Source organism: Trichosurus vulpecula, chromosome 1 (assembly GCF_011100635.1).
Source record: "Trichosurus vulpecula isolate mTriVul1 chromosome 1, mTriVul1.pri, whole genome shotgun sequence".
NCBI classification, from domain to species: domain Eukaryota; kingdom Metazoa; phylum Chordata; class Mammalia; order Diprotodontia; family Phalangeridae; genus Trichosurus; species Trichosurus vulpecula.
The window spans coordinates 376,988,815-377,132,993 of record NC_050573.1 but is presented as its reverse complement, the minus strand read 5'-3'; the positions used below and the strand labels follow the sequence as shown (position 1 = coordinate 377,132,993).

General features: G+C 40.9%; 1 protein-coding gene and 1 pseudogene across 2 annotated transcripts; one reads left to right on the top strand and one right to left on the bottom strand.

The window, feature by feature from the left end:
* The first annotated feature begins 32,923 nt into the window (after positions 1-32,923).
* LOC118838768 lies at positions 32,924-35,819 on the top strand (annotated as a pseudogene).
* A 4,965-nt stretch (positions 35,820-40,784) lies between these two features.
* Positions 40,785-138,212, bottom strand: SLC14A1 (solute carrier family 14 member 1 (Kidd blood group)). Of its 2 annotated transcripts, none has more exons than XM_036734136.1 (9): positions 138,147-138,212; positions 82,088-82,244; positions 76,487-76,676; positions 71,888-72,016; positions 70,286-70,472; positions 60,049-60,196; positions 59,765-59,899; positions 43,990-44,039; positions 40,785-41,060 (listed from the first exon to the last, which is right to left on the bottom strand). In XM_036734136.1, the coding sequence occupies exons 1-9, from the start codon at positions 138,183-138,185 to the stop codon at positions 40,809-40,811; spliced, it is 1,287 nt and encodes a 428-aa protein (XP_036590031.1). In that variant the 5' UTR covers positions 138,186-138,212; the 3' UTR covers positions 40,785-40,808. The 2 variants fall into 2 exon arrangements, with proteins under 2 accessions (XP_036590031.1, XP_036590789.1); XM_036734894.1 differs by lacking the exon at positions 138,147-138,212 and adding an exon at positions 89,433-89,493.
* Between the last annotated feature and the right edge of the window lie 5,967 nt (positions 138,213-144,179).

Genomic DNA, 144,179 nt, shown 5'->3' with positions numbered 1-144,179 from the left:
ATTAAGTCACAAATTAACATTTTCTATGTTCTATTGTATTTTTATTTTGTTAAACATTTCCCAGTACATTTTAACCTGGTTTGGACTGAAGCCAGGCCAGAAATTTGACATCTATTATTTAGACCAATATTTATTCAAAGGAAGCCACTATTCATAAATGTCCCCCCCCCCCCCCATCTTTTTTAACAACAACAAAAAAATCTTTCATCAGGACAACCACGGGACACATCAGTTCAAAGAAAAATACATTTAATTAAACAGTGTATGAAAATAAGTGACAATGGAAATTCACCACCTCATAATTACAGTGGTATATTTTCCCACTCAAAGGCAGCTAGATAGCTCAGTGGATAGAAGAATGCTGGACCTGGAGGCTGAAAGACTTGAGTTCAAATCTGGCCTCAGACATTTACTACCTGTGTGACCCTGGGCAGGTCACTTTTTGTTTGCCTTATTCCCACTGGGGAAGGAAATGGCAAACCACTCCAATATCTTTGCCAAGAAAACCCCATGGAGAACACAGTCCATGGGGTCATGAAGAACTGGACCTGACTGAATGATTAAATGACTAAGTAACAACAACAACCATCACCACCAGGTTACCACATCACTAGTAGATGATGCAACACATATTGAGAGAGCAAGTAGAAAATGTCTGCCTAGGGCAACATGGGTTGGAAAGAATATAGGTTTTGAGAAATGCATGCCCACAGGACACGTGAGGCCAAAGTATCTCATGCTCTTAGAACCCCATATTCATTGAAACCTCTATGTGCTTCTGATATTATCACTTGCTTCCTTGAAGAGTGGATGATGCCACTGACTGATCTGGGAATGTCATTAGGCTATAAGCTTCTTTCTCTGCTGGAGCAAACCATAGAATATACTCTTGTCTATTTTCTCCATTGTGCCGACACCTGATATTTCTTTGATGAATTGAAGCTATTATGTGGCATTTTTTCTGTAGGGGGAAGCACTTTCAATTCTTTTAGTTCACAGCCCCAGGGCCCATATCATCTCTTTTGTGATTCAGACCCATAGCCAGGCAACTAAAAAAGCTCTTAAGCTTCAAACACACATATCTAGGGAGAAGGAGCAGAGTGACAAATCATTCATTCTGTAAGCATTTATTAGCAAGACAAAGGTCAGGGTGACTGGCAACAGAGGAGAGAGTGAGACAACTTTGTACAGCTCTGCCTCACTCAAATCTAATTCACCCACAAGTCAAGACATCATGCTCCTGACGTCATTGGTCCTCTTCGAGAATGAAAGATGAACAACAACAATAATAAGCATTTATTGATCTTACTATTTGCAAAAAGATGTGGGAGAAGACCAAGATGTATAATTCACTGGTTCTGCCCTCAAGGACCACCCCCCCTCCCCCTACCTACACACACAGTTTGTGTATATGTGTGTGTGTATATGTATATAAGACATTCACAAATAATGGTAATGCCATTTTATAGTGTGAATGTGTAAGAGAGATACAGACATAGTGGCATGGGAATTTGGAGGAGGGACAGATTGCTTGGTAAAAGAGCACTCCTACATACACCTGCCTAACTAGATACTACAAAGGGTAGTAGTTATGGCACAGGAAGAAGAATAGTAGTGGAGAAGACCAGTTATGAAGAAGAAATAATATACAAGAAAAGGGATAGCAATACAACTCATGGTCTTAGAATTCTGTATACAAACTGCAGGTGCTAATGAAAAGAGTAAGCTGACTACATAGATAGCACTGAAATTTGGTGTAAGGTAACTCATGGACAGAATTCAGTTATAGAAGGGTATACTTTATTCAAAGAGAATAAATTAGAAGGAGAGGTATAGAGGAGAATATTAAGAAGATACACTTGTGAATTTGCATGATGTCAATGTGAGAAAGAAAAGGAAGTGATATTATGATAGGAACATAACACAAAATACCCAGATAGAAGGAGGAAATGTAATAGGTTCAGGAAACAAATAACAGATCTATCATGGAGGCATGTAGTGGTAAGGAACTTTGAATTCCTCTGCTAGGTGTCTTTCTTTGCTGAATACAGAGTGGCAAATTCTTGACTTAGTTGTATCTCAAGGGAAGGTGGTGTCAGGTGGGAAACAAACCTCTCTTCCAATCAGTATAGGAAAGAGAGAGACATTTGGAAATGCTGGAGAGTAAGCTGAACTCAGGAAGCTCACAAGTAGCTGGAGATAGAAGACTTCTGCCTGAGACAGCCACCTGTCAGCATTTTCATCTGTCTTTCCCTGTATTTCTTAATCACTTTTAAAAACTCAAATCAGATTGTGAATGCTTCATTTTATGAAATAAAACTCTGTCAGGTACGGACCCAACAATCTTGATTGATAATTTCATTGGTTATAAACTTCAAAACCACAATGTCCTGCAGCCATTGTTACGTTGGTCATTGCTTTGCCCTCAAACATTCATTCATTGGAGGGACAGTTCTCTATCCAGTCCTCAGAACCATCTGTGTATCTCCTCAATATTTTTCCTGAGAGATAACTTTTTGACAAATGGATTTTATCAGTTTTTCTTACACAAATGTTCTTTCACTGACCTATTCAGCTACCAAAGTGTTCACACACCAAAGGGGACATATCTAACACAATTGTGTTAATATCAATAATAATAAGGTATTGTGTACCCCTGAGATGGTGCTTCTGTGCCTCAGATTTGATTTTACTATTGAACAGACTTTTCTCTCAGACTATAGAGTCTGTTTCAACCAACCATAGAAGTATATGCAGAATCTGGATCTGGAGGTGGGTGGGTATGGACTGTGAGAGGACAGGCCTTTAAGGGATAATGGATGGGTTGGTATGTATGATGACATGTTTGTATTGATATAAGTTTATTCCTGTGGCACCTGTCTTCCTTGTCCCATGCACTCAGGGCATCTTCCCCTGTTAGGTTTTAGAAACATTATGAGTATGGGTCAGCATTCACTCAGAATCATAGCTCATGAGTTGATTTTGACTAAGCCAACCAGAAAGAACATGTTCATTTAAAGCAAAGGTTGTTGAATTAAGCCGCTTCTTAATAAGGGACAAGAAATATTTCCTTATGCCCTCATAGGGTATTCTCTCTTATGGATTATCCCAGTAGTGAAAGGCATAAATGCAGAGGATATATATAAAAAGAGGACATACATAGAGGACAATACATGAAGAACATACATGATCAGGGAATGGTCATGGAAGGCTTACATTTCCAGACACACCTGTGATCAGGACATGCACAAAGGTCATAAGAATAGTGATATGTGAAACCAGGCTGCGCACATAGCTGATAGAACTCACACCTCCAGGGCTACAGGATTGCCAGTGATATCGTCCTTTCTTCGGGGCAGGGATGGTATTTTGGCTAGGTTTGTGATTCTTGAGCTTCTCTCTGCTATCAGCTGGTGCCATATGCTAGAATGTAGTGGCTCATCTTGTCAAGGGAAGCTAAAGACCTTTCATTACAGAGCCAAGAACCATCACACCCAGTAAGGTAGACTACAGAAACTAACAGGATGCCCTAGGGAAAGATTGTTGATTCTTAACCAAAGGAATTGACAGTTGTAGCCTGAGCCATTTCTGTTGACCTTTTTTGGCTGATCATACAGGGAGAGTGTGATAGCTCACAGCTCTTGGCTATGCGTTAAAAGAGCTTTAGCCCTTCCTTGAGCAGTACAGGCTTCCTATCCATTGTATCCCAGGAGATGACACCAGAGAGCATCAGACTCCTTGGAAGAGGCTGAAAACTCATAGCCACTAGCAGAGAGCATTAGAACAGACTACAGGTTATTGGCCTCAGCCAATTAATTAGTACAGTATTAGAAAAATTGCTTTTTGTTCGGATTCTCTCGTTTTCAGTTTATGTCCCAAAAACCTATTTTGAGGACCCTGCCCAACAAAATCTTACAAGAAGTATGAAAAGGCTGTGTCCATAAGGTCTTCCTGGGCTCCCATAATATTTCCTTATTACAGCTAGCCTTTATATAGAGCTTATTGTGTGTCAGACACGGTGCTGAGCACTTTGCAATTATTATCTCATTTGAGCTTTACAACAGCCCTGGGAAATAGGTGCTATTATTATCCCCATTTTGTAGATGAGGAAACTGAGGCAAACAGAGGTTAAGTGACTTGTCCAGGGTCACACAGCTGGTAAGTGTCTGACACTGGCTTTGAACTTAGGTCTTCCTAACTTCCTAATTCCACTTCACTGTATCCCCTACTGTCTCAAATGACTGGTAAATGAACCCTTGGGAAAGAATAAAAGGGGTAAGTGAAGCTGGAAATGTCATTAGCTTCCATCCTTGTTCCATATTCATATCTTTATCATGCATAACTGCCAACCACAAACTGATGGAATTTTGTCCTTTCTGGTCACCACAGTTCTCTCTGGCCTTCTCACAACAAGGTAAGAGCTAAAAGAATTGGTTCTGTCATTAAAAACATCCTTTACCTCTGGTGTCCCCTGGGAGTCTATGAGAGTGTTTCAGTAGATCGGTGAGAATCAAAAAAGAACTGGGGAAAAAGTAGTGGTGGTATAGGGATTACTATATGGCTTTTTGGGGAGCCAGAGTCCTCTATTTTCTCCTATTGCCATAGGACCTTCATCTCTTATGGATCCATATGCACTCCTTGACAACCCATTACCTGCCCCAGGAATTCTACATTCTCTTCATCCCTGCATTTCTCTTCATTTGTCAAGTAAGTAATATTGGCATAGGTGCTGAAGGACAGCTCCAACCAATTTAATGTGTAGGTTCCTGTTAATAAAATGACAAGTTATGTAGCTGTGTGACCTCGGGCAAGTCACTTAGCACTGTTTGCCTCAGTTTTCTCATCTGTAAAATGGGCTAGAGAAGGAAATGGCAAACCACTCCTGTTACCTTTGCCAAGAAAACCCCAAAAGGGGTCACAAATTCTTGGACATGACTGAAAAATGACTGAACTGAAGAAGAATAATGCTGGGTGGAGGGAGGGTAAGGAGAAGAAATTAAGCATAGCTTCATATAGCAATGGATCCACAAGCTGAACCCTAAAGGACAGTTAAAGGTTCTAAAAAGTTACAAAGTAGAGGAAATATATCCTAAGGCCTGGGGACCAGTCTATGAATGCATACAGATGAAATGCTGGGTTTGGGAAGTAACTAGCAGGCCAGTTTGGCTAGAACATAGCGTGTGTTTGTGAAAGGACTAATAAGAAATACATCTGGAAATGCAAGGAGATTGTATTTTATTCTAGAGGCAATAGGGAAGAGGTTTTGCTATTTAGTCATTTTCAGTCATACCTGACTTTTCATGACCCTATTTGGGGTTTCCTTGGCAAAGATACTGGAGTGGTTTGCCATTTTCTTCTTTAGCTCATTTTACAGTTGAAGAAACTGAGACAAACAGGGTTAAGTGACTTGCCCAGGGTTACACAGCTAATAACTGAGGTTGGATTTGAACTCAGATCTTCCTGGCTCCAGGTCAGGCACTCTATCCACTGCACCACCTAGCTACCCCAATAAGGAAGAGGACCTGTGCCTTGGGGAGGATTCTGTGGAAGTTCTATGGAAGATGGATTGAAAAGGGGAGAGATTGGCAATAGGGAGGCCAGGTAGGAGACTATTCTAGCATTTTAGGTGAAAAGCAGTAAGGGCCTGAACTAAGTACTATGTGAAAAAAGAAAGGAGGGAAGATACATACTGTGTGACATTTTAGGTCCTGTCTAACTCTTATGGAGATACATTTCTTTTGTTGTTAAAATTTTATTTTTATTGTTTTTTTAATTTTTTTTTTATTTTTAGTTTACAACACTCAGTTTCACAAGTTTCCCAGTTCCCAATTTTCTCCCCCTCCCTGTCCTCCGCCTCTCCCCAAAAGAAGGCATGTAATCCAACATAGGTTCTACATATACCTTCACAGCAAACTTATTTTCACGACAGTCAAGTTGTAAAGAAGAATGATAACAAATGGAATGAACCATGAGAAAGAAGAAAAAAACAAAACAAAACAGAAAAAAAGGAAAGAAAAAAAAAGAGAGCAAATAGTTTGCCTCAATCTGCATTCAGACTCCATAATTCTTTCTCTGGATGTGCATAGATTTTTCCATCACGAGTCTTTTGGAGCTGTCTTTGAGCTTTGTATTGCTCAGAAGAGCCAAGTCTATCAAAGTTAGTCGTCACAGATCCGTGTGTCTGTAATGGTGTATAATGTTCTCCTGGTTCTGTTCCCCTCACTTAGAGAAACCTTGACACCTGAAAGTGAGAGTAGGCCCTAAGGAAGGGAAATGGTGTCATAATGAGAGACTTTGTGCTGAGGCCAAACACCCTTCTTTAAGCCCCAGACCTTTGAGAAGAATCCCTTTCTTTTGAGGCTTTAACCACTGTTGAATAGCCACTTGGTTGTTGGTTGGAATCACTGTTTGCTCAGCCAAAAAGGCCTGAGAAGTGCAACCTATTTAGGTTTGTAGTCCCCAAGTGACTTCACCACCTCTCTCCACCCTGCCCCCTGCACCCCTTCCTATCTGTACATGACAACCTTGAGAATCTCATATCTGACTTGGGGGCAAGTGGAGGCAAAGGAGGGGGTCGGTGTGAGATAGGAATTGACTAACAAAAATAACCATTGATGGTTTGAATATAGGCTGCCCCCCAAACATAGACTGTAGCTCTAAATTTAGTTTTTGTACATGAAGCCTTTTCTGACCTCCCAGATCCCCAAATAAAACCCTGCCTCCTAAAGTTACCTAAAATAACATTGTTGCATGTGTTCTATAAACACTTGCATATGTCCATATACACATACTTCATATGTACACATCTCTCTGGTTACAGTGTAAGCTGTTTGAGAGCAGGGACTATTTTGCTCTTGCCTTTGTGCCTCTAGAGCCAAATAAAGTGCTTGGTACAGAGGAAACGTTTAAGAAATGCTTAATGATTGAATTTTAGATTTCTTCGAAAGTAAAAAATACGTGTGTGTATTTATATTTACATATACATATATGTCACTGAAAAATAACACTGATTTTAGGTCACACAGGTTTAATGCAGGTCATTTTTTGAAGAAAAAAAAAATACCAGTACATCAATCCCCCTCCTTCTTCTTTACCCCTCTCTGTTATCACTCTCCCTCTTCTTCCTCCTCTCCCTCCTTCCTTTCTTCCCCTTCCCCAGCTCCCTTTCTCTTCTTCCATTCCTCCTCCTTTTCTGGCTACTCTGGCCTGAGTAACAACATGAGTTGCTAAAAGTTACAGTACAAGAGACACAATAGGATTAAGGATTTTTTTTTTAACTTTTTTGAGAATATAAAATACAGCTATGTTTCCAGGGCATGAACTAGAAACTGATCCATTGTGTATTTTTTCTGCCAGTTGATGCATGTGAAATATAGCTAAATAATCGTGTGTGTGTGTGTGTGTGTGTGTGTGTGTGTGTGTGTGCATGGACACATTGTCTAGCCCCTGGGAACTCTGGAAAACAAAGGATAATAAGACTTAAAGCTAGAAGGGTCTGTAGAAATCCTCTATTCCAATCTTCTCAAAGGACCGCAGGTCTAGAGCAGGAAGAGACTTGGAGGAGGGAGAGATGGGGAAGGGAATAATTATTAATTTATAGTGTACTATGTCCCAGACAGTGGGCTAAGCACTTTACAAACATATCATTTGATCCTCACAACAACTCTGAGAGGTACGTGCTGTAATTAAAGAAACTGAGGCAAACAGCACTTAAGTGACTGGCTCTGGGGCACATAGCTAAGAAGTATCAGAGGCTGGATTAGAAGAACTTGGGTCTTCTTGACTCCAGGCCCAGGACTCTATTTATTGTGCCATGTCGATGTTTCAACGTCAACTAGTTTGGCCACCTCATTTTATAGATGGGGAAACTGAAGCTAGAGAGGTCGAGTGACTTATCCAAGGTCATATAGGTCACTGTAGAAGAGCTGGTATAGTAGTAATCAGGAAGGGGCTTTTTGCTATTCTTCCCTTAAGTGCCTTTAATGATTCTGGCCTTTGTTTGAATGGGACACTAAAATGGGATCTTTTTGTCTTGGAGTGTTTCCCAGCACTAAGACAATGTAATGGTAATCAGGGTAGGACTTTTTGTTGTCTTCTCTTTTGGAATGCTGAGGTAATTAAATACCTTTGATGAATCTTGCCTTTCAAATGTAATGGCCAGCAAAATGAGACTTTTCACTGCTCTTTGTTTGAGTGCTTCTCAGCACTGAGGTAATCAAGTGCCCCAGGGCCTTGAGACAGTATATAAGATCTGAGATCGGTGTTTGACTTTTGGGGCTCACTCATGGAAGGAGTGTTGGGACTCTGGGCAAGCTGTTGTACCTGCCGCCCCCACTCCCCCACCTCAGTTTTGCTAACCCAGACCCATTGGTGCTTCTCTTTTTGGTAACTATGTATGTGATATCTTGATTAGACAAAGCCTGTCTACTGAATATTGTTATTCGATCTGTTGATATTTTCTGTTTGTAATTTCTATTTCTATTTGCTCTGAAGTTCAGGGTGCTGGCTTTTCCCCCTGAACTAAGTGAATGATATATGAATGTTTAATTAAACTGAGATTGTTAACCTCTTAAAGTCACTTTCCTCAGTAAAGCAGATCAAAGAACCTGTGCTGGCAGCTCTTGTTGCTGGTCTTGTTGGGTCCTACGCCTCAGCAGCAGTTGCTAGCCAAATTGTCGCTACAGCTGAGATTTGAAATATAAATTGAATGCTCTCAATTGGAACTCATAATGAATTTTGAAGCACATCAGGTGTTGGTTCTGACCTGGGTTGAATTTGTATTTGAGGAGATTTTGGGAGATAAAAGAGATGGTTTCTCCCTTTTCTAAAACATGGTTCATTGGGTTTTCTTTTTTGGAAGGGGGAAAGGCAGAGCAATTGGGGTCACAAGGTCACATGGCTAGTACATGTGTCAAGTGTCTGAGGCCGGATTTGAACTCAGGTCCTCCTGACTCCTGGGCCAGTGCTCTACTCACTGTGCCACCTAGCTGCCAAACATGGATCATTGGACTGAGGGGTAGGGAGGGTGGAGACGTCAGTATTAGGGTCAGTTATTCCCCCATATATTGTTCTCTTTCTTTATTCCAGTAAGAGGAAGCTGCTAAAGGGACAAATTAGAAAGTTCCTTCCTGTTCTAAATCCCATGATCCTTTGAACATTAGGAGGGGCTGGTTTAATAGCTTCCTTCTTTGGTGTTCCCCTCCCCTTCCTCATTCTCCCCATGCCTATTTTTACTTTTGTGTCTTTTTTAAAAAAATTATTTACTTTTAGTTTTCAACATTTACTTCTATAAGCTTATGAGTTTTAATTTTTCTCTGCCTCCTTTCCCGCTCTCCAAGACAGCGTGCAATCAGATACAGGCTCTACACATACATTCTTATTAAGCATATTTTCACATTAGTCATGTTGTAAAGAAGAACCAGTGCGAGGAACTGTGAGAAAGAAGAAACAAAACAAAACAACAAAAGCCAAGGAGAGCAAATAGTATGCTTTGATCCACATTCAGACTCCATATTTCTTTCTCTGGATGTGGATGGCATGTCTCATCATGAGTCTTTTGGAGTTGTCTTAGATTCTTGCATTGCTGAGAAGAGCTAAATCTATCAAAGTCAGTCATTGCACAATAACATAGCTACTACCGTGCACGATACTTCTGTGCCTTTTCTCATACTATTCCTTCCTCCCAGAATGTTCTTCTTTTTCTCCACCTTCCTAAATTCTACCTATCCTGCATAGTTCAGTTCAAATTTCTCTTACCCTTTGAATTCTTCCTTGACCAACCAAGATCATGGTTGTCTCTCATTTTGCAGCTCTTAGCTATGTGATAATGGCTTAAAACTTGCTCATGTACTGTCCTAATATCCTGTAGTTTTAAAGAGGTATTTGTAGAAAGGGCATAGTATAGTGGAAACCACAATGAACTAAAAGCATGGAGACCTGAGCTACAAAATTAGCTCTGCCACTAGCTAGATGTAAGACCTTGGACAAGTCACCTCCCCTTTCTGAGCCTCAATTTCCTCCTCTGTACAATGAGAAGGTTGTGGGCCAGATGAACTCTAAATACCCTTCCAGCTCCAAATGTTTCTCTAACTCAAAGATTCTTTTCATGAATTCAGAAACCATTTATTAAGCACCTTCAATGCACCAGGCATTGGTCTAGGTGCATGGGATACAAAAATACTAATGAAATAGCCCCTGCCCTCAAGGGCCGTAGAATTAGTGTTGTCTATCAACTATAGTATAAGTTCCTGAAGTCAGCATCCGTTTCTGCTGTTTTCGTATCCTTCATAGATCCTACATCATAATTGGGCACATGGCAAACACACAGTATTTGTTAACTTGAAGAGTTTCCATCCTTTTGCTAGGGCCTGTCTGGCTGTGTTACTGGAGTCCTGGCCTTCATGCCAATGACTAATCATCCAAGAAATGTCCCAGATGTAAGTCCTTGTACACCTAGAGGGAAATAGCTCCAAAGAGCCAGCTACACAAAGACATGCCCTATTTCTACCCCCTCTCTCACCGTCATGGAGCTGGGTTTCTGCTCCAGTGTTGTCTAGACCAGATCCCACAGTGATAGTACCTGAGCCTGGTGAGGATTAAGTTGCTTTCTCTAGGATGGGCATTGACACTGGAAGCTCACAGAATGGGAGCGAATCCATTATTTTCTCCAAGACCTTCAGGTTCCTGTTCCTGTTGGCAGGATTTGCAATTGAATTTCATGGGTCACTGTCATGAAAGTGATTAAAAGCTTGGATAATTACTGTTTGTTGTTGAAATCACTAGGGATTAACTGAGATTAAGTTTGTCAGTTTTAGCACTAACCCAGCATTTCCCTTCATTTAATGTTCACAGTGTATTTCCTTGGCAGGTCACTTAGGATAGACCTGTGTTTGCTGAAACCATTGAAATAAAATAAAATTCCTATTCTTATTCTCTTTCTTCTCCCTCCTCCTACCTTACCACCATCTCCTCATATTATATACTCATTGTAGATGTGTAGTGGAAAAAGCATAGGACTAAGTTTCAGGAAAACTTAGATTCTAATCCATCTGGCACAGCATCATGAAATAATACTTTGATGGATTCTTAATTTCATAGATATGGGCACTCCCTTCGTTGAAGAGGATCTCAACCTATCCATATCTTTGCATTCTGAGTGATTCTTATTCATTTCCTGCCATAAATCTTCCATAGAATGCCTACTAAATGAGTATGTGATTATCTTGTAAATTTTTTAATAATTAGTGGATACCAAGGCCTAGACTCTCCTCATTCTTTTTAGGCTATACATGACCTTAGTAATTCCTTTTTTTGTCCCTTTGGTTATTTCTCCTGGACAAGTTATCATTGGTTTTAGGTGAATGTGCTTTCTGTCTTTCCCGGAAGTCAAGTGACTTGACCCAGGTCACCTGCAATTTTGCTTCTTTTAGAGGTTGTGGTATTACATGATTTGAAGTCATATGGCATCACAATAATGCTGGTAAAAAATATAGGATCTTGCGCTAGAGAGCACCTTGAGATCTAGGCATTTCACAAATGTAATCCAGCCTGACCTTCCCTTTATTTCTGAGACAGTTCATTGTCCATCTGCAGATCCTGTCCAACATACATGTATTGATAGACTAAGTCAAGGGCTTGCCCCTCCAGGCTGCTATAGCTAAAAAAAAAAATGTAAAACCTGGCAACGATGAACCTCTCCATTGTGAGCTAAGCTGTTCCTCAGAGAGTAGACATATTCTGTTGCTAGGATAATACTTGAAGACTCGGTAGAACCTGTCAGAGCTTGTGTACGGCCTTTGAGATCCAACTTCTCCTTCTCAACAAGATAAGACATTGGAAGAGGACTTTTGTGGGAGATTATCCAAGTGTCAGGCTAGGAAATGTGCATTAGAGTCCATATATAACAGAAGCCTCATCAAAATCCTTCACTGACTGACCAATATTTATAGCATCATGTCCTAGGGAGCCCAATATTCTTTTGTGAAGAGACACTTACACTCACCTCCAGTTCCTCACCACTACTCAGCCTTCATCGTCCTGCAGTACAACTTCAGTCTCTGCTGTAGTATTGAAAGCAGTGTCACCAAGGTCACCTTTGACTCAACTTATAAAGAGTTATTGCCATTTTAAGGAGTTCAGAGTGCTTTATGTATAATATCTCATTTGAACCCTACAACAGCCCTGTGAGTTAGGTACTGTTATTGCTGTTGAGGAAACTATGAGTTAGAGTATTTAAACAATTTGCTCAAGGTGACACAGCTAGTAAGTTTGTATTAGCCAAGAGTTGGACTCAGCTCTTTCTACCTCCAAGTCAGGTACTTTGTCCATGATGTCACCTACTCACCTTGTGCTAGACCCATGCAAGGCAAATGTATACAAGGATGAAAAAACATAGCTCTTGTTCTCAAGAAAGCAATTGGGGTAGGGGAGGGGAAGAGATATAGCAGGCAGATAAATTATGATTCAGAAAATGACCTTGTCTTCTATCCCCTATCTTGCTTTATTGTTCTACAGACATTAAAATTGTTGATCACCAAACACTTAGTTTCTCTCTGGTTTTTCCTACTGGTCTAATTGATCCTTCTTAGTCTTCACTGGTTTATCTTCTTCTCTCACCTCCTAAGTGTGGCTGTTCTACAAATCTCTGTCCCAAACTACCTTTCTCTGAACTAGTTCATTTAATGGGTGTATTCAATTTATTGATTTTCAATGCTCACTCCCAAATCTACACATATAGCCCTCATTTATTCCTTGAGTCATAGTCCCACACCTCCATTTGCCTGCTGGATATTTCCTGGATGCCCTACTGGCACGTCAAAATCAACATGCCAAAAGCTTAACTTGACATCTTCCTCCTGAACCTACCCTTCTTCTCAACTTCTTTGTCTCTGTTAATGGTACAAGCATTCCTACAGTCACCTAGGCCTGAAATCTCAGAGTCATCTTTGTCATTTCCTTCTTGTTTGTTTCCCATATACAATCAATTGGTATATTGATATTCTCTTTATAATGTCTCATAAACTATGTGTTGTGGTGCACACCTATAATCCCTGCTACTAGGGATGCTGAGGGTGGTGTATCTCTTGAGCTTGGGAGTTCTTAGTGTGGTAGGCTAAGTTGATTGGGTATCTATATTAAGCTTAGCATTAATATGGTGAAGTCCTGGAAGGTGGGAGTAGGGAGAAGGAACCAGATTGTCTAAGGAGGGGAGGACTGGCCCATGTCAGAAATGGAACAGGTCCAAGCTCCTGTGCCAGTAAGAGTGGGACTGGGCCAATAGCCATTCAACTTTCAGCCTTGGTGAACTAGGAAGACTCAGTCTTTAAAAAAAAAAATAACCGACACACCCATCTCCCTCCCTCCCTGTGTGTGTGTGTATGTGTGTGTGTGTGTGTTTCTCTCATAGCCAAATTTCTGCAGCCTGGAACTTGGGTCTCCACAGAACTAGAAGGAAGGAGGGGGAATCAGTGTGTGGGTGTGGGTTTTGTTGTAAACTTTTGTTGTGTCCTTGGATCTGCTAGTCAAATCTGGGTAGCATGGGAGGTGGGGGAGAAGTGCTGAGTGAACTCAATTTGTGGTTTTATTTTCCACCTTCTTTTGGATTCTGGGTATCCTAGACCATGGAGAAAACTGAAGTTGCTTAATCTTTGGGAAATAATTTCTATTTTTGGAGAGGTTTGAGAGGTCATGGGATCAGAGAAAATGTCTAGTCCTCCATCTTGTTTCTCATGTGACCTGGACATCCAGGCTCTATCTCTTATATCTGACCTTTCTTCACTAATGCTACTACAATTCCAGTTTAGGACCTCATTAACTTTCTATCTGGAATATCATAAAAGCCTCCTAATTGGTATCCCTGCCCTTTTTTTGGCAATATGGCTAACATGGAACTATAATTGACATATTGCTTACTTTCTCAATGGGTGGGGGATGGGTAGGAGGGAAAGAATTTAGAACTCAAAATTTAAAAAATAATAATACCTGATTAAAAAAAACAAACAAAAAAAGAAAAATTCCTAGGTATTTGTCTTAGTATTACTACTCACTAGATGCTTGAACTTGAGTAAACCACCTCTCTTTGGGCTTCTCTTTTCTTATCTGTAAAAAAGAAGGAGTAGGATTGGGTGATCTCTGTATTCTATTCAGGCTCTAACATTTGAGTGTAAGCTCCTGAAGGCAGGGACTGTTTTGTGTTTTGTCTTTTTATCCCCAATGCCTTGTTTAGCACCTTGCACAGAGTATTTAATAAATGCTTGTAGAATTAATTTATTTTTAATAGATTTTGTAGAATTTAATTCTGGATTACTTTGATGAGCTCAGGAAAGGCATCATGGAGGAGGTAGAATTTGAGTTGGGCCTTGAAAAGTGGGTAGAAGTTGGATGGAGAGTAGGAGGAAGATCATTCTGCAGGAGTGAGTGAGGGAAAGATCAGATGCAGAGGTATAGTGGTGGGACCATGGTGTGTCATATCATGTGTCACACTTCCTTTTCTAAATCTGGTCCTCCCTTTGTAACTTGGATGATGTGCATTCCTGGTGGGGTCACAGGATGTGACACTTCCCACCTGGCACCACATAATGGAATCCTATGGGGTTTAACCTCCCTGGCACCCAGTGAATGGCTCCTTAAGTAGTGCTCAGAAGAACCAGTTGTAGACACGGGATGTGTTTGTTCTAGGTGGGGAGAAGAGGGACCGGTTTGACTTGGGGAAAACAGGAAGAACATAAAAATTTTATAGGGTGCTGAATAATGAGAGAGAGAGATTTGTCTCCAGAGACTGATCTTTCTGATTTAAGAAGCCTGTTCAGGCACAGCTAATGGCTTACTCAGCCCTCAGTTATGGGTGTCTGGAGGAACCCAAGGGTTTCAGTCTGAGACTGCCTGTAAATAACAGCACTGGACAACAGTGGTAACTAAATACATGTGGATTGAAGAGGAGGGGTAGCCATGACCGCTTTCCTCTTCCCACCCTCCCCTCCATCCCCTCAGGGTCCTCCACTTCCTGAGACCGTCCATGTTTTCTAAAGGACTTTAAAGGTTGAGGTGATGACATTTCAATTGGACTGGTTGTAATCTCCCTTTTCACAGTCCCAGTCTGAGGATTTTTTAAAGGCAGCAATTTTCAACAGCAATTCTCCCATTTGGTTATGTAGACTTTGTTTTAAAGTGACCAGTAGAAAGTTATATAAAGATGTGTGTGTATATTTATATATTAAAATTATGCAATTATAAGATATATATAGTCTACAATAATACTATTATATGCATTATAATTATGTTATATTATTATAGATGTCAAAATGCAAAATGGACTGGCTCTGGAGGAAAGGTATTCTTCATTATTAGAGGTTTTCAAGAATAAGTTAACTGTTCATTGGGTATGTTGTAGATTATGTTTCTGTCAGACTAGATGGCCTCTGAAATTAAGGAAGCAGCTTGGTACAGTGGGAAGAGCCCTAGCCTTGGTTGTATGTACTGCCCCTAACATTTATGATCTAGGTGACCTTGGGCAAGTCATTGAACTACCCTCAGCATCAGGTTTCTTGACTGTTAAATGGCCTGGGTGTGTGTGTGTGTGGGGGAGTGGGTGGGTTGGACTTGATGGCCTCTGTGGTCCCTTCCAGTTCTAGAACTATGATCCCATGATTTCTTCCATGTCTCAAATTCTGACATGGTCTGTGCTGAGAAATCTTGGGTTACTACCAGCCAGATCTGGGACCCTTCAAAGGCACAGTTAGATTCTTGGGAATGGTACCTGCTATATTAGTGGTACCTGTGTTAGGCTAGGTATTCAGGGGCTGACCTTCAGGGATTAGAGAGGGACCCCCAGAGTGGGGGGATCCCTACTGGCAGCCATGGAAATGAGAGCATCAGCGGCTGAGATAACCTCTGAGGTTCCTCACACCGCTGAGATTCTGAAATCTAGGATTCTATCTTACTTCTGCCCAGAGACATGTCTAATTCACTAGAGGGATGGACCTCTGATGGTAGGTGCAAGTGAGGAGGATTTTGTTATTCTTTTTAGAGTTCAGTTTCTTAGGATCCATGGCCATGGAAATGTCTAGTTTCCAGGTGTTAGATGATAACTCCCAGAATAGCCCCAAGGATCTTAGATAGTAATTCCTAGAATCATAGTGATAGGCAGTCCTACTGAGGCTGCGCCATGAGATACAGGGGTGACATAATTGATATTTTCTACACTTGCACAGGATGACGATATTGCTAGTTAACCTGTGAGCTTAATGTTGGCAAAATGCCTTCTTTGTCTGTTGCCTTATAAAGCAAGTGGACACTGGTCTGTGAGTGGGGAATCCACAGGGAACCCGTGGGGGAAACCCTGGGTAATGCACAGAGGAATGCGTGCACCTGCCTCAACCAGCCCCACTGAGGCTTGAGGGGATTTAGGGGAGTGCACAAGCTGTGCCCTTCTCGATTGACCCCATCGAGAGGTAGGGGTAGTTGCCCCGCCCTTCTTGCCTGCCCTTATGAGGATTGTCAGGGAATGCTGTAAGGAGCTGGTGCTCCCATTATCAGCAACCCTTCTGAGAAGACTAGACTAGAATAAAGTAAGATTATCGACCCCTCTGAAGGTGTCTGCCTGTCTGACTAGATCAAGAGTGAACCTGTTAGAGGCTGGAGTCTGAAACCTCCAGTGCCTTTTATGTGTTATCTGTGAAACAGTAGGCAAAGTCTTTGCCACCATTTTACCCACACATGGGGCCTAACTTTTATGGGAGAAATATGGCCATGCAAATCTCTGTTATCCTAGACATAACTCTTTCCCCTGCACTTCTGGCCTCGGATGATTACATTTGAATATGACATCCATGCTCTGAAAGACATGTTTCTTTTTTTTCCTAGTCCTTAAAAAACCACCACCACCAAAACCCTGACTCAACTTTGCCATTCCTTTTTCATCCTAAATCTCTCTCTATTTCATAGCTAAACTCCAAGAAACAAAACAAAACTGTTTACACTTGATTCCTTTACTTCTTCTTTCACTCACTTTCCAACCCCTTGCAATCTGGCCTGTGACCTCATTTCTCAACCAAAACTGCTCTCTCTAAAGTTACTAGCAACCTCTTAAATTGTCAGTTCTGATGGTTATTTCTCAGGCCTCTTGCTTCGTGGCCTTTCTGCAGTATTTTAAAGTGTCGTCATCCTCCTCCTCCTGAATATGCTTTCTCAGCTAGGTTTTTATGGCATTACTTTCTCTTAGCTCTCCCATGTGTTGGGTCAATTCTTCTCATCTCTTTTGCTGGATAATCATCTATATCTTGCCCCTAACTGGATGTTGCACAAAGCTTTCAACCGGACCCCTTTTTCTTTTTTTCCCTCTCCAAAGAACAGTTGTAAATTATTAGCAATCATATGAAATATTCTTCCAAATCATTAATAATAAAAGTGTAAATCAAAACAACTCACCTCATGCTCAGCAAGGTGTCAAAGATGATAAATAATGAAAATGTTGTTGGAGGGACTGTAAGAAGACAGACACACTGACATGCTGCTGCCGAAGCTCTGAATTGGTCTGACCATTCTGGGAAGACATTTGGAATTATACTAAAAAAAGTGACTCCAATGTCCATTCTCTGATCCAGAAATGCTGCGGCCTGCCACGCACGCCAAAGACAGCAACAATGGGGCAATACGTCCCAGATATACTGAAGTATTCATGGCAGCACTTTTTTTGGTGACAAGTAAAATTATATACAAAGTAGGTGCCTGTCAAGTGGGAAATGGCTAAATAAATTTTGATACAAGAATGTGATGGGTGCTGTGAGAAATGATGAGTTTGAAGACCTTAGAGAAACATGGATATATATACATATATATATATATATATATATACATAATGTATAATATTACATATAATATTATAATGTATAATATTATCCATCTATAAAACATGCAGATTGAAGTAAGAAACAACTTACGGAAACAATATATACAATGATGACAAGAGCATTAGAACAAAAATTGAATACTGCAATTATAATGACTAATTATAACATAACTGACCCTTTAATATTGATTACATATATATAATTATCATATAATAACTGACCTTATTATAGATTATGATAATACAATAAACGATCCTGGAGAAAAGATGAAAAACTATGCCTCCTTCCCTTCACTGGAGAGGTGGGGAACTCTGAGTGTGAAATATTATATATTTTATCAGAAATATATAATTAGTTGGTTTTAAAATCTTTTTTTAATATATGGGAAGGCTCACTGGGCAGGAAAGGGAGGATATATTTGGAAATGGCTCTGTGGACATAAAGGCTCTGTGGACATAAAGGAATCAGTAAAACATTTTAAAAAGAGACACATAATGAACATCTGGAAAAGGAAGATGTAATTACAAAAAGCCACCTTTGCTTTGTCAAAATTTGGCCATGACAGATTAACCTTATTTTCTTTTTTGATGGGGTTACTAAAATGATAGATCAGAAGCATGCTATAGACTTAGAAAATTTAGATTTTAGAAAAACATTTAATAAAGTGGCTCATCCAAATCTTGTGGGAAAAGATGGAACAATGTGGCCTAGAAAATAGTACAATTAGGTATCTTTGGAAATGGTTGAATGGCTAGATTCAAAGAATTAATTGTTCATTGTTGTCATAGGAGGGGATTTCCAGTGGAGAGCCCTCGGGATCTGTTCTTGTCCCTGTGCTGTTGATTATTTTTGTCAATGGCTGGAATAAAGGCATTTATTCACTCATCAAATTTCAAGTGACTTGCCCAGGGTCAGACAGCTAGGAAGGTATATATTTTGTTGTTATTCAGTCATTTTTTAGTTGTGTCTGACTCTTTGGGACCCCATTTGGAGTTTTCTCGGCAAAGATAGGTTTGCTGTTTCTTTCTCCAGTTCCTTTTATAGATGAGGAAACTGAGGCAAACAGGGTGAAGTGACTTGTCCAGGGCCACATAGCCAGTAAGTGTCTGAGGCCGGATTTGAAGATGAGTCTTCCTGTCTTTAGGCCCAATACACTACCCACTGTGCCACCTGGCATCCCTGTTTATTAAAAACAATTAAAAATAGAGAGGTGGGAGTGGAGCACTACAGATGTGGAATACTGCCTGCCCTTTTAGAGGAGGTCACTGTATTGTTAGTTTTGGTGAATTATTTTCCTTTGTTACAAGACAGCTCTCACGGAGTGTGGGTAAACTGGAAATGTTTGGTAAAAATAAAACATGTCAATCAAACTTTTTAAAAAAGGGAAACTAAGGTTCTGCTCTTTGCTATGCCATGATGTCCTGGGTAACCTTAAGCAAGCTATTGAATCTCACTAAGCCTCAGTGTCATCACTAGTAAGATGAGGGGGTTGAATGGCCTCTTGGGTTCCCTTCAAACTGTAAAGCTGGGATTCTGTCATCCTGTGGTCTTCATTCTGTAGGTCTGACCTGTCCCTAAGGGAAGGGCATTCAGGAGAGTAAGGCCCATTGGCCATAAAAGGATCTGTTGGACTAAATGGTCTTTAAGGGCATTGGCAACTCTAAAAGTCAGGGGCCAAGGTCTGTGATAGGTAGAGGTGAGTACACCAGGATTAACTCTGGCTCCATTGTTTGCTATGGGTGAGTTTGGAGGGGAGTCTTGTTTATTTAGTTATAACATTCCAAGGCTGCAGCTTGAGTCACAGAGCTCCCCAGAGGAGGAGCTCCTCAAAAGCTTCTGGAGGCAGAAAGAACAACCCCTTTATGCCACCCCATACCTCCCATTCCCTCCAAAGGAGCCAGCCCAAATCTCTGTCCATGCCTAGTAGTGTCTATGGATTTCCCGGTGTTCATTCTAATGAAGTGATTCATTTTTCCAAGATGACTTTTTGCTGTTTATGAGATTTAATTTTATCACATTTTCCCTGAGTATGAACCACCTTTTTCCCTCTGCATCATTCCTTCCTCCTGGATTCTTTATATGTTACTAGGACACATTGTCTAGATGGGAACCAAATGAGCCAGCCTTAAATAGGAATGAACTTTCCTGATTTTTTTTTAATTTGACCCCAAAACCAGAATCGATCTGGAATAGCTATTTTCAAAACCTTGTTAAACTAGAACTTAATCTATATGATTCCTTGGGGAATATGCTGATATGGAATGTTTTTAGACCCGTTTGGACCACTTTGGGTTACAGGCAGTGTGGTGGAGTGGAAAGAATCCAGGCCGGAGGGTCAGAAGATCCAGATTTATATCCTAGTTCTGTTTCTTGTTACTTGTGTGATCTTGAACAAGTCACCTAATCTCCATAGGGTTTGGTTTTCTTATCTATAAAATGGAAGTGGGGCTGGACTATTTCCAAATCTAAATCTATGACTAAGGATGTTAACACAGAATGACAGCTCACTAGTAGACCCGAGCACAAAGTCTCACCCCATCTGAGGCTCCGAGAGCCTCATCATTCAGTCAGCCTCTGTTTCAGCTGAGTTTTTGTACTTACATAACCTGGGTTGATAACTAGATCCTAGGGAGTAGACAGTGTTGCATAGAGAATAATTTGCCTTTGAGTGGAAACAAAGGAATGGAAAGTCTGCTGCAGACTTCTGATCCCGACTTCTGATCCCTAATGGCATAATTAAGACTGGCCAAGTAAAAGATGCTAGCTAGGTGGTGCAATGGATAGAATGCTGGGCCTGGAGTCAGGAAGACTCATCTTCCTGAGTTCAAATCTGGTCTCAGACACTTACTAGCTGTGTGACCCTGCGTAAGTCACTTAACCCTGTTTGCCTCAGTTTGCTCATCTGTAAAATAAGCTGGAGAAGGAAATGGCAAACCACTCCAGTATCTCTGCAAAAAAACCCTAAATGGGGTCATGAAGAGTCAGACACAGGTGAAAATGATTTATCTACAAGTTAAGAGATGGATGAGTGGAGTGGTATAGCAGCTCTGGACCTGCATCATGTTCTCACTGGCATAAGTCAGGTATCTGACTGATGCCCCTTATTTAGCCCCATCCAGTAGACCAAGTAGCTTCCAGGCTTAAAGTCAGATGTTTATGTTGGGGAAGGAATCCCGGGTTCTCAACTGTAGACATCTGGAGGGCTCCAACATCCTCTTCGTGCTAAATAGTTACAAAGTTAACTGTAGCAAGTTGAGGTGAGGTCCCATGTGTGACTAGAGCCTGTGTAACTGAGTATACAGAGCTAAGCTATGCACCTGGGTAAGTACTTGAAGAATTTTCAGCTGGTGAAGTCAGATGCACAACCTCACTGTCTTTAGGGGCTGCTGTTCAGTTGGTATTTTTAGTTGTGTCTGACTCTTTGTGACCCCATTTGGGGGTTTCTTGGCAAAGATGCTGCAGTGGTTTGCTGTATTCTTCTGCAGCTCATTTTACAGATGAAGAAACTGAGGCAAACAGGGTTAAGTGACTTGCCCAGGGTCACATGGCTAGGAAGAGTCTGAGGCTACATTTGAACTCAGGTCTTTCTGACTCCAGGCCCAGCACTCTATCTACTGTGCTTCCTAGGGAAGTCAACCATATTAATGCTTGAGGGTAATATAGTAGCAGAAAAACCTAGCACCTGGGACCGAGTTGACCGGACATCTAGGCTCAGCATCCTCTAGGCAAAATTCCCAGCCCTTACCCTAAGTGAGGCTTTTCTCAGTGTGACTTGAACTCCCCATTTAGAATAGGGGGTAGTTGTTTTGGTCTACTTTCATTGCCTTTCTTTGGTGAGAAATTAAGGGATCTTCTCCATACATCTTAGCTCCCACTGAAAAGGAATAGTGGCTCCATTCTCTTAGATGCAACACTTCCTCCCAAATTTGCCCTCAGCTACTATCATTACAGCATACCAGTCAAGATCTTCTGCCCACCATATTTTCATTTATGTCAAGGAAAAAATTGATAGCAATGAAAAAGACAGCAAACAATGCAGGGATTGGCTAGATCATGACTACTGGGAGGCTTTAGTGACAGGGGACAGAAAACGCTTCTTTCCTTTATCTCTTCCCCTCCCAGGAAAGAAGTAGAGACAGAAAGCAGTTAAAGGGGGGAGGTGGAGACTGTTCTTTTACCCAAAACACAGAAGGCGACAGAGAGATTTCAGGGGCTCCACGTACTTTGCCTCACCATTAAGACCTAGGGGAGAAGATGGTGAAAAGGACATAGCAGGGAAGGTGCCCAGAGCACCCCACCTCCAAACACGCCTCCACCCAGTGAATTTTATCTGTCCTTTTTTGTGTGTGTGAGGCAATTGGGGTTAAATGACTTACCCAGGGTCACACAGCTATTAAGTATCAGGTGTCTGGTCTGAGGCTGGATTTGTCTTTTCCCTATAGTTCTCAGGGAGAAGTTCGGGATGTTGCCACTACTGTGACCTCTGGGCAAAAGTCTTTTTGACCTCTGTAGGCATCCCTGACATCCTGAGTCTTTGTATCAAGCTCACTACATGGCTAGTTGGGAAACGAAGGGTACATTTCTGATAGAATTTTAGATATTTATCCCTACTGTGCTCAGAGGTTAGAACACAGGTCCTTCCCCCTCAATCATCTTTAATAAGTCCCTTATGATTTCTCTTTCTTGTTTACCTTTTTGTGCTTCTCTTGAGTCTTTTATTTGAAAGTCAAATTGTCTATTCAGCTCTGGTCTTTTCATCAAGAATGCTTGAAAGTCTCTATTTCATTGAATGTTTTTTTTTTCCCTGAAGGATTACACTCAGTTTTGCTGGGTAGGTGATTTATATCCTAGTTCTGTTTCTTGTTACTTGTGTGATCTTGAACAAGTCACCTAATCTCTGTGGGCTTTGGTTTTAATCCTAGCTCCTTTGAGCTCAGGAATATCATATTTCAAGTCCTCCAGTCCTTTAATGTAGAAGTTGCTAAATATTGTGTTATCCTTACTGCCTTTCCACAATACTTGAACTGTTTCTTTCTGGCTGCTTGCAATATTTTCTTCTTGACCTGGGAACTCTAGAATTTGGCTATAGTATTCCTAGGAGTTTTCCTTTTGGGATCTCTTTCATGAGGTGATTGGTATATTCTTTCAATTTCTGTTTTACCCTTTGGTTCTAGAACACCAGGGCAGTTTTCTGTGATAATTTCTTGAAAGATGATGTCTAGGCTCTCTTTTTGATCATGGCTTTCAGCTAATTCAATAATTTCCTCCCCCTCAATTGTCTAAGCTGGCAGGTACAGGTAGTAGTCTGGAAAATCTCCAAACAGCAGGAAATGTATTTTAGAATTCATTATAGCACTTCCTTTACATCAGGCTTACTTTCCTGATTGTGTTTTCTTTGCCAATAAATCAGTTAAGGGTGAGATGAGGCAGAAGAGAAGCATGTTGCAGGGTGGGACAATCCAGATGCAGTTTAAATCATAATAATTCACAATTTGACATGGCTTTAAAGTTTATAAAGCACCTCCCTCACAACAACACTGTGAGACCACGAGTAGAAGTATTACAAAATCCACAAATATTTCAATGATAATAATAGCTAACATTTATATAGAGCTTATGCCAGATACTGTACCAAGTGCTTTACAACTTTTATCTTATTTGATCCTCACAACCACCCTGGGAGGAAGGTGCTATTATTATCTTCATTTTACAGATGAGGAAACTGAGGCAAAAGGGGTTAAGTGACTTGCCCAGGGTCACATAGCTGGTATCTGAGACTAGATTTGAACTCAGGTCTTCCTGATTCCAGATGAGAGAAATTAATATTATACTATTGTATTAATAATTAATTATTTGATTTGTGATTCACCCTTTTCCTTCTATTTCTGTTAAAACCCAACTCCTAAAAAGGTCAATTAGTCTCTGAAGGGCATGGCTGACTAATGAGATTGCTCCTAGTCCTCAAAGCACATGCTCATTAACTTTGGGCAGGATCCCACTCAACTGGGAAACCTAATTTCTAGAGTGTTTTTTTTTTTTTACTAATTTTACTAATTTTTACTAATTTTAGAATATAAATAGGATCCAGTTTGGGTGACCTTTTGCCAGGAGAAGGAATTCCCTGTCCTTGGTCCCCTTCACTGGATTCAGGTTAACCCAGCTCATGAAGAAGAAAACTAGTAGAGAGGATGGGATGGACATGGGTTCCCCTGACCAGATTTCATGAGGCTGCTACATCTCAAGAACAAGTTGTGTCCTCAGCAGGAGGAGCTGAAAACTTTTAGCCCACCTCCCCATTAAATGTCCACCAATCAGGGTTGATTTTCACTAGTCGGGGGAATTTCCTTTCAGAAGAGATTTAAGGCACTTCAGGGTCTCCCTTGGTATCTTTGGTTACTGAGAGAAACACTGACCATCAATTTATTGATTACTGGCTATCCTAATTAATCAACTGATTATTAATTACTCAGAGACTCTGTCTCTCAGGATTTTCATTCATCTCACAGACCCAAAACATTCTCTACTGTGCCAACTAGCTGCCCCCAGTAGGTGAAGAAAAAAACTTTCTAGTGCTAATTTATGTTAAAAATCTTTGAGGGGAGTGGAGCCAAGATGGTGGCTGGAAAGCAGGGACTTGCTTAAGTTCTCCCCAAATTCCTCTGAACACCTGTAAAAAATGACTCTGAACAAATTCTGGAGCTGCAGAACCCACAAAATAGCAGAGGGAAACAGGTCTCCACCCCAGGAGAGCCTGGATGGTTGCTGGGAAGGGTCTACTGCACAGTGCTGGGAGCGGAGTGCAGCCCAGCATTGGCCAAGCCAGGACAGACCAGACCCGGAGTCAGCCAGCTGGAATAGGCCTTGGGGCCATGAATCAGTGAACTGTGGCAGTTACCAGACTTCTCAACCCACAAATGCCAAAGAGCGGGTTAGAGGAAAACTGCGGGATCGAGTTCAGAGAGGGTCTGGCCGCCAGCCCTGGGCGTGGTAGAGGTGGTGTGGCTGTGGCAATGGCAGCAGCAGGAAGCTCCTAAGGCTGCTTCCAGAGCTCCTGTGTCAGCTGCTTCCTGAGTCCCTGTCTCACACGGTGGGAGGAATCTAGCAGCAGATCAGGGTGGGAGTGCAAGGAGCGCTTTGTGGGCACAGAGGCAAGCTCTCTTGCTGTGCCCTGCTTGGATCTGGATTGCCATCCTGTCTGGCAGTTCTTGGGGCAGGAGGAGCGCTGCTGTGACAGAGCCTGGGGTGATGGTGGAGTAGAAGTAGCTCTGAAAACAGCAATACTTGGACCCTAAAGCTCAGGACAAAGTACTCTGTACTCTACAAGCAGTCATGCCCTGACTAAAAGCTCAAGGGTCAAGTAGTTGGCTGGGAACATGAAGAGGCAGCGAAAACGAACTCAGACTCAAAAGCAGACTCATATCAAACTCTAGATTGCTTTTTTGGTGACAAAGAAGATCAAAACATACAGGCAGAAGAAGTCAACAAAGTCAAAGAGACTGCATCAAAGGCCTCCAAGAAAAAACATGAACTGGTCTCAGGCCATGGAAGAGCTCAAAAAGGATTTGTAAAAGCAAGTTAGAGAAGTAGAGGAAAAATTGGGAAGAGAAATGAGAAGGATGCGAGAAAACCATGAACGACTTGCTAAAGGAGACCCAAAAAATACTGAAGAAAATAACACCTTAAAGAATAGACTAGGGGTGGAGCCAAGGTGGTGGCTGGAAAGCAGGGACATGGGTGAGCTCCCTGCCAGGTCCCTCCAAAAACCAATAAAAATGGCTCTGAACAAATTCTAGAGCTGCAGTACCCACAAAATAGCAGAGGGAAGCAGAGTCCGGACCTGGGAGCAGAGGGGAGCAGAGCCCAGCATAGGCTGTGCCTATACCAGTCAGACCAGGAGCTGGGTGGAACAGGCCCTAGTGCCCTGAATCGGTGAGCTGTGGCAGTTACCAGACTTCTCAACCCACAAACACCAAAGACAACAGAGAAGGTTAGTGGGAAAAGCTGCGGGGGACAGAGTGAAAGGAGTTCATGGTTCGGCCATCCTCCCGCGGGGAGCAGAGGTGGTGCAGCTCTGAGGACAGAGCTACAGCTGCAGTTGCTTCAGGCCCCAGGCCCACCTGGTGGTAGATCAGAGCCGAAGTGCAGAGGATGCTTAAGATCTGAGTCACAGTCTGGGCTGGCCATTCTTGGGGGAGGAGGAGCGCTGGTGTGGCAGAGCTTGCTGTGTAGAAATAGCTCTGAAAACAACAGCACATCCCCTCAAGCTTGGGACAAAGTACTCTCTACTCTACAAGCAGTCACACCCCGCTGAAAAACTCAAGGGTCAAGTAGTTGGCTGGAAACATGGCCAAGCAGTGAAAACAGTCTCAGATTCAGACTCAGACTCTGGAATCTTTCTTTGGTGACAAAGAAGAACAAAACATACATCCAGAAGAAGTCAACAAAGCCAAAGAGCCTACATCAAAAGCCTCCAAGAAAAACATGAATTGGTCTCAGGCCATGGAAGAGTTCAAAAAGGATTTGGAAGAGCAAGTTAGAGAAATAGAGGAAAATTGGGAAGAGAAATGAGAGTGATGTGAGAAAATCATGAAAAACAGGTCAATGACTTGCTAAAGGAGACCCAAAAAATACTGAAGAAAATAAAACCTTAAAAAATAGATTAACTCAAATGGCAAAAGAGCTCCAAAAAGCCAATGAGGAGAAGAATGCCTTGAAAGGCAGAATTAGCCAAATGGGAAAGGAGGTCCAAAAGACCACTGAAGAAAATACTACCTTAAAAATTAGATTGGAGCAAGTGGAAGCTAGTGACTTGATGAGAAATCAAGATATTATAAAACAGAACCAAAGGAATGAAAAAATGGAAGACAACGTAAAATATCTCATTGGAAAAACCACTGACCTGGAAAATAGATCCAGGAGAGATAATTTAAAAATTATTGGACTACCTGAAAGCCATGATCAAAAAATAGAGCCTAGACAACATTTTTTGAGAAATTGTGAAGGAAAACTGCCCTGACATTCCAGAGCCAGAGGGTAAAATAGAAGTCGAAAGAATCCACAGATCACCTCCTGAAAAAGATCCCCAAAAGAAAACTCCTAGGAATATTGTCGCCAAATTCCAGAAGTTCCAGGTCAAGGAGAAAATACTGCAAGCAACCAGAAAGAAACAATTTGAATACTGTGGAAACACAATCAGAATAATACAAGATCTAGCAGCTTCTACATTAAGGGATCAAAGGGCTTCGAATATGATAATCTGGAGGTCAAAGGAGCTAGGATTAAAACCAAGAATCACCTACCCAGCAAAACTGAGTATCATGCTCCAAGCAAAATATGGAGTTTCAATAAAATAGAGGACTTTCAAGCTTTCTCAGTGAAAAGACCAGAGCTGAATAGAAAATTTGACTTTCAAACACAAGAATCAAGAGAAGCATGAAAAGGTAAAAAAGAAAGAGAATTCATAAGGGACTTACTAAAGGTGAACTGTTATGTTTACATTCCTGCATGGAAAGATGATGTGTGTAATTCATGAGACCTTTCTCAGTATTAGTGGAGTTGAAGGGAATATAGACAGAGGGCACAGGATGAGTTGAATATGAAGGGATTATATCTAAAAAAATGAAATAAATTTAAGGGGTGAAAGAGGAATATATTGAGAGAGGGAGAAAGGGAGAGATAGAATGGGGTAAATTATCTCACATAAAAGTGGAAAGAAAAAGCAGTTCTGTTGGAAGGGAAGAGGGGGCAGGTGAGGGGGAATTGAATGAATCTTACTCTCATCGGATTCAACTTGAGGAAGAAATAACATACACACTCATTTGGGTATCTTACTCCACAGGAAAGTAAGGGGAAGGGGATAAAAAAGGGGGGATGATAGAAGGGAGGACAGATAGGGGGAGGAAGTAATCAAAAGCAAACACTTTTGAAAAGGGACAGGGTCAAGGGAGAAAACTGAATAAAGGGGGACAGGATAGGATGGAAGGAAATATAGTTAGCCTTTCACAACATGAGCATTGTGGAAGTGTTTTACATAATGATACATGTGTGATCTATGTGGAATTGCTTGTCTTTCTAGGGAGGGTGGGTGGGAAGGGAAGAGGGGAGAGAATTTGGAACTCAAAGTTTTAAAAGCAGATGCTTAAAAAAGGTTTTTTTTTGCATACAGCTGGGAAACAAGATATATAGGGAATGGGGCATAGAAATCTATCCTGCCCTACAAGAAAGTAAGGGGAAAGGGGATGGGGCAGGGATTGGGATGAAAGAAGGGAGGGCTGACTAGGAAATGAGGCAATCAGAATATATGCCATCTTGGAATGGGGGGGAGGGTTGAAATGGGGAGAAAATTTGTAACTCAAAATCTTGTGGAAATAAATGTTGAAAACTAAAATATTAAATAAAAATGAAAAAGCGCAAGTAGAAAAAAAAACCTAAAAAATATTTTAAAAATTAGTTATGGAAAGGCCTGTTCTTTATTTGATATGATCAAAATCATTCATTTATTTTTTTTTGGTTTTTTTGGGGGGGGCAGGGCAATTGGGGTTAAGTGAGTTTGCCCAAGGTCACACAGGTAGTACATGTGTCAAGTGTCTGAGGCCTGATTGGAACTCAGTTCCTCCTGACTCCAGGCCCGGTGCTCTACTCACTGCACCACCTAGCTGCCCAAAATCATTCATTTAAAACCAAGAGCTAGAACTGTTTGCAATATAGAAACACCAGAAATTTTCCCACTATGAATAAATATAAATCTAGGCTGTCCCTTCCCATATTAATTTGGTATAGTTGTAGAAATGCAAGTCATTAATAAGACAAAAGGACAAAAGCAAAGGTAAAACATTGGCATATTCCTATTTTACAGATGAAAATCATAGAATCTCAGATTAGGAAGGGACCTTAGTTACTTTCTCTTTCTTTTAAAAAATTAAATTTTCAATGAACAGAAATCTGTTTTTTTTTTCTTCTCATTTCCTGCACACCCTGAAAAATAAAGAAAAAAGCAAAACCTGTAAACAAATAAATAAAGCCAATCAAAACAAATTCCTGCATTGGCCATTTAAATAAAAAATTTCTCTGTACCCTGAATTCATCATCTCTGTCAGAGGGTAAGAAGCATGCTTTATCATCAGTCTTAGTGAATCATGGTTGATAATTGCATTGATAAGAGTTCTTAAGTCTTTCAAAGTCATCTGTCTTGACAACGTTGTTATTGTGTAAAAGGTTCTCCTTTTTCTATAAACTTCTTTCTGTATCAGTTCATGTTTTCCCAGCTTTCTCTGAAACCATACCTTTCATCATTTCTTATAACGCAATAGTGTTCTATCACAGTCATATACTATAACCTCTTTACCATTTCCCAAATGGTGGGTACTCCCCTACTTTCCAGATCTTTGCTGCCACATAAAATACCTGCTATAAGTACTTTTGTACCTGTGGGTCTTACCCCCCTGATTTGGTCTCTGTAGGGCATAGGCCCATTAGTGGTGCTGTTAAGTGAAACACTGAGTAGCATTTAGGCATAGTTCCAAATCTCTTTCCAGAATTGTTGCACCAATTCACAAATCAACTAACAGTGCATGAAGTTGCTTGTTTTCCCAACAGCCCCTCCACTGACCATTTTGTTTTTGTCGATATTGCCAATCTCATGTATGTGAGGTAGATCCTTATAGTTACTCTCATCTTCGTTTCTTTAATTGTTAGTTCTTTGGAACATTTTTCTATGTGACTGTTGAACACTTGGATTTGGGGACTTTGTTATAATCCATTTTTGAATAAAATCTCTTTAATATTCTGATGGGTGGTTTTCAACTTCTACTTGAAGATATCCAGTGATTAGGAACTTATGTCCCCTAAGGTTACTCATTCAGCTCTTAGACAATGCTAATGGTTAGGAATTTTTCCATTACATGAGAGTTCAATCTTCCTTGTCCATTCATTGCTCCTGGTTCTGTCTTTGGGCCAAGGAAGAAAAGGTCTAAACCCTGTTTCATGTATGGTACTTCAAATACTTAGAATTATCCCTACTAAGTTTTATTTTCTCTAGGCTGAACATCTTCAGTTCTTTCAACCTGTTCTTATATGATGTCATCTCAAAACCCTTCAGCATCTTGGTCACCTTCCTCTGGAGACTCTGTAGTGAGAGAAATGATTATTTCTCTCTTATATTAATAGCCAATTATTGAATTAGGACTAAGGTTTTTCCTCTTTCTATTTCCTCATTTAGAAATCAGTCCCTGTTAGGTTATTCAGCCAGCTTTTGAAGGGCAGAGCTAATAATGAGATGAAATATTGGGCATGACATACTCAAATGGGAATACTCAGATCTGATCAAAAGGTAAAGAAATTCTAGTCTAGGTGAATTGGTGAATTCTGGCCCATTGTGCTTTAGTCAGGTCTCAGTGGAAGTGGATTCCCCTGTTTGTCTAGATTGCCCTAGACAGGGGGGTGGTCTGAGCTGACAGAAGTCTCTGTCTAAGACTGAGTGATGAGAATCACATCCCATAGCCTCTCATTAGAATAAGCCCATCTCTTATTATAATATTCATTCTTTCGTTGATTGCCACCTACTGAGGACACCTATTCTTCCAAGGGCATATAAGCATTGAGAGGTCTCCATGTGGGGTCTTTGGTTTATGAAAGATGGCCAAATGATCATCCTTTTATTAATTATTCAGTAGCCATAATTAATAAAACTATTAATGGCCCAGAAATTATGACTCTTGCTTACCAAAATCCTTCCCTAAAATATGGTGCCTAGAACTAAACCTAGTGCTCCAGATGTAGACTGAACAGGACAGAGTACAGATGCGCTTCATTCCCTATAATCTCTGTTTCTTTTTTTAAAAAAAAAATTATTTTTTTTCTATGTTTCTTTATAATCAGACTGGTGTAGTCTGTTGTCACATCCAGTTTTTTGGTTGTGGTGTCAGGAGGCTGTGACTCAGAATTTAACGATGTGCCTATGGTTACACAACTAGGAAGTGTCATAGCTGGGATTCTGTGTCTAAAAAGACCATGTTCCCCAAACTTTTAATCTTCCCACTCTTTAGAACTGACTCCTGGGTCTGCTGTGTGGTCCACACCCAGCTTGGCAGCATTAAAGAACGATTTGAGGATGGAGTGGAGATAATCTCCTTTGAGCCTTAAAAAGTGGGCAATACCTCACAAACACTAATAGCTTCCCTTAATAGCCCATTCTGTATACATTGCCCAGGATGTAATTTAATGGGCTTCAATGACTGGTGCACAAATCAAGAATGGAAAATACACAGATCTGCTGCTGTTGCCTAGTGAATAAATACACTGGTTTGTCTTAACCTAGCTATGTAAATAATGTCTTATATTTGTATAGTTCTTTATAACTTTTACACAAATAATCACACTGGAGAAAAAGAGCTAACAATATTTATATAACTTACCTCACCTGGTTGCTGTGAAGATCACATGAGTATGTGAAATACTTTGTAATAACTAGAATGTGCCATTAGAATGTTAGCTCCTTGAATGAATGAATGAATGTGAGAAAAGCATTTATTAGGCACTTACTACGTGGAAAGCTCTGTGCTAAGTTCTCAGCACACAAATTGAAAAGTAAGACAGTTCCTGTTTTCAAGGAGCTGATATTCTAATGGGGAAGATAACACATATGGAAAGTTTCAACTTCAAGTCAGATGGAAAGGTCCCATGGTCCTCAGGGTGCAGCCCCAAAGCAGAAGGTAAGGCTTTGTCTTTAATGCTTTCTTTCTTTTTATTCCTTCCTTCCTTCCTTCCTTCCTTCCTTCCTTCCTTCCTTCCTTCCTTTCTTTCTTCCTTTCTTTCTTTTGTTCTTCCTTCCTTTCTTCCTTTCCTTCCTTCCTTCTTTCTTTCTTTCTTTCTTTCTTTCTTTCTTTCTTTCTTTCTTTCTTCCTTCCTTCTTTCTTTTTCTTTCTTTCTTTCTTTTTCTTTCTTTCTTTCTTTTTTTCTTTCTTTCTTTCTTTCTTTCTTTCTTTCTTCCTTCCTTCCTTCCTTCCTTCCTTCCTTCCTTCCTTTCCTTCCTTCTTTCTTTCCTTCCTTTCTCTTTCTTTCTTTCTTTCTTTCTTTCTTTCTTTCTTTCTTTCCTCCTTCCCCTTCCCCCTTCCTTCCTTCCTATCTTCCTTTCTTCCTTCTTTCTTTGTTTCTTTCTTGTTTCTTTCTTCCTTCCATCCTTTCCTTCCTTCCTTCTTTCTTTCTTTCTTTCTTTCTTTCTTTCTTTATTTATTTCTTTCTTTCTTCCTTACCTTCTTTCCTTCCTTCTTTCCTTCCTTCCTTCCTTCCTTTCTTTCTTTCTTTCTTTCTTTCTTTCTTTCTTTCTTTCTTCCTTTACTTCCTTCCTTCTTTCTTTCTTTCTTTCTTTTTTCTTTCTTTCTTCCTTACCTTCTTTCCTTCCTTCCTTCCTTCCACATTTTTATTTAGAATTTTGAGTTCCAAATTCTGACCCTCCCTCCTTTCCCATCCTCCTCCCTGAGATGATAAACAATCAGATATAGGTTATACATGTGCAATTGTGTAAAGTATTTCCATATTAATCATTTAATGTTATTTCTACTGATAAAATCATGTCAGTTTCTAGCATTGAACCATTTGACCCTTCCAAGTTCTTCAGCATCAAAAACTTCCATTTCTGTGTCTTTAGTAGCTTCATCTATAGCACCTGCAGGAGCAGTGGCAAGGCTATTCCTCCATAGGGATTGCTTCCCAGGATGATGGCTGTGCTGCTCTTCCAAAGTCTCTTTGGTTCAGCTTCTTGGACTCTTTCCATCAGGGCCTGAGGGGTAGTAGTGATCAAGGTGGTGGTGGTGATGTGACTTGCCTGGTGCACACTATTTCCTGTTGCCTCCAGGATAGTTTGCTGGTACCCTTGAGGACAGAAGATGATTTTCACTTTTATCTTTGTGCTCCCTAACACATATGAGTGTGTTGTAATTTTGTAGATGTTCTTAAAAAGTTGTTGGAATAAAAAATTTAGCCCTTGCAGTTAACCTGATGTTAAGCTTTTATGAACTTTGGTAGGTTGGTTTTTGAAGAAGGTACCCTATAAGGATAGTCTATCACTAAGCCATCTTTCAATGTCCTACGCAAGTAAGAATATAAGCTAGTAGTTCTGCAACAGCTCAGTCTCAGAGGAGTAACACAAAGTCACCTCCATTTCCCTAGCGATCCATCCCTGTCCCCCCTCCTGCTTCCAGTCACCACCAAGAACAACAAGAAGAAGCTGTTCCTGGGAATGCCATATCCTTTGGCTATATGCCGGGTCTGGGCCTCTGATTTCACTACCTTATCAGATACTGGGCCTGCTTGGGATGCCAGTGACCCAGTGGATGATCTGCATGCTCCACCAAGGAAGATGACTGTAGGAGACCAGATGAAGAAAAACCAGGCTGCAGATAATGATGATGAAGATCTGAATGACCTGAACTATGATGAGTTTATGGTTATGATTATATTGGTTATGCTGGAACTCTTTTTCTCAAGCGATCCTTATGAAAAAGATAATGAAAAAGCAGATGCTATTTATGCAGCATTGGACAAAAGGATGGATGAAAGAAGAAAAGAAAGAAGTGAACAGAGGGACAAAAAAGAAATTGAAAAATACCACATGGAATGTCCTTATGCTCTCAGATCTGAAAAGAAAGTTGGCAGAAGTTACAGAAGAAGAGTGGCTAAGTATTCCTGAAGTTGATGACACTAGAAGCAAATGCCAGCAAAATCCATGATTTGAGAAACTTACCCCTGTTCCTGACAGTGTCTTTGTGAAACATTTACAGGCTGGAGAGAGCCACACTGCAGTGATTTCCTGTCAAACCCACTTTGGAGATCTTAATACACCCTACCCAGAAGGATTAAATATTCCATATCCAAATGGAATTACCTATGGGCTGACACATGGAACAGGTAAATTGGACATGAGGAAAACTGGCCAAGCCAGGAGCACCTAGATGGATATGTGATTGAGCCAGGTGTCTGATTTGGTGAGTTGGCAGACTGTGCTAGATCCCAAGGGTTATCTCACAGATTGAAATTCTATGATTTCCCCACATGAAGGCGATATCAATGATATTTTAAAAAGACCATTTACTTCTAAAGTCTGAGAGAGAGACATATCCTCATCATTCTCCGGCATGGATTGCTTCAGCAATCCATGGAAGAAGTCACCAGGAAACTATAAGTAGCTCGAAACCTCATAACGAAAGGAACAGAAATGTGTCCCAAGGGTGAAGACGTGTGGCTAGAAGCAGTCCATCTACAGTCTGGTGATACAGCCAAGGCCATGGTTGCTCCAGCTATTCATCACTTCCCAGATTTATATCAGAGCAGCAGAGCTGGAAACAGACGTCCGAGCAAAGAAGTGTGTTCTCAGGAAAGCTCTTGAACATGTTCCAAGCCCTGTTCTCTTGTGGAAGGCAGCTGTGGAGTTGAAGAACAGGAAGATGCTAGAATAATGCTAAGCCAAGCTGTGGAATGCTACCCCATTGTGTGGAGCTTTGGCCTGCTTTGGGGAGGATGGGGACCTATGAGAATGCCTTTGAGGTCTTAAACAAAGTATGTGAGAACATTCACACAGATCGGCACATCTGGTTTATGACAGCAAAACTAGAGGAAGACAATGGAAATACTCAGATGGTGGAGAAAATCATTGACAGAGCCACCCCATCACTTAGAGCAAATGGCACAGAAATCGGCAAAGCAGTTGATCCAGGATATTGAGGAGTGGATAAAGCTGGCAGTGTGGCCTCCTGCCAGGCTATGTGTGCAGACATTGGAATTGGGATTGAGGAAGAAGATAGAAAACATACCCGGTTGGATGATGCAGCTAGTTGTGTTGCCCACAATGCACTGGAGTAGGCGCAAGTCATTTTTGCCTATGCCCTGCAAGTTTTCCCTAGCAAGAAGAGAGTGTGATTATGAGCTGCTTCCTTTGAGAAGACTAATGAGACCAGGGAATCCCTCAAAGCACTCCTACAGAGAGCAGTGGCCCACTACCTGAAGGATGAGGTGTTCTGGCTCACGGGTGCCAAGTCCAAGTGGTTGGTAGAAGATGTGCCTGCCTTGAGAAGCATCATAGCCTTGGTTTTCCAGGCCAGCCCCATCAGTGAAGGGATCTGGTTGGTTGCTGTGAAAGTTGAGTCACAGAACAATGAACACAAGTAGGCAAGGAGGTTGCTGGTCAAGGTTTGGAAGCAGCGCTGCCACTACAAGGGTGTTCATGAAATCTGTGAAGCTTGAATGGGTGCTGGGGAGCATTGAAGAAGTCTTGAAGCACTGTGAAGATTTCCCCAAACTGTGGATGGTGCAAGGGCAGATTGTGGAGCAGCAGGAGCTGACTGAAAAAGTCTAGGAAACCTTTAACCAGGGGTTGAAGAAGTGCCCCACTCCACACCCCTATGGCTTTTATTTCCAAGGCTAGAGGAGAAGGTTGGACAGCTAACCACAGCAAGAGCCATTTTAGAGAAATCTCGTTTGAAGACTCCAAAAAACCGTGATTTGTGGTGAGAATCTGTGAGATTAAAATACCAAGCTGGACTGAAGAACATCACCAATACACTCATGGAAGAGGAAGTGCAGGAATGTCCCAGCTCAGGCATCCTCTGGTCGGAAGCAGTTTTCCTTGAGGCAAGATCCCAGAGTATAGATGTTCTGAAGAAGTGCGAATATAACCCCCATGTCCTGTTAGCTGCAGCTAAACTGTTCTGGAGTGTACTGAAGGTCACCAAGGCTAGGGAATGGCTCCACCAAACAGTAAAGATTGACTCAGACCTGGGGGATACCTGGGCTTTTTTCTACAAATTTGAATTACAACATGGTAGAGAGGAGCAGCAGGAAGAGATCAGGAAGCGCTGTGACAATGTGGAGTCCCGCCTTGGGGAACTGTGATGTGAAGTGTCCAAGGACATTGAGAATGGGCAGAAAAAGATTGGGGAGATCCTTGTGCTTGTAGCAGCCAAGATAAAAAACATCTTCTAGCTGGTGCTCTACCCATTCTTGTCCCAATCCCTGGAGTAGCAGCAATGTTGTTTTGCTATCTAAGATGCAGAAGGAGGGAGGTAAAGGAAGGCCTCCCAGTAGCTGTGCTGCAGATGGTTTTCAAATGAATTTGCATGCCACAAGGAATGAATTTTGAGACACTAAGACTTTGAGTGCTGATGTGCTGGGAAAGCAATCTCTTTAAGAGGGCTGGCTTGTTTTTTAATTTTAATTAAATCTTAAAAAAAAAGAGTGTAGGCTATAGATGAGTCACTGATTTACATCTGTAAAGAGTTTCCATACTGGAAGTTCCCTACAATAGTGAAATCACTGTTCCAGATCCCTCAGTTCAACATGTGTGTGTGTGTGTGTGTGTGTGTGTATGCATGCATGCATGTATACACCTACTTGAACACATTCATAGTAGTAGTCAAGGATCTATGATTTGATCAATGTGGGAATCCTCTTGACCTATCCAGAGCACAATCAATTGGTCACCCATACTTTCCAGTCTGCTTCATCTAGCTAGACCCCTGTGATTTTCATGGAACACAAGAAACGTGATGAGGGTTGAAAATAATCTTTCCATTATAGCTTCACTCAGCCCCTTTTCAGTTTGTTAAATGAAGACCTGGGAAATGACTTGCTTTGACTGGGGCTATAATAGAGACAGAAAATTCCTTGCTCAGAAAAGAATTAAACAAAGAGTCAGAGAAGAAGAGCTGGTTCCAAAGAAAGACTTAAAATATACAAGGGCTTTCCCTAGGTAGCTAGCTCATCTGAAAAGGACAGCCTAGGGCTAAGGGTTTTTCCAGAGCAAACTCCCTATAGCCAAGAATGTTTTAGTAGAGACTGACAGATAGAAGCCAAGAACATTAGAGGTACCCAATGGCAGAAGTGCAGAACAATGGAGACCATCTACCAGAGAGCAGTGTGGTGGAGAAAGTTGTTGTTGCTGCTGCTAAGTTGAATTGCGGTTGTGTCTTACTCTTTATGACCTAATTTTGAAGTTTTCTTGGTGGAGATACTGAAGTGCTTTGCCGTTTCCTTCTCCAGCTCATCTTACAGATGAGGAAACTGAGGCAAAGTTAAGTAACTTGCCCTGGGCCACACAGCTAGTGTCTGAGACCATATTTGAACTCAGGAAGATTCATCTCCAAGACTTCAGGTCCAGCACTCTAACAACTGTGCCACCCAGCTGCCCCAGGCTATGGAGGAAACAGGGCATAAAAGGATTCAGGCTCTATAGAGAAAGCAGCTTGTTCAGTGACTTCACCAGAGGATATTGGAAGCTCTGTAATGTCCTCTGAGTGTGTGTCCTGGCCACATGTGTGTCCTGCCATGTATGTTGCCTTGATCACAAGGGCTCCATGAGTGTTCATTCCACCTTAATGGTCTGTCTTGGGACATATGGGGGAAACTTTTTTTTTTGTCAATCGTCTTACCATACCGTTTGACTTGAATGATTATGTCCTCAGGTTTCCTGGTAAAAGAAACACACTAGTGTGGGCTCATGAATTATAGTTTTATTGGAAAGCTGACCAGCACCCACAATGTGCTTCAAAAATGGACTAGTGTGAAGATGGGCATCATGTACAAAAGGGAGCCTTGGGTGCTGTACTGAGTCTTAGAGAGGTGCCTGAAGGTCTTAGAAGTTAAGTGATTTGGTCACAAGAATAGCATTAGAAGCAGAATTTGAACCAGCCTTCCGATCCTGTTCCCTAGCCATTATACCCCACTATCTTGCGGAATCTTTCTCCTTCTCCAACTCCTCTCACAAAGTAAGTAGCTGGTTTTGTGCCTCTTTAATGCATTTATCATGTAATGTTATGTATTATAGTTATTCAGTTTTTGTGTCTTATCTCCCTTGCTACAGAAAGTACTTAGTTAATACTTTTGGTTGAATGATTTGTCCTCTCTCTCTCTCTCTCTCTCTCTCTCTCTCTGTGTCTCTCTCTCTCAAACAAGCACCTGTGACTGAATTGTGATTATATTTATTTGTTGATATAAACTCACATAGAAACATAATACAAATGATAGAAGAAAACCCACACACAAGTGCTCTTCATTGGAATAAAGATAAAAATACATACATGTTGTTAGAATAATACTCATTATACAACAGGAAACAAGAAATTAACACCATTTTAGCTTGTCCTATTCACAGTGCTTTCAAATGAGTGTATTTACAATTGTGTGAAATGACTTCATGAAAAGCTGCTTTATTCAGAACAGAAACTTACCCATCACCGATCCACTCTGAGCATGAGCCACACGCCGATCATCTCCACTGTTGCTCGTTCACTCATAATTGGAACATAGATTTCAGAACCTGTGCAACATTTTGTTACCTTTGTTATTTGTCTGTTGTTATTGCCGTTGTTCTTCCTGATCTCTAAAGTTCTCATTTCACAAATTCTCTGACAGAATAGATGTCAATTATGTCTTTTTTTCCATAGGAATGTATACATATTTATAATGACTTACTAGAAGGCAGGGTCTTTTGTTCTTTTCTTTGTATGCCTTTCACCTAGAACACAGCAGGCACATAACAATTGCTTGTTGAACTGAACTGCAATTGCAAACTAAAAAAAATCAAAAAGCTTTGATCACTAGGGCCTTCAATGTGAGAAAAACTGGTGTATTTTCCTAAGAGGAAAAATAGCTACAATCGACGATCTCCTTGAACCATTGAATAGAAGGTAAGTTTCTTGAGAGCAGAGACTGCCTTAGTATCCCTATCTCCTAGCATACTGCCTGGCACATAGTAGATGCTTAATGATGCTGGCTGATTACTTCTTGGGTACCAGTCCTTCACTTCAGTGAGTTTAAATAGAGACTTTGCATTGGAAACTGTAAGTAAAAAGCAATACTTTCTAAAACTTCCAAAATGACAGATTAGTATTTTAGCAAAAATGTCATTCCATTTTGAGCATGTTTTTTGGTGGCATGCATAGACTGGGTTATAACGACCAACAAGGTTAAAAGCACCACCACATTTCCTTGCAATATCTTCTAGGCCAGGCGTGGGGAACCTGTGGCTTCAAGGCCATACACGGCCCTCTAGATCCTGAAGTGCAGCCCTTTGACTAAATCCAAACTTCACAGAACAGATCCCCTTAAGAAAAGGATTTGTTATGTAAAACTTGGACTCAGTCGAAAGACTGCACCCAAGGACCTAGAAGGCCACATGTGGCCTCAAGGCTGTAGGTTCCCCAACCATGTACTAGGCTGTAACCAAACCCCGGTCACTGAGCCAAGTGAGGATGTAACCTCCCCTCCCTGCAATTCCTTCTGAAGTGATAAGAGCTAGACTAAGCAGTGGTCTAGTGTCTGCCATTGTTCTAGTGTTTTTTGGCAAAGCAGTGTTATACTTTGTGTCTTCCAGCTGCTACCTGAGACCTTCTTCTTGTGTTGAAAAAGTGGCAGTATCCTGAAGGAAGAGGATAAATCTATTGTATTATTGTATTAAGTATTCCTGCATTCCCTGTCCCTGGCTACCTGAGTTGTCAGTCAGTATCAAGCCAGCCAGCAAAAATATAATTAACCAATTTAAATGGCCACTGGACGGCTTGATGCTGGTAGACAACTCAGTCAACCAGTCACACTGATTAAAAGAGGCAAAGGGATCATGCTCTGCAACTATTCAGGGGATCCTTAGTAAAATATTCTAGCACATAGACCTGAATGTCATAGAAGTCATTATCCATATTCTTTTGGTAGTTTAAACTCCTTTGGTTTCTGAAAGCACAATTATGTCATTCCACATAAATTAATGAGATAAAGTTTTTAGTATAAAAGTTATTGCATTAATTTAATAGATTATTAATTCAACAAGTAATATCAATAAGTAATTATTATACCCAACGGAAAAAGTCCTAGGCTTTGAAAATACGCAGCAACAAAAAAGTCAGATCTGAAAAATGTGACCGTAAAATGTCAAAAGATTAATAACCAATTTCCTTTTACTCATATTCATGGAGTATTCAAAATAATTATTATTAATTTAAAATAAATTGGCTCTGCCAAGTATTTCAAAGGCTAGTGCAATCAATGTGTAACTTTTCTGTAAATTTAATGAGATGGTGAAGCTGGGAAGAGAAGTTCATTCATTTTATTCTTTTCAAAATAACTGTTCTCAGGAGAAGGCGTTTTTGAAGTCATTGCCAGACCTCAACAAGAGTGACAATGCAGGACAGATATTAATCATATCCTGTCTCCCTTCTCCTCTGCTGTCAGTCCTGAGGGGGAAAACAACCCAATCCAAGGCCAAGGAGGCCCGTAACTAAAAACAGCCACGGACAGAAACTTGACCTCACTTTTTATAATTATGTGGAGACTCCTTTAGCTGCAGTGACTATTCAATTGGCCATCCTCACAATGTTAGACTTCATAGAGTAGCCAGCACTGAATGTTTGAAGCACGTTCCTTTCTATTTGACATGACTTTTGGGCCAGATGCTGCTTTGGCCTCTATTGACTAAAGTCCAGTTAGGCATAGCACTTAATATTTAATACTGTTAATATCTTTTATGCATCTGTTAATTACAACCATCCTGTCACACATAGGAGAGAGCAATGGCACAGCAGCCTCTGTACTCACTTCCTCTTCTCTTTTAGTGAGTGTGGGGGGGGGGGGAGCTTTTAAAGCCTGCGACCTGTACATTCTTTTATTCTCCAACTCTCCTCCAAATCAAGTATTTACAAATCCATCGCCCCCTTGCCCCCTGTCGGAGTATATGTCTACTGGATTTTGAGCTGAAAGGGAAAATAGAGGTCATGTATTCCAACCTTCTAATTTTACAGATGAAGAAACCGAGGTGCAGAGAGATGTGGGGACTTACTTAGATGAACTTAAATCAAAGGCATCTTATAGACCTCTAACAGAAAGCAACAAGCAAGTGAAAAGGATGAATTTTTTTTTGTTAAGAACAAAGAGCGGTAAATTGCTATGTGATTAGTTTGAAAGATTCCACTACAGTAGAAGATATTAATTCACAGATAGTTCAAGTTGATGGTGTCGTCTGGGTTTAAAATCAGATGAGTCGGCTTTGACTTGGTCTTTCCATCCCAAAGGGCTTTCTGCTAACTTTTTCCTTGCTGTCAGGTAGAAGATGCGGTTCTCTTCACTGTAAGTCACTTTGTTGAGCGGCAGCTTGTAGATTGACTGATTTTTCGTTGTCACTAGGAGGAAGACAAGCGTGGCCAAGCAGAAGGGCCAGGTACATGGTGACAACCCAAACTGGAAAACAAGGAACAGGAAACAGAGGTGACTTGAGTCCTCCTGGAATGCTGAGGTTGGATCAGAACTTGAGAGCTGGAAGGCTCCTCAGGGTCCATCCTGTCTAACCCCCTCACATTACCCGTAAATAAATCAAGGTTCCCTATGGCCTCTGGGATAAAACATAAACTCATTTGTTTAGCATTTAAAACCCCTCACGATCTAGCTCTAGCCTAGCTCTCTAGATTTATTGTGCATTGATACTTTTCAGAAATTGTACTTTGCAGCCAAGCTGGCCTTCTTGCTGTTCTCCCCACACAACATTCTGTCTCCCAGGCCTCTCCTGGGTTAGTGGGGGATCTTGGCACAGAAGGGCATGCATACTTGGAATTCATTCTTTCTTTACTTTACTTTCTCACCCTTAGGATCCTGAGCTTCCATCGAAACTGAATTCAAGTTCCCACTCCTATAGGTTTTGTTGTTTAATTTATTAGTTGTATCTGACTCTCTGTGGTCCCATTTTGGTGTTTTCTTGGCAAAGATACTGCAATAGTTTGCCATTTTCTTCTCCAGCTCACTTTACAGATAAGGAAACTGAGACAAACAGGGTTAAGTGACTTTCCCAGGGTCCCACAGCTACTAAGTGTTTGAGGTCAAATTTGAACTCAGGACGATGATCACCCAAGCTGAGGGCTCTATGCACTATGGCACCCCTAGCTGGCCCTAAACTCTTACAGGAGGCCTTTTCTAATCCCTATTTGTTAGTATCCTTCTCCTCTTACTTCCCTCAGCAAATATTACTTTGCATTAACTTTATATCTATTTTGTAATTAAGAAGCATCGTGGCCTAATATTTAGAGAGCTGGTCTTGGAGTCAGAAAGACACAGGTTCAAATCCTACCTCCCACCCAAATTGTGTGTGTGACCCTGGGCAAGTCACTTAACCTCCCAATACTCCTGACAGCTATCAAAGATTCTAAGTTGGAGAGCAGGTAGCAATCTACTTTCCTAGTGAGGGATTCCTTATGCCAATGAAATGACAGATCTTCAAAAAATTATATTTATCATAACCGGACCCCTTTCCTATCTTTCCAATTTTCTTATGCCTTAGTCCTCTCTATCAACTCTATATCCTGTGACGCTGGCCTTCATCATGTTCCTCAAACAAAAAACTGCATCTCCCTATTGTGTGCATCTTCAATGGCTCTCCTCCGTGTCTGGAGCTCTTTCTCCTCAGCTCTGCCTCCTGGATTCCCTGGTTTTCTCCAAGTCTTGGCTAAAATCCCACCTTCTGCAAGAAACCTGTCCTGTTCCCCCTTAATCTTAGTGCCTTCCCACTTAGTTTACTCTCCATTTATCCTGTATGTGTATATGAGTTTGTGTACGTACACTCACACCCACCCATTTATATGTACACATAATAAATTGAGAGTATTTACACACAAATATACACATATACATAGGATAAATGGAGAGTGTACACACAAATACACATATACATACACAGGATAAATGGAGAGTGTACACACAAATACACATATACATACACAGGATAAATGGAGAGTGTACACACAAATACACATATACATACACAAGATAAATGGAGAGTGCTAACACATATATACACATATACATACACAGGATAAATGGAGAGTGTACACACAAATACACATATACATACACAGGATAAATCGAGAGTCTATACACATACATATATACACATATACGTACATAGGATAAATTGAGAGTGTACATACAAATACACATATACATACACAGGATAAATTGAGAGTCTATACATACTTATGCACATATACATATACATGATAAATTGAGGGTGTATACACATACATATATACATACACAGGATAAATGGAGAGGGTATATATATATATACATATACATATACAGGGTAAATTAAGAGTATATGTGTGTGTGTATATATGTGTACACACATATATATATTTATGTACATACATACATACACATAGATCCATACACACACGTATAAAAATTTGTACATGGTAGTTTGCATATTCTCTCTCCCTTGTTAGGCCAAGAACTCGTTGAGAACAGAGGCTTTGTCTTTGTATTCCCAATGTTTAGCACAGTGCCTGGCACACAGTAGGCTCTTAATAAATGCTTGTTGGTTGACTGACATATTGTTTTTGTCCAGTAGAATGTAAGTAAAGTCCTTGGGGTCAGGAGCTCTTTTTTTTTTCATTTGTGGTTCTCTACTACCTGGCACTCTAGTTGCTGACACACAATAGATATTTCATTTTTTTAAAAAATAATTATAGTACACAATGTTCATTAAGTGCCTCAGGGAGCTGTAAATGAGAGTGATCAAGGTCCAGAGAGGGAGTTTGTTATGGAAGTGGTGGGATCAGGAAAGGATGAGGAGGAATGCAGCTGAAAAAAGGCAGGGCATACCAGACCTGGGCAACCATATGTTCAGATATAGAATTGGTTTTGCTAAAAGCACTCTGCTTATTTAACAAGTAAGCCAGACTGGTGCTTACTAAATATTTATTGATCAACTGACTGATATAAAATGAGAAGTGATTTTTTTAAAAAGGAGGCACTAATTTGCGGGGTTTGGATGAATGATTTTTTTTTTCATTTTGCCCTCATCCCCCAAGTCCCAGAGATGACTGTCTTGGTGTGTCCAAACTGAAATACATGTAGATTAGCTCCTGAGAACTCACATTTTGCCTCTCTGACTAGGAGGTGGATTTGTGGAATCTAACAGACAACCTGAAAAACAGCATACGTCACCAGCTTTATACCACGTGACTTGTATTTTCAACAGAGTAGACCAAAGTTTACTATGATGCTGGACAAAATCAAACTCCTTTGGATTTGATACAAACCAGTCTAGAGAAGTTCCAGAGGAGCTTACAGTATTCATTCTAACTGAATGGGAAAATCCAGATGAAGGCATACTTACCACAGCCATCATGTTTCTTAATGCTATGGTCAGGTAAGCAGTAAACAGAGCTACAAAGGAAATAAAAAACAAGTGTTGGTAAACAGTTATTGTTCAAGGAAACACGGCTGTTTTCTGAAACCCAAACTGCAATCAGAATTATCTTTTTTTCTTTGGGTTCTCTTATCACTTATATGCCTTTTTTGGTTTTGGTTTTTAATAGAATTTTACATCTAGAAGGGAATGCAGATATAATCTGCTTTACTTTCCAGACTTTTTTTTCTTTTTACAAATAATGAAATTTAGGCCTAGAGAAATGAGGTTACTTGTCAATATCTTTTGTCCCTTTTCCTTCTCTGTTTCCACTGCTGAGCCCTACAATGTTGTTGTTCAGTTGTTTTCAGTCATGTCTGACTCCTTGCGACCCCATTTGGGGTTTTCTTGGCAGAGATACTGGAGTGGTTTGCCATCTCCTCCTTTGACTCATTTTACAGATGAGGAAACTGAGGCCAACAGGGTTAAGTGACTTGCCTAGGGTCACACAGCTAGTAGATGTCTGACACCAGATTTGAACTCAGGAAGATGTCTTCTCTGTCTGCCTCTCCACCTAGCTGCCCCAGAAAGCCCTATCATCAGCCCTCATTATTGCTCACCTAGATTATAACAATAGCCTCTCCACAGGTCTTCCCACTTCTTCCCTCTGTCCTCCTACAATTCATCTTTCACACTACCACCACACAAATTTTCTTGTGCAGAAATATATTCACAGTCATTCCTTGCCTTCAAAATGTCAGTGGCTCCCTAATGCTTCTGGATTAGAGTTTAAACTCATTTTCTTCTGTGGAAGGAACTGGGGTGACTTAGCCTGACCTTAAACTACTTGACCCTAATCTTGATGACCACCTTGCTGCTGTAGGCATCCCTGGTCTATTCTTTGGGGGTGTGGTCAGTGACTAAGAGTCTTCTCCTGCACACACACACACACACACACACACACACACACACACACACACACACACATCTTGTTTAAGATAGGACAGAGTGAGTCACCCAGGATAAACTGATGTGGATGATTTGTGAGCAGAATGGAAGATCTCCTTACTTTGCCTTTCCCCCAAGGTCTAGCCTTCTCCTTAACTTCCTTTTGACTGCTGAGGGCGCCATCATTTTATAGTTACTCAGGTCCACAACAACAGCACCTTCTTTGAGTCTTAATCTCCTTCATCCCGTAGATCCAGTCACTTGTGAAATTTTGTCCTTTCTACTGCTACCTTCCACTACATCTCTGTCATCAGTGGTTTCTTTCACTATCTTCAAGCCCTGATCATCTGGACTATTGTAGTAGCCTCTCAGTTAACCTCTTTTCTTCCAATCTCAACCCTTCAATTCATCCTCCCCACAGATGTTAATGAAATTTTCTTTTCTTTTTTTTGGAAGTAATTGGGGTTAAGTGGGTTATCCAAGATCACACAGCTAGTAAGTGTCTGAAGCTGGATTTGAATTTATATCTTCCTGACTTCAGACCCACAGGCAAAGAAGTGGTTCAGGCAAAATGCTCTAGTAATACTTGAGGAAGGAGAAAATACCTTCAGCCGAAAGTATCAGCTAAGGCTTCATGGAGAAGGTAGTAACTGAGCTAAGCCTTGAAGGAAGGGAAATATCTCAATACCCAGAGATGAGGAGGGGGTGTATTCTAGGCACATGGGAAGCCTTCATGGATACAAGAGATCAAATATTATTTCATCTTTATCTCATCCTTTTTCATTTCTATTTTACCTATCTTTGTAGTCTATAATTATTAGTACCATAATACCTGTATATAATTTATAAAGAAGCAATATACATGTCATCAGGTGGGTGGCACAATGAACAGAGTATGGGGCCTGGAGTCAGGAAGACTTGAGTTCAAATCCAGACTAAGATACTTACTAGCTGTGACCTTGGACAAGTCATTTAACCCTGTTTGCCACAGTTTCCTCATCTGTAAAATGAGCTGGAGAGGGAAATGTCAAACTATTGCAGTATCTTTACTGAGAAAACCCCAAATGTGGTCATGAAGAGTTGGTCGTGACTGAAATGATTGAACAATAGATTTACATATACTATATATATATATATATATATATATACTCAAAAAGGTTTACTCATTGGGGTAAGTGATCAAGAAAATTGGGAGACCCTATAACTCTAATGTTACAGATAAGAAAACTGAGACCCAGAGAAATTAAATAGTTTAACTGATTTCACATAGGTAAGAAGTGACAAACTTGGAATTTGAATCCAGTTCTTGTGCCTTTAAATCTTCATTGTGGCCACTTACCAAAAAGAAAGAAAGAAAGAAAATTAAACTACAAGGAAATGCTGGGAGTCAAAAACAACATCTCTTGTTTGCCAGATTATTAAAGCCATTATGCAGAAGGATTAGACTTGTTTTACTTGGACTCAGAGGGCAGAGCTAGGAATAATGGGTGATAGAGACAGATTTTAGTTTGGTGTAATGAAAAATCTCACATGTGATTGGAAAAAATAAAATACTACTAAGGAAAAAAGAAAAGCTTTGTTGCCAAAAATGAGAAATAGGATGCCTCAGGAGGTAATGGGTTCCCCTTCCAGGAAAGTCTTCAAGAGAAGGATGGATGATGCGTGTTAGAGATGGTCTAAAAGGGATTCCTGTGTTAAGTACAGGTTGGACTTCATGGCCTCTGAGCTCCCTTGTAACTTTGATTCTCTGAGACTCTGTGATGACTCTGATCTCTAAAATGCGGGTAAGGCTAACTTACATCACAGAGCTATGGTAAGAATCAAATAACATAATATGGATAAAGTAACATTGGATTCAAATCCCAAAGTCTGTTACTTGATACCTATGGGAAAAGAGATTCTTTCTGAATAATCAGATTATTTAAAATTAGAGGGTTGGCAGTTAGGTGGAAGAGTGGATAGAGTGCCAGGCCTGGAGTCAGGAAGACTCATCTCCCTGAGTTCAAATCTGACCTCAGACACTTAGTAGCTGTGTGACCCTGGGAAAATCATTTAACCTCTTTTGCTTCAGTTCCTCATTTGTAAAATGGGCTGGAGAAGGAAATGGCAAACCACTTTAGTAACCTTGCCAAGAAAACCCCAAATGGGGTCATGAAGAGTTGGACATGACTGAAACGGCTGTGCAACGACAACGAAAATTAGGGGGTTAGATGAGGCCGGCGGTCTCTGAGCACTTTGTAACCCTAAAGAACTATTATCATTAGAAGAGCAACAAGAAACTGTACTTGAAGATTCAGCTCACTGAGCAGCAGCACCAGCATCAGCAGCAGCTGTCTTTTATTAAATCGGAAACAGCTACAAGGGGACAGTTTCAGAGTGAGGCAGAATGATGGTGAGCATACCACGTAGTTGTGCTTCTGAGTGTATTCACCAATAAGTCTACCTTCTAAAAAATTTAGGAAATTATTTTAGCTGTGTTAGCCAGGAAATTAGGGAGACAGTCTCTGGGTTCCTGCTATTCATCTTATTGTAGAAATGAGTCTTTCTGCCCACAGCTGATGTCTCACAGTCTCTCACAATATGGCTATCAAGCAGGCAAGAATTCTCCTGTCTCTGGATTGCTTGTGTTCCCTTCATTCCATCGTTCTAGAATGGAAGGATCATGAGTCAAGCAAAACAGAAGACCAATAAGGCTGTCTCACATGATGAGACTTGAGTCCTAGGGAAGTTAAATGACTTATCCAAGGTCACACTGTCAGTGTTAGAAGTAGAATCTTAATCCTTTGTTTTAAGGGTCAGGGCCTCTTTCATTGTGCCACAAAGGACTCATTAAAGTTTCCACAAAATTCAATTTTCGAGGCTGGTCTGTGCCAGGCCAAGTATTGAAATGACTGGAGGACTTTTTTCCCCCCTCAGACTTCTACTAAGGAGTTATTAGTCAGCAACCTTTATTCCCTGAGGGAATCTAGTCTGTCATCCACATTCTCCAGACCTATCTCGCATGACCCAGCCTGGAAATGTTGTGCTCCTGAATTTCTGAATCTTCTAGATGTTGGGCCTTGTATTCTCTTATTTAGGGATCTGAGCAAAAAGGTTATGATTATAGTCCTGGCCGAAGAGGCCACTTTTACCAATAAGCAAAAGTCTATTTCTATCTTGTTCATGGAGCCTTCCAATATGACTCATGTTTATATAGTTTTACAAAGCACTTTCCTCAAATCTTATTAGCCTTCAGGATAGTAGTGCCCCATAAACCAACAGATCTGCTTCCAGCCATCATTGAGGAGAGAAATCGTTGTGAAGATGAGGCCCACCTTCCTCATCACTACTAACAACTGTTGACCAACTGCCACTAAAAGGCAGAGAAGCCCAGGAACCCTGAGAGTGGTGGCAGTCCCCAGACCGCTCATTTCTGCTTTCAGCCTAGTTCTCACAGCCATCATCCAGGGAAGCAACTCCTGTGGAAAAAAAGCCAGCCAACCCAATGCCACTTACAGGGCTGGCCAGCCTAGCTGGAACAGCAAGAAACCCTGAGGGGGGGTCCAGGAGGCAGTGGGTGACAAATAAGTCAACCACCACCATCACCCTGGCCACCATATCCCCTCAGACCCTGATGGGGAAAGCCCAGAAACCAAGAGCCCTGGTTACAGCAACGTTAAATAATGACATTTTAAAGAAAGGCATTAATATCTGCTAGGCAGAGCAGGGAGTAGAGTACCGGCCCTGGAGTCTGGAGCACCCAAGTTCAAACGCGGCCTCAGACACTTGACACATTTACTAACTGTGTGATCTTGGGCAAGTCACTTAACCTCAATTGCCCTGACTTCCCCCTTTCAAAAAAAAACAACCCAAAAACAAACTTCTGCTTGGCTGCTGCACCTTAAGGACAGTAAGACTTTCCATTTATTTTACAGCTGAAACCTTCCATATGCGTTGTCTCTCCTATCTATCTACTTGTGCTTAGCACAAAGTAAAGGTTTAATAAATGGATTTTTCACTTATTTTCCAGCTGTGTCTTATTCTTAGTGACCCCATTTGGGGTTTACTTGGCAAAGATCCTGGAGGGGTTTGCCATTTCCTTCTCCAGCTCATTTTACAGATGAGGAAACTGAGGCAAACAGAGTCCAGTGACTTGCCCAGGGTCACCCAGCTAGGTCTGAGCAAGTGTTTGAATCAGGTCTTCCTGACTTCAGGCCCAGTGCTCTATCCACTGCACCAGCTAGCTGCCCAAAATAAATGTATTATTCATTCATTATTTCATTCATCCATTCAAGGTAGTACAAGCATCATTATCTCCATTTTGTGGATGAGGACACTGAGGTTAAGTGCCTTATTCAAATCCACACAGCTAGTATATGGCAGAGTTGTGACATGAACCCTCATCTTCTGACTCCAGTGATTTTTTTCCCAGGATGCTAAGCTGTCTGAATTCTTCAGCCCACATGGGTCCTTCCTTTTTCCCGGCTCCTCTAGCAGTTTTCCAAACCAGTTTAGACCCCAGTACACTTAGGGGCTTTTTAAAGATCGGCTAGTTTTTGGAGATGATTTCATAGATAGGGAACCACACCCAGAGAACTGAAATGACTTCCACATGATCGCACAGTAAGTCAAGTCAGGTCACTGGACCATAGGAGCGTCCATTTAGAGTTATAAGGGATCTCAGTGGTTATTGAGTCTAACTCCCTAATCTTACAGATTTGGAAACTGAGGCCTTAAGAGATCAAGTGACTTGCTTAGGATCTAGGAGCTAGTAACTTTGTCAGAGGCAGGATCCAAACCCAGGTCAGGCACTCTGTCTCTAAATCCAGGATTCTTTGCCTTTACAGTGGTATGTTGGACACATTTTTGCGTTTTGTCTGCATTACTAACATTTTCCCCATAACTTTCTTAAGACTAGACAATCAGCAAAACAATACATCATGCCCTGATTTTGTAGCATTTGCTGATTTCCAAGGTATAAATGCTTACTCTGAAAATTTAACAATTTGGCTATCTCAAGTTGATGAGGTGCTTGGACCCTAATTCTAACAGCCTCTGCTTAGGTGCCTGTGCCAGAATCCCAATTCCAAAACACATCCAGTTCTCAAAACATATTCTCTCTCAGACTGTCTCTCTCTAGCTAAAGGGCAGCCTGCCCCAACTTATCTCTGCTTCTTCCTTTGTAAGCAGCTATGCCCGACTATAGATTGATTTCCGTATGCTGATAACTGACTGTACACTGAGTCATAACCATATTTACTATTTACTGACCTTTCTAACATGTATCTTAGAGACAGTATTTTGTCTAACAAGACACTAGATGAGAAACTATTCCTTTTAGCCCACCCTCCCCCCGCCCCTGACAGTGTACTTAGTGATGTTTCACAGTAAAGACCACACCCCCAGTAACCCCACTGTGGGCTATTTCCTAGAGAACTCTGGGTAATATGCCTGCACAATAGATACTAAATGTGCATGTTCCTTTAAGAACTAACCACGCCCTGAACACTCCCTAACCACTCCCTAATCCCACCCCCAAACACCTAACTGACATGTCCCCCCCCCCCATCCCCTATTAGCTTCTACAAAGATCCCCCCCCTGCACCCCTCTAGGGTTGCAGGTTCCCTAAGAACTCTTGCCCGCTGAAAAAGCGTAATAAATCTTTGCCTCCTTGACTTAAAGAATGCTTGTGTCCGTGAATTCATTCCAGGTGGCCTCACCCTGGGAACTTTGGTTTGGGATCCCTGCATCCCTGGGTTTCCTCTCCCCCTCTACAAAGTGAGTATATACTCCAGCACACACCTGATATGCATCACACTACTGGGGGGGGGGTGGGGATGGATTGGGGGAGTGGGGTTGGGATGGGAGGATCTGAAGTACCTCCAGGATAAAGGAGTACTAGAGAAATTTTTAAGCAAAACAGAATAAACCGATCCTTTTTTTTAAAAGATTGCTACACATAATAGATATTTTTGATAGACACAATTTCTTGGTTGTTATTTTAGAGTGGAAAGTATAGTTAGCTTAGAAACATTCTTACTGAGAACCTGTTTACATTACTAAGAGATTCAAGGCTTTTAAGAACCCATCTGGAACATCTTCTTATAGTTTGTGTCTGTCATGCTGGCAACTGATCCTAACTAGGAACACTCTCTGGTGCTGGTCATTGATTATTTTTAGGTGCCTTGGTCTTTTCTCTCCAGCAAGACTATAAGTTCCCTGAGGTCACTGTTGAACACAAAGTTCACTCTCTTGTGAGTTTCATTCCATTTGTTTCCTTAGTTAAGGTTGACCTTAAAGGCAAGCAGAAGAGCCCTATAATCCACACCCAAACTAGGTGCAACCAAAAGCTGGAGGGTTTTCCTAGTTGTCTAGAGACAGTGAGGTGGTACAGTGGATAGAGTGCCTGCCCTGAAGTCAGGAAGACTCATATCCCTGAGTTCAAATTTGACCTCAACCGCTTACTAGCTGGGTGACTCTGGGCAAGTCATTTAACCCTGCTTGCCTCAGTTTCCTCATCTGTGAGCTGGAGAAGGAAATGGCAAACTATTCCAGTATCTCTGCCAAGAAAACCCCAGATGGAGTCACAAAGAGTCAAACAACTGAACAACAATAGAAGCCCCACCATTTAGAGCCATCCAGGATTTCTGCTGTTCCTGGACATTGTTCCTTTCAGCAGGCTAAGATGGTCAAGGATCACTCTAATACAAGTAGATGAAAATCAGCACTGTGATAACCCAGCTAATAAAAGATATGCATGTTCACATTTTGCACTGATGATACAAATAAAAATTAATAATTTAATTGTGCCAGTTCCTATTTAAAAGTTGACATGGAGGAGCACTATTCAGGGGTGGGGAACCTGAGGCCTTGATGCCACATGTGGCCTTCTAGGTCCTTGAGTGTGGCCCTTTGACTGAATACAAACTTCACTGAATAAATCCCCTTAATAAAAGGATTTGTTCTGTAAAACTTAAGACTCAGTCAAAGGGCTGCACCCAAGGACCCAAGGGCATTTGAGGACTTAGAGGGCCATATGTGGCCTTTGAGGCTGCAGGTTCTCCACCCCTGAACTAAGTTGTCCCAAGGGACCTTACCAGGTAAAGGCGAGGAATAATTCTGGGCTAAGTCTTGGTTATTTATTTACTTGCTTGACTTGAAAAGGCAAGTCATTTTGATATCACTGTAAAATGAGCACTGTGAAACTGGATGCAACATTTTACTTGCCAGGAATGTGCTTTACTTCAAATCCCTGTGCAAACAACCCTGTTATATCTCCCACCTGTGACCTGACAACACCTTAAAATTGTCCCTCCTGGTTAGAGTATTTAGGGTCAGAGCACTCTCTCTTCTTGACCTTTGAAGGTTTGCTAAGGGTTTCCCCACACCTAGGCTAGCATACTCTCTCCCCTCCAAAAAGTGTCTCTCTTCTCCTTCAGGACTTAGACATAGCCTCCTCCTCCCAGAGCTCTTGCCTGATTGATGCTGAATTACAAACCTCCCCTCCTAATCTCAAATGTTCTGATCACTCCATGCTTTTCCATGACACTAGACATCTGTACACACTTCAGCGCTGCTTGAAGGATTTTGCGGTCATGGGTATGTGCATTGCTTAATAATGAGGCTCATAATATTAGCTAGCATTTACACAGTACTTTAAAGTCTTTAAAACACTTCATCTACATTGTCTCATCTGGTCCTCACAACAATCTTGTGCTAATATTGTGTGCATGTGTGTGTATGTGTACACTAATATTATTCCTACTTTACTGATGGGAAAATGAGTCTCTCAGAGCTTAAGTGGTACATAGCTTACACTTCCATTGATACATGCCTTAGGATGCTGTTTCATTAGTTGTTACTGAAAATATTTGTCACCTGGTGGGCACCTTTCTGGTGATGGAACTCTCAGAAGTTATCTGGGTTGGTCTTTGGAATATAGCACTCAATCCAATCTCAGGTCCCTACTCAAATCCTTTCCAGCTGGGTAGGACCTTCCAGAGCTCACTGTCCTCTGGTATAGGGAGAACACAGGGCTTTTGACTTTTGACTGAGATGGTAGTAGCTAGGACTGAAGGGAGCCAGAATCTCCCGCAAACACCCTAGCAAGGCACCAGGGGCAGGACTCTGTTGTATTGCTTATACTCAGATGTGGGTTGCGGTCCTGAGTCTTAGTTCCAGTGTGAGGAGGAGCACTAGCAGAGCAAAGCTTGTGGCCACAGGAGAGCAGGGACCTGGTCAGGGTTCCAGGGTTGGAAAGCTACTTGTGGTCACTCACAAACCAGGGCATAGTACAAGAGAGTAGTAGATATACCTCTCCCTAGATCATACCACCTTGTGATAATCAAAAAATTTATGCGTCCCCAGAATAACCCATGAAAACAGTTACACAAAAGAACCTGAAGCTTGGGACCATGCCCCTTCCACTTGGGAAGCAGAGCCCCACTTTAGCATGGAGTTAAAAGTCAAGGAAAAAGTTCTGACAATAGAAAGTTACTGTGGTGACAAGGAAGATAAAAACACACTCAGAGGACGACAACAAAGTAAAAGTTTCTGCCTCCAAAGCCTCAAACACCGCAGCAAATCTCTGTGAATACACTAGGAATGCAGCAATGGTAAAGAAAACCAAAGAGAAATGGTTATAAGTGCCTTCATTCAGTCCAGAACTTTACAAGAAAATTTCAAGAAACCTTTGGAGACTCTGACCACGCTGGGTAGAGGGTGCACAAAAAGTTGGGATCCACAGTAGGATACAGGACCAGCCAAGTGCCCAGGCAACCCTCATCTTTGTCCTGAGCCACGACAGGACAAAGAGCCAAGGTAGCATCTGGGAGATAGACTTGAAGCCTTCTAGAAGGCTCATTACCAGGGGAATAGCCAACATCTGATTGGGGCTTTGTTAGCATTACTGAAAGGGATGGGAGGCGAGATAACTCTAGGTTCAGAACTGTGTAAAGAGGAGACAGAATGGGTGGAGGCCAAAACCTAAGTTAAACCACCACTAGGAGACTAAGCCCAAACCCAGAAATTACTGCCAAGGGTGGGGCCTAGCCTTAGCCCCTTAATCCAAGAACAAACAGTCTGCTCACATCACCCAAGAGCAATGGAACGAACAGTGTCTGACCCAAGCACAAAGCACCAATGGAGAATCCAAGGTTTACGCAATGACACAATGAGATATTGGAATATTATGTCAGGTGGAAAATGTTTAGGCAATCTACTTATTCTTTCACTTGTCCAAGGAGGTCTTTTTCCCTTCTCTCCCTTCAGAGGTCCAACCTACCCTACTCTCATCTTACAGGTTTGTTAAGGATAGGAACTACATTCAAGTAAAACCCTATGGGAAGGGGGCTGGATTCTCGTGGAGGTACAAGTTGGAGTGGATGACCTCTGGGGTCCTTTCCAACTCAATTCAGTGACTCTATTTAGTTAATGCTCCACTTATCTACGTACTCTCCCCTCTGAACTTTAGATTTCCTGAGGATGGGAAATATGAGTAATTAAAACATTCTCGTTTACCTTAGTATAGTCTCATTGGTTTTCCTTTTTGTGTTGTCTCCCCCAATTAGAGTAAGAACTCCTTTAGATAGAGGACCGAATCACCTTTCCTACTTTTATCGCCAGCTTTTAGCATCATGATTGGCACATAATAAATGATTAAACACTTATTTATCCATTCATACCTAATTTGTTACCTAATTAACCTAAATACTTTCCTATGCATTATTTTAAGAGCTAGTTACATATTCCAGGAGAAGCAATAGAAAGAGCATTCGACTTGGAATCACGCGATACTTGGGTTCAAACTTTCCTCCAATACTCATAAGTCATGTGATTGTGAGGAAATCACAAACTGAGCCTCAGGTCTCTCCTTTGTGAAGTGGGGATAGTACCCTCTGTGGTACCACCTCACAAGGCTATTGTGAGAGTCTACTGAAATCATGTATATAATGTGCTGCAAACCTAAAATTCAGAATCTTGGGATCTCACTAGTGTGGGTTCCTCTCTCCGACAGTGTAGATCGTAACTGATCTCATCCTGTGCAACTCTTACCCACAAACATTCTAGGTGGACCCTCTGTGGATGATTTATAGGAGGATATGGATAAGTATGTAAATGGGCTATCCAACTGCCATGCCTTGTTCTTCCTCTGTTATTGGCTCACATTCTCTTCTTAAATCTCTTTGATAATGTATTTCACTCTGTTTAAGGTGCACAACTATTCACTGGTAGTATGCTATATTCACACCAATCAAGCATATCTCAGTTGTCCCATGAGTGACCTTGAACTTTGTTTCTTGAGACTGGTATTTCGGGATGAGCAGTTGTAGAGTACAACCAGGACAACACTAGGTTTGCTTTTGTTTTTAAGATGTGCCTGTGTTTCAGGGAGCAATTTGGTTTCATTAAAGGGACCAGGCAGTTTCCACATAGGTAGTCCAGTCTCCTCTCTTCATCCTATTCAACTCTGGGTCCAGTTGTCATCTGTGTACAGTGCCTATCCAAGATCTCTGCAGTAATGGACTAGCTCAATGGCCTGTCCATTCAGAATGTACCTCATGGTATCGACAATAAGCATTCTCTATCCATTTGTTTTTTTCTGTGTGGATAGTTAGAACAAACTCTGCAGTGATTATGGATTTCATTTTGGAAGCTCTTTCATGGTCTGGGGCTTGATGCAATCTGTGCAATGTCATTTGCAAGCAAGAGCACTAGAGGCACTTTACTATCTATAGGAAATTCTTTTCATTTGGATTCTGCGCTGCAAATCCTCTAAGATGGGGGCAAATGCCTTTGATGAGCATAGGTCTCCTTATTCTATAGCCTACTTGAAATTAATAATCAGAAGGTCATCAACATTATTTCTAATGTTATATCCTTTAAGGAATCTCTTATGAGTTTGACTCTTACAGGGGAGACACCTTACTGGATATTAATATTTGAAGTGGCACTCTCTAGGATCAAATGCTATTTCTGTAGCCAACAAGCCTATTAGTACCATGAGATATGGTATTCTATGCACCTTTTATTGATTGTGTGACTATAAAAATGTGGCTTGCTTTGGCATATGATTTGTGAACTGTGTTCCCTTATCATAACTTATTTAATGATATCCTTGAGATATATGTATATAATATAAATGTATATTATTCTTATAAAGATTTTATAGAAATGGGAAAATTGGCATATGGATGAGTAGCTACTGATTTTTTTCTTGATGGCTTTTTTTGGGGAACTAATAACATCTGAGATTTTTCCAAGCATTTGGTATCTTCCCTTCTTTCAAGTATCCTGAGAGGCAATGTCTCAGCGTCTGCACATTTGTGTTGTGTCCAGCACAGATCTTATCTATGTCTATTTGGTCTCATCTAGCTGCTTTTACCGTCTTTGTTTTCTTTAATGCCATTTCTACACATTGGAGTTGTGATTTTAGAGCCTAACTTCATTGTCATTGAAGAAAATACTTTGTTATAAAAGTCTTAACAGATCTTTGCTTTTGTACGGTTTTTGGTTTTTTTTCCTAATTTAATCCTGCAGTGCCATCAGGATAGTCTGGCTTAATTGTGTCTCATTCCAAATATGGTACGGTGGAAAGGGTATTGGCTCTGGACTCAAAGGACCTGGGTTCAAATTCCACCTAATGTTTACTACCCATGTGACCTTGAGCAAGTCACAAGTCCTGTAGGCCTCAGTGTTCATATCTGTAAAATGCAGAGAGTTGGACTAGATGCTTTCAGAAGTCCCTTCCAGCTTTAGCTCCATGATTCTCTATTGTTTCTTTCAGTTTTTATAAAGGATACCATTCATGATCTTCTACCATCTTCTTCCATGAAATTTGGCACCTGAAGTTATATTTGAAATTGGAGTTGACCCAGGATACCATAATTTTTTTTTGGTTGGTAAGATCAAGTGTTTCCTGGTTGAGGTGGTTTTCAGGTTCTTTTGGTGTTTTGAAAATTACTTATATGTTAAAATCAGACAATTTCCTTCTTTGTTTTTTTTTGTAATGCTATTCAGTGCTTTCTATGTCCAGTGCTTTCTGACTCCTTTCTTGAAGAAAATATCTATTCATGACATATAGGCATTTTGGCCTCTTTTCTCTATTATTCCTGTGACATATTCTCCAAAATATTTTTTGCCCTTCTTTCTGCTGCCCATCATGCATTGAAGTCACCAAGTATGAAAATATGTATTGATTTAATTTGAAGTATCTTATCAAATTCCTTGGGGCAGTGAGGTGGCGTCATATTGCATAGAGTGCCAGATGGAGTGCTGCATGGAGTCAGGAAGACATCTTCTTGAGTTCAAATCTGGCCTCAGACACTTACTAGCTATCTGTTTGCCTTAGTTTCCTCATCCGTAAAATGAGCTGGAGAAGGAAATTGCCAACCACTCCAGTATCTCTGCCAAGAAAATGCCAAATGGGTTCATGAAGAGTCAGATACAACTGAAACAATCGAGTAACAATGGCTAAAGAGATCTTCACCCAATGACCAGGTTCCTGGTAATGAACTTCTTGGAACTTAGCTAGGTTGGTTCTCAGAAATGAGAACGACTATCACTGAGACCATTCTTCAAGCCTTTGCAGCATGGCAGGATGTTCCAGAGCTTGTGCTCTACTTTTAGGGACCTAAAGATCCCAGGGTCACCATTATGAACCAAAGAGATAAGTCAGCTTCTATTATTATTCTAAAATAAAATAAAAAAAAAAACAGTGCCTAAGGGACTCCATGGGTGTGAGAACTATAGGAGAAAAAGGCAGCTTTTTTAGACCCTCGGCCAATGTTCTAATGTCCCAGAGCCATAGTCTGTCTATGTGGAAGGAGGCAGTATGGTGTGCTAGAAAGAACACTGGCAGAGAAATCAGGAGATACAAGTTTGACTGGACCACTAGGGAGATGTGTGGTGTTGAGCAATGGACTTCCCTCATAAATGAGTTAACAAGGTCCCCCTCATCCCTTACACAGCTTTGATTAGACAATTCACATATTCCCCAAAGTTTACAGCCTAATCAGCTAATGCACCTAATGAAGTGGATTTAGTATTTAGCTTAAAGGAATTTGCCGTTGAATTCTTTAGCCTGAAACATTCTCCTGGTGATGACAATAATCTAGATCATTTTATGGCTGAAGAAACTGACGTCCAGGAAGTTAAGAAACTTACCTAAAGTCACACATATCCCAAATGGCAAGAATACCAGACTAAAGAACAATTTACATTCATTTTCCCCTCAGCAATAAAAACGACAATAATTGCAGCTTAGATCTGAATAGCACTTCGTACTTTTAAATTGTTTCATCATTGTGATCTCTTATTACATTCAAAACAACCTGGGGAGGTAGATGGGGGGTAGGTATGATTATTCCCATTTGACAGAGGAAGAAATTAAGGTCAAGTGACTTTCTCAGTACATAAAGATCCTAGGCAGAAAGAGTCATACCCTTGACCCATTTGGGATGCTTTTGGTTTTGTTTATTCAGCCCCTTCTGTTTAGAGACACAGAGTCAATGCCATCAGACAATGTCTTACAGATAATCCAGATCCTCCCCCTCCTCCAGCCCCCAAAACTCACTTAAACCCTATTGTCTTCTGAATTCTTCATGGATTCGGTCTCTGTCTCCCTGCTCCATGCTCCCCCCCACCAAATCCTGCCATTTCCCTTAGGGCAACTAAGACAGAGGTTGAATTTTTCAAAAGGACTTTGCCAGCGGCCAAGACAAAGTTGGTAGAACAATTAAATTTGCAGGATATAAAATTGTTGAGTCACAGAGTGTAGAAGAATCCTAGCCCTAATTGGCCAGGGCTGCTTCCTGAGTTAAGTAGCCCCATTTTTACCCCAATAATCCCCTGGACCTTGCCCTTCCGTGTGGCCAGCTACCACGGTACCTAAAGGGAATGCTACTATACATTATGTATGCGTACACGCACACACACATATATATGTATGCACATATATGTACACATACATGCATGTATATATGTATGTATATATTATATCTAAATATATACATATGTACATATGTGTGTATACATATATATCTCCTTGTGCACCTTTTGTCCATCTTCCAGTTCCTTTTTGTGTCAAAGAGGGGCCCTCTAAGGTCCTTCTCTATTCATAAGGCAGGGCCAGTCTGCCTTATACAGCACATCTAAGTATAGCTTACTATACGTAGCGTAGCTTTAAGGGACAGCTTCCTTTCTGCCTGTGACTGTTTCTTGACATTAAGGCCACACTGAAGTTAGTGGATGAGATAGAACAGGAAGCCAGCTATCCTGACATTTAGACAATGTGGTGTCATGAAAAGAGCCCCAGATTTAGCATCACAACCCCTGGGGTCAAGGTGCCCATCTGCTCTTTTACTACCTCTGTGACCCTGAACAAAGCATTTAACTTCTGGTCCTCATTTTCCTCCTCTCTAAAGTTAGGGGGTGGCTTTGTATGATCTGAAGTTCCTTCTAGCTCTAGTCCTCATTTTCCTTACCTGTAGAATGAGCAGGTTAGGTTAGATGACCTCTAAAGCTCCTTCTTACTCTAAACCCATCACCCTAAGTCTAGTTCTGAACCTGGGGCCCATGAAGTTTGTTTTTTCAAAAATATATATTTTGATAATTATTTCAGTGTAACTGGTTTCCTTTGTAATCATGAACATCTTATTTTATGCATTAAAAAACATTCCCCTGAAGTGTCTATAGATTTCACCAGATTGCCAAAGGAGTCCATGACACTAACATGGTTAAGAGCATCTGTCCTAAATCTGATGCTTCTAGGTCAGTGGGTTTTTTTTTTCAACCCATAGTTATTAACCCAGCCCTGGAGCTTCATTGGATACATACCACAGGCAAGTGATAGGAGATGGGTTTGCCAAGTGAGAGCCATGAACATCCCTCCTATTGCTATGCAGGCTAGTGAGCTGTTGAAGCCCCATGATCCAGCATAGATATCTTCAAATGAAGCTGAAAGGCTCAGCCCTGTCACACAAGAGAAGTGGAGTTAGTGCACATTTCAAGAAGGGGCCCGACACACTGAAAGGAGCTGGATTAGGAGAAGCTTAATGAGAGCCCAACATATCATCTACTTTGTTCAAGAGACCCACCCTTACCAGGGACAATGGGAGTACCTGCTATCATCCCCACTATTGATCCAATCGCTGCATGCAAGCCCATGAGTGGGGAGGAGAGGAGAATGGCAACCAGGAAAAGCCCACCAGTCCAAGGATTATCACAGCCGTAGATCTGACCAATTCCCACTGGGATGGCTTTGAGTAACTGCAAAATCACCCCCACCCCCACAAAAACATACAGGGTTAATATAAACAGCCTCAAGTGAATATTGATAATAGCTATAGATATTGAACCAAGTTCCACAGGACAGATAAGACAGAATGAGTCATCCAAGATGGAATTTTGACACTTTGGGACTTGTACAATTTGATCAATGTGGTCCTTCCACATGACCCCAGCCACTAGCCCCAGACAAGATAATTTCATGAGTTGCTATGCTTGAGAAAATTATAGCCATTGCTAATATTAATAACAGTTCTTATTGCAGACCAAACTATTGCCCATAATTGCCCAGATATAATGTTGATTCACAGAAACTCAAGAATAATATTTTGATGGATGTTGAGATCCCAAATGGTTATGGTCTCCAAGCTCCGTGGAATGAAAAGCTTTCAAATCATAGAGACCTAGAAGAGGAGACCATAATCATGTGGGAAGAGGATGAGGAGCATATCATCTCTGATATCCTGTATGCTACTGGAGTTGTACTAAGGATGCCTATGGTGAACCTACCAAGAATAAACTTCCAAATCTATTATTTTCATTCAACTAAAAAAAACCTGTGCCAAGTAAACATTGAATGCAAAGAAATAATAATAGGATAACTTCTTGTCCCAAGACTGTGTCTATCTGAACCCCAACAAAAGGAGAGATAACAATAATAATAAATGCTGCTAAAGACTTGAACTTAGTCTAAAACTTCCATAAAATTGGAAGCAATTAATAGTAAATTGATTCACTAGGACCATTCTTACAATTCTGTTGTTGACTACAAATATTTGTCTAAGGTTTTGGGGCAGCTAGGTGATGCAGTAGATAGAGCACCAGGCCTGCAGTTAGGAAGATCTGAGTCAAATTTGGCCTTAGACATTTACTAGCTGTGTGACCCTGGGCAAGTCACTTAGTCTCTATTTGCCTCAGTTCCTCTTCTGTAAAACTGGGACATGCTGGAGAAGGAAACAGCAAACCACTCCAGTATCTTTGCCAAGAAAACCCCAAATAGGGTCACAAAGAGTTGGATATGACCGAACAACAACAAGCCTTCCTTTATGTCAGTCATCGTAGGCAATCACCACATAATATTCTTAACCACTCAACTATGCACATATTTCCTGATTTTATTTCCTACGTAGGTTCAAGCTCAATGTTCTTTTCACAGAGCAGGATTCTCAGGAAGGAATAGGGTCTGACTTAATAAAAGTTTATCCTTCACAATAAAACCATTGATGTGGACCAAGTGATTAATTTTCTTGTGACTATTTCCCTGTTTGTCTTGGTTGTTAAGTAGCATACAAACACACATTAAATTATTTCAAGATGATATGTATATGGGCTTCAATAAATCTTTGCATACTTTTAAACTGTAATAACTTAAGTCTGTAGCTATGGCTGAAACAGTTTCATGGCATTTAAAAGTAGATTCATCTTGGGGCAGCTGGATGGTACACCGGATAGAGCATTGACCCTGGATTCAAGAGGACCTGAGTTCAAATCTGAATTCAGACACTTGACACTTATAAGTTGTGTGACCCTGGGCAAGTCACTCCACTCCATTGCCTCACCAAAAAAAGCGCAAATTCATCTTAATTGGAAGCAATCCCATACACCAGAGTCATATTTCAGATTCCATAATAAAGGGAAAATGGCTACAGTCAAAAAGGAGGTGAACCAGCTGTGTCCTGGCAAACAGGCCTAAGTCCAGCTGTGAGAAGGAAACTCAAGTTGTCTTCAAATGCCATTGACTGAGAAGTAGCATTCTATAGTGGACAGAACACAGGAATTTGAGTTATTTGAGTTAGGGAGGCCTGAGTATGAATCTCAGCTGAGACTCTTGTTAGCTATGTGATGCTGGACTTAACACGCCTCAGCCTCAGTATCCTCTTCAGAAAAAAAGGGGCATGAAAATAATACTTCAAGAACCTTCCTGAAAGTGTTCTATAAAGTACTTTACCAACCTTAAGGACTGTTCAGGGTGTTCCAAAAGTCTTAGTGCAGTTTTAAGTTTTAGTAGCTTAACTTATTTGAATAGGTCAGGATTGATTTATTCCCGTGACACATAATATCTTTTAAAACAGTTTTATTCTTTCTTTTAGTTGCATATTAATTTTGACTTTTGGTCTAACTAGGAGCTCTTGTTGTTTGTCCTTCATTTTCGAAGAGCACCAGGGCGATGTCTCCATTTGCATATGAATTGGATTTAGGTGAGGCAGAGCTGCGCAAAGTTGTCAGTCGCCCTGTCCCAGAATCATCAAATCATTTTGTCCTATGGCAGGACAAAACCCAGGAGAAGTGGTGATGGCCTGGCATGCAGTAGATAACTTTGGCATTTTTGACATCTGACCAAGCTCTAAATTCTCAACAGCAGCTACTTCAGTTGCCTTCATGACCATTGGAACAAATTGTTCTCATCTGTCCATTCTGTCTGGTGGAAGTCTTCACATGCTTGGGGTAGATATTCCCTCTAACTCACTGATGGGTTTGAGGCCTGTTAGTTACCCTCAACCTGGTTTATCCCATCTGCTAAGATGATTCTACTGGGTTGTGGCCTCTGCACATGCTACAGATTCTTGAAGCCACAGGTGAGAGTTGGGTGCCAGGTGGACACCAAGGGTGGATGAGCAGCCCTGAAAAGGGCTTGGCAAGCCATCACACCAGAGGGGCTAGTCCTCCTTGAGTACCCCATACATCCCACTGGGAGCTCTAATAAAATAGATTATATACAAATAGCTGAGTATTAGAGTCATTTCCTGTCGCTTAAAATACCAACAATAAAATTTTTTGTGATTTTTTTCAGTGTCCCCTCCTCCAGTGTCCCCTAATTCTCTTGTCAAAAGAAAGCATTTATGATATATATAATATATATATGTACACACACATATACATACACACATATACATACATACATACACACACACATACATACATATATATATGGACATATATATGAGATATATAAGGTTTCTGTGTCACCTAAAAAGCTTTTGGTCTCATTTCTTTTCCTGATCCATGCTTAATAATGTAATCCTCACTGTCTTCACCTTTTTCTACCTTTGCAGTGAAATCACCAAGTATCAAAGTACATGTTTATTTAATTTGGAGGTTCTTTTCAACTTCTTCATAAGATCTGCTCTGACAACATGACTAATATGGAAATATGTTTTACATGATTGCACACATATAACCTATAACAAATTGCTTACTGTTTTAGAGAGGAGGGAGGGAAGAGAGTGAGGGAGAAAATTTGGAACTCAAATTAAAAAAATGAATGTTAAAACTGTCTTTACATGTAATTGGAAAAAAATAAAATACTATTAAAAATCAAAATAAAATAAAACCCACTGCAACCATTGTTGTTTCACAAGCTAAAACTCCTCTCAATTTTTTTTTTGCAAATTTACTTTAATGAGCACTGAAGTGTGAGATGAACAAATGAACCATGAAATGATGTTTCTTGTTGCCTTTTGGCACACAATAAAACGGATTCTTCTAATTCCTTTACTCTTCAAGGAGAGTGGATAAGACATTCTTCCACTTAATGATATCTTAAAATCCTACTCTTAGAGTTAGAAAGGCTCTCAGAGCCATCTGGTCCAACCCTTTCATTTTGGTGATGAGAAAACTGAAGCACAGGGAGATTGTCACTTGCCCCAGGTCTTATGGGTTTCAGATAGTAGAACTGGGCTGCAGACTCAGGCACTTCAGTTCCAAACCCAACACTCTTTTCACTGCCGTCCTTCCTTCTTCCTCCTCCTCCTTTAGTGAGAATACAAAGACTGATAGGATTCAGTTCTTTCCAGTAGCGTATGTGCTTGTTGGTTGTTGGAGAATGATCTCACACTCAGAGTACAAAAGCCAAATTGAAATGTACAGATGGTCTGAAAGACATGTGCATCCTTTGTCTTCCCCTCCCTACCCTCCCACCTGTTATTTTACCTCTCGAACCACAGAAGTGCAAGGGGGCAGCCTAGGACTGAGGGCTACTTGGTGCTTTTCTTTCAAAGGTTGCCAGCATCAGAGAACTCATTACTAAATGGTCAGCTTACTGGTGAAGAGTCTTTATATACTTAACTAGGCTCAGAAAGCTGACTCTTATCTGTTGCCAAGATTATACTTGAAGCCTTTCTGGCAGGGTGATAATAATAGTTAACATTTATATGTGTGTGGAGGTTTATAAAGTGCTTTCCACAAATTATCTCATTTGATCCTCATAACAAGTCTGTGAGATAGGGTTTTTATTTTTATCCCCATTTTACAGATGAGGAAACTGAGGCAGAGAGTGACTCTTCCAGGGTCACTCAGTTATTAAGTGTCTGAGGTGGGATTTGACCTTCCCGAGGTCAAATCCAGCACTCTAGCCACTGGGCCGCCTAGCTTCCACTAGGGTAGAAAATTGACAGAGTTCAGCCTTTGGGAACCCAGGGTCACCCCCAATGGCGTAGGAATTTGTGGAGGATTATTATCACTTTCCTCCTCACCATCCATTTGTATTGATGCAGGGGTGTTAGAGTATTGCTCGGTGGTTCAATGAACACTGGGCTTGGAATCAGGAAGATCTGAGTTCAAATCCAGCCTCAGCCACTTGCTAGCTCTGTGTCCCTGGGCAAGTCATTTAATCTCTGTTTGCCTCAGTTTCTTCATCTGTAAAATGAGGAAACACTGGAAAAGGAAATGGTAAACCGCTACAGTATCTTTGCCAAGAGAACCCCAAACAGGGTCATGGAGAGTCAGACACGACTGAACAACAGCAGTGTGTAGAGTAGAGGGTAAATGAGTTGCTCAGCATTGTGCAGCCAGTGTGAGCCAAGTCTTCCTGCCTTCAAGGACCATTATCATCCCCCTGCTTCCAACTGGATTTCCTGCTTTCAGGGTCTTCTTGCTCCAACCCATCCCTCACACAGCTGCAGCAGAAATCTTCCCAGGGCACAGATCTGATCACCCTCCCGGCTCAAAAACCTAGTGGCTCCTTATGGCTTCTAAGACACAAATTCTTCAGGTTGGTACTTTATGAATCTTAACAACTTGCCTCCAGTCTGTCTTCCTTTTCAGCCTTATTTCAAATGACTATCCTTTCTACCACCGACATCCCATTCAAACTGCCTTACTATCTGTTTCTCAAACTTGAAGTTCCATTTCCCTTTGCTTCTCCCACTGCTTAGAATCTACTCCTCCTTCCTGCCTCTCCATCCTCATCTTCTTCAAGACTCAGGCTGGGTGCCATGAAACCTTTCTTGATCTCCCCCAACCCCAACTATAGTTAGCGCTCAACTCATTTGGGGTTTTCTTGGCAGAGATACTGGAGTGGTTTGGCATTTCCTTCTCCAACCCATTTCACAGATGAGAAACTGAGGCAAGCAAGGTTAAGTGACTTTGCCCAGGGTCACAACAGCTAATAAGGGTCTGAGGCAGGATATGAACTCAGGTCCTCTTGATTCTGGCTCTAGCACTCTCCACTGAACTCCTATTGGCCTGGATGATCTCCAAAGTCCCTTCTGGCTCTCATGCTGTTATTCTTTGCCTTACTAAAATGTTGGCTGTGATTGGTTAGTCAGTGGGTGAAGGGATGGGAGGAATGCTGTTCTAAGAATCTCATTTGTTTCTGAGAAATGCACAAGGGCTGTATGACACTATTTACAAGGTTGGCTTACCTCATCTTCTTTACTACTGCATGCATTTCTTGGATTATTAAGTATTGCAGAAAATCAACTTCAAAGACAATGGGAACTAACATTTCATCGCCAGAATGATTTAAAGTCACATGCCATCAGAGAGCAGTTTAACTGACTTTTTCTTTCCCCCTCTTCTCTCAGTAGTATCTGTCTAATTTGGTAATGTAAGTTACAGGAGACTGTAACAATAATGTTGCTAGCAGCAAATATATAAGTTTAATTAAAGTAAGATTGTTAATCCCTTAAAGCTGCTTTCCTTAGAAAAGCAGATCAAAGAACCTCTGCTAGCAGCCCTCTTGTGTGCTCTTGTTGTTGGTCTTTCATCCCAACAGCACATGCTAGCAACATTGTTGTTATAGAGACTCATCCCTACATGCTATCAGAGTGACTAGTCGGAAAATGAAAAATTCAACCCCACAGCTAGAAAGTAGATTCACTGATTGCCAAAAAACTGGTTTGGCAAAATTGTTTTCTTTGGGCAGAATTTGCCCAAACTGACCCATTGCTGGCTAGAGCATGCATGACCTGCTATAAAACTCTGCTTAGTGCTGGTGCTGGGGAAAAATGGAGAAGTCATAATCATAATAATGATTGCTTACATTTATAGTGCTTTAGATAGAAACGTTTGTGGTTTACAAAGTGCTTAATGTATATCATCTCATTGGAGTCTTGCAAATAACTCTCCCTAGGGAAGGCAGGGCAGTATAGTACAACCTAACTGGGTTGAAGGTCAGGAGACCTGGAGTAGGGAGGACTTTCCTACCATCTGAGCGAAGTTAGAGAAGGCATAAATTTTCTAGATCCCAGTTTCCATTTTTATAAATTGGAAATACTGATATCTAGCTTTCCTCCTTTTAAGTACCTGCAGGCACTTTATCACCTCTTGGCCTGCCCTTCATGGTCCAACATCCTACCTCAACGTTGCCTTTTCTTCTTCTTCCCAATGCACCTTCCTTTCCCAGAACCAGGCTCTTGGTTCCTTCTTGGGTCACAATTTGCCAAGGTGATAAACTCATTCATATGAATGTGCTTATTGGAGAGGCCTAGAAGAAGTCTCCCCATGACCTTCCTCTTGCTTCCCTTCTAAAAACATGTATGCATTTTAATAGGGACCTTCTGGAAACAATGACTCTAAGCATGAGAAATTCAGGCCATGTAGGAGAGAAGGGCATTGCCACATCAGGCAGAGGAAGTACTATTTTGGGGGCAGGTAGTACCTGTTCTGGTGGTTATTTCCCTTAAAGCTATCTCCATGGACTGTATTTATTTTGTAAATACTGACTTACTTAATGTGTTGTCTTCCCCACGGTGATGTAAGCTTCTTGAGGACTGGTATTGTTTTGACTTTTTCATTGTATTAACATAGGTCTCACACATATCATACTTAATAAATGTGTTGTTTGTTTGATTTCCATCCATGTGAAAGCCTGGTCCTAGATCCTTTGTCCAAGAGCTATTATGAATAATAGCTTTGTTTGGAGATTGGAAGTTACACCATGGGTTTGTTTCCAACTTAGGATGGTGCCAACATCTGAACAGTCCTAGCTTGGAGCTGGGACCATTTTGAAGGCATCCTTAGCATCCAGGGAAGCCTTCAAACACCTCTGGTATCCTCTGGACCACTGAAGCCAAGTTTCAAAGGCTTCCAGATTGGAACTGCTGTTTTACATATGATTGTACCCTTAGAATGTTTTTTTCTTCCTGCTTTGAATTTCCTCATACTTAACTTTCTCTTTTAATTTCCTTCTGGTCCACTGACAAAGGGGAGAAGCAGTTACTCATGACAGTCAGTCCTCAGATTTGCTGGGTGATAGCTACTTGGCATATATAGAGAATAATAGCTATTTGGGGTCTTTAGCTGGAAATTCACTAAAGCATTTTTCAGTCTTTGAAAACAAGCACTCATAAGTTAAAAAGGTCAGGTTTCCTTTCATTTCCTCTAATATCAAGTTCTCTCTGCTTTGCAGTTATCAAGATGACCTTAATCACACTTGCCAGATAAACACTAAGAAGAACCAGAATTCACGTCCTTCGGTTCTATCTTTGATGCTTTTCTCTTCTACTTCTCTTTTCCCTGTTTTTAACCCCAACCTATATACATGGAAGCAGTTAGATGGCACAGTGGATAGAGCTCTGGCCCTAGGGTCAGGAAGACCAGAGTTCAAATCTGGACTCAGATACTTACTAGCTGTGTGACCTTGGACAAGTCAATTAAACTGTTTGCCTCAGTTTCATTATCTGTAAAATGGGGATAATAATAGGACCTGTTCTCCCAGGGTTGTTGGGAGGCTCCAATGAGATAATAATTGTAAAGCATTTAGCACAGTGCCTGGCACATAGAAGCACTATGAAGTTAGCTATTATTATCATCATCATTAGGAATCAGAGACGGAAAATTTGAATGCTGGCTTTCCTAATAATTATCTGTGGAATTGTGGGCAAGTCACTTTACTGTGGTCCTCGTTTTCTTCAACAATTAAATAAGAGGGTTGGATTAAATCAACGATCCTCTCAAAACAAGCAAAAGCCAATTTATAGCAACTAAAAGGCCAAGGAACCAGGACATCTGCTTTCTGGTTCTAGATCACTCATTTACCCATCATATGACCGTGGGCAGTATGGTCCTACTCTCAGAGTCTGTTTCGTTCTCTGAAAAAGGAAGAGAAGCAGCTGCATGGTATAGTAGAAACTACACTAGCTTTGGAGCCTGAAGATCTGGGTGTGAAGCCCTTCACCACCTCTTAAACCCTGAGTTGTCTTGGGCAGACCCCTTCCTCTCTCTAGGTCTTAATTTCCTCATCTGTAAAACGGCAGAGGTTGATCTCCAAGGTCCTTTTAAGTTCTTTCTTTCTTTGTCTTTGTCCACATAGGGTATCTTCATCATCATCACCATCACCATCATCAACATCATCATCATCACCATCATCTTCTTCCTCCTCCTCTTCCTCATCTTCTTCTTCCTCTTTTTTTGATTAGGTAAAGAGACCTCATTTCTTATTAAGCCTTAATCACTGAATGGGGATTGCCTCAGTCAAACTCTTACCTGTTAAAGACCTTAGCTTCAAAAGACTAAGGTCCTCCACTGCCTCCTGGGGCCATCTCCTGTTATCCTGATCTTTACCTGGCCATTGGACCCAGATGGCTCTAGAGGAGAAAGTGAGGCTGGCAACTTTGTACAGCCCTCCCTCACTTAAATCCAATTCACTTGCAAGTCAAGACATCACCTCCCTGATGTCATGGTCCTCTTCAAGAATGAAGGACAAACAACAACAACAAGAACAAGTTCTACATCTGACAATTTCATGATTGGATAATGAACACAATTCACTTTTATATGGTTCTTTAAAGTTTACAGAGAACTTTCTTCCCAACTCTTTTTTCCCAACTTTATACAGTGCCTATGGGTGAGAGTTGGGTGGCAGATGGACACCAAAAGTGGACAAGCAGCCCTGAAAAGGGCTTGGCAAGCCCTCACACCAGAGGTGTGAGGCCATTACCAGTCATCATGACTCTCTCGAGTGAGGCTGATAACTTTTTGCAACTCTGCCTTTCTTAAATCCAATTCACAGACAAGTCAAGATATCACCCGTCATCCATTATTTTACCCCAACATCTGATGTCATTGGTTCTCTTCGAAAACAAAGGATGAACCACAATAAAATATAGTCCCTACTTATGTGCCAAGAACTAAGATAAGCACTATAAATGTTATCTCATGTGATCCCCGAGATAGCCCTGCAAAATAGGTATTATTGTTACTCCAATTGAAGAAACTGAGGCAGACAGAGGTTAAATGACTTGCTCAAGATCATACAACTAGGAAGTGTCTGAGGTCAGATTTGATATCAGGCCTTCCTAAGTTCAGGGTCAGCGGTCAATCCCCTGTGCCATCTGGCTGCCTCCATGTTTATTTGTTGGGGGTTAGAAATAGAGAAAAGAGAAATAGAAAAGGAAAAGGGTGGAATGGTCGATCCGCTGTACCACCTAGCTGCCAGTGATATAGGGGTGATCTCTAAGATTTATTCCAGCTCCAAAATTCATTTTTTGTCTAGGGTCAATTTTAATGATATTCTTCAATTCAGTGTTCAAACAATCCATAAAATATTTGCCTTCCCAGGCAGCTACTCTATTTTTGTTGTTGTTCAGACAGAGTTCCATAAAAAAGTTAGGATGTTAGCCTTGAGTCGGTAGATGCATCTCATATTCTTTGGAGCCCAATGGGCTTTACAAGAGAACTTTGTTTTGAACCTGATCTTCAACATTTCTTAATAATGGCAATTATAACGACGTTAAAGTGATGATAAGCCTTAGACACACAAGGGCTGTTATTATCATGCACACGAAAGCAACAGACATCTCACTATATTTTGTATAAGGAGGAAATGTAAAAAGAGAATGTAAATCTTACCTCAGGGACATTGATCTGGTCCCAGGTAACATTGGGAACCGATATTGTAGCTAATTTGGTGGGAAAGAAGGGGTTGTAAGGTCCAGTGGCTGCCAAGTACATTGTTAATGCCATGTTGAAAGGCAGGGTGAGGACAGGGAGGTCCCATTTACAGAACACTGAACCCAATGCACTGGAAAGAATTGGACTGAAAAACAAACAAAACAAAAATATCAAACCAGGAAGATCAACTTGAGCGCTATCACATAGGCAGATTTGACTTTACTTGGTAAATGTACTCCTGTAAGTTTGTAACATCAGCTTGATAGAGTTAGGATGTATAGGAATGCATTAGGGGAATGGCATTGAAAAAAAATAACTCTGGCAATTGCTGTTCCACAGTGAAAAATACTGTGGTAAAGAAAATCATTCACTCCATGATTTAATCTGTGTTGCTAGTTTGGATTTTCATATCTTGAAGCTGCATACAAAAAGGTAAACCTTTACTTTGAAAATGGGTTTCATGAGAGGAAGCATGGGGTGGTGGCTAATGAGCTGGCTTTAGCATCCGGAAGCCCTTGATTCAAGCCTCATCCCAATACATGCTGCATGTGTGATTTTGGGCAAGTCTCCTCACTCCAGACAACTTTCCAACACTATAAATTGTCCAGAACTCTCTATGAAAAAAAATCCCAAGTCCTAGATCTTCTCTCCTTATGCCCACTCCACCAAAAAAAAAAATGTTTTTTTTTTCTTTTTATCCTGAATTCTGGATCGGTTAGAGATTGTGTGGTCTCTGTGCCTTTGAGTGACACAGATTTCCACACCCTCCATAGAATAATAGAAAATCAAGAGGCAGCACCTTTGGATGCATACAACAGAAGAGAGGGAATTAGAATTAAGCAATTTTCTTGAAAAATTATGCCATGAAAATACATTGAATTACTGGTAAATTCTGAAAAAAAATAGACTTGAGAATCTTAGATATTGTGGAAATCTATGCTTGGAGGCACCTGCCATTATGTGGAATTTTCCAGTACTGGAAGCCTCTATTTTAAAATCATAAGCATGAAGGAGAGAGGCAGCAAAGGGGTAGCAGAGAGAAGGGTGGATTTGGAGCCAGGAGGACCTGGGTTCAAATCCCACTTCTGACACCTAGCTATGCAAATGCCTTAAACTCTGAGCCTTGGGCAGCTCCTTAGAACATATTTGGATATAGCGCCATTGGCTTGTGGTTCTCACCCCAAGCAAAATCACAATTCTTTAGTATCAGAATGAAGTAAGCCAATTTTGTCTAATTTTGACATCAGACATGCGTATTTTCCCATTTTCTTACTTGTTATTAAAATGCTCCAAAACGGAATGAGATACAGTCAGCATTGTGTGGTATATATTCAATATACATATATTAATATGGGATTCCATCACAGAAGAATTTGAGGCTGTGTTTAGAACATAAAGCTGGGTGATTCATTTTAGCATTAAGTGGCAGTTGAATTCACTAAATTTTTAGCATGTGACATCAAATAACCAGCAGCTTTAAATGTTAATTTTTTTTAGTTGTATACATGTCCTTGATGTGAACGAAAAAAGCAGGTATTTCTAAAAACAGGTTGCACTCACCATGTCATGGACATGACAATGACAGGGAATAAAAGCCACCAGTAATAGTCTCCCTTGTAGCAGAAAATAGCCATGAGTATTCCCAGCAGGGTGGCATTATAGCCATGAAGCCCAGCTGCTATTGCTGACCTGTAGGAAAGAGCACTGGATGTGATGGGCTGAAACATGGAACAGAGGTTAGACCTGTTCTGCTTGACCTCAGAGGACAGCACTGTGAGTGATGGGTGAAAGCTAATGATCTAAGTTTGATGCAAGGCCACTGTCCTACCAATCACAGATATCGTTTTGGGAGAAGCCTGGTACTACAGAAAAGAGCCCCAATTTTGGAGTCAGAGAAGTTGGGTTGACATTCTTGTTGTTCAGTTGTTTCAGTTGTATCTAACTCTGTGATCCCATTCAGTGTTTTCTTGGCAAAGATACTGGAGTGGTTGGCCATTTCCTTTTCAAGCTCATTTTATAGATGAGGAAACTGAGGCAAACAGGGTTATATGACATGCCCAGGGTCACATAGCTAGTAAGTGTCTGAAACCAGATTTGAACTCTGGTCTTCCTGACTCTATGCCCTAACCATTGCACTGCCCAGATGCCTCTCACTGTCTGTGTGATCCTGGGTGAGGCATCAGACATACATATTCTGCCATTTTCTTAGTTTCCTCATCTTTAAAAAGAGGAAATTGAACTCAATGGCTTTCAAGGTCCCTTCCTGCTCTGAATTCTATAGCAATGGAACTTTTTCGCAGGAGGTCTCAAGTAAAGCTTGGATGATCACATATCTGATTTGATATTGAAAGGAGATTCTTTCTCAGGGAGAAGGACCAGATGGTCTCTAAAGATCTGTTCACTCTGAGATTTTCAGACATATGCTGATCCTGCAGAGGTGGGATAGCACCATGCATCTATGAAGCACTCCACTTCCAAAGCATTTTTCCCTCAATGTTCTCATTTCATACATTCTTAAGGTAATTTTAGTTAAAGTTTCATGGGGTAATCATTCAGTTCAGTCAAAATTTATTGTTTCATATATAAAAAAATACCACTTTCTGCATTGGAAACACGGAGACAAAAATGACAGAAGCCCTATAATAGAGCAACTTACAGTCTTATGGGGAGGGGGGAGGAGGAGAGTAGCTGGCTAATTATCAAACAAAGAGAAGAGAAGAGGAACAAAGAAGTCTGGGCAAAACTGTGAGACTGAAAAGGGTGTTTCATCTGGAGAAAGAGTGGTTAGCGAAGACTTCTTGGAAGATGCAGTATTTGAGGAAGACTTTTAAAGAAGGGAGAAACTTCAATGACTGGAGGAAAGGCATCCATTGTTAACATGGGGGAACAAGGGGAGCAAAGGCAGAGAGACAGGAGAGGGCAGGCTAACCTCTTTTTGCCTCAGTTTCCTCAGCTGTAAAAAGGAGATAATAATAGCACCTATCTCCCAGGGTTGTTGTGAGGATAATTATAAAGCACTTAGCAATATCATAAGTGCTACATAAATGTTAACTGTTGTTGAAAGCTAAAAACAAATAATTAATTAAAAAAAGAAAGTATAATGAACAACGATAACAAAATAAATGTTAACTATTAATACTTCTACTAATACCATTACCATCCTTGTGATCCTAGGCAAATTACTTCACTTCTCTTTGCTTCCGTTTCCTCAACTGTAAAGTGGGTGTAATGATAGCACCTATCTGTCATGGCTGTTAGGAGGATCAAATGAAATAACATTTGTAAAAAGCCCTTAGTGCAGGGCCTGGCATAGAGTAGGTGCCCTATAAATGGTTATTCCCTTCCCTTCCCCTACTTAGGTGGGAATGCAGAGTAAATGAAGGGGAGCAGTATGAAATATCTGTATATATAGTCTGTTATTAAAGAGCCTCAGAGCCTGCCCCAAACCCTGCATTGCCATCAAAGACTATTACAGAATGATGGGGAAAGGAGGTAGGGTGCTTGTGTGAGGAAAGGTGGAGAAGGATAACAGACTGGACAGCCCAGGCCCCGAGCTGATGCTTATGAGGTATTCTATGACTTAGACTAGTGTGTGGGAGGCTAAGGACATTCCCTCAGAGGCCTCTCAATTTTCTTAGTCAAGTAGGCAGAAAGATTGTTTGCTGAGAGTAAATGAGGAAGAAATAGGATTAGGGGTTGGAGAAGAGAAAAGTTTGGAAAATCTTTCTGGATCATGGACAAGAGGTCAATAACATATGAGTAAAAGAAATGTCATTATGTATTTATCAGTGCAGAGCATGGGTTCTCATCCTGGAGTTCACGAAATGGTTCCTTAAAAAATATTTTGATAACCGAAATGATCGATTTTCTTTGTAATCCAACGTGGGACATTTTATGCATTTAAAAACATTGTTCAGAAAAGGGGTCCATAGGTTTCACCAGATTACCAAGGAATCTGTGACATGAAATAGGTTAAGGACTCTTGACCTAAAGGACAGCCTTCTTTAGCACTTAGGGTCAGCTCTCTGTGAAAGTTTGACACTGGAACAAGAGGCCCTAAGGATGAAAAGGCATAGATGGGCTTCAAGCTGTTTCTGGAGTGGGATGGGCAGGGAGATGGGGGAGGATGAAAAGGGGACCTCCACCAATAAGACCTCAGATTCTTACAAGTATACAAGAACTTCTACCTCTACCAGCCTGCTCATTGTTTCCTTGGTTCTGGTTTCTGTATGAGTCACAGAATATAGTATGACCTGGAAATGACCTTCCCTATCTATCATTCACCTCAAGGCTAGGCAACTAGAAGAAACTCAGGAGTTTTTTGAGTACCTAGGAGTGGCTCTTTTAACCAAAATAAAGGGTTGTAGATAGATTCATCTCCTATTACTATGCAACCACTTTGTATATAGTCTTGGAGTTAAGTAGAGTTTAGGCCTACAGCTTTTGTACTCCTCTCCTCTTCTAGCCAACGCCCAGAGTGCAGAGGATGCCCTACTTGGGCTCCTTCTCCTTAGCTGCGGTATACATTGTGCTGCTTTCCCCCTTCAGAATTTTCCTTTCCTGGGAAGGGGATGATACGGAATTTGACACACTCACTATACAAGTGTATAGGCCCTTTCCATGAATTCCCAGGGTGCACGTATTCATTCAACAGAGCCCTTATGGAGATAAGAACTATTCTATTGTATGAACACCATATTGTATTCCACTAACAAAATAAAAATGTATAAACCTTTGTGTAGAAAGAGGATTAGAGCTGTGGGGGGGACGCAGGCTCTAAAGTCAGAGGACCTTAGCTCAAATTTCCCTTCTGATGCTTATTTCCTGTGTAATCTTGGGTTAAGTCACTTAGTCTCCATGGCCTTCAGATTTCTCATTTGTAAAATGAGGGGATTAGACTAAATGGCTTCTGAAGCACCCTCCAACTTTCAATCTGTGATCCAGTGATCCTATGATGTCTACATATGGGGTCACAGAATCATTGATTGTCACCTTCCTAGGAAGGGGCCCTTAGAGGTCATTAGTCTGGCCTGTTCATTTCAGAAAATATATGTGTCTACATACACATCTATATGTAAATAAAGGCAGAGTAGCGTAGCAGATATAGAGCTGGCTTTAACATCAAGGAGAGCTGGGTACCAATCCTGTTTCTTATGTTTATTTACTATCTATCGGGCCCTGGACAAGTTACAACCTCCCTGGTCAAGTCACAACCTCGCTGGTCCTCATTGGAAAAATGGAAGGGGTTGGACTAGGTGGTCTTTGAAGTTGCCCTTATATATGTATATATGCTTTGCAAAACTTAAATTCTAAGAATATTACCCCAAATGACAGACTCTTTAAAAGGCTAGGCAGACAATGTGGTATAGTAGAAAAAGCAATGACTCTGGAATCAAAAGACCTGGGTTCAAATCCAGCTTCCTCTATTTGTGTGACTGTGGACAAATCATTTACCTTCTTCAGGTTCTTCATTTGTAGAATAGTGGTGTTTAGAACAGATGCTGTCTAAAGTCTAAAGTCCCTTCTGCTCTAATGTATGCTATGATGTAGTCTCATCCTCTCCTTGTAGAGATGAGGAAATCATGGCTGCATGATTAGGAGAGGATCTGGCAGGTAGGTGGCACAGCGGATAGAGCACTGGGCCTGGAGTCAGGAAGACTCATCTTCCTGAGTTCAAATCTGGCCTCAGACGCTTCCTAGCTGTGTGACCCTGGGCAAGTCATTTATCCCTGTTAGCCTCAGTTTCTTCATCTCTAAAATGAGCTGGAGAAAGAAATGGCAAACCACTCCAGTATCTCTGCCAAGAAAACCTCATATGGGGTCAACAAAAGTCAGACATGACTGAAAGCAATTCAATAACAATAAATAGGAGGAGAACCTGGGTCTCCTGATTTAAAGGATTAAAATTTAAAGGGGCCTCAGAAACGTGAAAAGATTCTATAATTTGGATACAACATCCAATACCCGTGATAAAAGGGAAAAAATAATACTTTGGATTCTGACTGAGAAAATACAATGGATTTTTGAAAGTAAGGAATCACTTCATTTGAGGATACATTTGTCATTGGTCCTCCCTGATGGATTTCATCATTCCTCACTAGCATGAAGTTTTAGGGTTGTAGCAAACAAGACAGACAGATCCACGTGGACAACCCCTACCTGTCTTGACTGAGAAGTAGGGCTGTCAGCGTGGACACTACATTTCCCAGGCAGCCTGTGAGGGTCCACCAGGGACTCTGGACCAGCAGCCCAATTATGATGATGATGCCACTGATGGGGTTATTAATAAACACCACTTGGGATATGCCTCGAAGAATCCAGTCAAGGAACTGAAGTATGACAGGTTTGTCTGAAAGAAACCAAAAAGTGGAAGGAAGATTAGTCATTGCTAGGTACTGAAAGCAGGGGCCTCTATTCATAGACTCTCAGCAGGACAATGAACTTTGGAGGTCATCTAGGCCAACTCATACTTGAATGGGGATTCCTTCTATGACGTCCTCGACAAGTGGTCAGTCATCCAGCCTCCTCTTGAACCTCAGTGCCCAGGAACCACGTCTTCCACACAGCTGTCAAAGTCATCTTAGGTATGACCGTGTAACTTCTCTATACAATAAATTCCAGTGGTTCCTATCACCTCCAGGATCGAATATAAAATCCTCCATCATTCCAAGTTTTTCATAACCTGTTCCCTTCCTACCTTCCCAGTCTTCTACCCTTTAATTCCTTGCATAAACTCTGTGATCGGGTGACATTGGACTCTTTGTGGTTTTCTTTCCGCAATATACTCAGTGTTCTGACTCTAGGCATTTTCACTGGCTGTCCCCCATCCCTGGAATTCTCTCCCTGCTGCAATCTTGTCCCCTTGCTTCCCTGGCCTCCTTCAAGTCACAGCTAAAATCCTCTGTAAGAAGCCTTTCCCGATTTCCCTTGATGGGGGTGCCTTCCCTCTGTTGATCGTCTCCAATGTATCCCGCATACAGCTTGTCTGTGCATATTGTGCACGTTATCTTTCCCATTAGATTCTGAGCTCCTCCAGTGTAGGAGGCCTCAGTTTCCTCATCTATAAAATAAGGTGTTGGACTACATGGCTTCTGAGACCCCTTCTGATCCTTGTTCTCTTATGCCTTGTCAATAGCTCTGGGACAGGAGGAAGAAGGACATGGGCTTAGTGACTTGGTTGTCTCGCACCTACGACCCTTTTCTTTGTAGCTACAGTGCTTAGTAGCAAAGTAGCTTAGTAGCACAGTGTCTTGCATATAGTAGGTGCATAATAAGGACAACAAGGAGTGCTGGACCTGGTCAGGAAGACTTACCTTTCTGAATTCAATCCAGCCTCAGATACTATTAGCTGTGTGACCCTGGACAAGTCACTTAACCCTATTTGCCTCAGTTCCTCATCTGTAAGATGAGCTGGAGAAGAAAATACCAAACCACTCCAGTATCTTTTTTCCAAGAAAACCCCAAATGGGGTCACAAAGAGTCGAACATGACTGAAATGACTGAACAGCAACAATAGGTGCATAATAAGTGCTTGTTGACTGACTTTTGAAGCAGCTCATTCCACTTTTGGGATTAGTTCCTATTGTTAGGAAATTTATCCATACATTGAGCCAAAACTTCTTATTCCATATTTTTCCTTTTGAGGTCAAAAAGCACATGTCTATTACTCCTTCTATGTGACAGTCCTTAAAACCCTTGAACACGGGTACCATGGCCCTATAAGTCTTTTTTTCCCCCCAAATGGGCCTCTTGGGAATCGATGGCTATCTCTGTATTGAGTCAACTTCTAACTGAGGTCTTGCTTGCGTGGAGAAAGGTCCAAAATAGAGCCAGGTACCTCTTCCTCCTACTGCTCCTAGTCCTAACTGCTGGGGTCAAGCAAAAGTGATCTTCTCCCCCAACAGTGCCTGGCACACAGTGGGATGCTTAATAAATGTTTTTTGATTGACTTATTATGTATCTTATATGTACCTAGTTATTTACATGTCATGTCTCTCATTAGAGGTAGCTAGGTGGTACAGGAGATAGAGAGCTGGTCCCAGGGTCAGGAACAACTGAGTTTAAATCTGGCCTCAGACACTCACTAGCTGTGTGGCTCTGAGCAAATCTGTTAACCTCTGTATGTCTGTTTCCTCAACTACAAAATAGGGATAGAGCCCCAGGCCTAGAATCAGGAAGATTCATCTTCTTGAGTTCAAATCTGGCCTCAGACACTTCCTAGCTACGTGACCCTTGGCAAGTCACTAACCCTGTCTGCCTCAGTTTCTTCATCTTTAAAACAAGCTAGAGAGGACAGAGCCAAGATGGCGCCTGGAAAGCAGGGACTAGTGTGAGCTCCCCGCCAAGTCCCTCCAAAAACCTATAAAAAATGGCTCTGAACCAATTCTAGAACTGCAGAACCCACAAAATAGCAGAGGGAAGCAGGGCTCCAGCCCAGGACAGTCTGGATGGTCTCTGGGTGAGGTCTATCATGCAGGGAACTGGGAGAGGAGCGGAGCAGAGCAGAGCCCAGCATGGGCGGTGCGGACCAACCAGACGAGGAGCCAGGCGGAACGTGCCCTAGCACCATGAATCACTGAGCTTCATCAGTTACCAGACTTCTCAACCCACAAACATCAAAGACAATAGAGAAGGTTAGTGGGAAAAGCTTCTGGGGACAGAGTGAAAGAAGGAGTTCGCAGTTTGGTTATCACCCCCGGGGCAGTGGAGGTGGGGCAGCTACAGAACTGCAGCTGCAGTTGCTTCTGGCCCCAGGCCCACATGGTGGGAGGAATTAAGTGGTGGATTAGAGCAGGAGTGTAGAGCCTGCTGAAGATCTAAGTCCAGTCTGGGTTGGGGGTTCTTGGGGAAGGAGGAGTGCTGGTGTGGCAGAGCTAGCACATCCCCCCAAGTTTGGAACATGGAACTCTTTAGTCTACAAGCAGTCGTACCCCTCTGAAAAACTCAAGGGTCAAGTAAGTTGGCTGGGAATATGGCCAGGCAGTGAAAATGCACCCAGATTCAGTCTCAGACTTTGGAATCTTTCTTTGGTGACAAAGAAGATCAAAACATACAGCCAGAAGAAGTCAACAAAGTCAAAGAGCCTACAACAAAAGCCTCCAAGAAAAGCATGAACTGGTCTTAGGCCATGGAAGAGCTCAAAAAGGATTTGGAAAAGCAAGTTAGAGAAGTAGAGGAAAAATTGGGAAGAGAGATGAGAAGGATGCAAGAAAACCATGAAAAACAAGTCAATGACTTGCTAAAGGAGACCTCCCAAAAATACTGAAAAATATACTGAAGAAAACAACACCTTAAAAAATAGACTAACTCAAATGGCAAAAGGGCTCCAAAAAGCCAACGAGGAGAAGAATGCCTTGAAAGGCAGAATTAGCCAAATGGAAAAGGAGGTCCAAAAGACCACTGAAGAAAATTAGATTGGAGCAAGTGGAAGCTAGTGACTTTATGAGAAATCAAGATATTATAGAACAGAACCAAAGGAATGAAAAGGTGGAAGACAATGTGAAATATCTCATTGGAAAAACTACTGACTTGGAAAATAGATCCAGGAGCGATAATTTAAAAATTATTGGACTACCTGAAAGCCATGATCCAAAAAAGAGCCTAGATATCATCTTTCAAGAAATTATCAAGGAGAACTGCCCTGATATTCTAGAGCCACAGGGCAAAATAGAAATTGAAAGAATCCATTGATCGCCTCCTCAAATAGATCCCAAAAAGAAATCTCCTAGGAATATTGTTGCCAAATTCCAGAGCTTCCAGATCAAGGAGAAAATACTGCAAGCAGCCAGAAAGAAACAATTTGAGTATCGTGGAAAAACAATCAGAATAATACAAGATCTAGCAGCTTCTACATTAAGAGATCAAAGGGCTTGGAATACGATATTCCAGAGGTCAATGGAACTAGGATTAAAACCAAGAAGCACCTACCCAGCAAAACTGAGTATCATGCTCCAAGGCAAAATATGGATTTTCAATAAAATAGAGGACTTTCAAGCTTTCTCAGTGAAAAGACCAGAGCTGAATAGAAAATTTGATTTTCAAACACAAGAATCAAGAGAAGCATGAAAAGGTAATCAAGAAAAAGAACAAGAAAAAGAAATCGTAAGGGACTTACTAAAGTTGAACTGTTTTGTTTACATTCCTACATGAAAAGATGATGTGTATGATTCATGAGACCTCAGTATTAGGGTAGCTGAAGGGTATATGCATATATATATATGTGTATGTATATATATGTATATATGTGGGTGTATGTGTGTATATATGTATGTGTATATGTATATATATGTAGAGAGAGAGAGGGCGCAGGGTGAGTTGAAGATGAAGGGATGATATCTAAAAGAAATAAAATCAAATTAAGGGATGAGAGAGGAATATATTGAGAGAGGGAGAAGGGGAGAGATAGAATGGGGTAAATTACCTCGCATAAAAGTGGCAAGAAAGAGCAGTTCTGTAGGAAGAGAAGAGAAGGCAGGTGAGGGGGAATGAATGAATCTTGCTCTCATCAGATTTGATCTGAGGAGGGAATACCATACACACTCAATTGGGTATCTTACCCCACAGGAAAGAAGGAGGAAGAAGATAAAAAAAGGGGGTGTGATAGAAGGGAGGGCAGATGGGGGAGGAGGCAATAAAAAACAAACACTTTCATAAAGGGACAGGGTCAAGGGAGAAAATTCAGTAAAGGGGGATAGGTTAGGAAGGAACAAAATATTGTTAGTCTTTCACAACATGAGTATTGTGGAAGGGTTATACATAATGATACGCATGTGGCCTATGTTGAATTGCTTGACTTCTTAGGGAGGGTAGGTGGGAAGGGAAGAGGGGAGAGAATTTGGAACTCAAAGTTTTAAAAACAGATGTTCAAAAACAGCGAAAAAAAAGTTTTTGCATGCAACTAGAAAATAAGATGCACAGGCAATGGGCCATAGAAATTTATCTTGCCCTACAAGAAAGGAAAGGAAAAGGGGATGGGAGGGGAGTGGGGTGACAGAAGGGAGGGCTGATGGGGGAACAGGGCAACCAGAATATACACCATCTTGGAGTGGGGGGGAGGGTACAAATGGGGAGAAAATTTGTAATTCAAACTCTTGTGAAAATCAATGCTGAAAACTAAATATATTAAATAAATTAAATTTAAAAAAAGATGTAAAACAAGCTAGAGAAGAAAATGGTACTCTAGTATCCTAGCCAAAAAAACCCCAAATGAAGTCATGAAGAGTTGGACATGACTGAACAACAAAAACGAAGGTCATAAAGCTATAGATCAGGCAGTGAGAATTCTAGCATTAGTGTAGTTGGGGGAAATTTGTGGTGGGGATGGGGAGGGGAAGAGGGAGAAGATATCCTAAAATAAGAATAATAATTCACATTCATATAATACTTTACAACACCCCTGTGAGGTAGATATATCTCATATATGTATCCTTATAAAGATCACATCCTTATAGGTGAGAAAATTGAGATTAAAAGATGAAGTCATCTATCCAGTGGCATTGGACCTTCCACTGAGATTTTTGTGTATGTGAAGGATGTAAATAGGAAGGAAAATTAAGAGAATGGGGTCCTTAGGGGGAAGAGGAAGTAAGGGTGCAAGAGGAAAAGAGAGAAGTAATGATAGGAGGGAATAAAGTGAGAGATGCAAAGGGGATAGGAGTATTTTTGAATGTCTTTTCCTTCGATAGAATGGAGAACCAGAACTCAACCCAAAGGGAGAAACACCAGAGAACTATGTCCCACAGCAGATATAAAGATAGATACCTTTGAGCCAGTCTGCATATTCTCTCATATCTCCAGTGACATAGCCAATGGCTCTGGGGATGAACCTTCTCCTTCGCCCTGATGAACTGGTCCCTTCATGACTATCCATATTAATGACAGTGGGGTTATCCTCCATGGTTATTACTCCCTCTGGTTCCTTAAAGAAAGAGGAAAGCTTATTATTATTATTTCCATTCATAAACCAGAATCTCTGGAAGATCAGCTTGTTTAGGGCCATTTCATTTGGAAAAATGAGATGATGCTCAGGAAAGAAGAATGCACCACTATTTTCCTTTAGAAAGGGAAATGAAGTTGGAGAAGATCCCTTAAACTTAGCCTGTCATTAAAATCCTGTTGATCCATAAGATTACATAGAGAAGAACAGGACTTCATTTAATCATGTTATTTTCCAAGTTCAGGTTAGCTGTCAGGAAAGCTTTTGCTTGTACGGTAAGGAATAGACTTACAAGAATGGGGATGGATTGCCCTAGCATTAGTACAATTTAGAGATGGATATATACATATATGTATGCATATATATATATATATATATATATATATATATAGTATATATATTTGTATATATATACAAAAAAAAATTTGGTCCTCAACTAAGACAGCTTTCTTAGCTAAGTTTTTTTTTTTCCAAAAAGGTCTTCTTTAAATGAAAAGTTCTAAAGGAAAAAAAGATTTAAAGAGATCCCAAGGTATAAAAGCCCAGATTAATTTGTATGTGCTCATTAGTATTGCAATTGGATTGATAATTTTGCAAAGTATTGACTGAGGAAACCAGGGATCCAGATGTTCCAAAATTGATCCAAATTTAAATTTTATTTAGGTATAAATTTTCAAGGACATGCTTTGCGGTGTAAAGTGAGACACACTTGTATTGTTCTAAAACAAATCCCCTCCCCTATAAGTCGAAAGGACAAGTGACTACTCGAACTTGTATTTGAGTTTTCCAAACATATTGTGGTTGTGACCATGGGGTTCTATTTTTGTTGACTATCTGAGTCCATGAAATAGCCCAATAGTATATTCCATCCAAAGGATTTTGGAAGTATAGAAGGGAAGAAATTGTGAATAGCAACAGCAAGAATAAAACAAGAATCCAAATGGCATAACCATGAAAAGAATGCAAGAAGCCAATACCAAGAGCATAATTGGGATAATTGTCACATAGGAAAATACTAATGACAAATCAGGAGAATGCCAATAAAATACCCAGAGTAAATATTCAAAGGAAAATACCAGAGACATGACCATGATAAGTAGGCACAGAATGCTAGATATACTTAAGTAATTCAAATGAAAACCCAATGACACAAAGAAAACAAGCACGCAAAGGATAATGCCTATAACATAACCAAGATAATCGCAAAGAAGGAGAATCTCAGTGTCTTACCCAGGAGAAGTATGCAAAGGACAAGACCAAAATCATAACTAGGAAAATTATGCAAAAAAGAAAGTCAATGCCAATCAAAATAAACGTGCATAAACTGTACAATCAGGATAAGTGTGAAGATTGTGAATGTCAATGACATAATGAAAAATAGCTAAGTATGCAAAGGAGAATGCCTTAAATATAATGACACTAATTTCAAAGGTGAATGCTAGTGACATAAATAGGGTATTAAGCAAAAGAAAATACCGATAATATAACCAAGAGTAATATACAAAAAAAATGCCAAGGACACAACCACAATGGTACAAAAATACCAATGACCTAGCCAAAACCAGCATGCAAAGAGAGAGCTATATGTCATTATTTCAATCAACGTCCATAAAGAATGCCAATTACATAATTAGGAGAAATGTGCAAAATGAGGAGAAAATGTGCAAAAATACCCAATACAAGTGTGTAACAGGAGCAGACCAAAGCCATAGCCACAATAAATATAGACTAGAAGAATGTTTATGATACAAGGGTCTAGTACGTAGTATGAACCCAGTGTTGGATAACAGCAGTAACTTTTTTGTGTAGGAGTGGGGGAAGGGCAGATAGGATCCAGACCCGTGATTTCCTAGCTGCTGGGAATTCCTTGTCGGGAAACTTCCCTGGCTGTTAGAAATAGCCAACTCTTCTGTAATTTCCAGCTAATTTTCAGTCTTAGAGAGTTGCTGGTCTTTTCCAAGGCCACATAGATTGTGCCAGGGCAGATTTTGAACTTGGGTCTTTCTGCCTCCAATGCCCGTCTTTAATCCTCTGCCATGCTAGCTCTCGTGTTAAGGAAAAATGAGAGGGGATGGTGGAAATTAGTGACATCACCTCAGGTACGCATGCAAAGAAATATGGACAAGAGTAAAATTGCAATTACCTTGCAATAGCATAGCCATGGTAAGAGGACCATAGGAAAATGTGTAAAGCATAAAACCATAATGAGACCAGTAGAGAGTGTCAGGGTATTACAGTGAGGGCAGTTTGATAGAAGAAAACCTAGGACAGGAGCTGGATAAGTGTCCAGAGATAGACCTAGTCCTTTCTCATGGGTCATGCTGGGAACAGAGGCTACTGATCAATGCTAATTGTGAGATTTGCTTTTTGATGCCCATCATTCCACTTACAAAAAAGATAATTATTAAAGGGCAATCAATCCTGGGATTGCTTACTATTAGATCTTTTGGCTTTGTATTTTATTTTACTTTCAGTGGGGAGGTAAACATTTACACTTTAGCCACAAGGCCACATTACCTGTCTAGCTGACTGCCTTCTTCCTCCCCTCCCCCCAACAATGGTACACTATTAGTTATTAATGGAAAAATACAAGGTAATTATTTAATGAATTACAGACCAGGCACATTTTGTTTTGGTAAAAGAGTGAAACAATATTAGCCACTAGAATCTGAGAGTCTTCCACTGAGTTTGTTTTAGTAGAGTGAAAGCTATTTGAAGGGCAGGAATCATTAAAAAAAATTTTTATCTCTAACCCTGGTACAATGCTATGGGAACATAGTAGGCATTTAATAAGTGGTTGTTCAATTAGATTGAATCTTTATGGGAAAGTGATCTTAAACTGACAACTTCCAGAGAACAAGATAGTCATTTAACATCAATCAGTAGACAGGGCACAAGCACTTTGAAAGTGCCTTTTGATACTGTTTGAAGCATTAAGCTCCTAGTTAGATACAGTATCAAATAAGAGGCTGAAGTGCTTGGTTTTTAGAAGTCACAGCAGAGAGAGAGACAGGGAGAGAGAGACAGAGACAGACAGAGAGAGACAGAGAGAGACAGAGAGAGACAGAGACAGAAAGAGAAAGAGACAGACAGAGACAGAAAGAGAAAGAGACAGAGAGACAGAGACAGAGACAGAGAATGACAGAGTCAGAGACAGAGACAGACAGAGACACACAGAGAGAGACACAGAGACACAGAGAGAGAGATGTGAGACAGGTTTAAATTCTTCTTCAGTAATCTTCTCCCTCTGCTAGAATATGTCCTCTTCAGAACTGCAAAATTCTATGAAAGTCGAGGTACTTTGGTCTAGACAAAGGTGATCAATCTAGCAATCTGGCTTTCTGTGTATTCAGAATCCTGAATGGGAAGGAGGGGTGAAAGACAAAGGCCAGTGTTATGTGTCCACTGATTAAAAGGCCATCTAGATATATAGCATATTCCAGGGTAAATATATTCATCCTCTCAAACTTTGGGACTTAAAAAAAACCCTTTTCTATTCTGGAACTTTGGAAATTGAGGTATGAATGAAACCAGCTAAGAAAAACCTGGCCAGTAACAACTATCCAAGCTTCCGAAGTAAAACTAAAAGTCAATTCATCTTATCTTTTCTTCAGATTGACAGCTTGACATATATAAGGTTTATTACTGCTTTTTTTTTTTAGCCAAAGTTTACTTCTGGGAGGAAGGAGGCTTTTTTCATTTTAAAGATACTTGCTGCTGCTTCCACAGAATCTTACAGATATTTCTTCTAGACTAATAGAGTATCACAGAGCAATTGTATATGACTCAGCCTTTTACGTATTTTGGTTATAGGTAAGATAGATTTCACCAGCTTAAATGGAAATTTTCAGTTTCTGGTCACCTAAGAAACTTTGTAATACCAGAATACTTGCTCTGTGACTCAGCTTGTTCCTTCCCCTCCCCCCTTCCCCGCCCCCCCCCCCCCCCACCTCATTAATCTAGACACTAATTGAGCAATTGGGAAAACATTACACTGGGAGTTGAAGAATAAGGGAAAAGGACATTAAATGAAATTTCATTCACTGATCCATCCCAACATCTATTGTATACCTGTACATAAGGCACTGTGTAGCAGTTAGGATTATATGAATTTCATTTGTAGCCTGAGTTTCCTTCTTTGTTTGCCAATGACTTGCAGACGTCATTAACTCAATCATTTACCCCAGATAAGTTTCCTTAACTCACTCAATGTGATTTATGAGTCCCAAATTTCCTAGCGCACATTTCCCAGCCTTCCCACCTAGTTTCCACTGGTTTCAGAGGGAGTGTTAGGTGTTCAAAGATGGCACTGATACAGGTCAGTTTGAGTATTTTTCAGATATTGGCCAAGAACTCCCAGGAATTCCCACATACGCACACACTGCTATGAGCCAGGTCCCAAAGATCACCCACAAAGAGGGATTTTTTTTTTGAAATAGGCATACCTGTTCCTCCAGCCCATCCATAAGACGTGAACTTAGATGTCTGCCTTGGGCTTCTGCCTCAAAAGTTTTGTTTCCAAAATTGTTTGTCCAAGGAATTTTATGTGGGGTGTCACCAATGCCATTCAAAGTACGTCCATTCATCCTTCCTTTCCTCCATATGACAAAGGGTAAAAAATATGTAAATGAGGAAACATGCCCTCTGCTGAAGTGCAGTATAAGATGGAAGCCAAAATGCCAGGAACGAAGCAGAAATATAATGATCATACATTACAGAGTCTATTGCACCTCCTGATCAAGATATGTACAAGGCTAGGGACAATATGTCCCAACATTTTTACAAACAAAATGCTGGTCATGGGAAGAGATGATTTATTCTGAGATTCTACCCCCATTCTAGTATGACGCATCAAACTCCCAATAGAGCAAGGGGCAGATTCTGATTCCAATATTATTTCATAGCTCTTTTTAGTGAATTGTTAGTGTGTTCAGAAACTTTTTTTGCTCATAGAGCTGACAATTCGATTTGATGCCCTGAAAATAATAAAGCTAAATTGTCACGTCTCCAGCTTGCGTTCAAATGCAGATATATGAAAAGCAGGCAAAATTATGGTGATATTTTTGAATTATGAAACAAAGCAGAAAAAGGGGGTTTGGGGGCATTTTTTCTTTAGACAATACTCACAGAAAGCTTTTATTCACTGCCAAGCTTCTCACCCTATTGCTCAGATTAGGGGATTCTCTTGTTTTCAAACTAGCAGAAGCATTAAATGGAATCTGTTGGTAGTATGCTTTCTACCATTCAACAAATAATAGACGATTTTTAGACACTTCCACAAGATATTGTTCCTTCCTCAAAAGTAGAATTTTAAATCATATTTGAAAACAATAGAAAGTTAGCTAGCAGAACAAAGTCTGGGAACTGGGAAAAGCTATGAGTAAAATACCTAACATCCTTTTCCATCTTTGGAGAGGACTCCATTATGTCTAAGAATACTTCCCTTACTTAAGAGGTTCCAGGGTAAGCTCTTTAATTTCATTTGCTGGGTTGGTTTGGAACTGAAAAAGCTTCAATACAGTAATTAAGGCCTGCTACCAACTGGCTTCCCCCTGAATCAAATCTCTTTCACTATTCATTCCATGGTGCTGTATGTTTGTAACCCATAAAGCTGAAGACTGGCATTCTTTGAATCTTAAGGCAAGTGTCATTTTTAAGTTATAAAATCAATTGATGGGTTTAAAATAAAATCTCCAATTGCATAACTAACATATAGTTTTTTTCTTCTAAATGAGGGATATTCAAATATTTATGTTCTAATATGAACAGAACTTTTGTCTTTAAGGTATATGTATTTGGCACTTACAAACAGTCTCTAATTTGGGTGTTCTCAGCTCTGATGCAACAGGTGGAGCCCAATTTCCTTTAAAGCCAAAGACTGGAATAAGAAAAAAGAAATTGCCCTGTGTTCACTTCCTGGTAAGTCCTTTTCATTCAATTATCTATGAGTCAAAGTCTGGAAGCTTGCATGTATGTGATAGTGTCATCAGAGCTGTTGTAGCCAGTGACTTCAGATATGATCGAACAACTCTTTGCATTCAATATGGGCTTTTGTGAAACAAACTTTCTCAGCAGGACAGGACATGTAGGAAAGCATATAAATCCATAATTAGGAAGGGCCATACCCTGTGCCTCATTTATTCCCATAGAGTCATAATAATATAAAATTTCCTATGTTATTTAACATTTTCAAGAACACAAGCTTCTTCAGACTGGGTATCGTTCATGAAATCCAGTGGAACCTAGAATTGCTGCCTTTGGGCTGGGGATTTCAGAAGTCATCAGGCCATAAGATCAAATACAGGTTTGTAGTTGGGAGGACCTTTGGAGGCCACCTAGTTCACCCTCATTATTTTCTATAATAATAATATCTAGCTTTCATAATAGCACTTGAAAGTTCCCAAGGTCCTTTACACATGTTATCTCATTTGATCCTCACAACAACCCTGGGAAGTAGGTGATTAACACAGGGTGTCTTGAAAATGCAGTTTTAAGCCTTAATAATTTAGTGTTAGTCATTTTAGCTCAATAGATAAAACTATGTTAAGATTTTTAGGGACATTCTGTATTATTCCCATTTTATAAAAGTGAAAACTAAGTCTGACAGAGGGTAAGTGATTTGCCCAAGCACACACAGGTAGTAAATGATAGAGTCAACATTTGAACTCTAATTCCGAAGCTGGGGCTGCTGGTTGAGAAAACTGAAGTTTAGACAATAAGGGATTTGTCCAAGGTGACATACGAAGTTAATGGCAGAGCTTGGTCCAAATTCACCTCTTTGACTCCAAATTCAGCATTCCACTGAATGACCATTTAGCAATTAAAGGGGTTCCCTTGTATACATCCTCCATCATTTTTGGTCAAATTTATTCTTCTACTCTGTCTTAATCAACGACAGAGAGGAAACGAATACCTCATTGCACAACAATAATGCATTCAAGCCTTCTTACAGGAGCTGGTGGCTTGGGTTAAAAGAAAACAAAAACCAAAAGCTGATTGCATCCCTCGAACTGTGCCTTTAGTGCTAGTCTATTTAGTTCAGGCATACAGAGAAACTGTGCAGTTTTCCAAAGAGGGGAGGAGGAAACAAAGAAGTGCAAATAAACAATAATACAAATTATCCAGCAATGAGGAAAACCCCAAATAACAGACATTAAAGAGGATACTTACAAACTCTGGCTTCTCCCTGGCAGAAGGCAAGGCTGATAAAGCCCCAAACCAGGCTCTTTGAAAAGGGAGAGTGCCAAGTAGAGGAAGATGTGGTTGGGGAGGGAGTCATCTAACAGTTTTTATATACCACATATCACACTCTGCATATAATACTGGAGAGGTATCTCCTCCCACTTCCAGTACAAGAGGCAAAGAAATGCTGAAGAGCTAGTCATTTGCCTTTTCCACCTTAAGCCTTACTTGGTCATTGATGCAGTGCCAAGCACTGGACCATCTTTTCCACTGGTTTCCAGGGTATTTGTCATGCTGGCTTTCTTTCTTTCCAAACTCTGTCTTTTCTTTCTCCAAACTGTTGTCTTGGAAGCAACCTCCCCCTGTCCCATCCCATCCCCTTCCCCTTCTTTCTCCCTCCCACCCCAGAGAGTTCCAAACTCTTGAATTGCTTCCTTTTCACTGGACTCCAGATGGGAAAAGGCCAATATGATGCCATTTTAACCAGAACTTGCTCCTTGAGTTAGGCTGCTCCCCAAATGGGTCCTGGGTTGACAAGGCAATTTTTCTTAGAGTGGCATTTTTCTCTGTGATGTAATTAACTTCTGGACAAATCCATTTTTGAAAATGCAGAACTTGAGATGAAAAACCAACCAACCCTATACTTATACAGAACATGTGCGAATTCAAGCCCCTTCATTAAAAGGAATCCATCTGCCGGAAAAGCACAGCCCCATAGTCCTCTCTCAGGATAAACTGGTATGTTTGCAAAGGTTGGAGGCAAACATTTCTTAACTAGGTGAAATTGAAAGCAAAGTTGAAACTCTCTTCTTTTCTTCCTTCCTTCCTTCCTTTTTCTTCTCCAGCTTCAGGATTGTGGCATTCCTTTTTATAATATAGACCTTCAGGCATCCTCAGTCACCTGGTCTATACTTCAGTTGTGAATCATGATGGGGATGAAATTAAAATAAACATGAAAAAGGTGGCTGTAGCATTGGTGGCTGCCAGCTTCTTTGGCCCCTGCTACCTCACCAGAGCCTGGACTCTGATAGCACTTGTCAGCCTTCAGCACCGGTATCGGATCTGTACAGAGTAAACTCTCTGGCACCACCCACTGGATAATGGCCAAACTTGGTTTGAAACATCCAGAAATGGCAGTGCTCCCAGTCCAGATGGCATCTTCTCAGGTGAATTAGAGGATCGTAGATTAAGAACTGGAAGGAATCTCGCAGCTGATTTAGTTCAGCCTCTTTGTTTTACAGTTGAGGAGACTAAAGCCCAGAGAAGTGACTTGCCTAAAATCACACAGGTGATGGCAACATGAGGACCTGAACCTATGTTCTCTGTTTCTAAATATAGTCATCTTTCTACTCTACCTTGGTGGTTTTTCTATCCTAATGCTGTACTTTCTTCTCTACTCCCACAATAGCTAGAGTGAAAGGCAAAGATGGGGTCAGGAACATCACTAGAAGGTTGGGGAGTTGGGTGACGGAGGCAGAGGTCACACTATGCTACAGGCCCTTTACTGCCAACATTTTGACCCAAGTAAAAGATTTGAATGAACACCAAGGACTGAAAATGGGAAGCATTCCTAAAATATGAAGGGAAGAGGGGCCTTGACAATGGTGGGGGCTACTAGATGGGAAGAAGAATCATATGCATATGAAGCCCAGTTAGTAGAGTCACATTCTGGTCTTCTTTCCTACAGCTGTCTCACTGAGTCACTGATAAGAAACCTGGTCACAACAGGGTTTACTCTCAGAGCCTGGAAATTGGCCAAGCCTGGTTCTTGATAAGTGTAGCTGGATGGATTTCATAGTATATATGAGAAGTAGTGGAGAGTAGTGGAGAGAGCTGAACTAGGAGACCTGGATTCAAGTCCCTCCTCAGAGACATATGGGCTACATGACTTTGGGCATCATTTAACCTGATGCCCTGGGCAACTCAGTGTAATTATAAGTCGCTGAGCATATGCTGATCTGCATGGATAGGAGCTTCCTGATCTAGCGTTCTTTATGCCAGTGAAATCATAGGTCCAGTCCAAATACATATATGCATGCAAATATATATGTGTATATCCATGTGTCCATCTCCATGTGTCCCTGCTCACAAGCTTCCAGGGACTAACAAGATAGTTTCCCTTCCCCCTTTAATTTGGTTAGTTGTTCTATCCCAAGATAGATAGAGATAAAACATTTATAAAGTACTTGTTATGTGCCAGGAATTGTGCCAAGTGCCAGAGATTGAAATACACAGAAGCAAGAAAGTTCTTGCCCTTAAAGAGATTATATTCTAATGGAGAAGGACAAATATAAATGAGAGCTTGAAGTGGGACTGGGGGTTTGGTATGGCCTGCAGAACTGGCATGGAGGTCTGGTTCGATGTAAGACAAGAGGCAGGCTCACCTACCAGAGCCCAGAATCCCCGGGGTACACCCATCCCCTCTTAAAACAGAATGAGATCTTTACTTATACCATTAGGCAGCCAGCTCAGCCTGGTGGTCTCTACTCTTGACAGACACTTCCTTTCTCTTCCTGCCCCAGCTCCTGAATCCTCCTAGCCACTACCTACAACTGTCACAGAGGCTTGAGAAGCAGAGACTGAAGTCTGCTGGTCAGAGCATCCATTCACAGAGGGAATGCCCCACAACCACTGCCTTAGCTGCCCAGCTCATCTCAAGAAGCATTTATTGTCCTGCTTCCACCAGCTTTGAAGAAGCCCCCTAGGCTACATTCTAGGCTGTGGAATTCCACCCTTCCCTCTAAGCTGAGTCTCCATCCCGGTTCTTAGTTGTAATTGCCTGAGGCACTGCAGGTGAATCCCCAGATTTCACTGCCAGAGGAGCCCATGTGGTCTAGTAGGTGTTAACATTCATATCCCTGTGGTCACAGAGGGCTCAGCTAGTCAGGTTTCTCCTGGCATGCCAGGCCTGAATAATCTTTTAGCCCTTCTCTTGGTTTTCTGTTAGAAAGCTTTAGAAAAAAGACTTAGAAGACAAGGGTAATTTCTTCAACTATTCATCTTTTCCCTCCATTCCTGGACAGGAGAAGGGCAGACTTACTTCTGGACTCTGATTCAGTCTGGCCAATTGAGGGGAAAGGAGGAACCTGCCCCACTAAGGGCAAGGCCAGCACCTCATTCAGCTCTCCTACTCCTTCCACCAGAAGCCATGCCTACCATCTGCATATCTTCATCCTGGGGAGGTCATACTATCAAGACAAGCCACTCCATATACTCCTTAGCATCCTAGAATATCACCCTTTGTGAATAGCCCTTTCCTTTCCTACCTCCTCTAAAACTCTTGTCCCCACTCCACACCAACCTCCATTCTGTACACTCTGCCAATTCCCACCTCCAGACACAATTTATTCCTCTACTAATCCCTTCTACTCTTTGAAGAGGCAGCTGGTAGCTTGGTGGACAGAACACTAGGCCTGAAGTCAGGGAGACCTCAATTATTGGCTATGTGACCCTGTTTAAGTCACTTAACGTCTGTTTGCCTCAGTGAAATGTGGATAATAATAGCATCTATCTTGCTGGGTTGTTGTGAAGATCTATTGAGATAATGTTTGTAAAAATACTGCTTAGCGTAGTACCTGGCACATAGTAGGGGCTATAAAAATGCTCATTCTCTTTCCCTTTCTGCTCTATTAGGAAACTCTGTTATAAAGATATCCCCCTACTTTTTTCTCAGTTGCTCTTTTTTTTTTTTTTGCTGGGGGTGGGGGGTGCTGCATCAGCCAAAGTCTGGCTTTCACTTTAGAACATCACATCCTTGGCTAGTTTATCTGAGGGAGTAGGCCTAACTTCTTGGAATGTGATAGAGGGGTTGGTATACTCTTTGCCTTGGAGAATTCTAAGCCATCTATCTCTAGGTAGATTCAAAAGATGACCTTTGAATTCTTTTCCAACTCAAAGAATCTGTGCTTCCAAATGTCTGAGCGTACTGGGTTTGTGACTTAGCACCCAAAGCAGTTGGCCAGTCAACTGATGACAGAATTTCTTGCTTTCCACTTGCTGCAGGCTGGGGAAAAAGACTGAACTAAAGATAATTTTAAATGATCCCCTAATTGTAAATCCAGTGAGCTTTACTGTATTTCTTACTCTCCTCAATGACTATGTAGCATTTATTAATAACTATTTGCTCCATCTTGATAGTCTCTCTCCTTCCTTAGCTATTATGTTGTTTGGTCATTGACTCTTTGTGACCCCATTTGGGGTTTTCTTGGCAAAGATACGGCATAGCTTGCCATTTCCTTCTCCAGCTCATTTTATAGATAAGGAAACTGAGGCAAACAGGGTTAAGTGACTTGTCCAGAGTCACACAGCTACTAAATGTCTGAAGCTGGATTTGAACTCAGATCTTCCTGACTTCAGGCCTGGTGCTCTATCCACTGTACTCCCTAGCTGCTTACTTGGTTTTTATAACCCCATACAATTCTGATCCTTTTGCTACCTCCTTTCATCCCTTGTATCTCCTTTATGCGTCCCTCTTCTTCCTTTTGCCCCATAAGTGTAGACCCCCTCTTAGGTTCTGTCTTTGATCTTCTGTTCTCTCCATATATTTTCTTCATCCAAGGCATCTATTGATGTCAATGAATTCCTCAAAATAGGTGATTTCCAAATCCGTTATCTATCAGTCTTAATTGTGTTCCTGTCTTCCACCTCCCCATTTCCCATTGAACAGTGGTGAAATTCAAAAAAATTAACAACCAGCTCTCTGCCATAATGACTGTTGAGTGAATGTTGGTGAATGTGTATGAATATGTGGGTATGTGTGCGTGTGTATGAGAATATGTATAGTCTGTGAAAGTGTGTCAGCTTGTGTATGTGTGAGTGTGTGTGGATGTGTATGACTGTGTAAGTGAACATATGTGAATGTATATGAGTCTGTGACTGTGTGTGAATCTGTATTTGTGAGTGTGTACAAATGTGTATAAGTGTGTGAGTGAATGTTGGTAAATGTGTGTGAATGTGTGTGCATGTGAGTATGTTTGTGATAAGGCACTGGACCAGCTCAGAAAAATGGTCTTGTGCTGGGTTGTATACATGGGGTTGTTGTACCCATGGACTCACAGCCCGACTTCTCCCAGAAGTCAGCCAACACCATCCTGAGACTTGGAGACATCAGGACTAAGGTAAGCTCAGGGCCAGGGAAAAAGTCGGAGTTTCTCATGAACAGCTTTAGTTACACTAAAAGGTCAAGTCTGAGGCACCAAGGACAATCTGACTTTTTAGCACATCTCCCCCCAGCCCCCTCCTCCTTCCCCCCATGGAACACTCCCTCTGAGCCCTTGGCATCCTTGATTTCCATGACACAAGGGTCTCTCAGTCATCAGGATCAGTTGGGATCAGCTCTAGTCAGGGCTCAGGCCCAGGGAGAAAGAGGCAGGCTGATTATAAGAAGGGGAGAGAGTGCTGGCGGAGGGAGCAGGGTTGGTAAGGGCAGGGCCAGGTGTGTAAGGGCTAGAGGGTGATGGTGGTCGGGGGTAGGTGGGGGGAGGGCAGTGGAGGCCATGTATTGGGTGGCTTCCACCATCAGCGCCTTCTGCCTCCTCATGCTAGGTACGGTAGGAGTGGCAAGCAGACAGGAGGCAGAAAGCTCTGGGAGGAAGCCCAAAGTAACTGCTTGCAAAGAGACGGGGTCCCAGCCCTCTGGCTTCCCTGCTGGCCCCTGGAGGCAAGGCTTGGTGGGTGATTCATTCAGGAGCAGATGGAGAGGGAGGGAGCAGTGGAGGGGGGAGAGTCTAAGCCTGTCACAGCCTCTGCTGCTGCTGCTATCACCCCCTCCTCCACACCCCCACACCCCCACACCCCTCCCCCGTGATCTCCCCCACCCCCCTCCCTGTGGTGGCAGCTTCTGCTGGGAGTGTAGCCAGCCCTCCCATCCTGGGCCTGGCTCTCCCCTTCCCTTCCTCCTTCCATCTCGTGCTGGCACCTCATTACTGCGTATCGGCTTTCCCCTGTGCCTCCATCCCAGACCCCATTCCCAGGCCGGGACATAGCACTGCCTTGGGGGGGGGGGGGAGGGAATATATATATTTGTGATTTCCACATTGAGTGTCTTCCCACGTGCCCACCTTAGAAAGAACCCTGATTACAAATGCCATTTTAACAACTGGTTCGCCAAACTCAACATAAAATTAGGTGTTGGTTCTCATGAACCTGTGCAAACACGCTGTATCCCACCACTGCCATTGAATATTTCCTCTTGGATGTTATACTACTGACTTCAAACTCCTACAAACCAGGTTCCCTTCCTTGTTTTTCTATTTCTGTCAGCAGTGCCATTATTCTTCTAGCAACTTCTAGAAATGTCAGAGTCATCTTGTATTCCTTTCTCTCCCCCATCTGCTACTATCCTATCAGTCACCAAGTCCCAAAGATTCTTCCTTCCCAATAGTGTATCTCTTAAACCTATCCCTTCCTGTCTATTCTCAGTGCTTCCACCCTAGTGCACACCCTTACTACCTCATTCCTGGACCAGACATATAGAATCAAAGTTGAAAGGGGCCTTCCATAAATCCCCTCCACCACATTCTGGACACATGGACATCCAGCCTCTCCTTGAAAACTTCAAATAAGGTAGAATTCAGGATGTGCACAGCTCATTACATTTTCAAACAGCTGTAATTGTTAGTTAGGAAGCACTTAATTGAGCTTTTCCCCTGTGACTTATACCCAGTGGTCCTTGTATTGCCCTTTGGAGTAATTCACAAGTCCAATTCCTTTTTGTATGGCAGACCTTCAAATATTTTTAAGACCACTATCATGCTCCTCCTTTTCTCCAGATCTGCACTACCCAGTTTCTTCAACACTTTGCTTACATGGCACAGTTTTGGGTGTCCTTGGCTAGTTTGTTCATATTACTCTTACAACCTGGAACCTAGAAATAAGCACAATACCTTAGGTGTGGTCAGAGCAGGGTAAAGTGCCATGGGACTATCACCTCTCTCATTTTGGACACTAGCTTTATATTAATGCAACCTAAGACCTCATTAACTCCTTTCAAATGAACTAGTCTAATCATTGCACTTTAATTTAATATTTATAAAATTGATTTTTTGACCTTGTGTACAAAGACTTTGCATTTCTCTTTATTCAATTTCATCTTAATAAACTCTGTCTACCATTCTAGCCTATTGACATCTTTTCTGAATCCTCATGCTCTAATTCAAAATATTTGCTGTACTTCCTAGCTTCCTAGTATTTTACGGTGTCAGTAAAGATCCCACCTACATCTTTTAAACTGATTTTTATTGAGATATTTTATTTTTATATCACTGACATTTCCCCTGTAATTCCCTCCTCCTTTTAGACAGTGACCCCTTATAACAAATAATTTTTTAAAGATGAAAAAGAAAAAAATAGGAAAAACAATATACACTATTGGAAAAAAAAATCTGATTTTATATGTACTTTATATGCACTTGTGCCCTCCCACCCTTGCTAAGTATCTGGTTGGAGGTGTCTTTTATTTCTCTTCTTTGGGGCCAAGCTTGCTCTTTAATATTTTACAACATGCAGTTTTGATTGTTTTGGGGGTGGTTGCTTTTTCCATTTAAATTGTTATAGTAATTGTGTGTATTGTTTCTTGACTGTTCACTTCATTCAGCATCAGTTAATACAAGTCTTTCATGCTTTTCTGTATTCATCATGTTTTGTGTTTCTTACAGCACAGTAATATTCCACTGCATTCATGTACCGCTGCTTGTTTAACTATTCTCCTACCTTCTCCTGAGGGCACTCACTTCACAGCTCTACCAATAATTCATCAGTGTGCCTATGTTTCCACAACCTTTCCAACATGCGCTATTCCTATCTTTTGTCATCTTTGCAAATTAAATTTTAATTCAAGTTGTTGATAAAATATTGGACACACCAGGGTCAAGAACAGAATCCTGAACTGTACCACTAGTGCCCTCCCTCCTTCTTGGCTGAGACAGATCCGTTAAATTAGACAGCTATCCAACTAGTTACAAATCCTTCTAATTATACTATTGTTCAAGCTGAGATTTCTCCATCTTACCAAATGAGTGGTTCCATTGGCTCTTTGCTTCCTTGTTCTTCTTGCTTAGCTACAACTTTAAAAAGTCCAGCTTATTTCTTACTGGTTCTATTTTCCGGGGTCTAAACATTTGCAGGCACTACAATTCTTAAACCACTCCTTTGTATCTGTCCATAGTTATGTGCCTCTGCTTCTATTATTTTTCCTACATCCTTTTTCTAGTTTAACACCCTGACTTTATAAATGAGGAAACAGAGTACTACTTCTCCAGGCAGAGAGGTTTCATCTCTTTCCAACTAAGGTCCCAAGTTGGCTCTACATTCTTGTTCTGCTAGAGTCTTGCTCTCTGCAGTTCACTCTCTTTCTCCTCTGATGCTGTTTATAGGCCAGTATGAAGGGTAGAGCTCAGATCTATAATAGCTGGAATCATGATTAGACAGACACCAAAGTTGTGACTGAAGATTAGTTGCAGAAGATGAGCCATATTCCTCATGTCCTAGTCCAAAGTCTTCCTTCATTGCCCCACCCTCCCTGAACCTGAGCTTAGAATAGTGCTTGGAACACAATTTATAGGTTCCCAAAGTGGGTGATACTGTTGCAGTGTCATGGTGTGTTGCTGTGGCACCATCTCAAAGAATTCAGTCAGACCACCTCTAATCCAAGTATAGGCATTTATTGAAGATTGATGCCCCTAAGAAGCAGGCTAGGTTCCAAGGGGAACCAACAACTTAGTAAGACAATACTGGCAAATTTATAGTGTAATGATGCTGATTACATAACAGAAATTAGGAATATTAAAAAGGTAGGAGGGGTTTGTCAAGGATTGGGTAATAGGGAAGGGGTCCCTCTATGGTTTGGTGGTCAAACATCCTGGTTGTGCTGTCCTCTGATTGGCTAGACATTGTGGTTCTGTCTGGTCAGGATGGATAGTTAGGTACTGTGGTCCTCTCTTGGGGCTAAATGGATGATGTGATTGTGGTTGGCTACAAGAACATACCTGTTCAAATATATGAATCGGATCTGGGGTAGTGGTTAGCTAGAGGCAGTGACTGTATTGAGTTTGGGGGCCCATGGTATGGTTAAAGCCAGATGTGTGGTTAAATCAGGACATGCCTGCTGTTCAGTGGGGCCCATAAGGAAGTTAGAATATTAGAGCTGGGGGCAGCTTTATTAGGATTCCATCAATACTACCCCCTGGGGGGTGCTGGAATGATCCAGGGGGTGGTAGTGGTTTTGGGTGCAATTGGAGGGTGTTTAATAAAAATAAAGGGACAGTGGAAGCAGAAGGAAAGAAAAGAAAATTTTGAAAAACTGTTGGTACATGTTTCATCTGTTGTGTAGCAGAGTAAAGTCATAGTGATTACATTATTTTCCAAATAAACACACAAAATACAAGTTCTAACTAATCAGTGGTCAAATTCGCCAACAGGTCTTAACAAGCAAGTGTTGGGAGGTGAGCATGTCTCAAATTGTCGGGAAGTTCAGCATGCATTGGCAGGAATATGTGCACGTAATGACTTGTTTACAATGCAATACTTATGTGGTTACATGACACAATATTGTGTCATCAAAATTTCAATGCAGGAAAATCCCCCACAAATTTTAAATAAATTATTAAATTTAAGATGCATCATTTTTTTAAAAAACAGTATTTTTTGAAATGACACAAATTAAAAAAAAATTAAAGGGTTAAAGAAAGTAGATTTACAGGGTGACATTGAGTAATTTTTTTTTTAAAGGGGGCAGTAGGCCAAATAAGTTTGGGAACTTCTGTAGTAGGTGCTTATTCACTGACTTATTGAACTCCTTCCCTGCCCCTAACCCCAGAATTTGGACTCCCTAGGCAATGAACAGCCTAACTTTTTGCCTGAATTTGCTTCTAGGACTGTTCTCTATGCTAAGCAAGCTCTCTCTTCCTCCCACAACTTATTTGCCACAGGCAGTTACCTTTAGTTAAAGTTCTGATGGGGATGATGGGATCTGAACTCCTAAAATGAAAAGACCATGTCTTTGAAAGCAACCCAGTTCCTGAATTTTCCCATACATTTCAGCAGCCTAGATCACTACCACCTCCGCCCAAGGCACCTGGCCTAGTCACCTAGACATTCCTTTCACTGTTGCGCCTGGTCCACTCCTTTACCACTACTTAATCCCATCCAGTTCCTTTCACGGTCCTTGGTACGTAGCCATCAAGTTCCCTAACTGGGGTTACAATAAACCTTCACGGTAACTTGACTGGAAGATGGTTTGAGTGCATGAATTCATTCCAGGTGAATGCTGCCCCATACCCTCAGTTCCAACAATAAACCCAGAGCCCCATTAAGGAGACAAACACTTTTCTTCAGTGAAATTTAATGGGTCAACAAATACCCATGTCAAATTACTTGAAGGTATTTGATAGCCAGTTGGATCAATTGATCAACCAATTAACCAGTCTACTATATATACATTGTGAGGCCCATACCCCAAGGAGTTCAAAGACACAAAGGTCCATACACCAAAGTATTCATAGCAACACTTTTTGTGAGAACAAAGTTTTAGAAACAAAGTGTATGTCCATCAATCAAATTTAATAGAATATTATTACACTGAAAGAAATGACTAGTAGGAAGGATCAAGGGAAGTATAGAGACACTTACCTGAACAGACGCAGAGTGAAATATGTGAATCAAGAAAACAATATACCCAACTACTACATCAATTTAAGTGGAAAGCATAGAGAAAACTGAATACTGTATAATTATAGTGACCAAGCTTGTCTTTAAGAAGATTGGGAAAATTTGTTGTTCTCTTCTTTCAATTGTCTCTGACTCTTTGTGACTCCATTTGGGGTTTTCTTTGCAAAAATACTGGAGTGGTTTGCCATTTCCTTCTCCAGCTTATTTTACGGATGAGGAAACTAAAACAAAGGTAACTTGCCTAGGGTCACACAGCTAGTAAGTATCTAAGGTCCAATTTGAACTCAGGTCTTTCTTACTCCAGAGCCAATACTCTATCCAGTGTACCACCTAGCAACCCAGTTGAGAAAACACATCTCCTTTATTTGCAGTGGTGGGAGTTTATGGGTGTGTAACATTATATATCTTGTAGTTTGTCCTTTGTTCAATGGACCAATGACATCAGCAGGGTGATGTCTTGACTTACAAGTGAATTGGATTTAAGTGAGGCAGGGCTGGGCAAAGTTGTCAGCCTTGCTCTATTTTTCAGTCATCAGAGCCCAGAAACAAGACATAGGTCTGGACAACTGGTATGGCCCTGGATGTAGTGGGAGATCTTGGCCCTTTCAAGCTAAGGTCTTTCCCAAGTCTCAGTTTGTCTGAGATGACACCCATTCAGTGAATAAAGGCCAGGCAAGAATTGAGGCAAAAGATGCCTTCACAAAAGTTTGCCTTCACAAAAAGAATCAATTTGGGAAGGCAAGACCCTCAGAGTTTTTTGGCTAGAACAAAAACAATTTCTATTTACATTTACTCCAAGCCATCAAAACCCAAACAATGAGCAAATAAAGGCTTGGGCTGGGACCTATTAATCAGTGAGAACCAGAGTGATTTAGGTTTAAAGGCAGTCGAGTAGCTTCATTTGATTCCCAATGGGCTTTATCAAAGCCTGGTTTTCCAGAGTTATATTTCAAGAAATCATAAATGAAAACTACATGAGATAAAAGAGTTAATTGTCCCAGTTTTTTGAGAAAAACAATGATAGAATAAAAAAGGAGGGGAAAAAAAAATCTAGCCCCTAAGCCCCAAGATATATTGTGAAGTATAAGCGATCAAAATTTATATTTTTTTGGACAGAACACCCACCGACTCCCCGCTAGGACAGAGGGAAAAGAGGAGGGGGGAGTAGGAGGAGGAGGAGGGAAGAAAAAGCAGCATTGTCCAAATGGAATTGGCCAGTTGAGTCTCCAGGGGAAAGCTACTACTACTCACAGATAGTTGTTCGTCCTTCCTTCGGCAAGAGGACCAATGACATCAGTAGGGTGATGTCTTGACTTGTAAGTGAATTTGATTTAAATAAGGTGGGGCTTTACAGAGTCATGAGCCTCACCCTCTCTTCCAGAATTATCTGAGCCTAGTGGCAAGACATAGAATGGACAAGTGGTGATAGCCCCCAAAATCATATATACTGACTCAATTGATGTCTTAATTTGATAAACCGCTTCCCCGCTCCCCCCACCCCATTTTATTTCTATTTCTTTGTCTTATTAAAAAAGATGGCTCCTTAGATAGGGCAGGAAAGACTAGCTAGATGGTGCAGTGGGAAAAACCATTAGGCTTGGAGTCAAGAAAATTTGAGTTCGAATTCAACCTCAAATACTTGTGTGACCTTGGGCAAGTCATATGGAAAGAGGTTTCCTTAATTAAATTGTGAGTAATAATAGTAGCATCTACCTCTCAAGGTTGTTGTGAGGCTCAAATGAGATTTTTAAAGTGCTTAGCATAGTTCCTGACACATAGTAGGGCTATATGAATGCTAACTATTATTATTATTATTTTCAAAGTGAGGTGCTACCCTCAATACAAAGTAAAAATTGAGATTAAACTCTTCACTCACCAGCCCCCTATGTACTCCATTTTAAGTTAGAGGCTGGGGATCAAAAGATAAAAAAGCAATGCTTGCCCCCAAGGAGCTTACATTCCAGAAATATCTTCCATCAACTCAACTAGAGGTAATGAAAATCCCAAAGGAAAGCCTGATCCTTTCACCTAGTTAAATTACCCAGGTCTATACCTGGCCACACCCTCTGCCATAACCCACAACTACACAGGGTAAAAAGCACCCTAAGATGCTGCCTTCTTTTCTGACTGGATTGTGAGACTCCTTAAGGGCTTTGCAAACCTTAAAGTGCTATATAAATTAAAGTGCTATTAGCTCTGAGAGTCTCAGAAAGGAAGTCATTTTATCTCTCCAGGGCTCAATTCTCAGAAGAGAATTTCTTTAGAATGAGAGAGCTAGACTAGCTGATTCCTAATACCCCTTAGAGCTGTCAAAAATCAATCTTGCAGTGATTATGATCTCCGAATCCCCCACAATACTTCCCACTACACTCAGTGATTTACAGAAATAGGTGCTGGATAAATAGTGTGGCATTTTCATTTTTAAAAATAGATTGAGTACTTTATTATTGGTTAGACACTATTCAGCAATTTTCCTGATACTGTAGTTTTGATTGATATATATAAAAGTAATTTGCTCCTTGAAAAGTGTCTGTTCTATTTTTGTGTCCTCTTGTTAGTCTCTGCAGAGTGGAGTGTCACAGAGGCGTTGTTAGGAATTTTGATGAAGGTTTTCCTAAAGAAAAAAGAGCCTGGTAGGAAACATTTTGGCCCTCACTGTGACTCCCCAAAAAGTCTGCAATAAAAAGAAAATTGGAGCAAACAGAATGTTCCTTTGTGGTTTGTTCTGAGCTGTTCATGCTGGGTATTTATGTGAAACCTTTGATAGGTCAGTCAGAGAAATGCAGGGGCATGCAAAGAAGGGTGAGGGCTCATATTGACCCAGAACAGAGCTTGGAGAGGATGGCAGCTTCTGTGACCAGGCCTTATGTGCCAGAGTGCCTGCTTGACAGAAGATATCAGTAAATTTCTTTTACTCAAGGGCCAGAGGGGAGAGCCACACCCACCTTGTACCTCTAGCCACCTTTTACCTTGGTTCCTCACTGCCTCTATCTCTAGTCTTGCATCATTTTTTAGCCCCAGGAGAATTGGGCTGCTGAGGCCTGACTGGTGGGGCTAATAGCTTTTGTACAAAATTTTGCTTGAGGTTAGAGTGGTCAGAAATTTGTATTTTTCTCATAACTACTACAGTTCACATTAGATGTCTCTGTCTCTATCTCATTAAAAAAACAAACAAAACAAAACTAGACCTAGGATTAACACAACAACAATGCCAACAGCAAAAAAGATCTAACATCTGATAAAATAGGGACTAGACCAAATACTAACAAGTTCGTATTTCTAAACTGGACTTTGAGATTATCTGGTCCAATTCTTTGGCTTTAGAGATGAATTGACTAGGGCACAGAGGAAGTATTTTGACCACACCTAGTTTGTGGCTGAGGTGAGGTTTGAACCTCAGACTCTTAACTTCCATTTCCCAGCTCTTACCTCAGTCATCCAAAATAGTTGTCATTTTAGAGGATGCATAGGACAGTGGAAGGGGCAGCTGGGTGGTACACTGGGCCTGGAGTTAGGAAGACTCAACTTCAGGAGTTCAAATCCAGCCTCAGACACCTGCTAGCTAGGTGACCCTGGGTGAGTCACTTAACCTTGCTCATCTGTAAAATGAGCTGTAGAAGAAAATGGCAAACCCCTCCAGTATCTTTGCCAAGAAAACCCCAAATGGGGTCACAAAGAGTTGGACACGACTGAAACAGCTGAACAACAGGAAGTACATGAGAAAGAGGAATGACTGGAGCTGAAGGCCTGGGTTCAAATACCATCTCTGACAATACCCGTGTGACCTCAGGCAAGTAAGTCACATGAACCTTGGTTCCTCATCTGTAAAGTGAGGGGGTTGGACTTGATGGCATTGAGATCCCTTTCAGTTCTGGCTCTATGATCTTGTAAATTGTAAACTTTTCAGCATAATCAGACTCTGCTGCAGTCTTGATGCTGATGGGGTGCTTGGTGCTTGTCCTTGGACCCTAATTGTAACATCTTAATTGTAACTCCTTAGCATCTGCTTGGGTGCCTGTGCCTGGACCCCAGTTCCAAAATCACATCTTTCCCTAACTTCAAAGCACTGGCCCTAGCAGTCCCTCTCCAGTTCAAGGGCAGCATGCCTTAGCAAAACACTTATCTCTCCTCCTGATACTGAGGCCAGCTACACATATAGAATTTATTGGTCCGACTCCCTGTGTACATGCTAATTAGCTGTGCACTGGGACATAACAATATTTACTACTTACTGACCTTCCTGATATGTATCCTAGACATAGTCAAAGGTATACTCCCTTACATTCATCTTGTCTAACAAGACATTTGATGGAAGCAACCTGGATATCTCCAGCCAGCCCTGACCTTTGGTTGATTAAGTGATGTTTCACAGTCAAAACCATACCCCCAGGTAGACCCCCCTTGGGCTATTTCCCAGTGAACTCTGGGGAAGATACCTGCACAGTAGATACAAAAAGTACATGTTCCTTTAAGAACTGACCACTCCTTAACCACTCCCTAATCCCACCCCAAAACACCTAATCGACATGTTTCACCCCTAAATCTCTTATAAAAACTTTCCTGCATCCTTGTAAGGTTGCAGGTTCCCTAAGAACTCTTCCTCCCTGTAAAGCATAATAAATCTTTACCACCTTGACTTAAAGATGTTTGATATCGTGAATTCATTCCAGACAGCCCCAACCCTCTCAGGTATTCGGGTCCTTGAGGGGCACTCCCTCCCAATAACCCAGTCTGAGGACTCCAGTCTTGGGGTTCAAGGACATTGTCTCCCTCAACCCCCAACAATGCTTCACTATTGACATGGAGATGATGATGAGGTTTAACCAAAATGATAAGATTAGGGAACCATAGGTTTTTAGGGGTACTCGAGACTCCAAAATACCAACATGCTGGGTCCTGCTCAAATGAATTCGACTCAAGCCTTCTCACAGCCAAAGAAAAACAAAATTTATTAAAGATTCGCCATATTGGGTAGACTCTTAAGGAGCTTGAGCATTTGTGATGCTAATGCCAGGGGGCCAGATGAACACGAGCTGAGCTAGATTGAATCTGCTGAGCACCTTCATGGAGGCAAGATGCAGCCTATATACAGAAAGATTGTAGGAGGGATCAAGCGGTGGTCAAATAGTCTGGGGTGACAAGAGGAGGGGTTTAGGGAGAGTCTTGAGGAGGAGTATAAGGAGGATCTTGATGGGACTGGGGTGATTAGAGGTCAATACTCCAGGAGTAAGATTAAGGGTGGGAAATAGCTGAAGGCCACCCAGAGATAACAGACAATATAGGGCTAGGCTAGTTTAAGCATAACAGAGATTTGGGCCTAGTGATAAGGAAAGGCTTCTGGCCTCAGGTGAAGGCCAGTTCTAGTGGGAAGATTAAAGGAGCTTTCAAGGGGTTTCCCAGAGACTGTACCCCCATCAGTGACACTAGATTCTAGAAAGACCATGCCAGCATTTAACAAGCATAGGTAGATCCTGCCCAACTGGAAAGGGCATAGGGATCAATACAATGCTCGTGGTTGGAGTACCAGTTTAACTTTGTTCAGAGAGGTTCATCACTGAAGGCAGATGCATTGTTTTGGCCACAGCAGAGATTCTTAACCTGGGCCTAAGGGGTCCATGGATAGATTCCAGGGGTCCATGAACTTGGATGGGAAAAAACTGATATCTTTCTTTTCACCAATCTGTAATTGAACGTTAGCAGTTCTTTCCATTATGAATGTAGACAACAAACAGTATTCTGAGAATGATCCCTAGACTTCACCAGACACACACACACACACACACACACACTCACACACACACACACACACACACACGCACACGCACACACACACGCACACACAGTCTTACTTAGAAGTCCCTTCTTGGGCCACGTAGCAACTCTTTACCTGTAGATAGGTGGCAGGGATGAGTACACTTACCCATTTGATGGTCAAGTTAGGGTTGGATAACAAAGTCACCTCAAGGTTGGCCAGCCTGCTGGCCAATGTTGGGTATTATGTGAATTAAGAAGCACTTTGATGGAATGGGGAACATGTACTGTCAAGGGAGAATCAAGACAAATGTCCTCAGTGGCAAAAATAAGGATAGGTGTGGCCACCACAGCACAGGAAGTGATGGGGTTTAGACTGTGGGAGCCCCCTTGAACTCCCTTTGAATCTTCCCAGTAGATGAGGTGCTTGCCTGAGGCCATGAGCCTTTCACTATGCCTAGGCCCAAATCTCTAGATTTAAGAGTAACCTAGCCTAGCCCTCCATTGTCTGGCTAGTTTCCACCCTTGATCCTATCAAAGTGCCTATGCCCAAACTGTTACCCTTAAACTAGACTAGCCCTCCATTGTCTGTTATCTCCAGGTAGCCTTTAGCTACTTCCCACCCTTAATTCCATTCTCTTGGATCCAGGAGTCTGACCTCACGAGTCCCATCAAGCTCCTCCTTAGACTCCTCCTCAAGACCCTCCCTAAACTCCTCCTCCCATCACCCCAGAACCACCCCTAGATCCCTCCCACAATCTTCCTGTATATAAGTTTCACCTTGCCTCCATGAAGGTGCTCAGATTCCATCTACCTCAGATGGAATTTGGCCTGCTTGTGAAAATGAGCATCACAAATGGTGAGATTTAAGACAACTCAATATGATGAATCTGTAATAAACTTTGCTTTTCTCTTTGGCTGTCAGAAGGCTTGAGTCAAATTTATTTGAGCAGGACCTGGCATGTTGGTATTTTGGGGTGTCGAGCACCCCTAAAAACATATGTTCTTAACCTCATCAGAAACAGCCTGGGATGCCGTTGGCTACACTGTCCAGTCTTACTATAGTATCCCACAGGGCAAAAGTTTTCATCATGTCCGTGATAGTACACCAACTGCATTCCCTCTTTTCTCAGAGGTAAATAGGTTAAATGGAAGGGAATAATAGGGGAGGCCCAAAGTTGGTGGGTGTTAGAGGGTCAGATTTCAAAGAATCAAAAGAACCCTGAGTGTCAGGGGAGAGAACTAGGGGCTCAGGTTCAAGGTCTTTGAGAAGGTCATGGAGAGGATGAGCAGCACAAAGGCAATCAGGAATCCAGAGACAGCAGTAGCTTACCAGACCAAGGAAGGCACGGAACTGATGCTTAGTGCAGGGCACAGGAAACTGAGTGATAGCCTTAAGGCAGGATGCATGGAGACAGAGGCCTGAGACAGAGGTGGTGTCCCAGAAGTTTCACAGAGGGGAGAGCAAAATGGAGTTCATCCTAAGAGGCCGTATGGTCCCTTGAAGCTAAACTATTAAGAGGGTACGCAGTCTTGCCACAGGGAGGGGGAACAGAGAAGGAGATCATCAACATTGTGTTTGTCCTTTGCTCTCAAAGAGGACCATGACATCAGAGACATGATGACATGACTTGCAGTTGACTTTGATTTGAGTGAGGGAGGGCTGTGCAAATCTAATGAAATGGCTTTAAACTGAAAAGAGAAAAGGAGAAAATGCCTTTGTATATTTGACATGCTACGTATGATTAAAAATAGCTATAACAAAGGAAGAAAAATAGGAATGAAGACTCCCAGAAATTCAGAGGAGTCAAAATCCTAGAAAGTAGTCACTAATAATACCTATGCTGCTTTCTCTCTGTCTCTGTCTCTCTGTCTCTGTCTGTCTGTCTGTCTCTCTCTCTCTCTCTCTTCCTCTTTCCCTCTCTCCCTCTCTCCTCCCTTTCTCACCCTCCTCCCCCACCCCCCTACCCCCACCCCTCATGCACGCAAACCAAGCACAAGTAACAAAGGGGAAGAAAGGATTCTAATTTAAGGAGACAAAGGTGCTCTTACAGGTATAATTGAGAATTGGTGGGATAGCACCTGTGACTATAATGTGGCTGTGGAAGGCAATGTTATTCAAAAGGAGTGGTATATATAAAAAAGGTTCTTTACCCTTGGGTTCAAAAAATCAACTTTATAAGTACAAGATGAGTTAAATATGACTTGGTATCAATTTATTGGCAAGTAATCTGGCAGTTTTCATGGACTACAAACTTAATATGAGTTGACATTGTGATAATGATTGCAAAAAACAAAACAAAAACCAGTGAATGCAATCTGAGGCGTGGTATCTAGTGCTAGGAAGTATTTTTTTGGCTCTTCTCTCTCCTGGTCAGGCCATATATGAAATATTGTGGTTATTATATTTTAGGAGAAACATTGGAAACTGAAGAGTGTATAGAGATGGAGAACTATTCTGGTTAAGAACCTCAAGATTGTGCCATAAAAGGGTAGATTAAATGAATTGGGGATATTTTGACTAGAGGAGAAAATGACATCAGAGACATGATGACATGATTTGCAGTTGACTTTGATTTGAGTGAGGGAGGGCTGTGCAAGGTCACCAGCCTCACTTTCTCCTCTAGAGCCATCTGGGTCCAGTGGCCTGATATTCACCAGAAAGACTGGAGATGGCCCAGGATGCAATGGGAGACCCTGGCCCTTTCTGGATAAGGTCTTGCCAGGTGCTCATTTTGAGTGAGGTAATGCCCATTCAGTGAATAGGCCTCTTTAAGAAGTGAGTCAAGCAATGGCACCTTTAATCAAAACTCAAAAGAAAAAAGAAGTCAAACTGGGAGGGGAAGACCCTCAGGGTTCTTGGCCAAAAGAGAAACAATTACTATTTAGTATTTACATACTAAAGAAGAACAGAATCCTTAAAATCCGATGAGGAGAGATGTTACCTCAGAACCTGGGAAGGGGGAGGCCCCCCCGGAACTCAGTGAATCCCTAAGGATGAATCCATATTGATGCCTCTCTCAAGTAAAGGCAAAAATGAATTGGCTTTTAGGAGCAACAGGGATTGAGAAAAAGGCATTACAGAGGCCTATCATTGTAAAGTGAGTAGCCCAGGGAGGGACATGTTTGAGTAGAGTGAGGGTTTGGGACAACAGGTGCTCCAGGACCTTTTGACCACTTGGAGGTCATACAGAGCAGACAACCCATCCACCAGACTTGCAGACTGGAAAGATGGGCGTGTTCAGGGGGGGAAGTACAGGGGAAAAGAAGGCCTTTGGACAAGTAGGCATTGACAAGAGGTTGAACCACCTCAGTCTGCAAAGCAGGTATTGAGGTATCAAGGATAAGGATCCAATTTCACAACAATAGGTGAGGCACTGCTGATGGAGCTGATATCAGTAGCATCTGAAGCCCACAAACTGAAGAGGATTTGATCAAGAACAGGAAGGTCAGAAGGGGTTTGGGCAGGGGTAGGGAACCTGTGATCTTGAGGCCACGTGTGGCCCTCTAGGTCCTTAAGTGTGGTCCTTTGACTGAATCCAAACTTCACAGAACAAATCCCCTTAATAAAAGGATTTATTCTGTAAAACTTGGTCTCAGTCAAAAGGCTGTACTCAAGGACCTAGAAGGCCACATGTGGCCTTGAAGCCACAGGTTTGCCACCCCTGGGTTAAGGGAAAAAGGCCTAAAGAAATGGGAATGGGAAAGCTAGGTGGTGCAGTGAGTAAAGCACTGGCCCTGGAGTCAGGAGGACCTGAGTTCAAATCCAGCCTCAGACACTTAACACACTTACTAGCTGCGTGACCTTGGGCAAGTCATTTAACCCCAATTGCCCCGCTTCCCCCCTCACAAAAAAGAAAGAAATGGGGAGACTCTCAATGGAGGAGCAGGTGTCAGCGACGTGAGGCTCAAGGAAGGAGTCCCTTTGAGACCAAAAGAAATGGTCTGAAACTTATGAAGCCAATCGTGCCCTAGCAATGGATGAGGGGCATCAGGAACTAGGACAGAAGGGTCAAAGTTGCTCATTCCTCCATTAAAAAAGGGAAGGTGCTGGGAGACATGGGCTACAATTAATCTCCACAACTGAAATGGACTTGTGACTCCGGGGGAGAGGAGTAAGGAAGGCAGAGGAATTTAAAATTGAGAGTGTGGCACTAGTGTCAATGAGGGCAGATATGTCTTGCTCTTGTACCAGCAGTGAGACATCCCCAACGTGGGGATCACAGGCATGGTCTGAATGTTCCCCTCCTTGTGCCACCCCTCCCCAGAGTCCGGTCATGCTGAGTGGTTGTGGGGACAGGTTCCTCCATACCTTCTGGGGTGCTTTCCCCTTCTCAGCATCTGCTCTAGCCTTCATCCTACACTCAGATCTCGTGGCCAGGTTTTTCACAGCAATAACAGACTCCTTGCTTATGGTTCTTGTTCGTAAGAGAGAATGTACTCTCCCTTTCTGAGGGTGCAGAAGGGACACAGGAGAGGTGGGTGGCTGCAGTTGCAGGGGAGTTGCAAGATGTATGTTGTACAGGGTGTCCCTAAAGTCTGGACACACAGGAAATCTCATTAACATCTCATTAACCATTTCACTGAAGACTCTGTGTTGTTTTCTGGGGTGTGCTAAAGGAGAAGGTGTACTCATGAAAATCTCAGATGCAACACACTCGATTGAACACATAAACGCATAAAGAATGAAAATGCTAAAATTGTTGGCAATGCGGAGTTATTGCATCGAGTTCAATGAATCTTGCAAAGCATATCAACCTTTGCAACACAAATGATGGAAATCGTATTGAAGATATTATTTGTTAATATTCCAATTAAATAAAATGTTGTTGAAAATTTCATTCATTTCATTTCTTGAAAATATGCATTTTTGCCTCTGTGTCCAGACTTTAGGTAGAATTCCTTTTTGACATCTTTTAAGTTCTCCCTTACTGACTTCTTTCTCCTCCAACAGAGTGGCAGCCATCCTGCTACAGACTCGGAAACCACTATCAGAATGTTGCCAACCAGGAATAGTTAGCTTAATTTGTTTAGAGACAGGTGGGTAGAGATTATTAACAAAGTAGGACAGAAACTGAATTTGGCTTATAGCGTCATCATGCTGGAGACCAGAGTTCGCATCAAAAGTCTGGGTGAGTCTGTCATAAAATTTGTAGACATTTCCCGAGGGTTCTGCTTGGTATCTCAGACCTTTGTTAAATCAATGGGTGAAAGTCACACAAGGGGTATGCTCCTGACTCTTCCGGGTCGCCAGTCTCTTTTAAGATCCTCCTTTGGCTTCTTCCAACCAGGTTTTTGGCACCAGTTTTTTTGGTTTCCCCATTCCTGACCAGGGCAAACATAAGTTGCTATAGGTCCAGATACCCTGGTTTGTATGAATATAGGGTAAATTGAAACTACATGGCAAAGCCATAGCTCTTCCTTGGAGTCCCCTCCAGGTTCCTATGTTCCCCACCCTGACCTAGGTTATGCTGACCAGGAACTCAGTCAAATTCAAAGATTGATTCAAGAAGTTTTCTCATTACTATACATCTCAAGCAACTCATATGTCTTACCTGAAAACTGGCGCTGTACTGAGCAAAGAGTTATTGTTTCCAAGTTCCTTTGACTGTATACAGATTTTTCTGGCTTCAGGAATTGCACTTGTTTATTCTACCCCTCCCTACTTGGAAAGCCCCTAATCTTTCATCCAATTAGACTTTCCAAGTAGGGAGGGGTAGAAAAATTTCATTCAATTAGAAATCAGACTTCCTACTGTTGTATTGTTTCCTTTTAATTGGTCTTTTAAAATTGGTTTTTCCTTTTAAATTGGTCTTATTTGATTAATTGTTTTTTAACATAGAAAAATCTGTCTCTCTCTGTATTTGGGGTCCAGGCCTAAGCTGAAGAAGAGCTAAAGAATTCTGGTCCCACTTTGTTACACAATTGGCATGCCTTACTTAATAAGTTGATATACTTAGATGATCGAACCTTCATTTTCCTCAGTCATTTCATCTTTCACATGTCACAGAGGGAAGGGTGGGTTGTGAAAGACTTTAAACACAAAAAATACCCTTTATCCTACAGGTGGTGGGGAGACTATAGTTTATTGAAAAGGGGTGGCTGGGACTGATTTGGTGAGACCTGAGCTTTAAGATCTCTTGAATAGCTGAGTGGAGGATGGACTGGGGTGGGGAAAGGCAAGGAAGGTAGACTGACCAGGAGACTAATTGTAGTAGTCCAGGACTGGGATGATGAGGGCCTGTACCTAAGCTATAGCAGTATGAGAAGAGAGAAGGGAGCATATTAGAGAGATGTTACAAAGGTAAAATAGAAAGGACACTGCAACAGATTAAATATGAGAGGTGAGAGAGTAAGGAGTTGAGGATGAAAACTAGGTTTCAAGTCTAGGTGAACTGGGAGGACAGTGGTACCCTTGACAGTAATAGGAAAATTAGGAAGAGGGGAGGGCCTGGAGGAAAGATAATGAGTTCAGTTGTGGACATGTGGAGTTTATGATGCCTATGAGATACCTTATTTGAGATGTCGAATAGGCAGTTGGAGACTGGAGATTGGGGCTGGATAGATAGAGCTGGGAATTATTAGCATAAAAAAGACTGAATACATGGGAACTGATGAGATTACTAAGCAAATGGGGCAGCTAGGTGTAGAAGTGAGTAGAGCACCGGCCCTGGAGTCAGGAGGACCTGAGTTCAAATCTGACCTCAGACACTTGACACACGTACTAGCTGTGCGATCTTGGGCAAGTCACTTAACTCTGATTGCCCTGCCTTCCCCCTTCAAAATAAAAAAAAAAAGAATCAACAAGATTACCAAGCAAAGTAGTATAGAGGAAGTTAGTGAGTTGGATGAAGATCCAATAAAGGAGACTGGGAAGGAGTAGTCAGAAAGAGGAGAAAAACTGACCTTGAGAAAATCTAACCATATGTATAATCTTACCAGATGAATAATACTAGAGGTTACTCTATTTTTACTAGCTCTAACTGTGTATATTCCATCACTGGAGAAGAGCTTGTGATTTCTACAGCTTAAACTGAAGTCCAGATATTTAAATGCCATTTTGAGACTCTTTTTAACTAGCTGTTAAGTGCCCAAATCTGCCTCTCTCGCTCCAGAAAACCTGACAGCAATGATAAAAACATAGCCTTTGTAAAATGAGTTTGGGCAAGTAATCAGTCAGGTTGTTTTCATATCTAAATTCTGCTGTTTCATTATTAAATAATATCCTAGAACCCTCTCACCTCCTAGAACCCTCTCACCTGTGCAGATACAGTTCAAAGGGGAAAGAGAAAGGAAAGGTCACACACAGATCTGCCAGAGGGAGGTGTGGAAGGGTAGGAATGGATAATGAGTTAGACCAGGACTTAAGGATTTGTTCTGTGAAATTTGGATTCAATCAAAAGGCTGCACTTAAGGGTTTAGAAGGACCGAGGGTTCCCCACCCCTGCACTAGGTAATCCCATCTGCAAAGTCTCAGAGAGAAGAATGGCTTTTGAGTTGATTGCATGTATGCAAGTCTCACTTCTTTATTAGACCCAGGTAGTGACCTAGAAAAACCTTCCTGGGTCAGAGTCCAGCAGCCCAGATCCCTGAAAGCCAGACAATGATTGAAAGACCAGCGTGGTACTGTTAACAGGATTTTCACTGAGCCAGTCTCTAACCTGAGAATGATGGGAGCCACACAAAGCAGGCCTAGAGATGGGAGTGCCAATAATCAAGTAGATTAATTAATCAATGTCAGAGTGAGGAATGTTCTCTTAGCTAACATAAAAGCACAGGTTATGTATTTAAATCACAAGTGGGGAAGGAAGGGGGAAGGTGGATTACAAACAATCATTTAGAGGTTTCCCACGAGAAACCTACAAGTCCCACAATACAACAATTCTGGAGTCAAGTCTTTGGGGGTTGTGACCACCTCCTGTAAAGTACAGAACCAGAATTCTGTGATGGGAACAGGTTCTGCAATCTTCGATTTGCTTCACTTAAGGTCCAGTGATTGTGAGCCTTGTCAGAGTTTTGATTAATCAGTTTAGGCTGCATTGTGAGCTCTGACTCCCCAGCCAGAGTAAGCTCTTGAGAAAACTAAATTATTAGGATACTTATGTATCATGTCTATTAATATGAAAATTATAAATTCCATTCTCAGTACTTGTCAGTAAGGATTATTTATAGTCTACAACACTATCTAGCATTTATTTAAACACGTTTCCATTCTCTGTTTCATGGGTGTATATCTTGTTTCCCTAACTAGAAGTTAAGCTTCTGGAGAGCAAGGACTGAGGTTGTTCCTTCTCTTGTTTCTGCCACAGAATGTAACATAGTGGGAGGCAGATAAGTTCTTGTTGATTGAGGATGGCATTGGGAAGGGGGATGAGCAGGACACACAGAAAGTTAACATTATAACTGCCAAGCAGAAGCAGGCACATGAATGGCAGAATAAAGGGAAGTGGGGCTGGAACAGGTCAATGAAAACAATAAAATCTGAGTCTTGTCTCTCGTATGGGGGACCATGGGAATGTGGGTTGGTTCCAGAAGTGCCACAGGATTCTTATCTTCTTGTGGGAATCCCCAAAGTCTATTTCAGACCCAAACAACTTATAGGACAGGGTCAAGAAGCAAGTGTGGCAATTCAAGGCACTGTCATAAAGTGAGAAAGATTAGGAGGTCTGAGTCTAAGTGATGGCATCTTTCGAGAAAAAATTATTCGGGTTCTAGTTTAGCTTGTGATTTATTCTGTGACTGGGCAAGTCATTTAAAGCTGACTTAATATTCTTCTTCTGTCAAAAGGGTATTAACAAATGAATAATGAAAAAGCATTTATTAAGCACTTACTATATGCAAAGCACTGGTAAGCACTGAGGATACAAATAGAAAAGCAATACAGTATCAGTAGATGAAAAGAATAATATATAGGAAAGACTTGAAAAACATGCAGCATTCCGCAAAATGGAGATATTGAATAATGAAACAGCAGATTTTAGATATGAAAACAACCTGACTGATTACTTGCCGGAACTTTTCATTTTACAAAGGCTATGTTTTTATCATTGCTGTCAGGTTTTCTGGAGCGAGAGAGGCAGATTTGGGCACTTAACAGCTAGTTAAAAAGAGTCTCAAAATGGCATTTAAATATCTGGACTTCAGTTTAAGCTGTAGAAATCACAAGCTCTTCTCCAGTGATGGAATATACACAGTTAGAGCTAGTAAAAATAGAGCTGATTGTAATTTTGCAAATCTAATGAAATGGCTTTAAACTGAAAAGAGAAAATGAGAAAATGCCTTTGTATATTTAACATGCTAAGTATGATTAAAAATGGCTATAACAAAGGAAGAAAAATAGGAATGAAGACTCCCAGATCCTAGAAAGGGGTCACTAATAATACCTATGCTGCTCTCTCTCTCTCTCTCTCTCTCTCTCACTCTCTCTCTCTCTCTCTCTCTCTGCCTGTCTCTCTGACTCTGTCTCTGTCTCTCTCTGTCTCTGTCTCTCTGTCTCTCTCCCTCTGTCTCTCTCCCTCTTTCCCTCTTTCCTCTTTTCCTCACCCTCCTTTCCCCCAACTCCCTCCCCCCACAACGAACCAAGTACAAGGAACAAAGGAGAAGAAAGGACTCTAATTTAAGGAGAAAAAGGTGCTCTTACAGGTATAACTGAGAATTGGTGGGATAGCACCTGCGACTATAATGTGCCTATGGAAGGCAATGTTATTCGAAAGGAGTGGTATATATATAAAAAAAGGTTCTTTACCCTTAGGTTAAAAAAAATCAACTTTCTAAGTACAAGATGAGTTAGATATGACTCGGTATCAATTTATTGGCAAGTAATCTTGCAGTTTTCATGGACTACAAACTTAATATGAGTTGACACTGTGATAATGATTGCAAAAAACAAAACAGAAACTAGTGAATGCAATCTGAGGTGTGGTATCCAGTGCTAGGAAGTGTTTTTTTTGGCTCTTCTCTCTCCTGGTCAGGCCATATCTGAAATATTGTGGTTATTATATTTTAGGAGAAACATTGCAAACTGAAGAGTGTATAGAGATGGAGAACCATTCTGGTTAAGAGCCTCAAGACTGTGCCATAAAAGGATAGATTAAATGAATTGGGGATATTTTGTCTAGAGGAGAAAAGGATTTTTTCTTTGGGGTAGGGTGTGGGGTGGGGGTGATTTGTATGTGGAGTGATTTTCAAGTATTTTTCAGCTTTCTAATAAAAACACATTTTCATGTTCTTGAAGGGATTCATTCTGTTGTGTATGGAAGGGATTAGACTTTTTTTCTGCTCAGCCTCAGAGAACAGAACTGTGAGTAATGGGCAAAAGAGAATGATTTCAGGGAACTATCACACCAGTTATGGCAAGACATCCAAGAGAAGTATGAAATAGCCCCTCTTCTTAAGGATTTACAATTTGTCTGGCAGGTAAGACATATACTACAATTGTGATCTAATCTAAGTGGATTCTCTATCCAGTAGTTCATATGGCATCCCATTCATATCTCATCTGTTTGATTCTTATCCTTGTCTTTCCCAAGATCCTTCAGAAAGCATCTCACTAATGCACTGGACACATTTCTCTACATTATAAGTTCTCACCATTTTTGGTCTCAGGATCCCTTTACACTCTTACAGATTATCTTTGTGAATTATGTCTGTTGACATCTATTGTATTGGAGATGAGAATGTCTTAGGATTATTATAAAAATTATTGTGAAAATAATTTTCACATCTTGGACCCCTTGAAAGGGTCTTGAGGGCACACAGGGTTCTCTGGACCACACTTTGGGAACTGCTATTCTATGTGTATAACAATAATGTTGCTTGTAGCTACTGTGGCTGTGTAAGGCCAATCACACCAGCATACAGGAGGGCTGCTAGCATAGGTTCTTTTGATCTGCTTTTCTAAGGAAAGCAACTTTAGGGGGTTAACAATCTTGCTTTAATTAAATATACATATATCATTCACTTAGTTCAGGGGAAAAAGTCTACACCCTGAACTTCAGAGCAAATAAAAACAGAAATTACAAACAGAGACAATATAAACAGATCAACAGACAGGTTTCTGTCTGACCATATCATACATAGTTACCAGAGAGAGAGGAAGCACCAACATCTGGGTTTTCAAAGTGTGGGGGGGTGCTCCTTAATGACTACCCAGAGTCTCCACACCAACACTCTTCCAATGAGTGAGCCTCAAACAAAATGCTAACCTCAGAACATATACACACTTCTTCAGGGTTAGAGCACTTCATACCCCTCAGGGGTTTCATACCTCTTATGACTTAATTAGCGAAAGGGTGTGGGCCTTTCTACAAACAAAGGCAAGACTCAATCAAAAACACTTGATTGCCTTAGTGCTGAGCAGCACTCCAAAACAAAAGACAACAAAAAGTCTCACCTTGCTTGCCCTTACAATGTTTTTTTAGCATTCTGTGAAATATAGACACAAAATACAAAAGCTAGCCTATTCAATGAGCCATGTGAGATGTTAGGAGGTTCTTCCCATGCCCCCCCTTCCCTAACAACTGGCCACTTCACAGTTCTGAGGACCAATAGAAACCTTTTAATGCCTGGAATTGATACTGTACTAGGTCCATATCTGTGCATTAATTATCTGTATTAACACATGCCACTCAATTTGAGATTCCAAAGATTTGGTTCTAAACCCAACTTCTTCACTGCCATGTGAGGCAAGTCACTTGACCTTTCTCTCTTTAAACATTAATTTTCTCAATGAATTTCTTAGAGTGGGGATGACAATATACATACTATCAACTTCATGGGGCTATTGTAAAGAAAGCACTTTGTAAATTGTAAAGCATTACAGAAATACAAGCTATTATTATCATTAGGATCTATGCCTATTTATGTAGCTAAGAACCTACAAAGATCTCTGAAATTCTTGCATTATTAGCCAGGAATTTAATAGGAGTTACAGGGAATTTTCTACCTTCAAATCAAATAGCCATCTGGGATCATGGACCTCAAATCAGCAGCAGAGTAACTATTCTTCTGACTACTTCTTTCTTAGCTTGGGGTGTTCTGCTGACTTTTGTTGGTTCTTGGTACGGGTATCTCAGAGACACAACTACATACTAAGAGAATGTCCCATTCTTATATCTCAGTAGATAGAGCAGCAGATAACCCCCCCAGAAAAACTGAAGTTGAGAAGACAATAAAAATGTACCCCAGTAACAACCAGCAAGAGACGACACCCTGCAAAGCAGAAGTGTGACTCCCAGCAGACAGCAGCATGATGAAAACAAGGGACGTCAGTAGCTCTATACCTTCAGAGGTATGAGTTGGCCAAGTTATGTGTATACCTGATCATATGTATTCTTATGTTTGTGCTTTCCAGGAGTATGCTCTTCACACAATGTGGCTTCTGACATGTACATATGTACATATGCATACACACATATATCTAGGTGTGTATATGTATATGGAGCATACACACACACACACATACACCCTTTACATGTGCAATTTGTGTTCGTGGTACATCCCCTTTCACACAGGTTCCTTTACCATGTATTCACTATCTGTGATATCACTATCTGTGATATTCACTATCTGTGTATCCTCCATGTTTCTTCCCTATTCATTTGTATTCTGTCTTTCCCCACTAGCCATGGAAAAATGTGCCCTATTTTGTGCATGTGTAAAACTTTTCTAATAATTTTTTTTGCTGTACTACTTGAAAAAGTATCTTTTGTTTTGGACTAGAAGCACCATAGCATAGTGGATAGAGAAGCAGTCTTGGAGCCAGGAAGACCTGGGTTCAAGTACCAACTCTGACACAGATAGGCTATGTGATCCAGGGAAAGCAATTTAACCCTAAATACTCTAGATAACTCTCTAAATGGATTTTGAACCTTTTTTGTGTACGTAATGTCCTTTGGCAGTCTGGTTAAGCCTGTGAGCAATTTTTTAGAATAATATTTTTAAAATAAGTGAAGAAAATGCTAAATTTTGATGAGAAATTAGTGAAAATAAAGATGTAATTTTTTCCCCCATCTTGGTTCACAGATCCCTAAACATGGGAATTATTAAATTCCCATGTTAAGGTGCTAACCTATACTGGTAGAGAAAGTTTCTTAATTGAGATTTTCACTATTCCAGAAAAATTTGAGGTTTAGTCCCCATCCCCATCCTCCACAAATCTCTATACTTCCTCTGAACAAATTTTCTTAATATATTCTGAATGGCTGGCAAGAATAAGTATATTGGTAGGGGCTCATAAACTATTGTTGAGTCACTGCTGATTCACAGATGTTCTCACTGGCTGGTAAATATAACTATACTGATGGGGACTCATGACCTATATAGTTGAGTCAGTGCCGATTCACAAATTGCCTCAAATCTGAAGTAGTTCTAGAGTCTCATGTCTGTGGGTATTGGAGGAGAGGGATAGTAGCTACACTAAAAACACAAAAACGTGTCTTTGGTTGTAAGCAGGACCAACCAGGTAAGAGAGTATGGATGGGTTAATCATTATCTATCCCTACCATGGGAAAACAACTCAAAGCTCTTCTACTCAGTTGTCAAATGAATCTTCCTAAAACACAGCTCTGACCATGTCGACTCCCCATTCAATAACTTCCAGTGGCTCCCTCTTACATCCAGGATGGAATGTAAAAACCTCTGGCATTCAAAGCCCTTCAGAATCTGGCCCCCTCCTACCTTCCTAGGCTTCTTTTACCTTATCTTCTCTTCTTACTTTCCTCCCATACTCTTCTGATCCAGCATCACTGGCTTCCTCACTGTTCCTCACACAAGACTTCATCTTTCACCTCGGTGTTTTTTCATGGGCTGTTCCCTACACGTGAAGTTCTTTCCCTTCTCACCTCTGTTTCCTGGCTTCTTTCTAGTCCCAGTTAAAGTTGCACTTTCTACAAAAAGTCTTCCTTCAATCTCCAACTTATCCTATACAAGTTCTATACAACTTGTCCTATAAAAATCTTGTACATAGTTGTTTGTCTTACAATCTTTTACATTAGGCTGATGTGAGCTCCTTGAGAGCAGAGCTGTCTTTTGCCTTTCTTCATATCCTCAGAACTTAGCGCAGTGCCTGGCACATAGTAGGTGCTTAATAAATACTTGCTGACTTGACTTTTGGGTGTGGGGCAACAGCATTACTTCACAGACTATTAGAGCTCTTTTGGCTTTATTACTGCAGAAATTATCTAGCCTGACACTCTACTTTATGGATGAGGGGATGTATGCTCACAAAAATCAAGTGACTTGCTTAAGGTGACGTGAGTTAGTTATTGTCAGAGGCTCTGGAATGGCAGGAGATGATACATGTTTAATTCTGTTAGGCATACCAGTGCTTCCGAGGCCCTAAGTGAATCATCATCCATTACCCACTCCCTGGCAGGGTAGTTGTTCTGCGTTGTCATTCTGAGCAAGGACAAATCTGGAGGCTCCATCTAATTTATGGGCTTTGCCTTGTGCAAAGTGCTTCCTAATTGTCTTGGCTGCTCCTTTCCAGCAGTAATCCTAGGAGATTACTATTGGCAAGAGACGAGAACTAGAAGCACAAGAGGTTAAACTATTCCTTTGGCAACAGGGAAGAAGCCTGGCAGTGGCATTATTCCAGTCATAGCCCTTTCCATCTCATTCAAAACTGGCACTGTTGGCAGGATTGGTTCCTTGTCCAAAGTTCACAGAAACCTGGTAAAAAGCCCCAGGATTCCATGAGTTCTTTTACAATCCTGACTGCTTCAATTTCCCCATCTCCTAGCTAATTGGTAGTATAACCTTCTGATGCCTAGAAACTTACCGCCCTGAATGCAGAGACATGAACATCACCAAAACTCCACAGTGCAATGAGCAACAGGCTGGAAAAGGCCAGGAGCAAGTTGTAATGGCAAAAAGTCATTTGTAGTCAAAGGTTAAAATCTTAGCTCTGTTTCTACCTGTGTGATCTTGGAAAATTCACTTTCTTTTACTTTCCCTTACCTGTAAAATCAGGAGGCTCGACCAAATGCTCTATGATCCTTTCTAGTTCTTGATCTAATAGCCTTGTTTCACATGGCCTTATTGTGTTCAAGAAAGCCCTAGGACAGAAAGCTCTAAGGAGCCTGAAGAGTTTGGATCTAGTAATCCATCAGTCAACAAGGATTTATTAAACACCTACTATGTTTGAGCCACTGTAGTAGGCATTTAGGATTACAAAACCAGAGTGAAATAATCTCTTCTTCCAAGGACACCACAATGTCAGGGAACTGTAGAACCAACCTACCTGCCTATAATCCTGTGAATTTACAGTACTGATATTTAGATCATGAGTAAGAGGGACGGAGCCAAGATGCTCCAAAAAGCCAATGAGGAGAAGAATTCCTTGAAAGGCAGAATTAGCCAAATGGAAAAGGAGGTCCAAAAGACCACTGAAGAAAATACCAGCTCAAAAATTAGATTGGAGCAAGTGGAAGCTAGTGACTTTGTGAGAAATTATGAGAAACCAAGATATTATAGAACAGAACCAAAGGGATGAAAAAATGGAAGACAATGTGAAATATCTTACTGGAGAAACCATTGAGCTGGAGAATAGATCCGGGAGGGATAATTTAAAAGTTATTGGACTACCTGAAACCTATGATCAAAAAAAGAGCCTAGACATCATCTTTCAAGAAATTATCAAGGAAAACAGCTCTGATATTCTAGAGCCAGAGGGTAAAATAGAAATTGAAAGAATCCACTGATCACCTCTTGAAAAAGATCCCAAAAAGAGAACTCAATTTGAGTATTGTGGAAACACAATCAGGATAGCGAAAGATCTAGCAGCTTCTACATTAAGGGATCAAAGGGCTTGGAATATGATATTCTGGAGGTCAATGGAGCTAGGATTAAAACTAAGAATCATCTACCCAGCAAAACTGAGCATAATGCTCCAAGGCAAAATTTGGATTTTCAAGAAAATAGAGGACTTTCAAGCTTTCTCAGTGAAAAGACCAGAGCTGAATAGAAAATTTGACTTTCAGACACAAGAATCAGATTATGAGTAAGTACATTTGGGACAAATTTAGCTGAGAATAGGGAGATTTGTGGCATGGAAGACAGCTTAATTATGGGTGCAGTTCTGCCCATGACCCTAGAGACAAGAAACTAGCTGGGGTGAACTAGTGCAATTGTAGCAGGCCAAGCAAAAGACCTCAAATTGAAGTGTGACAGTTGGCCACAAGGAAGCTATGAGTGCCCTAGGACAAAGCCCTACTCACCCTGTGGCAGTTACTGACCTACTGATTCAATACTAGTTTTTGACTCATGGTAATCCCTTCACAGGATCAAAGATTAGCCAGAGGACCAAAAAATATCTTCATAATGGGATTTGACATGCTACTTCTTATATTCTAGTCATCATCGGTACTATGCTGAAGCCCACTTAGATCAAATTTGTGCCCTTTGGATCATTCATTGCAATTGTAATTACTGTGAAATTGAAGTGGTCCAGGGTGGAGCTGAGATGGTGGAGTAAGGTCAGGCACTCACCTGAGCTCTCTCCCAAACCCATCTAAATACCTTAAAAATGACTAAACAAATTCTAGAGGAGCAGAACCCACAAAAAGATAGGGAGAAAAAAATTTCCAGCCCAAGACAAGTTGGAAGATCAGCAGGAAAGGTCTGTTGCACCAGTCTGAGAGAGGAGCGAGGTTCAGTGTAGTCTGCACCAGCACAGACCCAGCCCTAGCAAAGCTGGAGCAGATGTTGGGGCGACTGAATTGGCAACGGCTGCTTCCGGAGCTCCCGGCCCACAGATAATAAGGAGATCCAACACTCGCACTGAGACAGGACTCTGTTGCTTTGCCTATACTTAGATCTGGGTCCTGGGTGGCAGTCCCAGGGTAAGAAGGAGCACTAGCATAGCAGAACTTGCAGCCACAGTGGAGAGGGGACCCTCTTCATAGTTCGAGGGCAGAAGAGTGCTTGTGGTGTCTTATAAACCAGAGCACAGGCCAGGGAAGTATTAAACACCTTTCCTTAGATCATACCACCTTGGAATGACTGAAAACTTACAGATCCATAGAAGTATCTCTGAAAACAACTGTACAAAACCCCTGAAACTTGGGACAGTGTGCCCTCTACCCTGGAAGCAGAGCCCTACTTTATCAAAGACTTAAAAATCAACTAATAAGCTGGGGAAATGAGTGAACAACAGAAAAAATACTCTGGCTATTGAAAGTCGCTATGGTGACAAGGAAGATCAAAACACACACTCAGACAACAGTCAAAGCTCCTACATCTAAAGCCTCTAAGACAAATATGAATTGGTCTCAGGCCATGGAAGTGCTCAAAAAGGATTTTGAAAATCAAGTAAGAGAAGTAGAGGAAAAATTGGGAAGAGAAATGAGAGTGATGCAACAAAATCATGAGAAAAGAGTCAACAGCTTGGTAAAGGAGGCACAAAAAATAATGAAGAAAATAACACCTTAAAAAACCAGATAAGGCCAAATGGCAACAGAGGTCCAAAAAGCCAATGAGGAGAAGAATGCCTTAAAAAGCAGAATTGACCATATAGAAAAGGAGGTCCAAAAGCTCACTGAAGAAAATAATTCCTTAAAAATTAGAATGGAGTAAGTGACTTTATGCTAATGACTTAAAGCTAATGACTTTATGAGAGATTGAGGAACAGTAAAATGAAACCAAAGGAATGAAAAAGTAGAAGACAATGTGAAATATCTCATTAGAAAAACAACTGACCTGGAAAATAGACCCAGGAGAGAGAATTTAAAAATTATTGGACTACCTGAAAGCCATAATCAAAAAAAAGAGTCTAGACATTATCTTTCAAGAAATTATCAAGGAAAATTGCCCTGATATTCTAGAACCAGAGGGTAAAATAGAAATTGAAAGAATCCACTGATCACCTCTTGAAAGAGATACCAAAATGAAGACTCCAAGGAATATTATAGCCAAATTCCAGAGTTCCCAGGTCAAGGAGAAAACATTGCAAGCAGCCAGAAAGAAACAGTTCAAGTATTTTAGAGCCATAGTCAGGATAACACAAGATTTAACAGCCTCTATATTAAAGATTCAGAGGGCTTGGAATATGATATTCCTGAAGGCAAAGGAGCTAAAACTGCAACCAAGAACCATCTGCCCAGGAAAACGGAGTATAATCCTTCAGGGGGGAAAATGGGCATTCAATGACATAGAAGACTTTCAAGCATTCTTGATGACAATATCAGAGCTTGAATAGAAAAATTTGACTTTCACATACAAGACTGGAGAGAAACATAAAAAGGTAAACAGGAAAGGGAAATCATAAGGGACCTCATAAGTTTAAATTGTTTACATCCCTACATGGGAAGATGATATTTGTAACTCATAAGACCTTTCTCATTATTAATGTAGTTAAAGGAGCATATATAGATAGAGGGCACAGGTGTGGGTTGAGTATGAAGGGATGATATCTAAAAAAAAATAAAATAAGGGGTGAGAGAGGAATTACTGGGAGAAAGAGAAACAGAGAGGTGGAATGGGGTAAATTATCTCACATAAAAGAGGCAAGAAAAAGCTTTTACAGTAGAGGGGAAGAGGGGGGAGGTGAGGGGAGTGAGTGAACCTTAGTCTCATCGGAATTGGCTCAAAGAGGGAATAACATACACCCACAACTGGATACAGAAGTCTATCTTACTTACACTGCAGGAAAGTAGGAAGAGAAGGGAATAAGAGAAGGGCTGGGGTGGGGGTGATAGAAGGGAGGGCAGATTGGGGGAGGGGGAGTCAGAAGCAAAACACTTTTGAGGAGGGGCAGGGTGAAAGGAGAGAAAGAATAGAATAAACGGGGGTGGGGGGATAGCATGGAGAGAAATACAGTTAGCAATAGTAATTGTGAAAACATTTTGAAGTTACGTTTCTCTGAAAAAGGCCTCATTTCTCGAATATATAGAGAACTAAGTCAAATTTATAAAAATAAGAGCCATTCCCCAATTGATAAATGATCAAAAGATATGATCAGTTTTCAGATGAAATAATCAAAGCTATCTACAGCCATATGAAAAAATTCTCTAACTCACTATTGATTGGAGAAATGTTAATTAAAACGATTCTGAGGTACTACCTCATACCTATGAGATTGGCTAAATGACAAATGGAGGGGACTTGGGAATAATGAGACTTTAATGCAAAAGAGATAAAAAAACAAAAAGGAAAAGGACCTATATGTACAAAAATATTTATGGCAGCTCTTTTCTGGGGGTAAAGAATTAGAAATTGAGGGGATGCCCATCAATTGGGGAATGGCTGAACAAGTTGTAGTGTGTGATTATGATGGAATACTATTGTACTATAAGAAATGATGAGCAGGATGCTCTCAGAAAAACCAGGAAAGATTTTCATGAGCTGATGCAAAGTGAAATGTACTGTGTACACGTAACAGCAATATTGTAAGATGATCAGCTATGAATGACTTAGCTATTCTCAGCAATACAATGGTCCAAGACAATTCTGAAGGACTTAGGATGAAAAATGCTATCCATCCCCAGAGAAAGAACTGATGGTGTCTGAATACAGATTGAAACATACTTTTTTTTTTACTTTATTTTTCTTGAGTCTTTTTTCCTTGTCTATATTTTCTTTTACAACATGACTATTATAAATATGTTTTACATGATTACACATATATAACCATTGCTTGCCTTCTCAATGGAGAGGTGGGGGTGGAGAGGGAGGAAGGGAGAGAATTTGGAACTCAAAGTTGTAAAAACTATTGTTAAAAATTGTTTTTACATATAATGGGAAAAAAAACACTAAATAAAAGCTTAAAAAAGAAATTAAGGGGGTCCATTATTAGCAGTTGTTGGATCATCAATAAATTAACCAAGTAACCCACAAGCATTTATTAAACACCTGTTATGTACCAGGCACTATGTTTCTAGTGTGAATGTGAAGGTGGTATCTATAATATCTATGTCAGTCGGTATGATATATGTAATGACTGTACTCATCACTCAGAGTTGTTGGAGCTTCCCTATTTTCCAGGGGGCCCTGACTTGGAAGCTGAGGCTGCAGCTGAAGTATGCTACTGGACTCTCAAAGCAGAGAGAAGGATGAAAAGGGACAAGAGAAATGACCAGGGTAAACACTAATTTGGCTGTTTTAAAAAGTCTCTGGCTCCCTCTAGTGAAAATTTTAAGGAGTAACAATAAGAAGAAAAGTAAGAATAGTAACATTTATATAGTAGCTCCTATATGCCAGGCACTGTGCTAAGTGCATTAAAGAAAAAAATAAGGTGTAATTTTGAAAAGAAGTAGCATCAAACACCAGAATTGTACCCGGCTCACCTGCCTTTTCTCCTCTAGGCAAAATATTCTTAATTCATTTAATCCACCCTTTTGTGGCATGATCTTAAGATTCTTGGCAATGATACTGGAGTGGTTTGTCATTTACTTCTCCAGCTCATTTTAAAGACGAGGAAAATGAGGCCAACAGGCTTGCCAAGGGTCACACAGCTAGTGTCTGAGACCAAATTTGAACTCAGGAAGATGTCTTCTTGACTCTAGGTCTGGCACTCTATCCACTGCACCACCTAGCTGCCTCATACATAGCAGGCATTTAATAAATGCCTAAGTGTTGGGGATACAGATATTATATATGAACATTCTAATGGGAGCTATGAGGGGCACAGGCATACCTAAGTGTACATAGAACAAATATAGGGAGAATGAATACAAAGTAGTTCAAAGTAGTTGGAGAGGGAAAGGCACTGGTAGATGATCACAGAATGTGATCCATGACCTGGGTCCTGGTGGAAGATGAAGATTCTATGAGGCAGAGGTGAGGAGAGAGGACATTCTAGGCATAGACTAGAAGCCCCATGGGCATGAAGGCATGGAGATGAGAGATGGAATATTATAGGTGAAGGATAGAGAGAAAACTGGTTTGCAGACTGTGAGAGGGAGAGTACAATGGGGCTAGAAAAAACAGTTGAGGCAATGGAGTGAAAGGCTTTAAAAGCTAAGCAATAGAGTCTATATTTTGTTCTAGGGGAAATAGGAAGCCATTATAGTTTATTAAGTAAGAGACATGGTCTTGAATGCACTTGAGGCAGGGAGACCAATGAAAAGGTTGTTGTAACCACCTAGGTGAGAGGTGATGAAGGACTAAATTAAAATGGTAACTGTATAAGAGGAGAGAAGGGTACAGATGCAAGAAATGTGGTTTAGGTAGAAAATGCAAGATTTGACAAGTGGCCATACGTGGGGTCAGGAAGAGTGAGGAGTCAAGTATAACACCAAGGTTATAAAGCTCGGAGAAAGGGAAAATGGTGGTATCTTTGACAGAAATAGAGAAACTTGGAAGAGGGATGGGTTTTTTGGGGAAAGATAATAGTTCTGATTTGGATGTGTTAATATGGAAATGTCTTCAGGACATCCAGTTTGAAATGTTGAGCAAGCAACTGATGATACCAGTTGGAAGAAGGGGAGAGGCTAGGGCTAGATAAATAAATGTAAGAGTACTTGGCATAGAATTGATAGGGAGGGAGAGGGAGGGGGAGAGAGAGAGAAAGAGGCAGAAAGAGAGAGAGAGAGAGAGAGAGAGAGACAGACAGACAGACAGACAAACAGATATCTGGGTTCAAGTCTTGTTTTGCACACATTCTGGTTGTATATCTATGGACAAAGCATTTAATGATTCAGCACCTTCAGCATCTATTTAAGATTATGCTACAGAAGAGGTAGGACAGCTAGTGGATAGAGCACTGTGCTTGGAATCAGAAAGACTCATCTTTCTGAGTTCAAATTTGGCCTCAGACACTTACTAGCTGTGTGACCCAGGACAAGTCACTTAACCCTGTTTGCCTCAGTTACCTCATCTGTAAAATGAGCTGGAGAAAGAAATGGCAAACGACTCCAATATTTTTCCCAAGAAAACTCCAAATGGAGTCATGGAGAGTTGGACATGACTGAACAATAACACTGTTCTGCATTGCCTGATGATACCAAAGAAAGATTTTCCCTTTCTTCTCAACTCCCAACAACATGATCTATGACATTAGTGCCTGGATTTCTACATCAGCCTTTAGATGTTCTCTCTCTGTGTTTCCTCTGCTCATAGGAGTGTTCCTAAAATGCTACTTTCATCATATCATTATCTTACTCAAGGACTAATGTTGATTCCCTATCTCCATCCCCCATGAAGTTTTCCCTAATCCTCCTCCAGTTGTTCATGCACTCTCAGTCTTAAAATTACCCTGTATATATTTAAATGTGTGCATGTTGTATCTATTTAATAGAAGACAGTGTAGTTCAGTGGAAAGAGCACTGGATTGGGCCTGAGTTTGAGTCCTCATTCTTCTACTTATTAATTATGTGACCTTTGACAAATTACTTAACCTGAGGGGCTTTAGTTTCCTCATCTCTGAAACAAGAGAATGACCTCTGAGGTTGCTGAGAGCTCTAAATCTGAGAGACTGTTTTTCTGGAGTCAGGAAGACCTGAGTTCAAATCTAGCCTCAGACACCTCCTAGCTGTGTGACCATGGGCAAGTCACTTAACCCTATTTGCCTCAGTTCCTCATCTGTAGAATGAGCTGGAGAAGGCAAAGGCAAACTACTCTAGTTTCTTTGCCAAGAAAACCCTGAAATGAGGTCAAGAAGAGTCAGACACAACTGAACAAGGAAGATTAAATAAGCCTTTTTACTGCCATATAAGTGTGATTCACATTCAGCTTGTTTATTAAAACTGCTGGGCCTTTTGAATATTTGATCATTGGCTTAGACTTGGAAAAGACTTTGGTTGTCATCGAGTCCAATGCCTTTGTTTTACTGATGGGCAACCAGAGTTCCAGAGAGACTATCTTATGCAGTCACACAGGTAGTAATTAGTAGAGCTGGGATGAATTGTCTTTTGATTGGAAAGAAAGCCAAGTGTTTCCCAGAGGGAGTAGAGGCAGAGAACTATTTTCTGTCTTACTTGCAAAAGTTTAAAAATTAATTTTCTCCCTAAAGGGGCCACCAAGGTATGTGTCATAGGAGATCGTTGATATTATTTTCTTTAATGTTAATCTTAAAGGGAAGATAGATCTCGAAACATCCTACCTTCCTTAATGGCAATCGAGAGGTAGCATGGTGTAGTCGATAGAACATTGGATTTGTGGTCAAGAAAACTTGGGTTCAAATTAAATGAAGCATAATTTACAAATTCATCTAAACATTCATTTCTTTTGATCATGAGTTTCATAAGTACTTGTAAAATAAGGGTCCTAAACTTATCTTTTAAATTTCAAGGCTAGTTCCTTAGGCCTATGCTAGGATCTGCAGAACAGCTTTTCATGATTTTGTAGACCTGAAGCACAGCCCCCTTCAGACAGACTGAAGTCAGCCTTTGACTTTCTGCATGTAAAGAGTCCTAATTTAAAAATATTTCTCCTGTGGCAGGACCTCCCCTGTCCCCACTCCCACACGCCTCCACCTTCATTCCCTCCCACTAATACAACTGTTTCTGAATCATGGAATTCAAGGACTGGAAGGGAACTTGGAGGTCATTTAATCCAACCCATGTTTGAATGAGAATCCACTCTGTAGCACACCTGACAAATGGTTATCCAGTCTTTACTTGAAGACCTCCTATGATGGAAAACCTGCCCCTGGCCTTGTTGGGCAATTAATTTCATCTTTGGTTTGTTCTAATTGTTAGGAAGTTGTCTCTCCCCTTAAGCCTAAATTTGCTGCTGCAACTTCCACTACTCCTACTTTTTTTCCTGTAGGGACCAAATGGAACCAGTCTGCTCCTCTTGATAGCCTTTAGATACTTGAAGACAACTATCCTATTTCTCCCCCTCCCCAAAGCCATTTTTCTCTGAGGTAACATGCCCAGTTCCTTCAGCCAAAGCCCATATGCCATGATCTTAAGGTCCTTCACCATCCTTCTTGATCGACTTAACAGTTTATCCTCCTCCTTCCTAAAATGTACATCCATAGCTTACCCCAACACATCAGATATGGTCTGCCAGGATAATACAGCAAGACTATCAGCTCCCTAGTCCTAAGTACTATGCCTCTCTTAATGCAGGATAAGATCCCATAAACTGTCTTGTTACTATATCATATTATTTACTCATACTGAGCTTATGGTCCACTGAAACCCCTAAATCTTTTCCAGACAAAAAGCTGTCTAGTCATGCCTCCCTCATCTTACACTTATGAAATTGATTTTTTGGTCCTAAGTAAAAGGATTTACATCTGTACTCATTAAGTTTCATTGGTTTGAGTCCAACATTCTATCCTGTCAAAATCATTCTGCTCTGTTGTCCCCATGAATATTTCAGTAGATTTTCTCTGGATTTTCTCCATCTCTGCTATGTTTCTTGAAGCATAGCAGCCAAAACTATAGCCAGTATTTCAAACATGGACACAAGATTGTTTTATATAAAAGGAAGAGTATCCATTCTGCTTTGTTTTCAATACTCTACCCAAGGAAGATAGACTTTTTTTGATCCCACTACCTTTCTGGTTAGTGGAGGAAGAGATGAATAATCTATTAATAATGCTGGGGAATAAGATTGACTTAATCTGAAGGAAGATTATTTTTTAAACAACAAAGAATCAATATATATATTTTGGATGGTCTGGTGGTTGGCTTACTCTGTTTCTCTGACATGTATATTCTTTTGTTTGTGGGAGGGAAAAGGAGTTTCTGTACCAAATTGTGTTCCTTCTGATTAGAGTTAGGGCCCAAAGCAAGAGATAGCTCTAGTGTAACAAAAAGATTGCTCAGTTAGAAGGAAAGAAGTAGGTCTGGTTTCCAGTCCAGGCTTTAACACTGTCAAACTGTTTGTGAACAATTTACTTCGTTCTCTAGCTTCAATATCCTCATCTGCAGAACAAAGCAGTGGTATAAGACAATCTCTAAGATTTAACTCTTGCATTCTACAAGTCTACACAACCCACAGTATTTGTGAGTAGGGAAGGAGAACTCCAGAAGCAAAGTCTGAATGCCCTGGCAAAGCTGGGTTGTCTGACTGTTCTTGGTATATTTATCAATGGAACATCAAATAATCCTAGCATTTGGTATATAATAAAAAACTGCACAGACTTGGGGGTAGATGGGAATGGGAAGAAGCAGGAGGGGTGTGTACTCAGAGGGACAGGGAAAACAGGCAGTACCTACCTTTGTCTTGGTATTAGCAGGAAACCTACGGGTCTATTCTGAACCACCATCAGTCAACAGAGAAGCATGCCAATCATTGTTAAACTGTGTACTGGATGTTTTATTTTTTAACAAGAGTCATAAATAAAACAAATAATAGCTCTCCACGTGCAGAAATAAAAACATGGAAAGGAATATTACCTGTAGTTTCTGTGTAACCTTCTCAACAAATATTAGGCAAGGAAAACAAACCCCATTAAAATTGGGTGTCTGGATCTCTCCCTAATACACCATAGTATTTTTGCTCCCTTTGTGTGTGTGTGTGTGTGTGAATCTTAGCTTAGTTTACAGAGTTCTAGAGTAACAACCTTTATTCATTCAAACAAATGTTTAAATATAAGCCATATGCAGTGCTCCAAGACATGTCTAGATTAGCGTAGTGTTGTATAGCAAGAAGAGGCAGAGGAGGTGCTATATGTTACGTGAAGAACCCTGTGCTAGGAGGCAGGAAATGGAATAGGGCAGAATAGTGAAAAGAGAGGGCTGGGCTGGGAGTCAGAGCTTCAAATTCCAGCTCTGCTACTTGACCTTAGTCTGGTTGATTAGAAAAAAACCAAAACAACTCCCCTCCCCCCCTTCCCCTCAAAAAGAAACCATTGGATTTGGAGTTAGAGGACATAGGTTCAAATTTTGGCTCTGTCATTTGCTACCTGTGTGACTTTGGGAAAGTCAGCTCAACCTTTTTGGGTCTTGGATTCATTTTCTACAAAATGAGGGCATTCGATAAGATGATTCTAAGGTCCCTTATCTTGAGGCAGCCAGGTAGCCCAATGGATAAAGTGCTGAGTCTGGAGTCAGGACATTGTTGTTCTGTTGTTTCAGTCGTGTTTGACGATTCATGACCCTGTTTGGGGTTCTCTTGGCAGAGATACTGGAGTGGTTTGCCGTTTCCTTCTCCAGCTAATTTTACAGATGAGGAAACTGAGGCAAACAGGGTTAAGTGACTTGCCCAGAAGCCAGATTTGAACTCAGGAAGTTAAGTCTTCCTGGTTCCAAGCCCTGTGTTCTATCCATTGTGCTACCTAGATGTCCCAGAGTCAGGAAGACCTGAGTTCAAATTTAGCCACAGACACTTACTAGTATGACCCTGAGCAAGTTTAAACCTCTGTCTGCCTCAGTTACCTCAAATGTAAACCCCTGGGTTACTGAGAGGATCAAATGAGATAACATTTGTAAAGTGCCTGGTGCCTGGAACATAGTAAATGCTTAATAAATACTTGTTTCCTTCCTTCCAGCTCTGAATACTCTCATCCTATGTCTGTAAATGGGAATGATAAATGCTCCATCAACTTTAAAGGGTTATCATGAGGATCAACTGAGAAAGTTTGTGAGAACTCTTTAAAAAGCATGACATGCTACAAAACCCAAAGGACTAGTATTGTTATTGGGGTATGGTCCCAGAAACTATAAATTCAGGAGATAAACAATTGAGAGGTAGCATGGTGTGGTGGATAGAATATTGGATTTGTGGTCAAGAAAACTTGGGTTCAAATCCTACCTCACACACTTAATAGCTGGGTGACCTTGGGAGTCACTTAACCTATCTGTACCTCAGTTTACTCATCAGTAAAACGAGGGGTTTAGACTTGATGGATTCCAAGGGCTTTCTAGCTTTAAATCTACGATCCTATGAGCTTATGGTCTTCATTGTAAAAATGAGGGTATGGACTTGATCTCTAACATTTCTTCTAAAACTATGATCCTATGACAGTACCTGGAATATGGTTAGCACTTAATAATGCTCTATTTTCCCCACATCATTACTTTGGGTTACTGAGCATAAAAGAAGTATATTCTGTGGCAACTGGCTGGGATCACGAATTTGGTCTGAATGTATAAAGAAACATATTACTACTACCACCACCACCATTTATATAGCTCCTACTATGTGCCAGGAGCTGTGATAAATGTTGTCTTGCTGCTGCTGCTGTTGCTATTATCACCAGCACATGGAGGAAGAACATTTTATGTGCTTGAAAGCCCTTTTTGATTCATTATTTCAATTGATTCCTATTGAATTCTCATCTCTCTTTCATGCCTTGTTGAGATGATGATTTTTTCCTTTTTTTATATTAATACATATTTATGAAATAAAACAAAGCATTTCCATAATATAGTACAATAAAAAAGATGATTGTGCATGAAACTGCAAAAATCTAAGTACAACTTGCCATTCCTTTCAAATATACAAAATTATCATAAATTATCATGTAAATTTCTTTTTTTCTTTTTTCCACCCTTACCCTTACCCCACACGAGAGACAGCTATCATTAGACGCAAATATATGTATGTATGTAAAATTATCCTATACATATTTCTATTTATCATTTCTTTCTGTGGATGTAGATAACATCTTTCTTCATATATCCTTTATAATTACCTTGGGTATTTAGAATAGTCAAAATCACTTATTCACTCAAAGCCATTCTTAAAACAATATTGCTGTTACTGTATACAATGTTCTCTTGGTTCTGCTCATTTTGTTCTTCATTATTTTTGCAAGTCTTTCCATGTTTTTCTAAGATCATTGCACCCATCATTTCTTACAGCACAGTAGTGTTCCATCACAATCATATACCACATCTTGTTCAGCCAGTCCCTAATTGATGGGCATCTTTGCAATTTCCAGTTCTTTGCCATCACAGAGAGAGCTGCTAGAAACATTTTAGAATGTAGAAATTCTTTTCCTTTTCCCCTAATCATCTTTGGAAATACAACTAGTAGTGGTATTTCTGGGTCAAAGGGTATAAGTACTTTAATAACTCTTTGGGAATAATTCCAGATTGTTCTCCAAGATGGTTGGATCAGTTCACAATTCCACCAACAATGAATTAGTGTCCCAATTTTTCCACATCCTCTCCAACATTTGTCATTATCCCCTCAAACATTTGTCGTTTTTCCCTTCAATCATTTTAGCCAATCTGTATGTATAAAATGATATCTCAATTTACATTTCTCTAATCAATAATGATTTAGAGCATTTTTTTACATGACTATAAATTGTTTTGATTTCTTCATTGGAAAACTGCCTGTCCATATCCTTTGACCGTTTATCATTTGGGGAATGAAATGTATTCTTATAGACTTGACAAAGTTCTTTATATATTTGAGATATGAGACCTTTACCTGATAAACTGTCTATAAATTCACCCCCCCAATTTTTTGCTTTTCTTCTGATCTTGGCTACATTTGTTTTATTTGTACAAACCCTTTTAAATTTAACATAATTGAAATTATCCATTTTACATCTAACTTTGCTTTTCTATCTCATTTATTCATAAATTGTTTGCCTATCCATAAGTTTGATAAGTAATATGTTCCATGTTCTTCTAATTTTCTTGTAAAATCTCTCTTTATGTCTAGGTCATGTATCCATTTTAACCTTATCTTGGTAAATTGTGTAAGATATTGGTCTATGCCCAGTTTCTGCTCTACTGCTTTCCAGTTTTCCCAACAATTTTTGCCAAATAGTGAATTCTTATGCTAAAATCTTAAGTCTTTACACTGGTCAAATACAAGGTTATTATGTTTATTTGCCGCTGTAAATTGTATGTCTATTCTATTCTATTGATCTATCTTTCCATTTCTTAGCCAGTATCAGATAGTTGTGATAATTACTGCCTTACAAAATAGTTTAAGATCTGGTACTGCTAAATTTCCTTGCTTTATAACTTTTCATTATTTCCTTTAATATTCTTGACTTTTTGTTTCTCCAAATGAACTTTGTTATTTTTTCTAATTCAGTAAAAAATATTTTTTGGTAATTTAATTGGGATGGCATTGAATAGATAAATTAATTTTGGTAAAATTGTCATTTTTATCATATTGGCCCTGCCTACCCATGAGTAGTTACTATTTCTCTAATTATTTAAATCTGATTTTATTTGTATAAAACATTTTTTTAAAATAATTTTGTTTATATAATTCCTGAGTTCGTTTTGGCAGGTGTACTCCCAGGTATTTTGTACTGTTTAGAGTAATTTTAAATGGTATTTTTTACCATCTCTTCTTGCAGAGTTTTGTTTGTGACATAGGAATGCTGGTAATTTATATGGATTTACTTTATATCCTGCTACTTTGCTAACATTATTGTTTTAACCAACTTTTTATTTGAGTCTTTGGGATTTGCCAAGTATACCATCATATTATCTGCAAAAAGAGATAGTTTTATTGCCTCATTCCCTATTCTGATTCCATTTCTTTTTCTTCTCTTATTGCTGGGATTTCCAATACAATATTGAATAATTTTAATAATTATTTATTAAAGATTATGCTTTTAAAAAACCCATCTTTACCCCCTAATATGGATGTAGTCCAAAGAGGACAGTCTTATTAATACTAGCAGCTCCTTTTTTTGGGGTTAATTCATAGTAGAATCAAAGATTCTTGGAGTTGGAAGGGATCTTAGACAGCATCTATTCCAATCCACATCCAAGAGAAACCCCTTGTTAAAGCCTTCCTGACAAGTGGTCATATTCTATCCTCTTTTTGAGCACCTCTAAATAACAGGGAGCTTATTATTTCTGAAGGAAGCTCTTGAAATACATTTTCCCCCCAGTAGAAATAGCTAATGTCTCCCTTCATGGTATTCCAAATGTATTTTTTAGGTGGCAGGATGCACAAGAAAAACAAAAGGTACTACTGAAAATCTGCAGGACACTCATTAGTGCTACCTATTATCCTGAAACTAAAGCTCTATATTTCAGTCCATAGCAGTGTATATATTGAGCCTAGTATGTGATATAACAGGGAACTTCATGACAAAATTGCATAGGACATAAGCTTGACACATGCAATCGGCCTCAGGAAATGGTAGTGGAGACCCCAATGCCACCTTACAACATGAGAGAGAAAAGATCACCACAATGAAAGCTTTCTACCATCTGTACCCTTTCCACTATCCACTCTTTACCAATGCAGATCTATACAACATGCTATAAAATAAAAAGACCAACTTAGAGCAAGGCTTCTTAACAACATTTGTGTCATGGATTCCCTTAGCAGTCTGGTGAAGTCTAAGAATAATGTTTTTGATACAGTTATCAAAATATATATTTTTAAAAAGTTAATGGGCCCCAGCTTAAGAACCCCTGTCTTAGCTGCCTTGGATACAGAGATTTACCTAGCTTTAGGGAGCCAATATATATTGAAGACAATACTCAAACTCAGGTTTTTCTGATGCCAAGCTTCCTCTCTATCCACATCACAATGCTGTATGCTGAGTGGAATCACAATCTTATAACACTGAGTACTTTTTGAAGCACGTTCACGCTCTTTTGACAGATGTGTTAAGGACAGCTGGTCACATAACCATCAAATGCAGCCAGGAAATATTTGCCTTACCACAAAGAGTAGTCAGGGTGCTGTGGGTCAGTCATCCTTCTAATCATTTCACCAATCTCCTTATCAACTCCTTGCCCCCAGTGTATTGTTGGACAACCATAAACCAAAGTGCAGCAATTTATCAATTTAGGGTTAACTATCACATTCCTACCTTTAGGTGTTCAAACCACACCATGCCAGGAATGCTTCTTCTTGGTAGAGTTAGCCAAGCTCTATCTCCCATCCTCAAAAACAACTCGTGGTCTTTTCTCTGCCACAAAGCCTTAACTAGTTCCCTCGAAGAGAAATGGGTCTGCTCCTTTCCTAGCTATCCATCCAGATCCCTAAGATTGTACTGGGAATGGTTGGTTTCAGAGGAGGTTCACATGAAAGGGGGAGGGCAAAAAAGGGAGCAAGACAAATCACATCTTGTGCTTTCTACCCAACACGAACAGCAGGCTAACAGGGACAAAGAAGTCTCAGAGCAGCCTGAGAGATGCATGCTCCTATGGAGGAGGGGCAGTTCCAACCTTTACCTCCACGAAAGAGAGGAAGTAGGAGGTTAATTTATGTATTTGAATCTCAGGTTTTTAGCATCAGCTAGCAGAACCATCCGGCTTCCCCGCCCCTTCCTCAGTTCCTAGAGGATGAAATCTTCTGTTTACTGACACCTCAGAGATGACTCTGTCTACATCTATTTACTCCCTTCTTAAATAACTATACTTGACCTAATCTTTGCAGTTCTTAAAACATTTTATAAGTTTGACGTATGCAGTTGGGGGAGGGGAGCAGGAACTAGGAGGAGCTGTCCTTTATCTATTGAATGACATAGTTTAAAGTGATTGGAAAAGTATAAAGTGAGAATTAGTTTTATCCAACTATACATGTTTATTACAAGAGAGATTTCTATTTGGAAAGGGATTAGTGAGTAGTGATAGTTACACAATTCTGCTCTCCCTCCCCCAAACAAGCACATAAGTAAAACATATTTGAAAAAGTCCAGAGAAAACAATTGCCAAAAGAGACATGCATAGAGCTATTTTGTTTCTACCTTGTTAAATTCTCCCTTCCTCCTCCCCTCCCCTTCTTCTCTCTCTCTCTCTCTCTCTCTCTCTCTCTCTCTCTCTCTCTCTCTCTCTCTCTCTCTCTCTCTCTCTCTCTCTCTCACACACACACACACACACACACAGGTAAAAGAAACTATATATAACAGAAGCTCATAGTTTCTTAAGCAATCCTCTTATCTTATTTTTTGTATAGTGGAATGCTTGTGTTTTGGGATGATTATTAAAGTCACAGTAAGAAAGAAAAAAAGGTGTAAAATGATATCCAGAACATGTAAAGTTTTATTTTGATGACAATCACTTACAGAAAGTAGTAGACAGCATGGTGTAAATTGCTGTGTATTTTGTATGCAATATTTCTAGGACTTATGAATCCCTAATCTCCTTATGTAGATTACCTTCTTAGTCAGGGAACTAGAAGACAGGGAAAGCTAGATGGAGACCCCAAAATATTGGCTGGATCTTACTCCCTCTAGAGCTGGAGTCCTTCACCTGCAGGGACCTATTAATAGAACTTGGAGGAAATGGTTTCTTTATTTTTCATAACTCTAACTGAAATTTAGTAGTTCCTTCCATTATTATTAAAACAAACAATTACTTTGAGAAGAGGTCCATAGACTTCACCAGGCTATTAAGAACCCTTATTCTAGACTCAGACGACAGTGAGATGCTGTCTTGTTATATTTCCTGTAAACATAGGGAGACAGAGCAAGCCAGGGGCTGAGGGCAAATAGCAAACTAGGGTACCTACCTTATGTTTGATGAGGATATGCCTTTCATAGACTGCCATAGGTAAAACAGTGTCACACACAGGTTCAGTCATCAAGGTAAATTTTGTTCAGTCAAAGTGAGAACTTGGAAAGATGTTAGCTTCAAAAGGCCAAGGTCCCCCACTGCATCTTGGGCTGTCTCCAGTTGTCCTAATTCATATCTGGCCACTGGACCCAAATGGCTCTGGAGGAGAAAGTGAGGCTGGTGACTTTGCATAGCCCCGCCTCACTGAAATCCAATTCACTTGCAAGCCATGGCATCATCTTCCTGATGTTATGGTCCTCTTCAAGAGTGAAAGATAAACCATAACACACACAGGTGGTATGTCTTGGAGCTGCCACACCTCCCTTTCTAGCACATCTCTCCATATTCCCACTCTTGTAATCCCTCTCTCTTCACATCCCTTGTCCCATTCTTGCTTTTAATGACCCATTAAACTCATCTTTATAAGATATTAGCTGATTAAGGCTTAAGAAACTAGCAGTTCAGGTTTTTGGGGGAAAGATTTCAGTACCCCAAGAATAATAAATGTTAACATATTTGCTGAATTAAAAGAAAAATAATATGACCATAGGCTCTAGAGCTGGACTTTAGAATCAAGTAGTCCCAGTGCCTCTTTTTTACAGATGAGAAAACTGAGACCAAGAGAAGTTCAGTTACTTGCCCAAAATGACCCCTGTAGTAAGTAGCAAAGTTGGCATTCAACCTCAAGTCTCTAGGCATTACATTCAAAGCCCTTTTAACTACCCCCAGCCCCCTGGGAAAGGTGAAGAATAAGGGTCACTGCTTATCCCCAAGTCAACAAGCATTCATGAAGACCTTATGCTGTATCAAGCATTGTGCTAAGAGCCTGGGGATACAAAGCAAGGCAAAAACTTTGACCTTGCCCTCAAACAGCTCACTTTCTAATGTGAGAGACAACATGTAAATAATTACATAGATACAAGATATATACAGTGCAAATAGTACACAATCTCTCAGAGGGTGTGTGTGCTTAGGGAAGCTAGGAGGCAGAAGTAAGGAGAGAGAGCAAAAGGCCTGGTGTTGGGAGTTGGAATGTTATGGGCAAGAAACAGCAGAGGCCAGTGTCACTGGATTGTGGAATACATGAAGGGGAGGCAAGTATAGGAAGATGAGAAAGGTAAGAAGGGGTCAACTTATGAGGGGCTTTAAAAGTCAAACAGGATTTTATAGTTGAGTCTTGCCAGCCTTGGTAAGCATCTCCCCAGCGGCCGCTAAGTTATGATCTTGTAGGCATATCCTAGCTCCTGTCAGCCTAGTTCCCTATCTTACAGCTAGAAGAGCAGGGCCTGACTCTGCCCTCATGCAAAATGACAATAAATAACTCCATCATTCTTATATTTCATTCTCTTTTCTTTCCTGCCTTGCTAAATAAGTTTTTCCTTCCATAACTGCCATCTCCTGAAATTTTAGGCCTTCAGAGCCTGCCTCATTTCTGAGAGGTTCTCCTTTCACCTTGCTGATTCCCTGCTGTTTCCCTTCCAAGTTCATTTGCTACCTTCATAGCTGAAGGGGCAAGAGCTCATACCATCCCCATGCCTTCTTGGGACTCAGGGCAGACGGTTCCTTCTTGGGGGCCAGGGAAGAGGGAGCACACTCCCATCCACTGGGACTGAAGGAAAGCTCACATTTTGCAGAGGCGGCAACCTGACCCAAAGACCCGTTCCCCAGGAAGGAAACTCCTCACCCTGTACCTAGTGATGTCCCATAGCTCCTGTGAAGCTTCTAGCCTTGTCTCTTGACTCAGGCTCTCCTTACCTCATTGTTGAGCTAGCTGTCAATTCTGTTAGGGTTCCTCGCAAATTCAGCACCAGAGGCTTCTGCTCCCTGGTGTAAAACCCGTTCTTTCAGCAGATACTGATGCAGCTGGCCTCTTGCAACCACCTCCTCCCTCAGGGGACACCACCCCTTGCTGTGCCTCTGCACCTGCTGGCTTCTCACACCTGCTGCTCCTGACACTCCCCGCAGAATCCCTCAGTCGAGTCTGTGCCCTGGCAACACCAAGCTCGGCTGATTCCTGCATGGGCCCCAGTTGGCCTGTGATGCCTCTGACAGTTACGTTGCTTGGCTTCCCCTTCCTGTTCCCTTGGCCTCCTTCCGCCAGCCCCATTTATTTAGCCTGGGTGTTTCTGATTTGGGGGGCTGTTTTTCCTTTATTCTTGTTCTTTTTTCTATGGGGAGGACCAGCTCAAGTTTGGGTTTGAGTCTTTCTTTTCTGGATCCCCTTTACCTGAACCCCTCATGTGGCCTCCTGCTTGTCTAGTGTCTGTAGCCTGCATGTCCTCCAAAATTCCACCCTCCTCCTTAAAATCCTCATGTCATAGGCATCTCAGTCTCTGGGTCCCTGCCCTCTGCTAGTGAGTGGTAATAGGTTAGTTATTCTGAAGGACTTAGAGGCATTGAATCTCAATAGAAATCCCTTCTAAAACAGACCTGCAAAGTATCCAGCTGGTGCAAAAGGAATTTCAGACACCTGTGGTGGGCAGGTATCTAGGGAAAGACTTTTGAAAAGTGTAATTTTGAGAATTGTAAGGTTTTTTTTAGTAAACTATAAGCTTCTAAGGTCAGAGACCATTTTAATTTTAGTCTCTATGTCCCCTACACCTAGCACATAGCCTGGCAAATAGTAGGTCTTTCTAAATGTTTGTTAAACTTGGAAGCAGGCCTTCACAAACCACATGACATGAATAGTCCCCCTACTATGCCCTGAGGCTGGGGTTGGGTCAAAGGACATACAGTGGAGGACTTTTTAAAAGAGATTAAAGGTGTTTTCTTGTTACTGACTCCAAGAGATTAAATGCTTGGCATTCAGAAAGAGCATTCCCCATCAGTGTCCTCTCTCCCAGAAAGAAGTTTTTCTTACTCTGTTCACCCTGATGAAAAGGGTATAGCAATCCCAGGACGTGTACTTTGAGTAGCTATTGGAGAAGTCTCTGAATCTTGAAATGATAGAGAAAGTGTATTCTAACTTTAATCTGAATTTGATGCCTTTACATATAGGGTCCTGGGGACTTCACCGGGTGCTTGTGGAAGTTGTGTGGTTTGTCCTTTGTTCTGGAAGAGGACCGTAACATCAGGGAGATGATGACATGGTTTATAACTAAACTGGATTTAATTGAGGTAGGGCTATGCAAAGTCACCAGCCTCACTTTCTCCTCCAGAGCCATCTGGATCCAGGGGCCAGATATAAATCAAGATGACTGGAGATAGCCCAGGAGGCAGTGGGGGACCTTGGCCTTTTAAAGCTAAGGTCTTTTCAAATTCTCACTTTGACTGAAGCAGCACCCATTTAGTGATTAGGGCTGAGAGATGGTCCCTTTAATTAAAAAAAATATAAATATGCAAAATAATATATGTAATATACAATATATAAAATATACAATAATTTTTATAAATATATACAATAATTAAAAAAAAAAACTTGTCAGAGGAATTACTATTTACATTCACTCTGAGCCATAACCATGTGGTGTTTGAGCAGGAATCTATTGTGAAAGTCATAGACAATATGCTTGTGGAAGTCATAGACAATGAACATCTGGCCAGTGTGCGTTCTTTCCTGTCCTTGGGTCTATGAGGTATTTGGAGTCCCTTGTGCTGGGTTGAAGAAGGAACTAGAGCCAAGAAAATCAGAATCAGGGGCCGGTTAGGTCCTCCCAGTTGTACCAGCAGTGGGCAAAGTAACGTTTGCCCCTCCTGGAGTAGGTCAATAGATTGTAGAACAACAGACAGAATTGGAAGGGATCTGATAGGGTCCCAGGGCCCTATCGTCTAATCTATCTCACATATCCCTTCTGGATGCTGCAGTACTGAAAAACCTCCAAAGATTCTCCATTGTCCACCAACTAAAGTCTGAATTATTCAACATGACACTTAAGGCTCTACACAATCTGGTTACACTGCATTTTTTTTTCTCAAATTTTATGTTATTCCTCTTTTATGTTATTCCTCTTCCCATACTATTCTATCAAACTAGAGTATAGTAATTGTACCTCCTTGATGATATCGTGTGTATTTCCATCTCATGCCATTCCCTATGTTTGGAATGCCCTTCCCAACTCTCCAAAATTCCTTAATCTCTTTTTTTAAAGATTAATTTATCTATTTTTAGTTTTCAACATTCATTTCCACAAGATTTTGAGTTACAAATTTTCTCCCCATCTCTACCCTCTCCCCTACCCCAAGATGGCATGTATTCTGATTGCCCATTTCCCCAGTCTGTCCTCCCTTCTATCGCCCCACTCCCCTGCCCCCCTTATTCCCTTCCCCCTTACCTTAATCTCTTTCTATAGAAATTTGATCCCTCTTTCAAGGCTCACTTTAAATATTATCTCTTCAATGAAACTTTCCCTGCCATCCCCAGCAGGGAGTGGTGTCTTCCCTCCTCTGAATCTTCACAGTATGTTGTCTGTATCTCACTTATGTACTTAGCACATTCTAACTCTCTTATAAAAGAATGTAAGTTCTTTGAGGGCAGGGGCCACGTAATAGTTACCTTAGCATCCTCTACAGCAGAAGTGTCAAACTCATGACCCACTGACTACTTGTGGCTAGCAAAACTCTCCATTATAACCAGAACCAGATGAAAATGTTATTGGAAAGTGTTTAATAAAATAAAAAATAATACAATGCAACATAGACAACGCTAATTTATGGTTTTCTAAGTCAATAGGCTGCCCACGAGATCTGTTTCTATTTGAGTTAGACACCACTGACCTATAGCACCTGGCATAGTGCCATGTCTATTTAGTCACTTAATAGATGTCTATCTGTAGACTGCAGGTACTGAGAAAATACATGATGGCAAAAAATGACTGTGAATTCCGTAAGGGTTTTAAATCAATTTATATTTTATTAATCAAAACAGTGGCTGCCTATGTCTGAAACATGGTAGGATAATAGGGGCATAGATTTTTTAACTGGAAGGGTCATTAGAGGCCATCTAGTCTTCATTGCACAAGGGTGGAGTGATTTGCCCTAAGTATAAGATTTTTCAGCCTACAACAGGTTATGCATACTGTTTTACTGAAGCTAAAATTGTTACCAAAACAGCTGTGCTCGGCATGCCTAAGGATCTGCTGATTTCTTGAAACAACTTCAAGGCCCTACACTTGGTAACCAGTTGGGTGTTGCAAGCTTGGAATACATGTATTCATTCACTTGTTTGTTTGTTTATTTTCTACAGAAACAATGTTATATGTAGCTCTCTGGCCAAGCCGCAGGAGTCTGTTTAACCCATGACATGCCTAAGTAAGGAGAGGCACTGAGGTGTAGTGGAGAGAGAGATAGCCTTAACGCTATTATGATGTGGGTTCAAGAGCTGACTTAGACAAATACTGACTGTGTGACTCTATGTAAATAATCTCTTAATCTCTCAATATTCTGGGCCAAAGGTGTCAAACTAGATTAAAATGTAATTGGTAAATGCTTAACAAAATAAATAAATAAAAATATAATACAACATAGATAATGTTCATTTGTGGCTTTCTAAGTCAGAAATGCCAGCTAGGTACCTAGTTCTATTTGAATTTGACACCACTGCTCTAGGCAACTCTTAGGACTAGAAGTTTCAGAGAGGTTACTGATCTGCTTTGGCAGACAGAGCTCTCTCACCTGGGAGTCCCCTGGTGAATCCTAATGGTGAATCCCAAAGAAATTACAAGTCCAGTATGAATTCCTATAATGTGCTAATTATGGTCCTGAAGAACCTCATTATTAATAGAAATGCTTCTATGGAAAAATTAATTCACAGTTCCAATTTGGAATGCCAGCAACATTCTTACCTTTTTCACCTTCCTACCATTACCCTAATTCCCCTCAAACCCAACTCCAGTGGAAATCTTCAATTTGGTATTGGTTGAAGTATTCTGGAAAGCAATTTGGCATAGCATCAAGAAATTCGTACACACACAGACACACACACACAGAGCTGTATATGTGTGTATGTATATGTGTGTGTTTATATAGACATATATTTACATACATGTATATA

Coding starts and splice junctions, on each gene's coding strand:
- SLC14A1 (XM_036734136.1), bottom strand. CDS start 138,185: ATGGCAGTCTATGAAAGGCATATCCTCATCAAACATAAG. Junction 76,677..82,087: donor ATATGCAGACTGGCTCAAAG/GTATCTATCTTT, acceptor GGTTTCTTTCAG/ACAAACCTGTCATACTTCAG. Junction 60,197..70,285: donor ACCAGATCAATGTCCCTGAG/GTAAGATTTACA, acceptor GTGATTTTGCAG/TTACTCAAAGCCATCCCAGT.